Raw genomic sequence first — 143,356 nt, forward strand, 5'->3', positions numbered from 1 at the left:
CGCTGGGCGGCGGCGCGGGGCTGCGCTCGGCCTCGCGCAGCGCGCGCTCCAGGGCGGGCAGCAGCGCGTCGTACACCTGCGCCACCAGGTCGCGCCCCGGGGGCCGCGGCCCGGCCAGCAGCAGCACGAAGGCCAGGCGCAGCGGCGGCACCAGCGAGAAGGTGGCGGCGTAGCCGTCCAGGTCTCCGTCTTTGCGCACCACGCGGTAGCCCCGCTGCGCGTGGAACTCCCACGGCGTGCCCGTCTCGTTGGCGAAGTAGGCACCCGGACAGGCCAGCAGCGGGGTCAGCAGCGTCTTGGCCGCGTCGGGTCGCAGGAGGCGCCGGGGACCGCTGCCCAGGAGCGCCATGGCCAGCTTGGCCAGGTCGGCGGGCGTCGAGTACATCTGGCCCGACGGGCGGTACCAACCCAGGTCGTAGAAAGGCGCCGGACGCCCGCTGCCGTAGAACCCGGCCGCCAGGCGCGCGCGCACCGCGGCCGTGAGTTCGAAGCCCGTGTCGGTCATCCCCAGGGGCTCCAGCACGTTCTCCGAGATCCAGCGCTGATAGTCACCTTGGGCCGTGTGGGCCGCCAGGACGTGGGCCAGGAGCGAAAAGGCCAACGTGCTGTAATGGCATCTGGAAGGAAGGATGGCAGTGGACAAAATGGGATGTGGCTGTGGAGACACACCCCCAGGTCCTCAGGGCCCTCCCCCCCTGGTCCCACCTGATCCGGTGATCTGAAAGCCACAGTACCTTTGGAGCCGGGAAGGAACCTGTTTCCCTGCGTCCCAAATAGAGGGCGTTGATTTATTATCTCCCTTTTTATTCCTAAATATTTTATTTATTTATTTGTGAGAGAGGAAGAGGCACATAGAGAGAAAGGGCACGCCAGGGCCTCTAGCCACTGCAAACGAATTCCAGATGCATGTGCCCCTTGTGCATCTGGCTTACGTGGGTCCTGGGGAATTGAACTGGGGAGACTGAAGCTGGGGAGAGAAGCTCAGGCATATGACAGATTGGACAGTTTGGCTCAACAATGCCCATTGGAAAATGATAAAAGAAATCTTAATTGGCCCTTTACACTTTAATATGAATGATTAAAGTCTCAGACTGTTAAGAAGGGATGGTGTTGGCTGTGTACGTCAAGGATAGCAAACTGGGGGCTAAGATGATTACAGGTGCTTGCAAAGCCTACTGTCTGGGTTTGATTCACCAGCCACTCACATAAAGCTGGATGGACATTCCTTTGCAATGGCAAGAGACACCCTGGCACACCCATATGTATACACATACACATTAACACTTTTTCAAAAAAGGATGGTGGGGTTGGAGAAATGACTCAATTGTAAATAGAACTTCCTTGCAAGGCTTGATGTCTGGGTTCAGTTCCCCAGCCATCCATGTAAAGCCAGATGAGCAATGCTTTGCAGTGACAAGAGACCTTGCTCATTCATGCAATCACACATGCAAATAAAAATTGTTTTTATGGGGCTGGGGAAATGGTTGAGCAGTTAAGGCATTTGCCTGTGATGCCTAAGGATCCTGGTTCAATTCCCCAGGACCCATGTAAGTTAGATGCACAAGGGGACACATGCATCTGGAATTCATATGCAATGACTAGAGGCCCTGGCGTGCCCATTCTCTCTATCTGCTTCTTTTTTTCTCTCTCTCAAATAAAATATTTTTTTAAGTTTTTAAAAATCATTTAAAAAATTTTGTTTTCTTTTAGTTTTTTGAGGTAGGGTCTCGCTCTAGCCCAGGCTGACCTGAAATTCACTTTGTAGTCTCAGGGTGGCCTGGAACTCATGGCGATCCTCCTACCTCTGCCTCCTGAGGGTTTGGATTAAAGGCATGTGCCACCACACCCAGTTTAATTTTATTTTTAAGGATAGCAAACATGAGGCAAGGTATCATCCACCTTTCTTCCAAACTATTCTCCAAAAACCAGGAAAATCAGATGCAGTTTCAGAAGCTCTGAAATACCACCCCAGGAGGGATGAAGATTTCCACGTGCAAGGGGACACTCCTGAACTCCAGGCCACCTGCCTTGTTCTTGCACGTGAAGAAGGCCAAGTTCACAAGACCCTCCTCCAAGATCACACAGAGCAAAGCTGGAAAGAGGCCTCCAGCCTGCAGGTCCCCAGGCGTCACCTCTCTTAGTACCACCAGGGCCTTTTCTTCCTTGGGTTTTTTGTTTGTTTGTTTGTTTGTTTTTCTTTTTAGTGTTAGGTTATTTGGTTTGGTTTAGTTTAGTTTATTTGAGGCAGGGTCTCACTAGCCCAGGCTAGCCTCCAATTCTCTCCTCTTACTCCAACTTCCTGAATGCTGGGATTACAGAATACTGAGTTGATAAGGGAATGGGAGATTTGAACAGAACTGGATTCTGGGTCCTTGCTGTGCCTCCCCCTCTATATCCCAGTCTTTCCAGCTCGAAGACAGATCAGCAATCCCCCAAGGCCCTTACGACTGGGACCACTCAAGCTGAAACACTTAACCCCGGGGCATGGCTGGCCATCAGGGTATGCTCCTCACCTGGTTCCTGGGTCTGCCACCAGCACGTCATCCTTGAGCAGATTCAGGGCCTCCTGAGTGGTGCCCTTCCATAGCAGCGAAGTGGAGCGCAGCCTTCGGGGCAGCCCTGGGGAAGAGCAGTGCTCAGTGCTCAGCCTGTGCTTTGTGGGGGAAGTCATTGAAGCTCTGTCCCAGAGGGGAATATGCCTGAGTCATCCGGCTTGCTGTCATACATTATCTAATTTCACTTACACGATCCAAGCTCCTTAGAATGCAGGTGGCATACAATGAAAACTTCTCTTACCCTTCTCCTCAGTCACCCATTTCCACTCCCTGGAGGTAAACTTCATGTTTTAGTTTGGTTTTTCAAGGTTGAGTCTCACTCTAGTTCAGGCTGAGTACTCCCAGGCTGGCCTTGAACTCACAATGATCCTCCTACCTCTGTCTCCCAAGTGCTGGGATTAAAGACGTGCATTACCACGCCTGGCTGGTTTTATTGTATTTTTTTGCGACAAGGTCTCATGTATCAAAACCAAATAAATAAGTTGTGAGAGATTTTGCCAGTTGCCCCTCCAGACAGGTTTTGTCTATCTGTTTAATCACTTACGGGGGGCTCAATTTAAATCTCACCAGCTCAGTGTGTCTATAGTTTTGATCTTTGCCAGTGTGACAGGGAACAATGGAATTTGTGTTGGTTTTGTAATAAATGAAGGTGAGCATCTTTTAATGTTTCTTGGTATTTTGGGAGCCTTTCTGTGGATTGTCAGTTCTATCCCCGTCCTGTGTGGCCTTTGGGTCTTGTGTAGTCTTCCAGAGGCCTTTATGTCAAAGTTTACTAGCACTTAAACTGTACCAGTTTTTCTTTATTTATTTGAGAAAGAGGGAGGGAGGGAGAGAGAATGGACGCACCAGGGCCTCCAGCCACTGCAAACAAACTCCAGACACGTGTGCCCCCTTGTGCATCTGGCTAACATGGGTCCTGGGGAATCGAACCTGGCTCCTTCGGCTTTGCAGGCAAGCACCTTAACTGCTAAGCCATCCCTCCAGCCCTCACTAGGTCTTTATTGAGGAACTGTGTACTGTTGGCAGGATTCACAGGTCCTAACCTATCAGCTTGGTTGGTATCAACCAGGAACCTCATTTCTCTGGCTGATCTAAACGCCTAGGATTGCCTGGCCACCACCCAAGGCCTGAGGGTAGGGAGCGTGGCTGAAAAGGAGGCAAAAACAAGGACCTGACTGGATGGGAACCAGGTACCCCTGGCATCGCTCAGCTAGGCGGGTAACCTGGAGGCTCACCTGAGAGCTGGCTGGCCATCCTCCGAAGTGTGACAGGCGAAGGCCTCAGAGAGGGACCCGCTTCCTGGAGTCTGCCCACAAGGCCCTGTGGTTCTGGGACTGGAGCCATGCCCAGTGGGTTGGTGATGGAGAAGGTGCTGGCATAGCGCTCCAGAGGGTCATCCAAGGAAGCCACAATACCCTCCTCCCACAGGCGGTACAGCATAAGCACTGGGAAGATTTTGGAGACACTGGAGATCCTAGGTGGCATGGGGTACAGAGAGCACCCTGTCACCCCAAAACTTACTCCCCACCCCGTGCCCTCAGCCTCCAACATTATTATAGAAAAAAACGCTAAGTCTGAGCTGGAGAGATGGATTAGGGGTTAAGGTGCTTACCTGCAAAACCTAAGGACCCAGGTTCAACTCCCTAGGACCCATGTAAGCCAAATGCACAAGGTGGCACATGCATCTGGAGTTTGTAGTGGCTAGAGACCCTGGCATGCCCATGTTTATTCTCTCATTTTCTCTCCCTTTCTCAAATAAATTAAAAGTTTAAAAAGAAAAACACCAAGTCCACCCCAGTTGGCAACCTCAGGCTGAAATTCCCACCCCCTGTGGAAATGCTTGAGAACCTTCCAGAAGCAAAGGGGCTGGGATAGGATAGACCCTCTTCAGCATCCGCCCCATGCCAGGCCCTTAACTAAGCCTGGGACTGGAGTGCCCTCTGCCTCTCATTGGCTGTGTGGCCTTGGGCACAGTTCTAGACCTTTCTGAGAGATCTCACTGTCTGCTTCACAGTTTGTAAAGGGGGTTGGAGGGCAGTCTGCATGCACCAGAGCTCAACAGCACGCCGGGCAGGGAGTGAGTCCACAGTAAGCAGTGACAAACGGGACTGTGGGCCCCATGCCTGGCACCAAGCGGGTGCACTGTGAAAGCTAAACCCTGACCCCTGCCATTCCCACTGTATCCCTGGGAAGAAATGTGCCCACTGCGTCCTGGCAGTTTTGAGGAACCTGCAGACAGCACCCAGGAGGGGAGACTGTTCAGCCAAATGTCCCCAGCTGCTTCTAACTGGACCAAGGCCACTGACTCACAGGGCCCTGGAGCAGGGCCAGGAGCTGGTTCTGCTCCTGTGTGGCACGTGAAGATGAGAGACCAGGGGCCTCCCATGACCCCTGTGGTGTGACATAGGCATCCATTAGTCCTCTCTGGACCTCAGATCCCCCTCCCCCCAACTTTTGGTTTTCTTTTTAATTTTATTTACTTAATTATTTGAGAGAGAGAGAAAAGAGCAGATAGAGAGAAGGGCCTCCCAGCCACTGCGAATGAACTCCAGACACATGGGCCACCGTGTGCATCTGGCTTTACGTGGGTGCTGGGGAATCAAACCTGGGTCCTTTGGCTTTGCCAACAATCACCTTAACTGCTAAGCCATCCCTCCAGCCCTTGGCTCCCTTACTATAACATTGTCAGGTCCTGGCAGCTCAGATCCCATCCCTGCCAAGCTCCTCTTAAGTCTTCCCGCTTCCTAGGTTGGCTGGCCTGGCCACCCCACGCCCTCCACAGGGCCCTGGAGCTCCCTAGCTAACCGGTACATGGTATGCTCATTGGGAGTCCCAGAATTCGGGTCCGAGCCATTCTTCTTCCCGAAGTTTCCAGTCCAGAGCACCGTGTCATTGTGGATGACGAGTGCAGACATGGCAGCCAGGCCTGGGGCGGACATGGCTTGGCGCAGGATCCTGTCCACCTTAGGGGACAAGAACTGCGTTAAGTGCAACGATAACACCCTGCGTGTGCCTCTGCCCGTTCTGCTTACGGGCTGTCTCCACAGCTGGTCCCACACACAGCACCCTACAAACCTCCAGACCTTGAGTTCCCAAACCTCCATGGGGCCCTTCGCTGCATTCAAAACTGCTCCCCTTGAATCTGTCTGGTGTTTTTTTTTTGTTGTTTGTTTTTTTTTTTTTTTTTTCGGTTTTTCGAGGTAGGGTCTCACTCTGGCCCAGGCTGACCTGGAATTGACTATGTAGTCTCAGGGTGGCCTCGAACTCACGGTGATCCTCCTACCTCTGCCTCCCGAGTGCTGGGATGAAAGGCATATGCCACCATGCCTGGCTTTAAATCTGTTTTATACATAGGAATCCCCAAAGGATTTTTGACCAAATAAACATTTCCTTGGCAGATTTACAATCAGGTACTTACACTTGAACAGCAAGCATCCCCAGCCCATTTGCCTGGATTTACCTGCCCTGCCCTGAGCTTCTCTCTCTCTCTTTCTCTCTTTCTCTGTAGTTTCCCCACTTTGCTCACTTGGCCTCTCTGGGCCTCTCAGTTTCCCCCAGTGTAGACAGGCTTCACGAGGCATGCGTACAAAGAGGTGGCAAAGCCTGTGGCTCATTGTAGTTTCCCAGAGAGGGCAGCTGTGTTATTGCTAGAGCTTTGTGCTTGATGACTGTGGCCCTGGGGTGCCACAAGCACCCTCCGTCCCATCCTCACGGCAGCTTCTCGGATGTTTGCAGGGTGATCAGGTCTCCCCAAGGTCCCACACACACCTTCCCTTCCATGGACTCGCCACCCCTTCCCTTCAGCTGTACCTGGGATGGTAGTTTCAAGTCCCCGCCACCTCGATGAGGCTGAAATACTTCTGACCATGTTGCCTTTGTGTGTCTCCTAAGATGGGTGGCACATGCAGCAGGGAGGCCGGGGGAGGGGATCTGACTGGCACACAGCAGTACCATCCCACAGTGGTACAAATTGTGCTGTGGTATATGTGAGAATACATTGCAGTGACCTTAGAGCATGGACTGTGTCACCCTCTCCCATCTCGTCTTTCCCCACCTCCCACCTATGGCCCTATAGTCCTGAGTTTGCCTTACTCCACTGCCTCCGAGCCTCTGCATATGCTGTTTTCTGTGCCCGGGGTACACCCTTCCATCCCCCTAGCTTCTCCCAACCCCCACCGCCACACATACACATCATCATCATCATCAGGTACCTCCTGCTACCCTGAACTCAGTCTAGACACCTTCAAGGGCCCTCCCTGTCTGCAAGACCACAAGTGGTGGCTCCTTAGTCCCTGGAACCTTCCCTAGCCTCACTCTGGCTCCCATGTCAGAAGCGTGGGTTGAGGAGCTGAGGATACAGCTTTGTTGCTAAACAGCTTACTGCCCCAGCGTGAAGACCTACGTTCAGATCCCCAGCACCCATGTTTAAAAAATAAACAAATAACCAAGCTGGCCATAGTGATGCATGCCTGTAATCACAGTGCTGGGGAGGCAGAGACAGGAGACTCTCAGAGGGAGCTAGCTACCTAAATTAACTTACTTGGTGAGCTCTGAGTTCAGTAAGAGATCCTAGCACAAAAATAACAAGTAGATGGGCTGGAGAGATGGCTTAGCAGTTAAAGCACATGCCTGTGAAGCCTAAGGACCCTGGTTCGATTCTCCAGGTCCCATGTAAGCCAGATGCACATGTATCTGGAGTTCGTTTGCAGTGGCTAGAGGCCCTAGTGTGCCCATTCTCACTCTTGCTCGCTCGCTCTCTCTCTCTCTCTCTCTCTCTCTCTCTGTCTCTAATAAGTAAATATATAAGAATTAAAAAATAATAACAAGAGCCGGGCGTGGTGGTGCACGCCTTTAATCCCAGTACTTGGGAGGCAGAGGTAGGAGGATCGCTGTGAGTTTGAGGCCACCCTGAGATGACATAGTGAATTCCAGGTCAGCCTGGACTAGAGTGAGACCCTACCTCGAAAAAAAAAAATAAATAATAATAATAATAATAATATGAATAATAATAACAAGTAGAGAACCACTGAGGAAGACATTTAATGTTGGCCTTTGGTTTTAACACACACACACACACACACACACACACACACACACACACACACGTTTGTTGTCTTAACTGTTTCCTGCATACCCAGGCTACTAGTTTTCCTCCCTTCCTTCCTTCTTTCTTTCCTTCCCTTCTTCCAGGTAGCCTTGGCTATGTAGCCTGGAACTCACTATGTAGATGAGGCTGACCTTGAACTTGCAGAGATACTCCTTATTGACTCCCAAGTGCTGGGACTCCAGGAACATACCACTACATCCAGTTCAGACTGGTAGTTTCTCAAGGGCAGGCCAGCATCCTCCTACCCTACTCCTCTGACACATGGCAAGCACTCAAGAAATGCATGAATGAGTGAGTGAATGAATTAATAAGTGCCCTACCTCCCTCAAACCTCACCACATACCCAGCACCCCCGTGGGTCATTACTGACCTGCTCCAGGGCCTCCTTCAGCACAGGGAGGGGGTGAGCCAGAGGCACAGACTCAGGGTGCTGGGGGCACATCCTTACAGGGGTGGAAGTCACCTCTGGTCCTAGGGAACCTGCAGAGGGCATCATGTGGTGAGTAGGGGACAAAGGTCAGGCAGGATCCTGGAGGTCATCTTAGAGGAGGGGTAAGTAGAGAAACAGCCAGAGCCATGACTTGGGGACAGTAGCTCCCAACAGAGGTCTTTCCAGGGTAGGTCAGGCTGCCTGGCCAGCCCTGGGCATTGTGTGTGGTAGGCGGGGGAGGGGGCAGGGCAGAGCACCACTTGCTGTTCAGACTCTGTGATTCCAGCTGCGGTCCTCGTCCTCCCTCCCTCTTGCTTCACCAGCCCCATCTGCCTGTGTTTAGTGATTTGGCTCCAATCCTGGGGACATATTTACTTATTTTATTTATAAGCAGGGAGAAACAAGAGAGAATGGGCATGCCAGGGCCTCCAGTCACTGCAAACAAACTCCAGGCACATGTGCCACCATGTGCATCTGGCTTACATGGGTACCGGGGAATTGAACTTGGGTCCTTAGGCTTCGTAGAAAAGTGTCTTAACCACTAAGCCATCTCCAGCCCTTGCTTTTATTTATATTTTATTTATTTATTTGCACTCAGAGACAGAAGAGACAGACAGAGAATATGGGCATGCCAGGGCCTGTAGCCACTATAAACCAACTCCAGATGCATGTGCCACTTTTTGCATCTAGCTTTATATGGGTACTGGGGAATCAAACCTGGGTCACTAGGCAAGTGCCTTAACTGTTGAGCCATCTCTCTATCCCTATCTGTCTCTTTGACCTCATACTGGTTATGCATATTTGAATGGGGAAGTGCACTTGAAACCCAAAGGGTGGGCTTCAAACCTGAGGCAACAGGGATAGCTGATTCTATCCCTGGTGGCAGGGCATGAGACTGTCCTTATCCTGCTTTGGAAGGGGTGCATGCCAGGATTCAGGCTGACGATCATCCCAGTGGCCTTAAACCTTATCTTCTGAGGCTAGTGTGGGATAGTAAGGGGTATGAGAGCCACATTCTCTTGGTTCCATGTTCCCATCCCATTATATGATTTCTACTTTTACTCTCCACTTGGGAGGACTGGGGGACCAACATCCTCCTGGCCTGAGACTACATAGTGAATTCCAGGTCAGCCTGGGCTAAAGTGAGACCCTACCTTGAAAAATCAAAATGAGAGAGAGAGACCCTGGTTCGGACGAGGTAGGAGGAAATGACAGACACTCAGAAGTTGTCCTCTGACCTCTACACACATGCCCTGGCACACCTGTGCCCACATTCACAGCCTTGGGGACACATGCATGCACATGCACACACACTCAGACACAAAAAGGAAACTTTGTAGTGATTGATAGTCTCTTTACACCTGCCAAAGCTGACCACGCAGACGCCCAGCTCCTAGTTTGAATGTCTGTTTGGAATTTTCCCAACAATCACTGTGGTGGATTCCTAGCCGTGCCTGTCCGTTGAGGGGCTGGTAGTTAATTTGAACAGCATGACCCAGAAGAACAGCCTGCCCCGCTGGGGTCCGTTTGTTTGAGAAAGACAGACCTTCATAAGGGAATTTACCCCAGAAAAGCCTGGGGTGGGAGACAGAGGAGCTGGTGAGAGAATGTGAGGAGTCACGGCTGCAAAAAGCTCCGCAGGGCCTGGGACCCAGGCATCTTGCTCAGTGTCTGGGACGCTGGCGGCAGGAATGGGGGAGGCGGCTCCCTGCTGCAGTGGAGGCTAAAGGCTCCCAGGAGCTGATTGGAAGCTGAGGTTGCTATAGCAACAGAGGATGGTGTCTGTCCCCAGCATTGGTGTATCCTTTGCAGGAACTTGGCCAGCCCAGGATGGACAAACTCCAGAAATGATCATTTCTCAGGCTGAGGGACTGGCAGAAACTGGTGGGCAGTACGGTCCTCCCTTGTTTTTCTTTTTTTCTTTCTTTTTTTTTTAATTTTTATTTATTTATTTGAAAGTGACAGACAGAGAGAGAAAGAGGTAGAGAGAGAGAGAGAGAAAACTTCAGATGTATGTGCCCTCTTATGCATCTGGCTAATGTGGGTCCTGGGGAATCGAGCCTCAAACCAAGGTCCTTAGGTTTCACAGGCAAGCACTTAACTGCTAAGCCATCTCTCCAGCCCCTCTTTCTTTTTAAACATAGGGTCTCACTGTAGCCCAGGCTGACCTGGAATTCACTATATAGCCTCAAATTCATGGTGATCCCTCTACCTCTGCCTCCTGAGTGCTGGGATTAAAGGCATGCACCATCACATCCAGTGGATCCTTTTCTATCCCCAGAGCATCCCATGACTGGTTCAAAGATGCACAGTGAGACCTGGAGGGAGAACAAAGGCTGGAGGTCCTGAGTTGAAATCTTGCACTCTTAGATGGGGTCACTAGCAGCCCAAGGTCCCATGATGACTTCATCACTCACCAGTCCGCAGCTTGGGGAGGTGATATTGCCACAGGAAGCAACCAGTCATGGTCACGGAGAGCAGGAAGAAGAAACCACTGAAGGCTGGCAACAGCCATTTCTTGCTCCCTTTTAGCAGGCGGGGCTGCCGGCCAGCCTGGAGAGCAAAGAGCCAGGGCAGGGCCCCTGGGGGTCAGTGAGGGGGACTCCACCCAGTGCCTCCTGTGAACCCCAGGCCCTCTCCAAAGTGAGCCCTTTAGAGGCTCTGCACACCTGGGTCTGGCCCGAGCTTACAGCACCCTTGTCTTGTGTCCCCTCGCCTCTCCCAGGTACTGAGTGAGCTATCTTGTGACCTGCTGAAATGCCTTCTTGGGGAAGCCTTCACCTCTCCCCACCATGTTCTGTCTGTCCCTGTTTCTCCCACTCCTCCAGGCTCCTGACTGAGAACCTGGGACTGTAAAGCTCTGGGTGGTCACTGCGGAGGCTAGTTCTAGAAGGCTGTTCATGTTGCCTGTCACCCTGCTGTTTGGCCCAAGTGGGTAGACAAACCTTTGCAATGAAAATGGACTTGTCGGCTGGGCGTGGTGGCGCACTTGGGAGGCAGAGGTAGGAGGATTGCCATGAGTTCGAGGCCACCCTGAGACTACATAGTGAATTCCAGGCCAGCCTGGGCTAGAGGGAGACCCTACCTCGAAAAACAAAACAAAAAAACAAAAAAAAAAAAAAGATTTGTCACCGGATGTGATGGCTCATGCCTTTAATTCTAGCACTCTGGAGGCTGAGGTAGGAGGATCACAGTGAGGTTGAGGCTAGCCTGGTTCAATGGAGTTTCAGGATAGCCTGGATTAGAGTGAGAATCTGCCTCAAAAAAAAAAAAAAAGAAAGAAAGAAAAGAAAAGAAAAACAACGAGGGTGTGGAGTGATGGCTTAGTGATTAATGCACTTTCCTGCAAAGCCTAAGGACCCAGATTCGATTCCCCAGTATCCACACAAGCCAGATGCATAAGATGGTGCATGCATCTGGAGTTTGTTCACAATGGTTAGAGGCCCTAGTGTACCCATTCTCTCTATAAGCCTCTTTCTCTCTCTGTCTCTCTCAAATAAATAAATAAAAATTTAAAAAATAAAAGGTTCCAATAGCCAAGCGTGGTGGTGCGCCTTTATCCCAGCACTTGGGAGGCAGAGGTAGGAGGATCGCCAAGAGTTTGAGGCCACCCTGAGACTACATAGTGAATTCCAGGTCAGCCGGGGCTACAGTGAGACCCTACCTTGAAAAACAAAACAAAACAAATGTGCCAAGAGCCTAAGACTGGATTTCTTACACTGTTGCTGGTTTGAATGTTGATGCTTCCTTTGAGCAGCTCCACCCCGACCAGGTCCTGTGACAGGCACCCAAGACATGACCCCAGTGCCCACCTTGCATTACCAGACTAGATGTCCACAGACATCAAACGACTGCTTGGGGCCATTCCAGCTCTGCTCCTCATCCTTGTCCACTTCCACATGCAGCTAGGACCCTGCACCCCATCCCGTGGCCCACTTCTGGGGCTCACCCTCAGCTCATGGCAGCAGACCCGCAGAGGGCACTGGTGTTCAAACTGCCCACCAGCTGCTCCCTTTCAGGTTCACAATGGCCCCTGGGAATCTCTCCTCTTGGCTCCCAGCTAGACCATGCAGCCTCCTCCAAACCCCATCCACAGCATGGCTCCCCAACTCCTTTCTTGTACTCAGAGCCCCAGACACCCTAGCCTCCTTTCCTCTTTCTCACAGTGCAGCTAGGGACAGTCCCTCTTCATCCACCCTTCAATCCATCCATCCATCCTCCCATCCACTCTCCCTCTCATGCATCCATTCATTCGCCCACCCATTCGAGTGCCCATCCATCCATCTGTCCGTTCATCCATTCATCCAAGACACAATGCCCCGGGCTCTGCTGCCTGCTGGGCAGGACCCCCTTCATAGAACCCGCAGCCTGTGGAGCGGCTCCATCCTTTCCAGCTTTTGACAAACAATTTTGCTCCTGGAGCCCCAGTTTCCTGCTCTGCATAATGGAGACAGCTGTTGCCATGCTCCAGACAGTTCAGGTGACAACAAGCAAGTAACATGCACAAGGCCCCTAGAAAGCTGTGCCGGGCTCAGCGAGCAATTAGTGGGATAATCACTGCCCTCAAAACAACTGAGTCACTAATGATCGTTCTGAGAGTTGAAACAGCAACACGAGAACTGGGATCAACTGGAGCTCAGATGAGGGCATGGATGAGCTAGCCTTGAGGGAGAGGGAGAGGAGAAAATTCAGGACCCTCCCCCAGACAGAGATCTAGAGGCTAACAAAGAAGGTGGACTCACCTGAGTTTTCATCCTCCCCAAGGCAGGGAACATCCCAGCTCCTTGAGGATTCTGGGTTGAAGCTCTGTGGGTGAGAAACCAAGTCCAAAGAGCAAAGACACAAAGAAGTCCTTGGGAGTTGGGACAGAGAAGAAGAGATCAAGAGCTGCTAGAAAGGGATGTAGATGAGGGTGGGGAAAAGGGGCCCTTCATTTCAAGAAGTTTCACTGCCAAGCCATGGCAGCAGCTCAGGCCTGGCCCACGGTCACCCTGACTGTCCAGGACTGTCTGGATGTTAGCTCTGAAAGCCCACATTCCCAGAAGCCCTGTTTCAGGGAAACATGGACGGCTGGGCACATTCCCTATCAGGCGGGCACATCTAATGCCAGCTCCTGGTCCCCAGACTGCTACCAAATGACCTACCAGGCCACTGGCTTTTGAAGTACCATAACTTACCCACTTACAGAAGGCTTTGGAAGGCTCCACAATTTAGCCTGTGCACCACGACAGGGTCTCCTGTATTCCAGAGGGCGCGAGAAGCACCCTGGGCTCTCTGCAGGACTTTGCCCAAGCTCCCAGTGGCACTGATCCCTTCCTGTCTCTGCCAAGGGAATTAGTTTCTATCCCTCCCCTCCCAGCAGCAGGAAAGAGGGACACATCTGTCAGGGAGCCCTGGACACACCACGTGGCCCCAGATGCTATAAACTGGGGGTGGGGTGTAGAGGAGCTTCTCTCGGAGTGTCTCTGCTTGCCCAGTGTGGAGGAGGGGTGAGAGGTGACAACCAGGGTAACCCACAGGCCTCCAGGAGCAGGTCCCAACCACACTCCTGCTCCCCAGTCACCTCTGAGGAACGGGACTCCAAGGAAGCCTGCTCGAGGCCTGACTATTAAGTATTCTGGTACTGCTTGGCAATTCTGGTTTCTTTGTCTGTAAATGGGGATAATGACAGTGTCTGGCTAGAATGAGGATTGAACAGCCCAGCTCTTATGAAGCAAGCATCCCAGACCAGGACCTGGCTCCAACAAAGAGACTAGGTGCAGATCCCCAGCACCCACGAAAAAGCAAGGCATGCAATCCCAGAGCTGAGAAGTCAGAGACAGGAGGATCCCTGGGGTTTGCTGGCTAGCTACTCTATCCAACTGGTGAACTCCAGCCTCAGTGAAGGACACTGTCTCAAAAAATAAGGTGAAAGGGGCTGGAGAGATGACTTAGCGGTTAAGCGCTTGCCTGTGAAGTGTAAGGACCCCGTTCGAGTCTCGATTCCCCAGGACCCACATAAGTCAGATGCACAAGGGGGTGCATCTATCTAGAGTTCGTTTGCAGTGGTTGGAGGCCCTGACATACCCATTCTCTCTCTCTCTCTCTCTCTCTCTCTCTCTCTCTCTCTCTCTCTCTCTCCCTATCTATCTATCTGCCTTTTTTTTTTTTTGGTCGTCTGTTGCTCTCTAATAAATAAATAGAAAAGAAAAAAAGGTGAAAGCCAGGTGTGGTGGTGCATGCCTTTAATCCCAGCACTTGGGAAGCAGAGGTAGGAGGATTTCTGTGAGTACGAGGCCACCCTGAGAGTACAGAGTGAATTCTAGGTCAGCCTGGGCTACAGTGAAACCCTCCCTCAAAAAAACAAAACAGATTTTTTTGGCTTTGTCTGTGGCCTTGAACTCACGGTGATCCTCCTACCTCTGCCTCTTGAGTGCTGGGATTAAAGGCATGCATCACCACACCAGGCTCAAAAAAAATTTTTTTTTTCTTTTTAAAGTAAGATGTAGGGCTGGAGGGATGGCTTAGTGGTTAAGGTGTTTGCCTGCAAAGCCAAAGGACCCTGGTTCAATTCCCCAGGACGCACGATAGCCAGATGCACAAGGGGACACATTCATCTGGAGTTGGCAATGGCTAGAGGCCCTGGCACACCCATCCTCTCTCTCTCTCTCCTCCTCCATCTTTCTCTGTGAAATAAATAAATGAATATATAAAAATAAAAAAATTAAGGGCTGGAGAGATGGCTTAGCGGTTAAGCGCTTGCCTGTGAAGCCTAAGGACCCCGGTTCGAGGCTCAGTTCCCCAGGTCCCACGTTAGCCAGATGCACAAGGGGGGCGCACGCGTCTGGAGTTCGTTTGCAGTGGCTGGAAGCCCTGGCGCGCCCATTCTCTCTCTCTCTCCCTCTATCTGTCTTTCTCTCTGTGTCTGTCGCTCTCAAATAAATAAATAAATAAATAAATAAATAAATAAATGGCATGTGCCACCACGCCCGGTAGGTTTAAAAAAAAAAAAAGATAAAAATAAAAAAATCAAGATGAATAATCACTAAGGGAAGATGCCCACTGTCAACCTCTGGCCTCCACCCCCATATGTGCCCACACACATATCAACACACATGTACGCACACAGACAAACATAAAATAAAAATAAAGCCAGTGGTGTATTGTTCCTCAAGACCCCTCCAAAAAAAGGCTGCAGCCTTTAAAACAGGGTTTTTTTTTTTTAAATAGGCTTAGTGATTAAGGCATTTGCCTGCAATGCATAAGGACCCAGGTTCGTTTCCCCAGGACCCAAGTAAGCCAGATGCACAAAGTGGTGCATGCATCTGGAGTTCATTTGCAGTGGCTAGAGGCCCTGGTGCACCCATTCACTCTCTCCCCCTCTATCTGCTTATCTCTCTCTCAAATAAAATATTTAAAAGAAACAGTCTTATCACATAGCTCAAGCTAATGTTGAACTCATAATCCTCCTGCCTCAGCCTCCTAAGTGCTAGGATTACAGACATGCACAAACGCACCCAACAATGTCATTATTATCAACTAATTTATTATTATTATTATTATTTATTATTATTTTGGTTTTTCGAGGTAGGGTTTCACTGTAGTCTAGGCTGACCTGGAATTCACTATGTAATCTCAGTGTGGCCTGGAACTCTCTGTGATCCTCTTATCTCTGCCTCCTGAGATTAAATCCTGCTGGGATTAAAGGCATGCACCACCACGCCCGGCTACAATGCTGTTATGAGTCCTTGTAGCAGTTCCCTTCTCATTGTTGGGAAACACACCTGACCAAAAGCAGCTGATGAGAGGAAAGGGCTTATTTCAGGTCACAGTCTCAAGGGGAAGTTTCATCACGACAGGGAAGGCATGGCGGAGCAGAGGCTGGGCGTCACATCTTGTCACATTGACTGGAGGTAGCAGCAAGAGTGAATGTATACCAAGCAGGCTAGATTAATAAACCTCAAGGCCCCGCCCCCAGTGGCATGCCTCCTCTAGCAAGGCTCTACCTCCCAAAGAATCCTCCCGCTGAGGACTGACTTTTGAGAATTAATCACACACATGACGTTATGGGGACATTTCACATTCAAACCACCACAGTCTTTAATGGTTCTACTATGTGACCACAGATGAGAGCTATGGATGGCCTCAGATTCTGAACCACTGGGTCAAGGTGAGGACTCCTGGGTGATGCTGATACCAGACCCTGTAAGACCAAATATGACCATTTTTAAAAAGAGGCCCAGGCCTGACTTAGATAGAGAACTAGCTGGCCGATGTGCTGACCTTTTGCTTCTGTAAACTTTGCTTGCTTAATTGCTGCCTTTCCCCCTAAAGTTTCTGAGGAATCTCCACTTCAAGGACATTGCAGAAACACTCCACTGGGGGGGGGGGATGGCCCCCGACCACCTGCTTAGATAAGAAACAGGAATCTCCACTTCAAGGACAATGGAGATGACTTCATCTGCCCCTAGCTCCTGCCCCCAACTTTGCCCGCTGAAACCCCAAGCCAATCAGAACTGTTTAAATCAACCAATCATGTATCTCTCCCCTACTTCTTTGTTCAAATTCCTATATGAACCTCTTCCCCCAGAAGAAAGGGGCTCTCTCCCTCACTACCGCTGTGCCGGACTGTGGGGACGGAGCCTAGGCCTAGGCTTGCAATAAAGAAACCTGTTGTTTTTGCATTCGAGTGTCTTGGCTTCTGTGGCGGTTCTCTGGGTGACTCCTGGGTGACCGGGGGACTTGGCTCCTGGTCAGGGGTCTTGGCACAACAACCCCAGGCTCCTCATGGAATAGCAAGATTCCTCTGCTACTGGGAGGGGGCCACACCCACCTCCACATCCGTCTCAGGAGAACGCAAAGCTACCCACCCTGTGGCTGGACCAGGCTTGGACTATTGTCTCCTGTTGCTGAAGCCCAGGGTCGGGCATGTGAATAGGTGCAGGAGAACCCTGTGGAACTTCTGTAGCCTCCATAGCCAAAAGTCTCCATGATCTCACCCAAATTCCACATGGAGAGGGAAGCTGCAGCACATTCAGTGACAGCAGTAGAGCTAGGATCCAGCTCTTTTTCACTGCCTGGCTGCTTAGTGTAATTATCACCATGGCCCCCAGCAGGTTGGACAGCTTGCCTCAGGGCAGGCAAGGCTAATAATCTGCCTTTGATCTGCATTGTAACCCTACGGAGCAGAGCCTAGTCTGCCCCATTCTGCATCCAAAGACACTGGTGCTGGACTGGGGACATTGTTCAATTACTAGAGTGCTTGCCTACCAAGCACGAAGCCCTGGGCTCAATCTCCAGCGCTGTATAAACTGGGTATGGTGACCCACGCCTATAATCCTAACACTGAGGAGGTGGAGACGGGGATCAGAAGCTCAGGGTCATCCTTGGCTACAGTGACTTTGAGGCCAACCCAGGTTACCTGCAATTTTGTCTCAAAAGAGAGAAGGAAGAGGAAGAGCAGAACGGGGTGGAGGAGAAGGGGAAGGGGGGGAAGGAGGTGGAGGCGGAAGGGGAGGAAATGAGACTAGAGGGGGAGGAAATGAGACTGGATGAGGAGGAAATGGTGGTAGAGGAGGAAGAAATGGGAGTGTGTTGGGGGAGAAGGGGACAAAGGGAGAGAGGAGGAGGGAAAGGGTGAGGCGGAAATGGGGCTAGAAAAGGAAGAAAAAGAGGAGGAGAAAATGAGGTGGAGGAAGAAGAGGGAGAAAGGGAGGAGGAAATGGGAGGCAGGATGGAGGAGAAGGCAATGAAGGAGGAGGAAGAGGAGGTGGAGGAGGAAGGAGCTGGAGTGGCAGGATTAGGGTTGGAAACCCACGAGTCCTGCTGGGACACTTCAGCTTCTGTCTGCTTCTGAGCAAGTCAAAGCCAACACTACCACTCCAGGGGGCAGCTGTTTCTCACCTGGGCTCTCCCAGATTGAACCAGACCAGAATCCACAGCATGTCGTACGGAAATATTGCCACAAGGGGGCAACAGAGGCTCACATGTAAAATCTCAATCCCGGCTTGCCCCTCCTTTAAAGGATAATTAATTGGAGGGCTGCTCTCCCTGCAGGCCCATGTTCGTGGATTTCCATGAAGCAAAATCACCCCTGGCAACAGCCTCCAAGGGAGGAATCATTCCTTCTCTTTCTACTTTGTTTATTTTTTTTCTTTTATGAGCACGCACGAGAGAGAATTGGAATGCCAGGGCCTCTAGCCAAGCAACCTAACTCCAGACATGTGCCTGGCCTTGTGCGCGTGCGTCACCTTGTGCGGCTGGTTTATGTGGGTTCTGGGGATTCGAACCTGGGTCCTTAGGCGTGGCAAGCAAGCGTCTTAGCGGCTAAGCCATCTCTCCAGCCCTCATGCCTCCTCTTTCTAGATGACAGATCTCATATTCATCCTGGCTGTCTCTTGTCTTTGGAAAAATTTAAGATGTTTGACTTTACAGCCTAGACTCTACCCCTTGATCCTTCAGTCAGGCTGCAGAGTTCAAACCCAGCTCCATTGGTTATTACTTATGTGACTTAGGTTTCTTGACTTACCGCTTTGTATGGGAGTGCAGGTTACATGGGAGAATACCCTTAAAGAACACGGGCAACTGCTTACAGCCAGTGCCTAGTAAATGTTAGTCAATATTCTGACCATCAGTTTCATGAGCCTCTCCTCACAGGGAAGACAATTGTACCCACCCTCAGCGTCACAACTGTTATTTTATTTTTTTAATTTTTGTTTCATTTTTATTTATTTATTTGAGTGACAGAGAGAGAGAGAGAATGGGCGCGCCAGGGCTTCCAGCCACTGCTAAGGAACTCTAGACTCGTGCGCCCCCTTGTGCATCTGGCTAACGTGGGTCCTGGGGAATCGAGCCTCGAACTGGGGTCCTTAGGCTTTATAAGCAAGCGCTTAACCACTAAGCCATCTCTCCAGCCCACAACTGTTATTTTAAAATGTGGTTGAACCAATATGCATTATGTTCATACTATAAAGTTCTCAATAATAAAAAGAGTTATTGCCGGGCGTGGTGGCACATGCCTTTAATCCCAGCACTCGGGAGGCAGAGATAAGTGGATCGCCATGAGTTCAAGGCCACCCTGAGAATACACAGTGAGTTCCAGGTCAGTCTGGAAAGTCTTAAAAGAGTGGTTGAAAATATATTAAGGTTTGGGGCTAGGAGATGGCTCAGTGGATATGGCATTTGCTGTACAAGTGTGAGGAGCAGAATCCAGAGCCCTGGGATCCACATACAGCTCGACATGGCAGTGCGAGCAGCCAGACTCCCCAGACTTCCACATCGAGATGGGAGGAGGAGACAGGAGAATTCCAGGAAGCCCACAGACCATCTAGCCTGGTGTAAGCAACAGTGCCCAATAAGAGACTCCACCTCAAACAAGGTGGAAAGCGATGATTGACACCCAAGGGTGTCCTCTGACCTCCACACGTGCATGTCATGTTTCATATAAAGAAATAATCCAAGCCGGGTGCAGTGACTCGAGTCTGTAATCCCAGTACTGGAAAGGCTTGGGGTAGGAGGACTAGGCTGTTTGCTCACTCATCACCCACTTATCCAGAGTCACTCAGCACTTAGTGGACACCTGCCTTTGGCCCGAGCTTATGCCTGGTGCAAGGGGAGGGTCCAGCGGCCGAGCAGACCCAGCTGCAGAGACTCCCTGTCAACAGGCACTTAGCACCTCCTCAGGCCTGGGCACTGTTCTGAGTGCTTCAGAAATGCACAGATATACCTAGTTCCAAGATCCCCCCTGCACCCCACCGCCAGCCTCCCAGATCTTATCTCCCAGCTGGGCAGCAATCAAATGGTGTGTTAGAAGGTCATACGTGCTGAGCTCACAGCAAATGTGGTTACTTGCATGTGATGGGGCCAGTCAGCATTCTGTCACACACAGGAGAGCTAATGACGGTAAAAGGTTGCTGGGGAAGGGGAAGTCGTTCTCTCCTGCGGCATAGCCACTAGTAAGTGATGAGGAATGAAGACAGTGAGACTGAATGGGACAAGAGAGGGTGACGTAGGATACATATGATCAGAATGTAATAGCGATGCATGAAAATGTGAAAAAAAAGAAAGAAAAGAAAACGATACGTGCTTCGGAATAACAGAGATCCTGGTGAGGAATCAGAGTGTGAAGTTGGTGGGTTGGGGCTGGGGGGATGGCTCAGTGGGTAAAGGCAACTGCTTGCAAAACCTGAAGTAGTTAAAGGCACTTGCTTGCAAAGCCTGCAGGTCCAGGTTCAATTTGCTAGTTAGTTCCCACATAAAACCAGATGCACAAAGTGGTGCATGCACCTGGAGTTTGCAGTGGCAAGAAGCCTTTTCTCTTTTTTTTGAGGTAGGGTCTCACTCTAGTACAGGCTGACCTTGAATTCACAGCGATCCTCTTACCTTACATGTGCCACCATGCCCAGCATATTGTAGTCATTTTTTAAAATTATTTATTTATTTATTTGAGAGCGACAGACACAGAGAGAAAGACAGATAGAGGGAGAGAGAGAATGGGCGCGCCAGGGCTTCCAGCCTCTGCAAACGAACTCCAGACGCGTGCGCCCCCTTGTGCATCTGGCTAACGTGGGACCTGGGGAACCGAGCCTCGAACCGGGGTCCTTAGGCTTCACAGGCAATTGCTTAACCACTAAGCCATCTCTCCAGCCCATATTGTAGTCATTTTAAGGCACAGTAATGACCTCAGTTGTCCTTAAGACTCATAAAATGGCCATTGCCATTGCCAGCAGTTTCTAAATTTCTGCAGAAACACATTCAGATAAGCAGAATAATTGGCTGGCTTACAAATCTCTTTTTAAAAATATTTTATTTTTCTTTACTTATTTATGAGAGAATGTGGCCTCTAGCCACAGCAGATAAACTCCAGACACATGCGCCACACTGTACAACTGGCTTATGTGGGTCATGGGGAATTGAACCAAGGTCCTTTGGCTTTGCAGGCAAATGCCTTAACCGCTAAGCCATCTTTCCAGCCCTCAATCAGTTTATCTTGATTCCCTCAGAGGGTGATGTCTCCATGACCTAACAATCCTACCTTCTGTGTGTGTGTATGTGTGTGTGTGTGTGTGTGTGTGTGTGTGTGTGTGTGTGTGTGTGTGAAATGTGGTATATGTGTGGTGTGATGTACGTTTGGCATATGGTGTATGCATGTGTGTGCCTGTGGCAAGATGCACTCACTTGTGGGGACCAGAGGCTCCCCTCTTCCCGTGCCTGTTCTTACTTGGGCTGGAGTCACTTTTCATCACAGAGCTTGCCTTCCCTCCACCAGAGCCCTCGACCTGGTTTCTGCTCCCCACGAGTCTGGGATTATAGGTGTACATGTGCAAATGTGACTCCACCCATCTGTTTATGCGGGCCCTAGGGGTCAGACTTAACCACCCTCTCACGCCTCCTCAGGTCCTCGTGCTTGTACAGGAGGTGCTCTTAACTGCCGAGCCTTCTCTCTAGCTCCCCACCTTTGTTTGTTTTGTTTTAGTAGTGCTGGGAATGGAACCCAGAGTTTTGCACACCCTGGGCAAGCCCTCCACCCCTGAGCTACATCCCTAGCCCCTTGTCCCTCCGCCTCTTAGCAGTTTCTTTGCGGTGGAGATCAAGCTTCCAACCCAGAGCCATTGGGGAACAGATTCAAGCCAGATCTGGCCTCCGTGTTGGGAACTAGAGGGAAGGCGGGCATGGAGCCCAGTCTGCCATGCTCACTCAGATGACAGATGGTGGCAGCTTGGACCAGCATGTGCCGGAGTAGAGGGCATGGAGTCTGATGTAGTGAATAGGATTAGATAGCACTGAATGGAGTATGAAAGAAAGGGGAGTGGGAAACAGCCTCAGTTAACTGGAATTGCGGGGGGGGGGGGGGCGGGCCGTGGCCTTTCACTGTGAGCAAGCGAGGGTGTGCATACGGCAGGGGAAGGCAGGGAGGGCGAGAGCTTAGGCCTGCCTGTGTTCCCCTCGAGCCGGCTGAGCAGAGACAAGGGAGGCAGCAGCCGGACCTCCGAATCTGCAACTCAGAGGTGTGTAGAGAAGACAGAGTTTGGAAAATCGCAAGCACATGACAACAGAGGACATTCAGAAGGAGTGCGACAGAGAAAGAAGGGATCTGCAGCCAGGTGAGGTGGTGCGCACCTGTTAGCCCAGCACTTGAGAAGTGTAGGCAGGAGGATCAGGGGCCCAAGGTTATCCTCAGCTTCAAGGTGAATGTTCAAGGCCAGTGTTTGTGATCCTGTCTCAACTAAATGAGGTTGGGGAGATGTCTCGGTGGTTAAAAGCACGTGTGAAGCAAGCTGGCCACAGCGGTCTGGAGCCCCGGGACCCACGTGAAAGCCCGCTGGGAAGCCGAACCAGGAGGACCCTGACGCTGGGGGCAGCCGGCCTGGAGCTCGCAAAGGCCAAAACCTGACAGGCCCTTTGCAGACAAAGTGGTTGGGGAGGCCCATCAGCCAGACTTTGTCCTCTGCTCTCTACGCCCCCACCACGGTGCAAGCACATACACATATAATGTGTGTGTGGAAAGGAAAATGAGGCCAATTCATAATTAAAAAGGAAATAGGGGTTGGGAAGATAGCTCAGTGGGTAAAGTGCTTGCCTTTCAAACATGAGGATTTGAGCTTAATCCCCACCCAGAACCATGTAAAAAAGAAAGAAAGAAAGAGAGAGAGAGAGGGAGGGAGGGAGGGAGGGAAGGAAGGAAGGAAGAGAGAAAAAAGACATACTGGCACAGTTGTAATCCCAGGGCAGGCAGGGAAAGATGGAGGATTCCTGGGGCTCCCTGGCCAATTAGTCTAGCTTAATTAGCAAGTTTCAGGTCAATGAAAAAAGATGGATGGGGCCTGAGGAATGACACCTGAGGTTATCTTCTGACCTACACACACACACACACACACACACACGGGGGCATAGACTACTAGGATTTTCCTAACCAAGTAAAGGATAAAATGTATACATGGATGTGACAGTTAAATCCTTCAAAATTTTATTTGGAACTTTAACTATGAACATACTGCAATTTTGTCACGTCCCCATCATGTTGCCCTCTTTTGTCCCTGCCCCTGAATCCCCCTTCTACAGAGTACCCTTGTCTTTCAAGGCAGTCCTTTCTGTTTTGTTGTCTCATTCCTTTTGTCCTCCTCTGTCCTCCATGTCAAAATGCTAAGGGATTCAGAACAGTGCAGTTCTTCTGGGGGTACTGATAGTCACTGTGGGGTCATCAGTAATCACTGTGCAGTCATTGGAAATCAGAAATCACTGGGGTGGGGGGGGCATGAATGGACCAGCAGGTTCATATCCAGAGGACACCACGGGTACATTCTACTGCCAACTTGATTAGATGAGGAATAAAGTAAGAGGCTGATCTCATGAATGGGTCTAGTTTCCAGGAAGGATTGATGGGAGAGGGAGACATTCCCCAGAGTTGGATGTCCTTCCAGTGGTGGACTATAGATATAGAAGCTTCAGAAGAACACAGAGCCTTTCCCCTGGCTGCCTTGTGCTACTTGATGCATACACGACCCTTGTTGCTGCCCTCCTTTGTGGACACTGGAACCCAGCCTCCTCAACTTGCCAATGTGGACCGAAGACCAGCATCTCTCCAGCACTTCTTCAGACCTTCAGTGACCGATTGGGACTGCTGAGGCGCCCAGCCAGGTGGACTGAGCAGCTACTGGGTTCTCTACCTTTCCTGCACACAGACAGCTGTGGTGAACTGCCCAGCCTATATCTTGTGAGCTAATCCAATAAATTCCCTTTATAATACATCTTCATCGGTTTCTTTCTTTTTTTTAAATTATTTTTATTTATTTCTTTGAGAGAGAGAGAGAGAGCGCACACTAGGACCTCCAGCCACTGCAAACGAACTCCAGATGCATGTGCCACCTTGTGCATCCAGCCTACGTGGGTCCTGGGGAATTGAACCTTGGTCTTTTGGATTCACAGGCAAGCGCCTTAACCGCTAAGCCATTTCCCCCAGCCCTTTCATCGGTTTCTTTATCTACAGAACCCTGACTGATACAATGCAAGAGAGAAAATCAAGTGTGTGACCAGCAACCATTTGTTAAGGAGCTTAGCATGAAGAAAAAGGAAGCTGGCTGCTTCATAAGTTAACCACTCTCAGGTATTTTGTTACAGCAGTACCAATAAACTATGGCACCACCGAAACTTCAAATGCTATAAATTCAAGCCAGGACTTCATAATTCAACCTTTGTGGCATGGTATCCATTAATCCACCTTAGTTAAAGTGACTAACAGATACGTGAATAAATGAGTGAAAGATGCAAATTCCTGTTGTCAATAATGTAAGTGTTACTCTCCCCATTTTACAGCTGTAGAGCCTGGGGAACAGTAAGAATAAGCAACTTAGATTTGTCCAACTCCATGTAAATGAGCATTGGTAGAAGTGGGATTTGTGGGGAGCAGTGGCATTGGGAGTCTCACTATGTATCTCACACTGATCTTGAACTCATGGACCTCAGTGATCTTCCTACCTCAGCTCCCCAAGTAGCTAAGATTACACATGTGCATCTCCATGCCCTATTGTACACTTGGGACTTAAATCTAGGCAGTTTAGCCCCAGAGATCTTACTCAAAGAAAATATGATATAGGAAAGTCATTCAAAAAGGCAAGGACAGAGAACACACGGGGGCCCATCAAATGGTGATCAGCAAGCATTCCTTGTGGTGGTTCGAATGTGAAATGTCCCCCACAGCCTCAAGTGCTCGTGATTAAGCCTCACACTCGGTCCCCAGCTGGTGGCAATATGGAGCCCTGCTGGAGGAAATGTTCTGCTGGCGATGGACCTTAGGGTGGTTTGGCTCAAGTCCTCCTTGCCAGAGCCAGCTCACTCTTGCTTCTACCTGCCAGCTACTGTGGTAGGAATGTGACGTCCAGCCTCTGCTCTGCCATGCTTTTCTTGCCACTCTGACACTCCCCTCAAGACTGTAAGCCAAAATAACCCCCAACTTTCATGTGCTTGCTTTGGGTCAGCAAGAGATGGACACTACTACACAGATGTGATAAAGCACTGGTCATACATTAACCGGTGTGTGACAGTGCTCTGGGGGCATTCAGGTGAACATAAGGTGTCGTGTTTGTCTTAAAAGAGACCTAACTGGCTGGGCGTGGCGGTGCATGCCTTTAATCCCAGCACTCAGGAGGCAGAGGTAGGAGGATTGCTGTGAATTCTAGGCCAGCCTGGTACTTCAGAGTGAATTCCATGTTCACTTGGGCTAGAGTTAGACCCTACTTGCATAAAAACAAGAGAGCAGGGGCATACTTGAGTGAGGATGGGGATAAATACAGGAATTTGTGGGCTGGAGAGATGGCTCAGTGGTTAAAGATGATTGCTTGTAAAGCCTAACAGCCACCTGAGCTCATTTCCCTGGTACCCACGTAAAGCCAGACACACAATGTGGTACATATGTCTAGAGTTCGTTTGCAGTAGCCGAAGGCCCTCACATACCCACACTTTCTATGTCTATCTCAAATAAATAAAAATGAAAAAAAAAATATATGCCAGAATGTGTACAAATCCGACCCCAGCAGAACACAACTCATTCTACTGTCTGCAGACTACCTACAAAATTCTCAAGGAAGGAGATTCCTAAGGCTGGATGGAGGGAAGCTTCCTGGAGATGGTGGTTTGGGAAGGAATGAATTATAACAGCACACGTGGAAAATGAGAAATTCCAGGAAAGAAACTACGTAGGCCAAGACATGGAAGCCTCTGGGGGCTGGCCAGTCATCTGGTGTGCCTGGACTGCGTGGGATTTGTTCTGAGAGATGATTTGAGGTGCGACTCCAATGTGACATAAGGTCACACTGAGTCACAATGAAGTGGTGGCTTTGCAGTGTACCCCAAGGAGAAGTGGCAGCTTGGTGTGAGCCTGTCTCTCAAACTCTAGCACATGCTTATCCCACCATGATGGCTAATCTTTGCTGCCAACTTAATGAGATTTACAATCAGCATGGAAACATACCGCTGGGGTGCCTATGAAGGTGTTGCCAGTAAGGTTTAGCTGAGCATCATCCCAGGGACTTGTCTGGGATTGAGTCAAGAGGAGAAGGCAGTCTGAGCACCAGCACTCACTTCCCTCTGGCTCCTGACCTGTAGGTGCACCATGACCACCTGCCTCCCACTCCTTTCCCACCATCTTCAAACTACAAGTGGAAGTAAACCCTCCTCTCTTCATTCCTTTCTGTTTGTTTGTTTTTCAAGGTAGGGCCTCACTCTAGCTCAGGCTGGCCTGGAATTACCTCTGTAGTCTCAGGGTGACCTCAAACTCACAGTGATCCTCCTCCTTCTGCCTCCTGAGTGCTGGGATTAAAGGAGAGGGCCACCATGCCCAGCTCTTCATTCTCTTTTTTAAAAAAAAATATTTTTATTTATTTAAAACAATTTTGAGGGCTGAAGAGATGGCTTAGCAGTTAAGGTGCTTGCCTGCGAAGCTAATGACTTGTAATAGACTCTCCAGGTCCCACATAAGCCAGATGCACAGTGACACAAGTGCACAGTTGCACATGTGCACAAGGGGGCGCACACATCTGGAGTTTGATTGCAGTGGCTGGAGGCCCTGGTGCGCCAATTCTCTCTGTCTCTCTCTCTCTCTCATTAAAAAAAAAAAAAGGCCAGTCTTGTGGGCTTGCCTCAAAACTAAAACTAAAATAAAAATTAAAAAATTAAAAAATATTTTACTTACTCATTTATTTGAGAGAGAGAGAGAGAGAGAGGAAGGTAGAGAGAATGGGCATGCCAGGGCCTCCAGCCACTGCAAATGAACTCCAGACACATGAGCCACTTTATGCATCTGACTTATGTGGGTCCTGGGGAATCAAACCTGGATCCTTTGGCTTTGCAGGAAAGTAGCTTAGCCACTAAACTGTATCTCATTTTTATTTATTTGCAAGCAGAGAAAGAGAGAGAGAGAGAGAGAGAGAGAGCGAGCATCAGGGCCTCTAGCCACCGCAAATGAACTCCAGATGCATGTGCCCCCTTGTGCATCTAGCTAATGTGGGTCCTGGGGAATCGAACCTGGGTCTTCTAGCTTTGTAGGCAAATGACTTAACCACTAAGCCATCTCTCCAGCCCTCGTATGTGCTTGCTTTCTTTTTTCTTTCTTTCCTTTTTCTTTTATATTTATTTATTTTTGAGGTAGGGTTTCCCTCTAGCCCAGGCTGACCTGGAATTCACAGTGTAGTCTCAGGGTGGCCTTGAACTCTTGGGAGATCCGCCTACCTCTGCTGGTATTAAAGGCATGCACCACCATACCTGGCCCTCTCTTTCTTTTCCTTCCCTTCCTTCTTCCCTTCCTTTCTTCCTCCCTCCCTCCCTCCTGTCTTTCTCTTCTTTCTTTCTTTCTTTCTTTCTTTCTTTCTTTCTTTCTTTCTTTCTTTCTTTCTTTCTTTCTTTCTTTCTTTCCCCTGCAGTACTTGGGGTTGGGTCTAGGACCTTGTACATACTAGACAAGTACCTGGCTGAGCTATATCCCCAATTTAAGATAGGACTAGATACAGGCTTCATTCTCTCTCTCTCTCTCTCTCTCTCTCTCTCTCTCTCTATCTCTCTTCCTTCTCTTACCAAGTAATTACTCTCTCTTTACCCACCACTATGTAATGTTGTCCACTATAAAATCCTCACACAGGCGCTTAGGACAGTGGGAGCTACAGAGTGAGACTCCATCTCAAAAAATGTGTCTCTAGGGCTAGAGAAATGGGTCAGAGGTTAAGGCCTTTGCCTCTAAAGCTTAACAACCCAGGTTTTACTCCCCAGTACGCATGGAAAACCAGATGCACAAAGTAGCACATGCTTCTAGAACTCATTTGCAGTGGCTAGAGGCCCTGGAACATCCATTCTGTCTGTCTCTCCTCTCCCTATCTCTCTCTGTGTGCAAATAAATAAATTTTTAAAAGTTTAAATATAGAGCTTGAGAGATGGCTTAGCAGTTAAGGCATTTGCCTGCAAAGCCAAAGGACCTCGGTTGGATTACCCAGGACCCATGTTAGCAAGATGCACAAGGTGGCACATATGTTTGGAGTTCGTTTGTAGTAGCTGGAAGCCCTGGCACGCCCATTCTCTCTCTCTCTCTCTCTCTTTCTCTCTGTCTGTCGCTCTCAAATAAATAAAAAAAAATAGCTAAAAGATTAAATCTTCACAAAAAACCATTGCTAGCACCATATTCTTAGGCTGCCAGTGCTATGAGCTTAATAAAGCGCTTGTCTTTATAATGTTTCTAGGCTTTGGTACTTTGTTACAGCAACAACAACAACCAGACTAATCCATTGGGTCAAGATGATATTAGCAGAGGCTAACCCACTCGAGTCTGATTATGTAGGGGAGCTGGGGGTACAAGTGGAGATGGTAGAGAATATTGAATCATTCCTCCTTGGCCTGCACCACCTCCTGGAAAAGTTCCGGTGTCTGCTGTCCCAGCGGCAACGGTTCATCTTATTCCATATGCAGAACATCTGATTTTCCAAGACCCTCAGTTTCATCTCATTGAACAACAGCCGTTCAAGGACCTTGTCCTGGAGGGCAAAGCAGGCATTCATTTTCTCAGTTTCCTTCTTGCTCAGGCCTTGTTGATCATCAGGTTTGGCTTTGGAAGTCTTTGATTTCTCTGCCTCCTCCTAAGGTCCATCACCAAGAGAAGGGGTAAGTTAGTGATAATTCCTTCCTGCGAGGAACACCAACCTGCCCAGGACAGTTTCTTGATTTTTTTTTTTTTTTCATTTTTGGTTTTTCAAGGTAGGGTCTCACCCTACTCGAGGCTGACCTGGAATTCGCTCTGTAGTCTCAGGATGGCCTTGAACTCATGGCGATCCTCCTATCTCTGCCTCCCGAGTGCTGGGATTAAAGGCGTGCACCCCCATGCCCGGCTTAGTTTCTTGATTTTTTTTTATATTCATTCATTCATTCACTCGTTTATTTGAGAGAAGAGGGGGAGCAGACACAGAGTGAGAGTGAATGGAGGCACCAGGGCCTCTAGCCACTGCAAACGAACTCTAGACCCATGTGCCACATTGTGCATCTGGCTTTACATGGGTACTGGGAATTCGAACCTGGGTCCTTTGGCTTTGCTGCCAAATGCCTTAACTGCTATGCCATTTCTCCAGCTCAGTTTCTCGTTTTGAGACAGGGTCTTACGTAGCCCAGAATAGCCTAGAACTTACTATGTAGCCAAGGATGACTTTGAACTTCTGATTCTCTCGCATCTACCTCCTGGAGTCCTGGGATTACAGATGTATGTGGTCATGCCTGGTTGATGTACTGGTGGGCATCCAACCCAAGGCTTTGTGCATGCTAGGCAAGCACTCTAGCCCTCAGCTGGAAACTAAGCTCCCTTTCCCTCACCTGACTCACCTTCGGGCACTCTGAAGAGGTGGGCTTGAATTCATGTTTGACCATCCAGTTGCTAAGCAACAGCAGAAGAAAGAGGAACCCAAACAAGGCCGGTTTATAACTTATCAACCAAGCCACCACTGCTCCTACAGTGCCAGAAGAAGCAAGTATCCCATGGAAACTCCGCAGAAAAAACACTATTTCCCCCAACATTACGGCATGGAGACACACAGGTCTCAGGCCCCTGCCTCTGTCCCCTCCATGACAAGAGTAATGGCCACTCACTCCTCTTAAACCAGCTCCCTTTCCCCACCCAGGTGCCGCATAATAATAGTGACTATTCCTAAATCTTAAGGGTCCACTGTGTGCCAGACTCTTGGGCAGGCAGTGTTAAGCATTGTTCTTGTAACAGTCAGCTGATGTAGGCCTTAGCAACACCTCACACATTCAGCACACTTCTGGGCCTAACCACTGCTAGCAACATGACCAGTGTGACTCAGAACTCTTATACCTGTAGTGGAAGAGACTGTACAGAAAAAGGGTGGGGGCTTATTAGGATGGTATTGTATATATGTAAGTAGAAAAACAGATTAATGGGGGTGAAAAGGCCTAAGTGAGGGGGAAGAGATTGAATAAAGGAAAGGTGGAGGGAGGGCTAATCAAAATCTAAAAGGATATAAATAAGTCATATGGAAACCTACTATTTTTGGACAATGGTACACTCAGAAGCCATAGATTGTTAATAGAAAATTTTCAGTTCTAGGGATGGGATACCTTCCAGTGAGTTGTTGGCCAGGGAGGTCACTGATACCCCCACAACATTACAGGCCATTGCTGATGCTCTTGGTTTCCCACCCGAAATAGATTCTAAGACCCTATTGCTGAAGACTTCACATACTTAGGCTGCAAGGTCACTGAGAAATCCTGCTGGAGCTGAGCTGAAAACCTCCTGCATGTAGACCAGCTGACAGAAAGCTGGAAAAAGCTACACTGCATGCAGTTCAATGGGAGAGAGAAATCACCAGTGGAGATACAAAACAGTGGCCACTGCAAGCCTTAAAGTTGGCCAGCAAAGCCAAATGAGCCAATGTGTACAATAGTGGCATGTCTGTTATGGGGGAAACCAACCACTCTCTAATTTGACTGGAGGCCTGCTCCATGGGAGGAATATATCCCTGATACTGAAAACCTATAACAGGGGTAGTCATGAGCCCTAGGGTTGTAATGTCTGCTGGTACCTGGCTAAATGTATATACTATGTTCACCAAACTGCTCAGTAGGCACTTCTCTTAATGCTCATACCCATATATTAATGCTACTGTCACTTTTGGCTAGAGAACCTTCTGTTTTCAGATGGCAGCAACCTTGGGATGACTCAGAAGGTATCATGGTGCTGAGAAGAAGTGACAGAGGAATGCTCAGCACTAAAATATCTCTATCACACCTTCCAAGGCTCAGGGTCCATTGTGGAAGAGGTGGCAGAAAGAATGTAAGAGCCAAAGGAAGGGTAGGACTCCTTACAGTGTGCTCCTCCAGACACAAAATGATCTGGATATCCATGACCTCACAGTGCCTGACACTACCTACACAAGACCATCATAATAGGAGGAAAGGATGGTGACATCAAAATAAAGGAGAGACTGATTGAGAAGGGGAGAGGATATGATGGAGAATGGAGTTTCAAATGGGAAAGGTGGGAGAGGCAGGAAATTACAATGGGGTTATTGTATACAATTATAAAAATTGTCAATGAAAAATATATTAAATAATATAATAAATAAAAAATAAACAAACCTTGGTTTTTTAAAAATTTTTTTGTTATTTTTATTTATTTGAGAGCAACAGATAAAGAGGGAGAGAGGAAGAGAGAGAGAGAGAGAGAGAGAGAGAGAGAATGGGCGCGCCAGGGCTTCCAGCCTCTGCAAACGAACTCCAGACGCATGCGCCCCCTTGTGCATCTGGCTAACGTGGGTCCTGGGGAATGGAGCCTTGAACCTGGGTCCTTAGGCTTCACAGGCAAGCGTTTAACCCCTAAGCCATCTCTCCAGCCCCAAACCTTGGTTTTTAAAAAAGAAAAATTATCCAAAACTCAGAAATAAGGCAAAAGATGACTGCGTACCCTTTCATAATCACCCTGGAATATTTTCTCACAAGCCTATTAATTGTTCACTCTGAGGCTTTAGGGGAAAGTATGTTTTTCTCCCTCTTTCCCTTTTTCATTCTTTCTTTCTTTCTTTTTTGTTGGTCTCACTCTAGCCTAGGCTGACCTGGAATTCAATATGTAGTCTCAGGGTGGCTTTGAAGTCAGCAATCCTCCTACCTCTGCCTCTTAAGTGCTAGGATTGAAGGCATGTGCCAACATGCCTGGCTCCTTTCTTTCTTTTTTCTTTTTCTTTTCTTTTCTTTCTTTCTTTTTTTTTTTTTTTGTTTGTTTTTCGAGGTAGGGTCTCACTCTAGCACAGGCTGACCTGGAATTTACTCTGTATTCTCAGAGTGGCCTCGAACTCACGGTAATCCTCCTACCTCTGCCTCCCCAGAGCTGGGATTAAAGGCGTGCGCCACCCCGCCCAGCTTTGCTTTCTTTTTTCAACAGGGGCTTGCTATGTAGCCCAGGCTGGCCTGGAACTTGTGATTGTCTTGACTCAGTATTCTGCATGCTGGGGTTACAGGCACTCGAGTACCACCAAGAGTGGTAGATGTTAACTTTGTTTTTTGGGGGGGGTGTACACGTGTGTAGCATGTGTGGTGTGTGTGCATGTATGCTGTATGAATGTTTTGTCTGTTATCAGTCTCAGGGTGGCCTTGAACTCACAGTAATCCTCCTACCTCTCAAGTGTTGGGAGCAAAGGTATGTGCCACCATGCCTGGCCAATGCCTGGCTTTTTACATGGGTGCCTGAGATCAAATTCAGGTCCTCATGCTTACACAGCCAATACTGTTACCCACTGAGCCATTTCCCCAGCCCCAGATGTTAACTTCTCAAAAGTAGGTAAGTTGTTTTAGCAAATTCCATTTCTGAGAATACCAAAAGAATTGAATTGGAAGGTCTTTCTTATTGCGAAGACAATCCATTACAAATTGGTTTGGTTTTTTTTTTTTTTGTCATTACTGGGAATTGGCTTCATGCATGCCAATCAAATGAGCTATATCCTCAACCTTCTTTTTTAAAATATTTACTTTTTTGAGAGAGAGAGAGAGGCAAATAGAAAAAGTGAGAGAGAATAGGTGTACCAGGGCCTCTAGCCACTGCAAACGAACTCCAGAAGCATGCACCACTTTGTGCATCTGGCTTTATGTCAGTACTAGGCCATCGAACTTGGGTGCTTAGGCTTTGCAGGAAAGCTTCTTAACCGCAGAGCCAACTCTCCAGCCCCGATCTTTATTTATTTATGAGACAAACAGAGAGAAAGAGGCAGATAGAGAATGGTCATGCCAGGGCCTCCGACCACTGCAAATGAACTACAGATACATGTGCCTCCATGTGTATCTGGCTTATGTAGGTACTGGGGAATTGAATTTGGATCTTTAGGCTTCACAGGTGAGCACCTTAACGGCTAAGCCACCTCTCCAGCCCCTCAACTTTCTTCTTCTCTCCCAGCCAACCCCAGGTAGGGTGCCTTTCTAGCCCAGGCTGACCTGTAATTCACTACGTAGTCTCATGGTGGCCTTGATCTCACATTTATCCTCCCACCTCTGACTCCTGAGTGCTGGGATTAAAGGCGTGCACCACCACGCCCGGCTTCCAACCTTCTTTTTAATTAATTAACTTACTTATCTGGAAACAAGATTTCTTTGAATTACTCAGCCAAGGCTTGAATTCTCTCTGAATCCCAAGCTGGACTTGAGTTTGTGATCCTTGTACCTCAGTCTCCCTAGCGGCTAGGATTAGCAGGCCTGTCTCATCTCACTTAGCTCGAAAGCAGGGACTTGGAGAGATATCTGTAGATCCATGTTCAAAACAGCATTATTCACACTCGTCAAAAGGTGAAGCCAAGCCGGATGACACACGTCCGTGATCCCAACACCACTTGGGTAGGTTAAGGTAAGAGAGGCATGAGGATCAGAAGTTCAAGCCAGGACTTCATAATTCAACCTTTGTGGCGTAGTGACCGTTAACGTGTATTAGCTAAAGTGACTAATGGATGAGCGAGGGAACGAGCGACAGATAGGAATCCGCGGTGCCCACGATACAGCCTGGACCAGACGCCCTCGGCGCACGGCCGATACTGCGCCCACCGCGAAGCCGAGAGGGCGCCCGCCCGACGCGCGCGCGCATGCGCGGCTCCGGGCTCCGCTCTAGCCGCCGAGGCGCCGCTCTATGGCCCTGAGGAGGCGGGGCCCGCGGGCCGCCGGGGCCTTTTTTTTTTTTGTCCCTGCGCGGCGGGAGCGCGCACGGCGCGTGCGCGTCGGAGGCTGTCTCCGCGCGGGCGGTGTGAGGCGAGGCGAGGCGAAGCGAGGCGCGGCGGCTCCGAACTCACGGAGCGGCAGACCGAGCGGCCCCCGCGGCCGTCGGCGGCCAGGCGGCCCGAGATGTTGTCTGGGAAGAAGGCGGCAGCCGCGGCGGCGGCAGCGGCGGCGGCGGCGGCGGCGGCTGCTGCTGCGGCGGCGGCGGCGGCGGCGGGGACCGAGGCCGGCCCCGGGGCGGCGGGCGGCGCCGAGAACGGTGCAGAGGTAGCCGCGCCGCACGCGGGCCTGGCGGGTCCTGCCGAAGTCGGGCCGGGGGCGGCCGGCGAGCGCACGCCGCGTAAGAAGGAACCCCCACGGGCCTCGCCTCCCGGGGGTCTGGCTGAGCCTCCGGGGTCGGCAGGACCGCAGGCTGGGCCCACGGTCCTGCCCGGCTCTGCGGCTCCCATGGAGACCGGAATCGCTGAGACCCCGGAGGGGCGACGGACCAGCCGGCGCAAGCGGGCCAAGGTGAGACCCGGCCCTTTGCCCTGCCCGGGTTCCTGCTTCCCCAAGGGTCCTCGCCGGGCGCGCGCCCGCCCGCCCGCCGGGTGGTTGGAAACGGAGGGAGGGGTGGAGAGAGGGAGGGAAGGGAGAGTCTGTTCTTTGTTCAGGGACCACGGGGGATTGGGAACTCGGGAGGGTGTGATCACGACGTCCTGGACACCTTCCGACTGGGAAAAATGGCTTCCTGACGTGGAGTGGAAGACTGGTGTGGCTGTTAATCTGGATGATGGCTCCCTGGACTGGGTGTATCCCGGGGCTGCAGGGGTGATGCCAAAAACAGAGTCAGGAGATGGAAAAGAAGAACTTCTTTTATTTTATTTTTGAGCGCTTGATGTGGCTGTCAGGTTGATTTTACCCTCCAGGAATGTACATCTTTTTAAAAAAATTGTTTTAAAATATTTTTATTTATTTGCAAGGGGAGAGAGAGAGCGCGAGTGGAAAAAGAATGGGAGCGCCAGGGCCATTTACCACAGCCAAGGGACTCCTAGATGCATGCACCACTTTCTTTTTATTTGCGAGTGACACAGACAGAAAGAGGCAGATAGAGAGAAAGAGAGAGAGAATGGGCGCGCCAGGGCCTCCAGCCACTGAAAATGAACCCCAGATGCGTGTGCCACCTTGTACATCTGGCTAACGTGGGTCCTAGGGTATCGAGCCTCGAACCGGGGTCCTTAGGTTTCACAGGCAAGCGCTTAACCGCTAAGCCATCTCTACAGCTCCGCATGCACCACTTTGTACATCTGGTTTTATACTCTTAGTCCTGGGGAATGGAAACCCGGTCTTCTGGCTTTGCAAGCAAGCGCCCTTAACAGCAGAACCATCTCTTCAGCCTGTATTTTTTTTCTTAAATAGTTATTTGTTTATTTGCGAGCAGAATGAGAGACTGGATGAATGTGGGTGCAACAGTGCCGTTTGCTGCAGCACACAAATACAGATCAGTGTGCCACTTTGTGCATCTGGCTTACCATGGGTAGTTGGGGACCAGGGCCCGCAGACTTTGAATGCATCCTACTATAGCGACCAAGCAATCCAGCAGTTCATGTTGCATCTTTTTGATTTTATTCTCTTAATGATCTTTTGGGGTAGACATTTTATAGATGAGAAAGCCAGTGAAGGGGGCTAATACCAGTTAGTCAAGATGTAAATGTAAATAAAAGTGGACATCAGAACAAACTACTTACAGACACCTGCCTCACATCTGTGTGCCATATGCTGTGTTCATGCATTGCCAACATTTTCCTTTTGTTAAGCACCATGGAACAGGTTTTATTAGCCTTGTATGAAAGAGTAAACTGAAATTGACAGGATTTTTAAGCAACTTTTCCAAAGGCACACTGCTAAAACTGGCGTGTAAGCCTCACACTTTGTGACTGGGTATCATCAGCCACTGAAATAAAAAGCTACATGAAAGTTGGATGCCTTTAATCCCAGCACTTGGGAGGCACAGGTAGGAGGATCACCATGAGTTCGAGGCCACCCTGAGACTACTATTTCTTCCTGTCAAGTGATATTTTGCTTGCCTTGTTTTTATTTTTCCAAGGTCTTTATATATATATTTTTTGTTTATTTATTTGAAAGCGACAGACAGAGAGAGAGAATGGGTGTGCCAGGGCCTTTAGCCACTGCAAACAGACGTGTGTGCCCCCTTGTGCATCTAGCTAACATGGGTCCTGGGGAATCGAGCCTTGAACCAGGGTCCTTAGGCTTCACAGGCAAGCGCTTAACCACTAAGCCATCTCTCCAGCCCTTTTTCCAAGGTCTTAAGGCGAAACATTAAGTTGTTTACCTCTTACCTTTTTGATTTCTCTAGGTAGGGTCTTGCTGTAGCCCAAGCTAACCTGGAATTCACTTGGTAGTCTCAGGGTGGCCTTGAACTCATGGCAGTCCTCCTACCTCTGCCTCCCAAGTGCTGGGATTAAAGGTGTGCACCACCATACACGGTTTCTAATTTTTTTAAAAATATATTAAATTAATTTATTTATTAGAGAGAAAGAGGCAGAGAGAGAGAGAATGAATATGGGTGCACCAGGGCCTCCAGCCACTGCAAACGAACTCCACATGCATGCACCTCCTTGTGCATCTGGCTTACATGGGTCCTGGAGAATTGAACTGGGGTCCTTTGGCTTTGCAGGCAAATGCCTTAACCACTAAGCCATCTCTCCAGCCCCCGGCTTCTAATTTTTAATATAGGCACTTAAAGTTATAAATATCCCTTTTAGGACTACCTTCATTGTGTCCCAAAGGTTTTGGTATGTTGCATTCTCATTATTGCTGAATTTTTTATTTTCTTCTTTATGTCTTCATTGACCCATTCATCATTTTAATAGTGTACTGTTTACTTTCCATGATTTATTTGTAACATGCTTTTTAAATTTTTTTTTTTTCAAGGTAGGGTCTCACTCTAGCTCAGGCTGGCCTGGAATTCACTCTGTAGTCTCAGGGTGGCCTCAAACTCTCGGCGATCCTCCTATCTCTGCCTCCCAAGTGCTGGGATTAAAGGCATGCGCCACCACGCCCGGCTAAAATTTTTATTTATCAGACAGAGAGAAAGGGGGTAGAGAGAATGAATGGGTGCACCAGGGCCCCAGCCACTGCAAACCAACTCCAGACATGTGCACCCTCTTGTGCAGCTGCCTAACATGGGTCCTGGGGAATCAAACCTGGGTCCTTTGGCTTTGCAGGCAAATGCCTTAACCATTAAGTCATCCCTTCAGCCCCTAGTTTTCATGATTTTGTGTGTGCTTTGTAGCTTTTCCTGCTGTGATTTGTAGTTTAATCCCAGTGTGATCAGATAGAGTTCAAGGAATTATTTTAATTTTCCTGTATTTGCTAAGATTTGCTTTGTGTCTTACTGTGTGGTCTATTTTAGAGAATGTTCCATGTGCTGCTGACAATAAAGTATATTCTGCAGCATTTGGATGGAATGTTCTGTAGATATCTGTTAGGCCCTTTTGTTCTGTAATGTTATTTAATTCAGATTCTTTGTTTATTTTTTGCCAGAATGACCTGTCAATTGATGAGAGTAGGGTATTGAAGTCACCCACTACAATTGTGCTTGGTGTTGTTTGTGACCTTAAGTCTTAACAGTGTTAGTTTGATGAAATTGGGAGCCCCCATGTTAGGTGCATATATGTTTAGGATTATAATGTCCTTCTGTTGTAGTGTTCCTTAATCAATGTAAATTGACTTTTTTATCTTAACTAATGTTGGCTTGAAGTTTATCCTGTCAGATATTAGGATTGCATCACCTGCTTGTTTTCTAGGCCCATTTGCTTGAAATACCATTTTCCATCCTTTTGCCCTAAGATAGTGCCCATCTTTTATGGAAAGGTGAGTGTCTTGGAGGCAACAAATAGGAGGATCTTTTAACTCAGTGTACAAGCCTGTCTTTTGGTTGGGGCATTGAGGCCATTGGTATTAAGAATTATTATCAAAAGGTTTTTTTTTTTTTTTTCCTCCTTGTGTAGTTCTTCTGTTTTTTCCTTTACTCTCTTGTATCAACTATTATTTGAGTTTATTTTTTCCTGTTACCTTATGTGTGTGCTTTTCTTTCTCTTCAGGTATTTTCTGTAGAGCTGGCTTAGTGGTCATATATTCCTTTAGTTTGTTTTTGTTGTGGTATGTCCTCATTTTCCCCTCAATTTGTATGGATAGCTTTGCAGGATAAAGTAATCTTGGATAATAGTTGTTATCTTTTAGAACTTTGAATGCATCATTCCAAGCCCTTCTGGCTTTTAAAGTTTGTGTTGAGTAATCTGCTGTTATCTTCATGAGCTTGCCTTTACATGCAACTTGATTTTTCTCTCTATCCACTTTCAATATATTTTCTTTGGTTTGTGTGTTTAGTAGTTTAATTATAACATGATGGTGAGAGGTTCTTTCTTGATTTTGTCTGTTTGGTGATCTAAAGGCTTCATGTATCTACATTGGCATCTCTGTCCCTATTTGGGGGGAATTTTCTTCTATGATTTTACTGAAAATATCTGCTATGCCTTTGGAGTGAAATTCTTCTCCTATACCCTGAATTCTTTTTTTTCTTTTAATTTTTATTAGCATTTTCCATGATTATAAAAAAGTATCCCATGGTAATTCCCTCCCTCCCCCCACTCTTTCCCCTTTGAAATTTCATTCTCCATCATATTACCTCCCCATCACAATCATTGTACTTACATATATACAATTACCCTGAATTCTTATGTTTGATCTCTTCATAGTATCCCAAATGTCTTGAAATTCCCATTCATGCCTTCCTATTAGTTTGTCTTTCTCTTTGTTGGACTGTATTAGATCTGCTACCTAGCCTTCTAGTTTAGATGTTCTGTCCTCTCCTTGATCCATTGTACATGCACAAACTTCACCTTTAAGACAGGATCTCTTGCTATTGTAAATGAACTACCAGACTGCAAATGAATGTCATACAGCTGGCCCACAAACTCAGTCTCCTATCCCTGCCTCTCATTATCATAAATGCATTGGGATTATGGTTGCCTGTACCATTTTGCATTCAGTTTATGTGTGTACTGGGGAACTGAATCCAGATTGGCATCTTTTGTGCTTTTTTGTTTTGTTTTGTTTTTTGTTTTTCGAGGTAGGGTCTCACTCTGGTCCAGGCTGACCTGGAATTAACTATGTAGTCTCACAGTGGCCTCAAACTCTCGATGATCCCACCTCTGCCTCCCAAGTGCTGGGATTAAAGGTGTGTGCCACCACGCCTGGCTTCTTTTTTCTTTTTCTTTTTTTTTTTGGGGGGAAGATTGGCATCTTTTGCCAGCAAGTGCCTTTATCCACTGAACCATCTCCTAAGCCCCCAGTTTTATTGTTTTGTTTTTTAAAAGCACCTGAAAGTTGTATGTTTCTTTTTTTTTTTTTCAAGGTAGAGTTGCACTCTAGCCCAGCTTGACCTGAAATTCACTATGTAGTTTCAGAGTGGCCTAGAACTCATGGTGATCCTTCTACTTCTGCCTCTCAAGTGCTGATATTAAAGGCGTGTGCCACCATGACCAGTTTTTATCTGGTATATGTATTATATTGAATCTCCTGGTCTACTGGGGGCGGCATTCCATAAGGTTTTTGCCTTAGTAATTCTCAATTAGTTTTAAAATTCCTGTTATCCTGTTTTGCATTTTGATTAACTCTTAAATGTTCAAAATAAAATGGGTTATGTGGGCTGGAGAGATGGCTTAGTGGTTAAGGCGTTTGCCTGCAAAGCCAAAGGATCACGGTTTGATTCTCCAGGACCCATGTAAGCCAAGGAGGTGCGTGCATCTGGAGTTTGTTTGCAGTGGCTAGAGGCCCTGGTGTACCCATTCTCTCTCTTTCTCTTCCCCTCTTTCTCTCAAATAAATAAATAAAATATATTTAAAAATGGGTTACATGTTTATTTTAGGGAGTAGTTAGGAAGCAAAATTGTAAGAAAACTTAAAACATTTAGAGCCAGACTTGGGAACCAGTACAAACATACCTCAGTGGATAGTGTATCCATATAAGGAATAAAAAGTGAACTCAAGCCATTGTAGATATGCCTTGATCAGACCTTCATGAGTTCTGAGGTATATGCTGCAGATAAATATGTTTTATTGCCTGGTAATTTGTCCAGTTTGGGGACCCTGTTTTCAAAAATCATATAATTATATAGTCAAAATTAGGGGCTGGAGAGATGGCATAGCAGTTAAAGTGCTTGACTGCAAAGCCTAAAGGTCTGCCTGGGTTTGATTCTTCTGGAGTTCAGTTTGCAGCATCAGGAGGCCCTGGCATGCCCTTCTCCCTCTCCCTCTTCCTTCCTCCCTCCCTCTTCCTTCCCCTTCTCTCTGCTTGCAAATAAATATATATATTAAAATTTTTTTCATGGAAAATGTTAATAAAAAGTAAAAATAAATAAAAAAATTTTTAAGAATAGGTTGAGATTTTGGAATGGTGTTATTGTAGTTAGGGCCAACCCTGGACCCTGGCAACTCTTAACAGGCTAGGCTCTCAATCCCCCATCCTTAGTAGGCCAATTAAAGAGCAAGTAATAGTGAAAAGCAGAGAAAGGAGATGGAGTCAATGCTGGCACATTAAGAAGAGGAACAGTGGGTTAGAGAGATGTCTTAGTGGTTAAGGTGCTTTCCTGTGAAGCCTAAGGGTCTCCATTCAATTCCCCAGTGCCCACATAAGGCAGATGCACAAGGTGGCCCATGTATCTGTAGTTCTTGCAGTGCCTGGAGGCCCTGGCACACTCTCACTCATTTTCTCTCCCCCTCTTCCTGTCTCTCAAATAAATAAAATAATAAAATATTAAAAAAAGAAGAGGAACAAGTAGATGCCCAGTGGCCCCCAAATCTACCTTTGTGATCCTGACATGATGTTTGGGGTTAAATAAAGGGCAAAAGGCATACATAATAAGCAGTCTTGGTCAAGTTGTGGGCCTGCTCAACATTGAGCCACCATTGATTAGCTAGAGTATATCCTGGAAGGTAGTCTGAGAAGTCAGAACTGTGAAACCTCTTCCTGAGAGACATGTTCCTCCTTTGGTTGGCTCTAGGCTTTAGCCTTTTCCGTCTCTCAGCATGAGATTCCTGGGGAAATTTCAATACTTTTGGGACCATTGCATCAATAGTCTCATGGCCACAGGAAGGGCACACATATTTTATTTTTTTGGTTTTTCAAGATAGGGTCTTTCTGTAGCCCTGGCTGACCAGGAATTCAATATGTAGTTTAAGGGTGGCCTTGAACTCAGTGATCCTCCTACCTCTGCCTCCTGAGTGCTGGGATTAAAGGTGTGTGCCACCATGCCCGGCATAAGTTACCCTCTTTAAAAATATCATTGCTCCTGGAAAGACAGGAAGGGTCCATGCAGTTGAGGTTCCCAGAAGCTTAGGTCATTAGATTCACAATTAACTCATTTCCAGGTTGCCATGTTTTAAAATCATGGCAACAGGGCTGGAGGGATGGATTAGTGGTTAAGGCATTTGCCTGCAAAGCCAAAGGATCCAGGTTTGATTCTCCAGGACCCATGTTAGCCAGATGCACAAGGGGTGCATGTGTCTGGAGTTAGTTTGCAGTGGCTGGAGGCCCTGGCATGCCCATTCTCATTTTCTCTCTCTCTGTCTCTCTCTCGCGCGTGTGCTTGCTCTCCCTCTGTCAAATGCATAAATAAATTAAAAATAAAATTATGGCAACATATTTAAGGTTTGAAATTGGAAAATTGGGTTGAAACTTCAAGAACACCATGCATTTCAGTTTTGGTCCTAACTACCTTCAGGTAGGTAGGCCTTTGATACCAGAGTTTAAAAAAGCCTAGAAAAGGATGGACTTTTGGGAGTGAATTCATCTTATGCCATTCCTTTCCTCAGGCAAATAAACTACCTTGTAAGATTGTTATGTTTGGATATAATGTAAGCAAAATATATTTTGTAGTGCCCAGCATATAGTTGTAGATGACTTGTAATTGGGTACTACCAGTGAATGAAAGGAAGTGGATAGAATTCTTGAGCTCATACCATGTAGTTTAAGAAGGATCAGAGTTCATTGTAGTGGAAAATGAATGCTGGGACTGAGGAGTTGGCTCAGTAGTTAAAAATACTTGCTTGCAATGCCTTATGGCACAGGCTTCCATTCCCCAGTAACCCTGTAAAGCCAGATGTAAGGCCAAGTGTGCCACTATGCCCAGCTCAACCTTGTTTTTTTTTTTTTTTTTTGAGGCAAGGTCTTTTTTTTATGGAGCTCCAGCTGGGCATGAAATTCTATGTAACTCACATTGGCCTTGAACTTGAGAGATCTCCCAAAATGCTGGAATTACAGGTGTGCTATCATACCTGGCTGTCTAGTTATAACCATTTTTGCATGAAGGTTGTTTTAGTTGAAACTTCCAGTGTATAAGTATGAACTGCACGGGCTAAAACAAACAAACAAACTTGTAGGAATTATAGAGAGCCTGAGTAAGGGATTTGAGTTAGTCAATGTTATAATGTAAAAGTTCTTGATTGGGCTAAACCTGAACTAACAGTATTGTTTCATGAGGCTTACGTTTTTAATAATTACCTCCTATTTTATAAGTTTGTTTTTTTGCTATATACTCTTAAAAAATTGAAATTACAAAGCAGTTCATATTTACTTATGGTTCCGAATAGAGGTCTTGGTTTAGATATTTACTGTAGTTTTTCCCGGTATAATCTCCACATAGGTAGAATACAGAGAGATGGATGAAAGCTTGGCCAACCTCTCAGAAGATGAGTATTACTCAGAAGAAGAAAGAAATGCCAAGGCAGAGAAAGAAAAGAAGCTTCCCCCACCACCCCCTCAAGCCCCACCTGAGGAAGAGAATGAAAGTGAGCCCGAAGAACCATCTGGTGAGTTGTAGTGACTGAAAAGTTTTATCTCAGAAATAAGAATAAAACATATTTGTTCCTACTTTGCACTGTTAATTATGTCTTCCTCTTTTTTTCATACTCTGATATTGGGGTGCTTGCTATGTGTCTTTATATGTGTATATATACATGTTCATATGTGTGCATGTACACATTCTAACATAGTGACACTGATCATCTTTTTGTGTACATATGTCTTAGGTTCAAAAGTAGAACATAGAGAAAACAATGCCAAATCAAAGAACCCATCCTGTCAGTAACAGCTGTAATTCACAGCTTAAAGATAGAATTTGTTTTTTAATTTACAACATATGTGCTTTCAGATAAAATCTTAACTGGGGAGTGGGTATAACACATGATTTGTCCATACAAACAAAGTGTTTTTTTTAAACATTTTATTTTTATTTGTTGAAAGAGAAAGAGACAGAGTAAAAAGAATGGGCATGCCAGGGCCTCTAGCCACTGCAAATGAACCCCAGATGTACGTGCCACCTTGTGCATGTGGCTTATGTGGGTCCTGAAATTGAACCTGGGTCCTTCAGCTTTGCAGGCAAGCACCTTAACCACTGAGTCATCCCTCTAGCTCACAAATAAAGTTTTTAATTAAAAAAAAATCTTTTTTCTGGTGAACATATATAAAAGTGTAAATTGAGGTCAAAAAGAAAAGGCCGAAGGTCCTGTCATTGTGTAGTCATTGAGGCCTCCAATCAAAGGAATAGTGTAAGAAAAAACTGCAGTCACCATGGAAATGAGGATGTTCTGACGAGTCAGCTAGACCTTCTGTTTTGGAGAGTTGAAGCAAAACCAGAATCTTAAACTTTTTTTATAGTCTTCTGCCCTTAATTGATATTTCATTAACCTTTTCGTTTTTTCCTTGTTTTGTTTTTTTTGATGTAGGGTCTTGCTTTCTAGCCCAGTTTGACCTGGAATTCACTATATAGTCTCAGGCTGGCCTTGAACTCACAGTGATCCTCCTACCTCCTGAGTGCTGGAGATTAAAGGGGTATGCCACCACACCCAGCTTCATTAACCTTTTTATTTATTTATTTTTTATTTTATGGAGAGAGAAAAAATGAGAATTGGCATGCCAGGGCCTCAGACACTTTAATCGAATGTCAGACATTTGTGCCACTTAGTGGTCATGTGTCACATTGCACTTGCCTCCCCTTTGTGTGTCTGGCTTACATGGGATCTGGAGCGTCGAACATGGGTCCTGAGGCTTTTTGGGCAACTGCCTTAACTGCTAAGCCATCTCTCCAGCCCTTCATTAACCTTTTTCACTTTGAATTTATGTATTTATTTTTAAGTTTTTAACATTAAATTTTTTTTTTAATTTGAGAGAGAAAAGGGAAGAGATAGAGAGAATGGGCATGCCAGGTTCTCTAGCCCTGCAGACAAACTCCAGACTCATGTGCCACCTTGTGCACCTGGCTTACATGAGTCCCTGGGGAATTGAGCCTGAGTCCTTTGGCTTTGTAGGCAAGCACCTTAACTGCTAAGCCATCTCTCCAGCCCAACTTTGAATTTTTTTTGATTTTCAATTATAATTTATTTATTTTTCTATATTTTCATTTATTTGCAAGCAGAGATAGAGTGAGAGAGACAGAAACAGAGGTAGAGAAAAAGTGAGAGAGGGAATGGGCATGCCAGGGCTCCTAGCCATTGCAAACTAACTCCACATGTATGCACCACTTGGTGCATCTAGTTTTATGTGGGAACTGGGGAATAAAACTCAACATCAGACTTTGTAAGCAAGCACCTTTAATCACTGAGCCATCTGTACAGCCTGGCCTAGACTTTATGTATTTATTTATGATTATTTATTTATTTATTGGTTTTTCAAGGCAGGGTCTCACTCTCTAGCCCAGGCTAACCTGGAATTCACTATGTAGTCTCAGGGTGGCCTTGAACTCACAGTGATCCTCCTACCTCTGCCTCCTGACTTCTGGGATTAAAGGTGTGTAGCACCATGCCGGCTATTTATTTGCAAGGAGACAGAGAGAAAATGTGTACATCAGGGCCCAACTTTGAATTTTTTTGCGGGGGGTAGGGGGCTTCAGGTAGGGTCTTGATCTATCCCAGGCAGACCTGGAATTCACTGTGTAGACTATGTAGCCTCAGGGTGGCCTGGAACTCATGGAAAACCTCCTACTTCTGCCTCCGGAGGACTGGGATTAAAGGCATGTGCCACCATGCCCAGCCCAACTTTGAATTTTTGAAAAATATTTTTATTGACTTATTGGCAAGAAAGAGGCAAATAGGTTTGTGTGTGTGTGTGCGTATGTGTGTATGTATATATAGAGAGAAGGAGAATATGGGTGCACCAGGGCTTGTAGCCATTGCACATGAACTTCAAATGCTTGCCACCACCATGTGCATCTGGCTCACATGGGTACTGGGGAATTGAACTTGGGTCCTTAGGCTTCACAGGCAAGTGCCTTAACTGCTAAGCCATATCTTTCCAGGCCTTGAATTTTTTTTTTAAATTTTTTTGGTTTATTTTTATTTATTTATTTGAGAGCAAAGACAGAGAAAGAGGCAGAGAAAGAGAGAGAGAATGGGCGTGCCAGGGCCTCCAGCCACTGCAGACGAATTCCAGACACGTGCGCCCCCTTGTGCATCTGGCTAACGTGGGTCCTGGGGAATCGAGCCTCGAACCCGGGTCCTTAAGCTTCACAGGCAAGCGCTTAACCGCTAAACCATCTCTCCAGCCCCTTGAATTTTTATTAAATTCCTCTCCTTGAAATATATTTTTTTTCCTGAGGTAAAGTCTCTCTGTAGCTCAGGCTGCCCTGGATTTCACTATGTAGTCTCAGGGTGGCCTCAAACTCATGGTGATCCTCCTGCCTCTGCCTCCTGAGTGCTGGGATTAAAGGCATGTACCACCATGCCCAGCTCCTTGAAATAATTTTTGTATTTCCATTAGCTCCAGGTCCATATTTGACCTGTCCGTTTTCTTGAATCTAACCTTTTAAAAGTCAGATGCTTATTTCACACCCCATCTGATATACTTTGCTTTACTTTTAGAGGTACCCAGCTTTTAAAAAAAAAAAAAATTATTTGTTTGCAAGGGGTCGGGGGTAGAATGGGTGCACGAGGGCCTCTAGCCCTGCAAATGAAATCCAGAGTCATGCACCACTTTGTGCATACCACTTTGGCTTTACATGGGTACTGAAGAATCAAATCCCAGTTGTTGGGACAGTGAGTGTCCCAAGGCAGAATAGCCTTCTCTGTACGTCATAACATCTTGTTGTTTTTTTTTTTTCCTTCTGTTTCCAGTCTTAGATTTAGCTTTCTTCCTTTCTTTCTATTCCCCCCACCTTTTTTAAACTCTTCCCTGTGCTCTTATCCATATATATATATATATATATATATATATATATTTTTTTTTTTTTTTTTTGATGCTTACCTTTCTATCTTTGTGTAACTGCTATTGAGATGCCTGTCATGGTTCACAAAGCTGCTGGTTCCTTAGCTCTATGTGTTATGCAGTGATGAGCTGATATGTCAGAGGCTGCTTTACCCTTGTTTGTGGTGTGGTTGGCTGTCCTAAATAAATAATTGATTTATCATAGATGCCAAGTTCATAAACACTTTGTCCTCAGACATTTTTAAAGCAAATCTTGTATTTGTATGTGCTTAGGTAAAAGGCTTATGTTAAATTAGCAAGTATAATTGAGAAACAGGAGTGACAAAATTTTTTCTGTGGTTTTAGTAAATTTTGGACCCTGCTCTTGTGCTAATCAAATTGGTTCAGAAATATTTTAAAAATTCACATTGGAGGTGGGTGTGGTGGCGCATGCCTTTAATCCTCGCACTAGAGGCAGAGGTTCTGAGGCCACCCTGAGACTACAGAGTGAATTCCAGGTCAACCTGAGCTAGAGTGAGACCCTACCTTGGAAAACAAAACAAACTGAAACAAAGAAAACATTACATTGGGCTCTGTGTGTTAGAGTACCTACCTAACATGTGCAAGGCCCTGGTTTGATTCTTAACACTGCAAAATAAATCCTCCAAACCAAAACAACATATCCCCACTAAAAGGACTCCAACCTGGACTAGTAGAAATGCAAAGTAACCAACACTGTATAAAGACTGTGGACAGAGCTGGGCGTGGTGGCACACGTCTTTAATCCCACCCAGCACTGGGGAGGCAGAGGTAAGAGGATTGCCATGAGTTCAAGGCTACCCTGAGACTACAGAGTGAATTCCAGGTCAGCCTGAGTTAGAGTGAGACCCTACCTCAAAAAAAAAAAAAAAACAACAAAAAGAAATAAAGAAAGAAAGAAAGAACGTGGACAGAAGTGTTTGATTCAGTGACATTGGGTCACAGGTGGTGTTATCATGAAAACATCAATATGATATAGTATTGAAGACCAAAAATTTGATGGATTATTCAGTATAGCAAAGAGCCAAAAGGCAGAATCTTTTGGATTATCTCTTGAAGTTGAGAGAGAAGAGCGGTTTCTTTATTACAAAGTGGTGTGGGAAGCTAGGCACAGTGGCATACCCTTGTAACCTCAGTATTCAGGGAGCAGAGTCGGAAGGTTCAAGAGTCTAAGGTCATCCTTGACTACAAAGCAAGTTCAAGGCCAGCCTCTTCTGCATGAGACCCTGCTTCAAAAGGAAAAAGTATTATTACCTCATCTTTATATCATTTTTTTCTTATAATGCATCTTGTTTCTCCTGCAGGGGAGATGCATAGTGATGGCAGTTGTCAGTGGGCATGGGTGTTGAAAGCCACATCCTGGGTTTGACAGTGTAGATAGTTATGGTCAGGATTTAGGTGAATAATTTTGTTAGGATGGCATAAATACTCTTTAAATTTCTGTCTCCATGCCAGTGTGGTGTATCGGAGGGTAGAGTAGCTTATGTTCTTGGAAATCTGATCTTCTGTAACTCCAGAGAAAAGGTAGGATTGTATGATGTTCCCTTAACTGTAGAAAACCATTTGTAGACTCAACAGATGTGTACAGAGCACCTGTGCTGCTGTTGAGACTGCATGTAAAATAGAAGGTCTGAGGTCACTTGAGTTCTCATATGAAGTATGATGCATACATTTAGAAAACATGTAGAATTGATCCTCATGCCCACCTCCTTTTTAAAAAAAGTTATCATTTTTAGTGTTCTGATTTGGAACCATGTTCCAAAATCAGTTTATATAATAGAAGACTGAAAGTTTAACAGTCTGAGATAGTACTCTAGATCCAGTCAGCAAGATTCTTAACATTTTTACATTTTGATGGGTCTATAAATGAGCCATGTCGCATATGCTGCACAGCGCAGCGTCTCTGTGCTCAGTTATACAGCCTAGCATGAGTTACAGAACGGTGAACTAACTCTTACGTATTCCATCAGTTTGAAAATTCTACAGGGACTTGGAAACAGAAAGGATATAGAGGATTGGCAGTATGTAGGGGCAAAATTTTAAAGTGAAATAGAGACATTCTCTACATAAGAGTCTTCTAAATGTGGTAGTTCCTCATTTACTTCATTCTGTACACATTAATTGTGCAGTTAGTTATTATACTTTGTTTGCAGTCCTAGTGCTGGATCCTACGAATTCAGATAAAGACTGTGTCCTCCATCAACAAACTCAGCTCAGAGGCTTCCAGACATTAGCAGTTAGTTACAGTAGCCAAATAAGACAGTGAAAGTGTTGATAATAAAAATGTGGCAAGAACTTACTTATTTTATTTTTTAAATGATAGAAATGTTTAAATTTGTATGTACCACTTATTTTGAAGTAATATATATTATAAAATGTCTAAATGTAGCTAGTTAGCATGGATATTGCCTTGCATAGTTATCTTTTTGGTATAGTTATCTTTCATACTATTTGTAAGAATAAAACGTATTGTTTCAAACTGTAGTTACTATGTTGTGCTATTGATATTTTATAAATTGTTTTAAAATAATGGTTGTGCCCCAAATTGGATTTTGGAAATTTTACATTAAATATGTTGAACTTGATGGTGGGCTTTTATAATGCAGTTTTATATCCTTGACTTTGAGCTGTTGACTGCTTTTGATTGGTAAAAATCATTGGATCCACTGTGTGGTCTTAGTTCGAGCTGCTTTTGTTAATGAATGAGTTTATTTCATTGTTTTTTGCTTTATTTTTTTATGAAGGAAAAGTTCTTAGCTGAGCAATTTTATTTTAATAATGTCTTTTAAGTTCTTTTTGGTATTGTAATTTATTTGGTTTGATCGCACTGTAATAGAATAATGAGAGAATTTGTTTTTGAGGATTTTACTCACCTGCCAATGGGACTTGCTGTGAGAATTCAGTGTGAAAATGTGAACTTTGCCTTTATGTGTTTGTTAAAAGAATTGACCCAAAATAGGGTAGATAGATGTTTTAGTTAGAAAAAATCAGGCCAGTTTATATACTACATAAATCTTTTTGTAAACTGGGAAGTTGTTGCAGTGACCTTCCATAGTCAGGAATGTGTAAGTATGAAATAGACTATTAGGCATCTGGAAACGCTATCAGTGTATGCACATTTATATGTAAAAACTTTGAATTGGATCTTAATTAATTAATTGGTATTTAATCTCTTGTATTATTCCATGAGAAGAATGGAAAATTGTTATGCTTGGTAGTTTCTAACATAGACTTTTCTCTCTCCTCCAGATAATATAATCAGAACCAAGGTATAATCTGTTGAGATAAAACAAAGGTTGACTATTTTTCCCATGTTTGTTGATTGCCTAGGTTTGAAACTTTTGAAAGTAGAATTTTGTGAGGATTTTTTTGGCTTTTTCCCCTTTGTTTAATTTAACAATATAACATAATTAATGTCTAAAAAGTTTTACGGTTCTCATAGACCTATAGGCCAAGGTATATTTGGGGTGGAAAGGTTCCTCTATTCATATTTGGGAAGATGTCATTGCCTAAGCTCTGAGAAGCTGTCAGCCTTGCGTAGGGAAAGGGGATTTTCTTATTGTGCTCAGATGGGAAGCATTACAATGGTGTTCTTAAATAAGAGCTCCAGAAAAAATTTACTACTATCCTTTTTAAAATGGGTAAATAATGAGAAAAGTAAGCTTTGTTATTAACTGTTGAGACCCATCTTAAGCTGGTAGCTAGGTAGCTTAACATAGGATCTGAATTATAAACTTTGTATGGAACATTTTGTAACCTGAGTTATGAACCAAGACTGAAAAAATGAACAACCAGGAAAATCCCTGCTATGGAATGTTTGGGTGAACAACATGGGAAAAATGTATTCTTCCTGCTACCTTCTAAAAGATTTGCTTCCCTCACTGGCTTCTTGAAGGGTTTTGACTTTCTGCCAGCAGGGCTTCTGCTCTTTTTTGTTGTTGTTTGTTTCTGCCTCTTCAGTAGCACAGTGAAAGTTTCAGGAAGGCTCCTACTTCCAAGCTGAACCATTTTCTCCATCCTGGACCTTAAGAAGGCTATTTTGTTTTAGTTCCATGACAGCATAGCCTTGAATTTCTCTTGGAATGATGGTGTTGATAGAATAGTGATCACTATTGCAGTCTTAAAAATGAGGTTTTCTTTTCTTCTTGCTAGTTTAACTACCTATGTGAATCTAGTTCACTACTATTCTGACTAATACAGAGAAATTATTTTGGCCAAAAATCATGGCTAAATAGCAGGAAAGAAACACATTAACTTATGTGAATGATGTTTTTAAAGCCTCTTCTCAATACAGAGATCAAAAAGGCAGATGAAATGGTTACTTCATAAGTTTTTACATTGTTCGGTCATGTCTCTGCAACTTCCTTTTGAAGCTGTGACTGTGCTCAAGCTGATGGAATATATCCTAAGTTCATAAGCCTCAGATTCCTGTTAGACTCTACTTCCTTCCATGCTACGAAGGTCTGTGGACTCATTTTTTTTTTAGAAAAAATATTTATTTGCAAGCAGAGGGTGTGGGGAGAGGAAAAGGGGAGAATGGGCACACCAAGGTCTCTAGCCACTGCAAACAAACTCCAGATTCATGTATCATTTTTGCATTTTGCTTTACGTGTGTACTGGGGAATCAAACTGGGTCATTAGGCTTTGCAGGCAAATGCCCTAGCCATTGAGTCATCTCTCCAACTCCACTCATTCTTTAAAATTTTTTTTCAAACTGATTTGTATGTGTATGTGTGTACATGCACATGCTCCAATGTGCATGTGGAGGTCATGGTACAACCTTAAGGTGTCTGTATTCTACCTCCTTTGAGGCTAGGTCTCTTGCTGCTGCAGATAAATTGTCAGACTGCAAACAGTGGCCAAACTAGCTAGCTCAGAACCTTTGGATTCTCCTGGGTCAGCCTCCCTTTGTTGTACTGGCATCAGGATTCCAGACATATGCGCCATTTTGCATTTGGCTTTTAAATTGGTGCTGGACAGGCTTTGGTAAGCATCTTTACCACTGAGCCAACTCCCCACCCCCAAGACTCATTCATTCTTTTGAGTTCTATTTTTAATTTCCAGCCATTTTTAGAATATTATTGTTTAAGTTTCTCTTACATTTTCCATTTTATTCATTGTGTCACCACCACTCTATGGAGTTTAAAACCTTGCAAGTTCTTTTGGTAGTTTGTGTAAAGCCATGTATCTTTGTATGCACAGCTATTTTGATTTGCTAAGCTTTATTTATACACTTGCTTATTTTATTCTAAGTAGATTTCACTTTGTATCTAAATCATTCCAGTGCCTTTTCTTGGATCTCCTTCTGCTTGGTCACTCTTCTTTGGGCCATCTGGTACAAAGGGGCCAGGTTAGTTTAAAATGTGATTTGCTTTGCTGCTTTATTGCCAACAATCATGTAGTTTCACTCCATTATTACTATGACCAACTTTAGATTCAGAGGAGGCCTTTTCCACATGATTCAGCCACTTTTGTTCTAAGCCATCTTCTGAGTTAAGTGGGTGGCATGCCAACCTCTGCACCTACTATCTGATTTTCTCCTGGCCTTTGGGTGCTCTGGACCTTAGTGGTGGTTTCACTGCCTTTCAGTCTATACAAATGTCTCAGGACCTGTGCAGAAAAGTATCTCTGATTCACAAGTCTGTTACCTTCCTATTTCAAATAAAATAAAATTTCAACAGGTGCTTTGGGTATATTTTTCATCTTTCCCCAAATACATTAAAAATTCTTTGCAAGCAGTAAATCTACATGTCCTACTTTTGGATTGGTGCTTGGCAGTTTTGGGATATATATTCAGTACACATCAAGTTAAGAAATTATTAAGTAAGAAACTTCAACTGATAGTACAGTGAGGATTCGTAAGTTCAAAGTTACTTTTACCTTTTGAGGTTTTTTTTTTTGGTTTGTTTGTTTGTTTGTTTTTTGGTGGTGGTGGTTGTTTTAAGGCAGGGACCTATTTTGTAAATCAAGTAGGCCTGAAATGCAAGGCAGTCTTCTTGCCTCAACCTTGGGATTATAGGTGTGAGGCACTGGGCGTGGCTAGTTTTAAGTTCTGAAATGTTGTTCCCCTTTATCAAACTAATGTTTTAAGCTCAATCTGATATGAAGAGGTTGACATTTTTATTCTATAAACTTAGCTCTTTGGATAATAAAGTTTCCCTGTAAAAATTGCTTTCTAAGAGATCAAGAAGTTTATCAGAATATCTTAAAAAGTTATAAATATGGAGCTGGGCATGGTGATGCATACCTTTAATCTCAGCTCCTAGAGGCAGAGGTACAAGGATACCTGTGAGTTCGAGCAGAGTCAGTTTCAGGTTAGGCTTGGCTACAGTGAGATCCTACTTTGAAAAAACCAGAAAAAAGTATAAATATGAATGTAAATCCAAGAAACTAGTCAAAATATATGTTTCCTGGGACAGCAAACCAGTGATTTTTCACCCCCATGTCTTTGAAAGACAGCATAGACTTCTTCATAAGGTGTTAGAACAATGATACCTTGAGTATTTGCATCAAGACAATATCTAGTAATGTGATGATAAGTCCTGAAGGACCTCTGAAAGGGTGTTACAGTAGATATACACAAGTCACCTGTGTTGAGTCTAAGCTTGAGTATCGTGTGTGTGTGTGTGTGTGTGTGTGTGTGTGTGTGTGTGTGTGTACCTCCCTGTGCACATATGTGCGGGTGCATGTGGTGATTGGGATGAAAAGGAGGAAGTCAGTGATGCCAAAACTGAGATGATGTTTAAGAGTTGGTTTTGAATATTTCCATTTTCTATCTTGGATTTGTGCTCGTTGAAGGTAACAACTGCGAATCTGCTGTCACATGTCTGTGCTGCTGTCACAGGCAGAGTCCTGACTAAGCCCCAGAGCAGATAAATGAACATTTTAACATATGTTCTCATCAGAGACGCTACCTGGACAGAAAGTTAGCTGTATTTGTTATGCCATTATTAAGAAAAAAAGCTGGGGTGTGATGGTACATCTTGTAATCCTAGCAATCACACTTGGAATGAGGAAAGAGGGCTACACAGCCAGGCTCTAAGAAAGAGAGACAGAACAAGCAGGCCTAGCATTTATGAGGCTCTAGGTTCAATCCCCAACACCACAAATACTAACAATATAAAAACTTGTGGGCCAGGGATGTAGCTCATTTGATAGTGTGCTTGCTAAGTACTACATAAAAACCAGGGTTGGCGATACATGCCTGTAATCTCAGTATTTGGGAGGTACAGACAGAGGATCAAAAATTCAAGTCATTCTCATTACATAGCAAGTGAGCTATGTGAAACCTTGTCTCAATAGACCAGATGACCCTTTTCAGCTCTTTGGAAAGTAGGCACCTTCAAAATACACATGAGTATATTGGGATAGAAAACAGCAACTCCATTCTTTTGCTCCTCACAAGCCAAACTTTGAAGTCAAGAGACGAGTATCTTGTACCTTAATCCTATTTTAAGTAGTTTTAAATTTTGTTTTCCATCAATTCTTATGTTACATAAATTACCTTCTACTTGCTGCTGCTGATTTCTCTGCCTAAATAATGCTTTGGAATTTCATTTCTTTTTTTTTACTTCCACATTAAGAATGATTCCTATAAGATATCTCCCAAGGGTATATAGTTTCCATATTTCTACTATATATCTTTATCAAAGAACAGTATCTTTTTTCAAGACAGGATCTTGCTATAGCCCAGGCTGGACTTTAACTCAGCATCCTCCATCTCTGCCTCCCAGGTAGCTGGGTTTACAGGCATGAACCAACATACCTGGATAGAATTTTGTTTATTTGTTTGTTTGTTTTTGTTTTCTGAGGTAAAGTCTCACTCTGGTCCAGGCTGACCTGGAATTAACTATGCAGTCTTAGGGTAGCCTCAAATTCATGGCGATCCTTCTACCTCTGCCTCCTGAGTGCTGGGATTAAAGGCGTGTGCCTTAGAATGATATCTTTTTTTTTTTTTTTAATTTTATTTATTTATTTATTTATTTATTTGAGAGCAACAGACACAGAGAGAAAGAAAGAGAGAGAGAATGGGCGCGCCAGGGCTTCCAGCCTCTGCAAACGAACTCCAGACGCGTGCGCCCCCTTGTGCATCTGGCTAACGTGGGACCTGGGGAACCGAGCCTTGAACCGGGGTCCTTAGGCTTCACAGGCAAGCGCTTAACCACTAAGCCATCTCTCCAGCCCAGAATGATATCTTTATAAGAGTCTTTAATGTGTTTTTATAAGCTGAAGCAAGAAAGACGGTCCTGCTTTACTTGTTTGCTGGTACTACTCTTTTTACCACATAAGAATGAGAAGTCTAGTGTTTATGTTAAGTAACATTAACTACAGAAAAAAAAAGTCAAAAGCTACCTGTAGGTTAAAATACAAGTTAGCTTATTGTATGACATATAGTTTGAGAAGAAGAATAATGATAGAAATAGGAATTTAGACTTAATAGCTAGTTCAAAAAATACTTTTGTTTATCAATTTTTTTTAAAGCAGTGAGATGTCTCCATGACGTTTGTTCTTCCCAAGTCAGGAAATCTTTAGAGAAGCACTTTGTCATTCCTAATGTTCCACTGTTATTCTTAAACTCTCTTTGTTTCACTGTTATGAACCACTCCTTTTTTTTTCCCCAAGTGTGATTTAAAATTCCTATCCTTTTGGTTCTATTGGGAACAAACTCAATTAATGGCAACTTACTTTCTTTTTTTTTCAAGGTAGGGTCTCACTCTGGCCCAGGCTGACCAATTCACTATGTAGTCTCAGGGTGGCCTTGAACTCATGGCAATCCTCCTACCTCTGCCTCCCAAGTGCTGGGATTAAAGGCGTGTGCCACCACGCCCGGCTCTTTTTTAAATATTTTTTTGAAATTATCCCATTTGTAATTTTTTATTTTGAGAGAGAGGAGGCAGAAAGAGAGAAAGAGAATGAGAATGGGTGTGCTAGGGCCTTCAGCCACTGCAAACAAACTCCAGATGCATGTCCCATCTTGTGCATCTGGCTACTTGGGTCTTGGGGAATCAAACCTGGGTCCTTTGACTTTGCAGGCAAGTACCTTAACCACTAAGCCATCTCTCCAGCCCATAAATATTTTTATTTATTGCAGAGAGGTGGGGGTAAGAAAGATGGAAAGAGTGGGTGTGCCAGGGCCTCTTGCCATGCCAAATGCATGCACCACTTTGTGTATTTGACTTGACATGGTTACTGGGGAACTGAACCCAGGCTGGCAGGCTTTGCAACAAGTCCCTTTAGCTGCTGTCTCTGCAGCCCCATGGCTTTTTTCTTTCTTTCCTTCTTTTTTTAATCCTCTGGCTTTTTTAAAGTTTATTTTTATTTATTTATTTGAGAGCAACAGGTAGAGAAAGAGGCAGAGAGAGAGAGAGAGAGGGAGAGAGGGAGAGAGGGAGGGAGGAAGGGAGGGAGGGAGGGAGGGAGGGAGGGAGAGAATGGGCCCATCATGGCCTCCAGCCACTGCAGATGAACTCCAGATGCATGTGCCATCTTGTGCTTCTAGCTTATGTGGGTCCTGGGGAATCAAGCCTTGAACCAAGGTCCTTAGGCTTTACAGGCAAGCACTTAACTGCTAAGCCATCTTTCCAGCCCCTATGATTTAAAAAGTGTATTTTTTATTTATTTTTTGAGAGAGAGAATGGGCACGCCAGGCCTCCAACTGCTGCAAACAAACTCCAGACTCATGCACCATCTTGTGTATCTGGCTTACATGGTCCTAGGGAATCGAACCTAGGTCCTTTGGCTTTGCAGGCAAGTGCCTTAACCACTAATTCATCTGTGCAGTCTCCTATGATTTTTTAAATGAATAAATCCAGAAGGTACTGAGAATGAACATTTCTCATTGCACTGTTGTGCTTGCATTCCCAAGACAAGTTTGCAGATGGGATTTAGTAATCAGATGATCTCTTCATCTTTCCTAAACAACCAGCCATACACACTTTGTCTGGTCTGTGTAGAGCCTTCTAGAACCTAGCAGAATCCTAGAATTCTTTAGACAAGAGGATAGTAAATAAAATAATTTTGGACTAAGACTTTATACCATCTTCAAAACAATCTACATCCTAGCAGCATATCCTGCTACTGTCAGAAGTTATTTCTTACATGTAAATCCTTAGTTACTTAAGGATGATGATGCCACTTCAAATTCCACTGGCTTGGGAACATTTTTATAGTGAGAGGCACTGTTAGTTTGACTTGGCTGCTCCTTTCAAACTCAAATGGTGGATTCATCTGCCTGCTTTCTTTGGGATATTTTAAAATAAACTGCCTAATCAATCTAGTCCAGATAGAGCACTAAAAGACTCTATTTCTTTCTTCCAAAGGTCACACTGTGGTTGTCCTGTGGCATACCTGATGGCCATAAGCCTAAGATCTCAGTATTTGTCTTGGTGATAGATGTGGAAGACAGTCCACTGAGATTTTTAGATTGAATTTTCAAGCCTTGGTTCCTTTTGTGAAGTTAGTCACACACAGTAATCAGTGAGGAAAATTTCTTAGTGAGGCTATTGGAAAGCTTGAGGTAGAAATTTCCCCTGTCTTTTATCCTCCCATGAATTTGTAGTGCTTAGCATGGGACTCAGGGAGGACCGGCATGTTCACTCCAGTAGTATCTACTAAGCATAGCAAACAGAACTACTTGTGGAGCTGAATCTTTTAGTTATATCCTCTGCTTTGAAGAGAAGAGGAGATATTTTCATGAAGATTATGAATCTTGCTTGTTGTCCTACATTTATCTTTTTAGATAGAAAGTCAAAGGAGTATGAAATGAACTTAGAATTGTTGCAGTTTTAAGACTTAGAGCCTATGTAACACTCACTCTCAGTCTAGTAACAGTTAAAAGACATTTGAGACCTATCCCTCACCCCTATTAGGGATTAGATATATTATGTACTTGGTTCCACTGCCTTTCAACAAGGATAAGCATGTGAAGTTGAATTTCCTGACTGGAACTTACAAGATTACAATGTAATACCCTGGGCCTTGATTCCAGAAGGAGCTATCTGAATATGGGTTTACTAGTTGGTGGTAAATTCATGAGTCACCAACTTCTAGGCCTTTATGTCCCGGTATTATCTTAATTTATGGAGTAAGGTCCCTGAGTTCTCCTCTTTCCTTCCACAGGACAAGCAGGAGGACTTCAAGACGACAGTTCTGGAGGGTATGGAGACGGCCAAGCATCAGGTGAGGGTGGTATTAGATGCTTGCCACTGAGTAGCAAGAGCCGCCAGGTCAGGGAGTGATGCTTGCAAGTGTTCTTGGCTATGGTATCCATGTTTTATCCAGAAGTGCAGGAAAATGCAGCTCACAGGACAGGACAGAGCAGTATAAAACGGAGAGTAGCCCGAACAAAGGCAAGCAAACCTATTGAAGTCCTCAGGCCGATCTCTGCCCTCCACTCTTCCATGTTTTTGAGGAGATGGCGGGTACTTTTCTCATGAACAGTTTTTGCAGTAAAAGTAACATGACATGAAACAAACTTGGGAACCACAAAGAGGAGAAGCTATAGGCTTGGAAGTCCAACAAAAACAAAGTTAGAGAGGTAGGTAGTCTGGGATTAGAGTAGTAAAATGAATTGTGCAGATTAGTGATGTCTTTTGAGATGATTGTTGGTGTTGGTTTTTTTCCCCATTAATATTACATAATAATTTTATAGTGTAAATACTTTGTTTCTTGGGTGAAAGTTACCATTAATGAAAAATATATATTCAAAGCACTTCTCTTTTTTCTGGTCAAAACAATATGTATTTTTACAGCTAGGAAAAAGTAAAGATTTTATAAGGACCACCATCTGGAACAGTTAAGTTTGTTCCAGGATTCTAACATGCCTACTAGATTTCATCCCTTGCCTCTCAAAGGGTGTTTTGTCTTCTAGTTCCCTAAACTGATAAAATTGGAATAGATACTACTTACGGGTTGTTACTTTTCAGTTAATACTAACTTAAAATTTTCAGTTTATTAGTTTCAGAAAGTATTATATTTTACTTTCTTGGACCAAGACTAGATCCATGTTAGTTAATACAGTAGTTGGTAATTGTGGGGATCCAGAATGTTTGAAGTAGACATCTTTAAATGCGGTCCCAAGGACCAGAGATTGATAATCAGTGTATGCTTGGTTTAGTGGAGTTAAATTCTCATTCAGAGTCTACAATCTGTGGCATCAAGAATACTTTTCATCAAGCGACACACCAGTAGATCTTCCTTGAGACTGTTGAGGATCAAGAAGTTGAGAATTTTAATCTCTGAGAGTTTTCTTGTTGCTTTTTATGAGAATATTTGCTCTTTTGCTTGAATAAACAATATACGGTGTATTACTGAAGATAATAGCATGTTTTCCTGTCAAACTGTGGAACATGAGTTCTAGTGTTTTTAGGAGCAGTGGTGAGTGTTCTGAAGCCTTCAAGCTCTCTCTTGGACTTGCCATGTTCAGAAGCATGCATTTGTAAGACTGTCAGTCAAGATTAGATAAGCGGTGAATAGTCTTCTCTTATTGAAACCATGTGACCCTCAGGGATTTTGTGTGATTTCTTAAAATTTAAGTTGATGTGTGTATCTCTCAGAAGGCTATAACAGAACTTGAGGTTATCATGTCTTGTTTCCTGCCTTCAAACAGATGGCATTGTAGCTCTCTTTACAGGTTAGATCATAAGAAACCCAAAGAAGGCTAATGACTTGGCCAGCAGTGACTGTACTTATGAAGGAATGAGAACCTAGGGATCTTGCTTTTTAGTATGTAGACTATTCTGCTAGAATTTCTTAAAACAGGCCTTTACACTAATCAAAAATCTTAAATATATAAAATTACATGATTTTCTCTTTTCTCCTCCTACTATTCTTTACCCTTTCTGTTTTAAAACTATTGTAGGACTTGATATAGTACATCTCTAGCTTACTAATTTTAAGTAGTTTAAGAAGATGTAGGCCATATCAGGCATTGATTTCACTTTTCAGCTAGAAATCTAGTAATAATTAATTTACTCTCTTTAAAGATGAGTAACTCAGGGAGGGAGCCTCTTTGTTAATTCTGTATCCACATTACCTTATTCTGGTCAAGATGCCACTTGTGTCTTTATCAGAAACAGGGAGAAAATGTTTTTTTCTTGGCATAGGAGACCTGTAGTCTCACCTCCTTCCCTTCTCTCTTTACTTGACCTACCCTGCAAAGTCTTAAATTTTTCCCTTAACAAATTCTGACAGTACTTCCAAGGGAAAGTATGAGCCCATAAAAAGGGCTTTATAATTTCTCATGGTTGCAGTTTGAAAGGCAGTGCTAGGACTTCTGGTATTAGAGGTAGCAGGAAAGAACTGAGCAGAAGGCAAGGATGAGGTCAGACCAGCAGGACCTTTTTTTTTTTTTTTTTTAACTTAGCATCTTTGAAACATTCTGAGTTTCTAGAGTAATAGGTTTATATTACATGCACCCAAACACTGAATCGAAAACTGTTTCAGAGCCAAGTGCAAATTACTGTTGGTTCATTTAAAAAGGGCTTGGGCTGGTATGTGACTCAGTGGATAGAGTGCTTGTCTAGCATGCACAAAACCCTAGGTTTGATTCCCCAGCACTGCATAAACCAGGCATGGTGTTGCACACCTATAATCCCAGCACTTCCATTTGGGAGGTAAAAGTGGGAGGATCAGGAATTCATAGTCATTCTCTGCTGCTTGAGCTACATGAGCAGCTTGAGCTACATGAGACTCTGTCTCAATCAATCAGTTAATTTGACTATATTATAAAGGGCTTTTCTGTAAAGGAGGTACTTGTGAGATGGATTGTTTGAGTGGTCTATTGATTGCTTCATTTTGGCAATGTCCTATAAGAAAGATGTTTTGATTTAGCTTCTGAATACTTCAGTTTCTAAATTAATGTTTTTGTGTATTTCCTTCTTTGAGAAAAAAAGCTAGTTTGTTTTTTTTAATCTTGTAGGCTTGCCACCCTGTTTGGATAATGGTCTTCATTCCTTGAAATAAAAATCTCTCCCTAAACAGTGAGAAGGAAGAAGTTAATTATTGAGAGGTTTTTTTAGTAGCAGAAATTGTTTTGGCAGCACTGTGGAGTGAGCCCTGGCCTGCATACGCAAGGCAAGTGCAATATGGCTGAGCTATATCCTTTACTGAGAGTTCTAGAAGCTGTTCTTCATTTTCAATATTTTATTTTTATTTATTTATTTGATGGGGGATGGGCATGACAGGGCCTCCAGCTGCTGCAAACAAACTAGATGCATGTGCCACCTGTGCATTTGGCTTATGTGGGTCCTTTGGAATTGAACCTGGGTCATTTGGCTTTGCAGGTAAGTGTCTTAACTGCTAAGCCATCTCTCCAGTCTCTGTTCTTCATTTTAAAAATTTTATAGCATAGTTTAAGAATTTTTTAAATGCTGTGGAGTAGATAGAGCTGAAAAGAAATAAAAATCACATCTTTTAGCTGCTGTCGCCTTCCCCCCCCCCACAAGGTAGGGTCTTATTCTAGCTCAGGCTGACCTGGAATTCACTATATAGTCTCAGGGTGTCCTTGAACTCATGGTGATCCTCATACCTCTGCCTCCCCAGTGCTGGGATTAAACGTGTGCCCCACCACACCCGGCTTTAGTTTCTTTTAATTCTTTTTTTTTTTCCTTCTTATTTAGAAAAAGAGGCAGAGGAGGGAGAGAGAATGGGCACACCAGGGCCTTCTAGCCATTGCAAACAAACTCCAAGCACATGTGCCACCTTGTGCAACTGGCTTGCATGAGTCCTGGGGATTTGACCTGGGTCCTTAGGTTTTGTAGGCAAGCACCTTAACCACCAAGCCATCTCTCCATTCCTAATTCCATTTTTTCAAACTTTCTTTTTTCTTAGGTAGGGTCTCTAACCCACGCTGGCATCAAACTTATAGCAGTCCTCTTTCCTCTGCCTCCCAAGTGCTTGGATTGAATAAAGGCATATGCCACTACACTCAACACCATTTGTTTAAACTTTTGATACCTGGTTAAGAGAAATACTTCGAAATTGCTATGTGGCATGCAAATAATACATCTTCATTGTTGCATAGTCTCAAAATGTTCAGACAAGTGACTGACTTTTGTAAGCATCCTTGCTCTGAGGAGCCAACTGAGATATAAAATTTAGTGTTTTTTTAAAACATGGTTTTTCTGGCTCTCATTAGAAAATAATATTCCTGAATAGAATTCCTGAACACAAAGGATATGTATTGCTAAGAAAGAAAACTTTTTCTGGGGAGAAGTAAAGATTTGCTTTATGTTGGCTTTATATATGTATATAAATACACACACACACACACACACATATATGCATATGTATATGTATATATATGTGTGTATATATATTTTATTTATTTGAGAGAGAGAAGGGGGGGAGAGAGAGAGAGAGAGAAAGAGAGAGAGAGAGAGAATGGCATGCCAGGGACTCCAGCCACTACAAACTCTATATGCTTGTGCCCCCTTGTGCATCTGGCTTATGTAGGTCCTGGAGAGTCGAACCAGGATCTTTTGGCTTTGCAGGCAAACACCCTAACTGTTAAGGCATCTCTCCAGCCTATGTTGCCTTTTTTTATTTTTATTTTTTATTTTTAAAAAAATTTTTATTTATTTATTTGAGAGCTACAGAGAGAAAGACAGATAGAGGGAGAGAGAGAGAATGGGCGTGCCAGGACTTCCAGCCTCTGCAAACGAACTCCAGACGCGTGCGTCCCCTTGTGCATCTGGCTAACGTGGAACCTGGGGAACCGAGCCTCGAACCAGGGTCCTTAGGCTTCACAGGCAAGCGCTTAACCACTAAGCCATCTCTCCAGTCCCTATGTTGCCTTTTGAGACAGTGTCTTGCTGTGTATCTTAGGCTAGACTTGAAGTGGCCATGTGAGTCAGATTGTCCTCAAACTTGGAACCCTCTTACCTCAGTCTCTTAAAGCATGGCGATTAAGAATTTAACAGAGAATTTGTTTTCATGTGAATAGTGTACACATGAAGAACCCACAAAGTCCGTGGTTCAGGTACTCAGAATTAATGTGTTCTTTAGAATGGAAGATAGTTTGGAGTTCCTGGTTTTTGATTAGCTTATTTTGATTTGGGGTTAGGCCATGAGGATGTCAAAGCTTTTAGAACTTCACTACTTCCTGAACTAATCTCTATCTTTAATTGCATTCTTATCCTCTTGGTGGGGGGTTGCTTTTATTCCATGATCCACCTGAATTAGAATGGCTCTTACTGATTATTTTTGTCCCCTAAGGAATGTGTCCTGACAGTCTTTTAGACTAGAGTTAATTAAACGTAAGGATTGATTTTATTCGATAATGTGCAGTGGATGAATAGTCCTTTCTCCTTATCTCTAAGAACAATTGTTTCTAATGATCTGTGCGCCAGCCAGTTTTGCTTGACCCCTTGTTAATTATTATGTTTTTTCTAGGTAGTATGTATTCATCATTCGAATGTCGTTTTGGAAATAGATCTCTTCATAACTTAGCTACAGTTTTTTTTTTAATTAAATCTCTACCTGCCTGTTTCTTTCTTTTTATTCTTCTAATCCTATTAATACTTTTTGTTTTCTTTTGTTTTTGAAGCAGTGTCTCACTCTAGTCCAGGCTGACCTGGAATTCACTATGTAGTCTCAGGCTGGCCTCAGACTTATAGTGATCCTCCTACCTCTGCCTCCCAAGTGCTGGGATTAAAGGGCGTGTTACCATGCCTGGTTTAATACTTTTTTAGATGAGTGCTTTCTATTTCTTGTTTCATAAACTATTTTTTGTATTTATATATTAATTTATTTGTTAGAGAGAGAGAGAGAATGAAAGCAAACATATGTAGAGAAAACGGGTATGCCAGGGACTGTAGCCATTGCAAACAAACTCCAGATGCATGTGCCACTTTGTGTACCTGGCTTTATGTGGGCACTGGGGAATTGAACCTGGGTCCTTAGGCTTTGCAGGCAAGTGTCTTAACCACTGAGCGGTCTCTCCAGCCCATCATGAAGTTCTAAAATGATTAAATATGGACACTTCTTACTTGTTATTTCAGTGTTAATTGAATTTTGAAATTATAGCTAGCCATTTTTTCTCTTTTTTCGGTGGGATTTGCTGGGTGTTGAAATTAGAGCTAGCTAAGCTCACATTGCCACTGAGCAACCCCACTAGCCCTGTGGCTTGATATTTTCATAAGCTACTGGTTATATACTTTTTTTAAAATTTTTGTTTATTTTTATTTATTTATTTGAAAGTGACAGAGAAAGAGGCAGATATATATATACACAGAGAGAGAAAGAATGGGCACGCCAGGGCTGCCAGCCACTGCAAACGAACTCCAGACGCATGTGCCCCCTTGTGCATCTGGTTAACGTGGGTGCTGGGGAATCGAGCCTTGAACCGGGGTCCTTAGGCTTCACAGGCAAACGCTTAACCGCTAAGCCATCTCTCCAGCCCCTGATTATATTCTTATGGTTTAGAGATATAAGTTCAATATACGCAAGTATATTCCTAAGAATCTCTTAGAAAGATGAACTTATTTACTAGCTTATACAATATTGAATAACCACTTTGTAGAATTTTAAAATAATATATTTTACTTGTTTGTAGTAAATGTGTGTGCTGTCTCGTATAATATATGAGGTAAAGTATTTCTATTGTCAATTAAAGAAAAAGTAGGATTCTTCTCATTTAACCATTGTAGTCTGCTTAATTTCTTTGTCTACTTGTCAGAATTGAATATTAATACATACTACTGTAGCTAATGGAATCATGTTTTCTTTTTCACTGTTGATTATTTAAATAAAGGCATGTGACTGTTTTTTACTCCTGGCTTCTTGCTTCCCTGTTGGTATACTTTTCCTTCAATTTGATTCTTTCTTATAAATTTTATTGCATGCTGTTAATGGTACTAACTTTAATTAGAATATATCCAGTATTACAAAGTGTTATCGATAAGAAAATATTCTAAAAGCCTATTATAAAGTAACTGATAAACTGTAAAGTTTGGAATGTTTGAAAGAGTAGCTGATGTGTAAGAAAGTTTCACCTGTTGAGACAAATTCTTTTTTCTTTTTTAAAGGTGAGATCAGTCTGAATTAGGCAAAGCTTTACAGAGTTCTTCAGGCAAAAGAGGAATTTGAAACACATCATCACTCCTACTTTTGTGTGCACTTGCACTTTTCCTAGTGGTCCTCTGCTTCCTTTGCTAGGTGTGGAGGGTGCAGCTTTCCAAAGCCGACTTCCTCATGACCGCATGACCTCGCAGGAAGCAGCCTGCTTCCCAGACATCATCAGCGGGCCTCAGCAGACCCAGAAGGTGTTTCTGTTCATTAGAAACCGTACAGTAAGTGTTGGAGCCTCTCTCTCCTTTTTCCACCTGGATTTTGGAAATTACATATGACTCCTTTATGGTTTTTTGAGGTAGGGTTTCGCTTTAGCCCAGGCTGACTGAAATTAGTCTCAGGCTAGCCTTGAACTCACAGCAATCCTCCTGCCTGTGCTTCCCAAGTGCTAGGATTAAAGGCATGTGTCACCACATGAGAGAGAGAGAGACAGAGAGAGAGAGCGCGAGAGAGCGCGCTAGTGCACTAGGGCTTACAGCCTCTGCAAATGAATTCCAAACGAATGCACCACCTTGTGCATCTGAATTTTTGCTGGTACTGGAATCAAACTCATGGGGTTAGGCTTTACTGGAAAGCTCCTTAATTGCTGAGCCATCTCTCCAATCCTATATGACTTTTCTAGGGAATTGGAAACAAAGGCAGAAAAGTTTTAAGTTGTCTGTAAATATTGGTACCTTATACATAATCCTCTTTAAAGATGAATTATTTCTTTGGGTATTTTATACCATGTATGTAAAATTTTGTTTCTACAAACTGAGAAACTGAGGTAGGATTTTACTCTAGCACAGGCTAACTATGTAGTCTCAGGATGGTCACAAACTCAAAGTGATCCAGTGCTGGAATTAAAGGCATGCACCACCACACCCAGCTGGACACTGTTTTTGTTTTTGTTTCTTCAAGGTAGGGTCTCACTCTAGCCCAGGCTGGCCTGAAATTTACACTGGCTTCTCTCTCTCTTTTTCAAATGGTTCTGGGAATGGACCCAAGGCCTTGCATATATGCTAGGCAAGTGCTCTACCTCTGAGCTGTCTCACCAGCCCAAGAAATCACTTTGTTTATCCAAAGCAGAATTTTCTCCCTTACCTTGTTTGGCTTACCTAGTTCAGCTTCTTCCTGTGGCTTAATAATTCATGTCCTTATAGTAGTTCTCCTGGTAGTTGGTCTATAACTGTAAGGCACTTATCATAGTTATGCTCGCTCTCCTCTCACAGCAGTCCTCCTACCTCTGCCACCCGAGTGCTGGGATTAAAGGTGTGCACCACCACACCAGGCTCTCATTCTTGACTGTCTCTGCCATTTATTTCCTTATGATATACATAATTCCTAATGAATATGAGTAGAGTCTCAATTTGTAAAAATAAAACATATAAGTATATATATTCACATACATACATACATACACACACACACACCTGAAGAATGGTTTACTTTAACATTGGTTGTCTGGCATAACAATATCAAAGGATATGACTAATTTTACCATTTTGATACATAGAACATCGTATCAAAATGTTGAGATGTCCATATAGATCTGATTATATCCCTTTGTAATTTGGTTTATTTATATCTAATCAAATTCAAGCTAGGCCTACAGAACAGAATGTTACTTTTTAGCCAAATATGATGATAGTTATCTTGCTTTGCATTTTAAAAATGTATGCACACACACACACACACACACACACTTACTTGGGAGAGAATTCATATTAAAACCCACTGATGGCTAGAGAGATGGCTTAGAGATTAATGTGCTTGCCTGCAAAGCCAAAAGACCCAGGTTCAATTCCCCAGTTCCCACATAAGCCAGATACACAAACAAGGTAGCACATGCATCTGGAGTTTGTTTGCAGTGGCTAGAGGCTCTGGTGTGCCCATATTCATATTCTCTCTTTCTCTCTCTGCCTCTCTCAAATAAGTAAATAAATATTTTTTTTTTAAAAAAAAGGACTTTTTTTTTTTAAAGCTAGGCTTGGTTACACAAGTATACTCTTGGCCCTGAGGAGGTGGAGACAGGCATATACCTGAGGCCAGCCAAATTAGTCTATTTGGTGAGTTCCATATCAGCAAGTGACCCTGTCTCAAAAAAAGGTTGAGTGGCCCAGACAATAGAGGTTGTCTCCTGGCTTGCACATGAGCACACACAAAACCATTGGAACCCATGGACTGTGCCGTAATCTTTTTTCATTACTTATCTTATAGTTGTCCCAGCAATATTATAAATAAATGACTTTTTTTCTTAAACACAGTACCTTTTTTCCCCAGTTTATTTATTTGCTTTTAACAAATATTTTACTTACTTTTATTTATTTATTTGACAGAGAAAGAAGAAGAGAGAGAGAATGAATGGGCACACCAGGACCTCCAGCCACTGCAAATAAACTCCACACACATGTGCCCTTGTGCATTTGACTAACGTGGGTCCTAGGGAATCAAAACTGGGTCCTTTGGCTTTGTAGGCATTGTAGGCAAACACCTTAACCGTTAAGCCATCCCTCCAGCCCTTAAACACGCTAGCTTTAATACAGTAATCTGGTTTTTTAAAAATATATTTATTTATTTGAGAGAGAGAGAGAGCGAGCAAGCAAGCAAGAGAGAATGGTGTGCCAGGGCTTCCAGCCACTGCAGACAAACTCCAGATGCATGTGGACCCTTGTGCATCTGGCTTACATGGGTCCTGGAGAATCGAACCAGGGTCCTTAGGCTTCATGTCTTAAGATGCTAAGCCATCTCTCTAGCCCCAGTAATCTGATCTTTTTCTTACTTCTCTGGTTGTTGTCTTCTTTGAAGGCTGTATGGGCAAATGCTTCACAATTGGCCATTATGTGATGCCCAGACCTCCCTGAGGTCCTCTCCTTGCCCGTGTTCATCTCCCTCAGGAGCCTTCCTCTGCACACTCTGTACATGGGTCATTTGTCAGTCAAAAGCATATTACCCCAGACGTTACCTATTCCTCAGCTGCCTATTTTCTAAAGATAATTGTTTATTTGCAAGCAGAGAGAGAATGAGTATGGGTGCACCAGGGCCTAGTGTCAGTGCAAATGAACTCCAAACACATGTACCACTTCATGCATTTGTCTTTACATGGGTACTGGGGGCATTGAACCTAGGCCATCAAGCTTTGCAAGTAAATACCTTTAACTACTGAGCCATCTTGCCAGCCCCAGAGCTTCCTATTTGATATCTCATCTTTGCTGTTTTAGACTGAAACTCATTATCTAGTTGTTCCCCCCCGACCCCCGGAACTCCATTCAGTTAATGTTACAAATCATTTAGTTATACAAGCAGAAACTCACACTACCCTTGACACCTTTCTTCCTGGGCTCTCTATACCTAATCTGTTATCCTATAACCCCACTTTAAAATCCTAGTTGCCCAGATGAACAGAGGATGGCTTAGCAGTTAGAGCCATTTGCTTCCAAAGCCTGCTGGCCCAGGTTCAATTCCCCAGCCACCCATGTAAGCTGGTGTTGATTTGCAGCAGCAAGAGGCCCTAGCATGCCCATACATGCGTGTGCGCACACACATGTACCTACAAATGAATGGCACAGTGGATCAATCCTAATTCTTACTAGCTTTATGACTGCCACAAGTTACTAGGCATTTTTCTTTTTTAGGCCAAACAGACCTTCAATAATCACTCACGTGATAGATTTTTTTTTCTTTCTGAGGTAGGGTCTCACTCTAGCCCAGGCTGACCTGGAATTCAGTCTGTAGTCTCATGATGGCCTTGAACTCAAGGTGATCCTCCTACTTCAGCCTCCCAAGTGCTGGGATTAAAGGTGTGTGCCACCAGCCTGTCCACTTGATAGACTTTTGTGTGGTTTTAGTTTCTTTGTCAGGACTATCACCCCACCTGTTCAAGTGAAAATAAAATCCAGCTTATATTTGAGGTCTTAAAGGTTTGAAGATGATTTTATATTTTATAACTGGCCAAGTGGCATATGTCTATTTGTATGTAATATAATTTATGTTATTTAAATATAGCTGCAGTTGTGGTTGGATAATCCAAAGATTCAGCTGACATTTGAGGCTACTCTCCAACAGTTAGAAGCGCCTTATAACAGTAAGTACTAAGTTTAATAGGGTTATTTTTGATGGGCTTATGAAAATTAATACTTCTTTTCTAGAGCCTTGTAAATCCTTGTTCTTTGTTTTCATTCACATTTAATTGTTTTTGTTTCCTAGTCTTTAAATTATATTGATGGATGAGTTCAATTTCTAAATAATATTCCAATTATCTGTTACTCAACTTTGATCCATGAATACTTAGGCACTTGCTTAGCTCTTTAACTGGCTTTCTATCTCCCTGCTTGCCATAAACAACATTTCATAGTTTTTGCCAAAATAAGCATTGCTAATATTTTGCAACGATTTGCCCTTTTATTTGTAATGGAATATCACTCCTAAGAATAAAAGTTTAGCCTGGCATAGAGCTCACACTTTTAAAACCAGCACTTAGGAGGTGGAAGCCAAGGAGGATCAAGAGTTCAATACCAGCCTGAACTACATTAAATCCTGTCTCCAACAAAAAGTCTTAATTGATGTGGATCTATATTTAACTCTATGTCACAGGTTAATAGCTCCAAGAATCACTTTGCTAGAGGAATAACATGGCCTGAAGCACATAAGTATATAGAATCATTAAGCATTAGAGAAAAAGTTGGAAGAGCTTTCTCTTTGTTGATTCTTATAAATTTATTCCACAGGTGATACTGTGCTTGTCCACCGAGTCCACAGTTATTTAGAACGTCATGGTCTTATCAACTTTGGTATCTATAAGAGGATAAAACCCCTACCAAGTAAGGACTTATTGGCCAATACTGAAAACTTAAAAAAAAATTATTATTTTATTTATTTATTACAGAGGGATGGAGGGGAGAGCATGGGCACACCAGGGCCTCTAGCCACCACAAATGAACTCCAGATGCATGAGCCACCATATGCATCTGGCTTACATGGGTACTAGGGAATTGAACCTGGATCTTTGGGCTTCTTAAGTGCCTTAACTGCTAAGCCATCTCTATCCCTTGTAACTTTAAAAAATATATACATATATACATATATATACATATACACACACACACATATATATTTTAATTTATTTGAGAGAGTAAAACAGGCAGAGACAGATAGGAAGAGAGAGAGAATAGGTGCACCAGGGCCTGCAGCTACTGCAAACGAACTGCAGAAGCACGCATCACCTTGTGCATCTGGATTTTGTGGGTCCTGGGAAATTGAAATGAGGTCCTTTGGCTTTGCAGGCAAGTGCCTTAGCTGCTAAGTCATCTCTCTAGCCCCCTGTAACGTTTTCAATGAATAATTTTAAGTCTGTGTTTTATAGCCATGAAGCTGGTAATATTTCTATTTGCAAATCTATATTTAGTCAAAATATCCTGAAGCTTAAGGTTAAAGTCAAATATAAAGTAAAATATGTATTTATTTGAGAACTAGGTAGACAGAGAAAGGCAGATAGAATGGCTGTGTCAGGGCCTCCACTTGCTGCAAACAAACTCCAGATGCGTGCCCCACTTTGTACATCTGGCTTAGGTGGGTGCTGAGGAATTGAACCTGAGGAATTGAACCTGGATCCTTTGTCTTTGTAGGCAAGTGTCTTAACCGCAAAGCCATCTCTCCAGCCCCTAAAGTAAAATATTTAAATGTAATATCCTTAATTTCTTATTTCCTTTTTTTTTTTATGTAACAGAAAAAGGGGAAGAGAGAGAAAGAGAGAGAATGGGCGTGCCAGGACCTCCAGCCAGTGCAGATGAACTCCAGACGTGCGCACCCCTTGTGCATCTGGTTAACGTGGGTCCTGGAGAATTGAACCTGGGTCCTTTGGCTTTTCAGGCAAACACCTTAACAGCTAAGCCATTCTTCCAGCCCCTTAATTTTTTAAAAATATTTTTATTTATTTATTTGAGAGAGGGAAAGAGGCAGAGAGAGGGAGAGAAAATGGGCATGCCAGGGCTTACAGCCACTGCAAACAAACTCCAGACTGCCTGTTTCTCAAGTAGGTAAAAATTTTAAAAAATTCAAAAATATGAAAAGTCAACTATGCAGAGAGTAGATTTGAAGTTTTCTGTTTGTAGTTTCCTTTTATTCTTTAAAAATTCTGTTTGCTCCTTCCACAACATGAAGCTAAGATCTTTCAGGAATCTAGGAGACAGGGATATTTTGAGAATGAATGTTTATTTTTAATGCTTTAATATAATTTTTCAGAAAGGAATATTAACTTAAATGGAAGTAAAACTCTTAAAGAAAATAACTCACACCAAAGATGTGCCCTAGTACACTTGTGAGGTAAATAAACAGATCCTGAAATGCGTGATTGAAGTAATGAGAAAATGAGTCTCAAGATAATACATTTAGTTTATGAATGTATAGCATTGAATTAAAGTTTATGAGTTGCAGACATTTATTTTCACATAGTTTATGTAGTTTGTAAACAACTGAATTGCTAAGATGTTAGGTTGATCATTAGTTTTTCTTGAAAAAAAACTACAAAACTTAACTACAATAAAGTATTCTGATTTTTGTCTTTTAGCTAAAAAGACAGGAAAAGTAATTATTATAGGCTCAGGAGTCTCAGGCTTGGCAGCAGCTCGACAACTACAGAGTTTTGGAATGGATGTCACACTTCTGGAGGCCAGGGTAAGAATTTTATTTTATTATTATTATTGTGTGTGTGTGTGTGTGTGTGTGTGTGTGTGTGTGTGTGTGTGTATGTATTATGTATATATAATTTTTTTTTTAGGTAGGGTTTCACACTAGACCAGGCTGACCTGGAATTTGCTATGGAGTCTCAGGGTGGCCTCAGACTCATTGCCATCCTACTTCTGCTTCCCAAATGCTGGGATTAAAGGTGTGCGCCACCACGCCTGGCTAAGAATTTTATTTTATTATTTATTTATTTATTTTTGGTTTTTTGAGGTAGGGTCTCACTCTGGCCAGGCTGACCTGGAATTCACTATGTAGTCTCAGGGTGGCCTTGAACTCACAGCAATCCTGGCCTAATGGAAATAAGACTAGGAAATTACTTAGTGCAAACTTGCTCAAACTGATGTGCAGAAAACTATTGTGTCTTGTGTAGTATTTGATTCTGTTACATATGGGTAGAGCTGCTGCTATACCATTGTTCTTTTTGTGATGCTGCGGATCCAACCCAGGGCTTACCACTGCTTAGCAATTGCTCCACTATGGAGCTGCATTTCTGCCTCCTGAACAATGCATTTTTGACAAAGTTTTGAAAGGTGCTTAGCAAGTACATAAAATTTGTAGGGGATCCATATGTCCAATGCATGGATACTTTTAGGCCATTCTTTTTTTGGGTAGGGTTAAGGTAAGGTCTCGCTCTAGCCTAGGCTGACCTGGAATTCACTATGTAATGTCAGGCTGGCCTTGAACTCACACCCTCAGCCTGCCAAGTGCTGAGATTAAAGGTGTTTGCCACCACACCTAGCTCATTTATTTACTCATGCATTCAATTACAAGCACAAAGAGAGAAGAGAGACAGGCAGAATGGGAACGCCAGGGCCTCCTGCCACTGAAAACAAACTCCAGATGCATTTGCCACTTTGTGCATCTGGCTTTACGTGGGCACTGGGGAATCAAACTCAGGTCTTTTGGCTTTGCAAGGCAAGTGTCTTAACTGCTAAGCCATTTCTCCAGCTCCTCTTTCTTCTTTTTTAGTTTAGTTTTTTTTTTCTTTAATATTAGAGAGGCATGTGTGTGCACACGCACATACAGAGTGAAAGAGTGAGTATGGACATGCTAGGGCTCCCACCATTGCAAGGGAACTTCAAATGTATGTGCTAGTTTGTGTATCTGGCTTTAAGTGGGCTTTATTGGGGAATTGAACCCAAGCCAGTAGGCTTTGCAAGCAACCTGTCGAGGAAATCAAAGGTATTGTTGTCAGTTTATGTTCTGTAGACTTTCTCCCTGCATGTTATTGTTTTGGGAGAACCATTGTTAGTGAAGTCATCTATCAAATTATTTGCAGTTAAGCCACCATACCTGTAGTCCCAAGTACTTTAGAACGACTACTGGAACCCACCAGTTCAAGACCAGCCTGGGCAACTTAGCAAGACCCATCCCCCCACCAAAAAATTATAGCTGATTATGAAGATGAAGGTGTAAAAGTTAATCATGGTGGATGAAAGTTGTCATTTTGTGTTGGAATTTGAGTATATTTTGTCATTAGGTGGCCCTTGTATGTCTTGTATATTTAGACAGCTGAGTAGAGGTAATAGTCCTTTGACAACATATGCCTTCTGGTAGCCAAATTGTTTTCTATCATATCATTTAATTCTCCACCTCCTACATATTGTTGTTACTTTCTTTCCCTTAACTTATTGTTACTATTCATTTGTGTACCTGCTCATAAAACTGTTACTTGTTCTTCATGTAGACTCCAATGATTCCTTCCTTCCTTCCTTCCTTCCTTCCTTCCTTCCTTCCTTCCTTCCTTCCTTCCTTCCTTCCTTCCTTCCTTCCTTCCTTCCTTCCTTCCTTCCTTCCTTCCTTCCTTCCTTCCTTCCTTCCTTCCTTCCTTCCTTCCTTCCTTCCTTCCTTCCTTCCTTTCTTTCTTTCTTTCTTTCTTTCTTTCTTTCTTCTTTTTTAAATAAGCAAGTTGTGGAGGCACACACCTTATTTATTTATTTGAGAGAGAGAGGGAGAGAATGGGCATTCCAGGGCCTCTAGCCACTGCAAACAGACTCCAGATACATGTGCTATCTTGTGCATCTGGCTTATGTGGGTCCTGGAGAATCAAAATGGGATCCTTTGACTTTGCAGGCAAATGCCTTAACCACTAAGCCATCTCTCCAGCCCTCTTTTTTAAATTATGAAAAACTTAACCCTGATAAACTGAGTTACTGTGGCTAAAACTAATGGATGATTTTGGCCATATGATTTCCAAAAAACAGGATCGAGTGGGAGGACGTGTTGCTACATTTCGCAAAGGAAACTATGTAGCTGATCTTGGAGCCATGGTAGTAACAGGTCTTGGTAAGTAGTTCTTAGATTTATGCTGCAATACATGGTTTGAAACTCATGATTAACATTCTAAAACCATAGAAATAATTTTAAAATATATTATTAGGGTACTATATTCATTTTCTTTTGCTAGTAATGCAAAATCACAAACACAGTGAATTATGCTGCAAAGGGGTATACTTTGTCTCTTACTCTCAGTCAAAAGAGCACTTTTGGTGATGGCTTTCTTGTTGACAAAGTCCTGAGGTGAATTAGGCTACATGGCAATAAACAGGGAATGTGCATGTCACTGTCTCTTTTGGTGTCGGTCTCAGAACCACCAAGATTCAATGAGGAAAATCCACCTTTATATAATCCTTATCATCTTCCAAAGGTTTTGCCTTAAATGCCAAAATGAGATTTTCTCCTAAGTATCTCAGTGGAGATTAAACACTAATCTGGGTTTTGAGGGTACAAACCTTCATAAATCATAGCAGGTACCTCTTTGTTTTTTGGATAGTGCAAGGTAAATCCCCAACTAGTCTTTCTGAAGACTGCTAAATTTAAATTGTACATACCTCTTGATTCCAGTTTTAAGAAATTATCCTAAGAAAACAGACAAGTAGACAGTGTTGTATTTGGAACATTTCTAATGTGACATTGTTTGTAATGGATCAGCATTAGACGCGACCTCTGCCTCAAGTGCTAGAATTAAAGGCATGCACCACCATATCTGGACTTGTGTGAACATTATTTTTATTTTTAATTAATCTTTTTTAAATTTTTTATTTATTTATTTGAGAGCGACAGACACAGAGAGAAAGACAGAGGGAGAGAGAGAGAATGGGCGCGCCAGGGCTTCCAGCCTCTGCAAACGAACTCCAGACGCATGCGCCCCCTTGTGCATCTGGCTAACGTGGGACCTGGGGAACTGAGCCTTGAACCGGGGTCCTTAGGCTTCACAGGCAAGCGCTTAACCGCTAAGCCATCTCTCCAGCCCTTTTTTTAGTTTTTTGAGGCAGGGTCTCACTGTGGCTCAGGCTGACCTGGAATTCACTGTGTATTCTCAGGATGGCCTCGAACTCACAGTGATCTTCCTACTTCTGCTTCCTAAGTGCTGAGATTAAAAAGCATGAGCTCTACAGCAGGCTCTATTTTTCTTTTGAGTAGGTTTTTTTTTTTTTTTTTTTTTACTTTGATGTTTTCCTTTTTTCATAGGCAGTTTTTTTTTTTTTTTTTCTTTCTAGGAGGGAATCCCATGGCTGTGGTTAGCAAACAAGTTAATATGGAACTGGCCAAGATCAAGCAAAAATGCCCACTTTATGAAGCCAATGGACAAGCTGTAAGTTGAGGGCAAACAGAGCTTTTCATAATTTCTCTGGTTCAGTTGAAAACAACTTTGAGGGGAAAGTGTTAGTAAACATAGATACAAGTAGTATAAATTAAGAAATGATGTGGTACTTTTCTGGTTTTCTTAATTCTGAGCTACATAGGAAGGGTACATATGTAGATTTAGACATCTGCTAATCATCTATCTTCAGGCAATTAATAAAGGTTAGCTGTACAGTTAATATTTTTATTTGGCTCTAGCCACTTTTTCCAAGAGACCTGTGGAATTGAAACCTGACTTTCATTTCTTTGTATTGTGCCTCCCATCCTGTGCTTCAGCCCTGTGTGCTCTTTATGACTTCACTGTGCATGTAGACTCAAGCTCACAGTGGGCCTGTAAATAGCTAAATGGTGGTACTTACCAGAAGTATTTTTGACCAGTAGTCTAGGAGCTTTTCTCTCCAGTGTAATAGTAATAGTCCAAGGCCAGCCTGGGACTACAGGTCAACTTGGGCTTGAGACCTTACCCGGACAAAGCAAACAAAAAAAAAATGTTCATGCTAGGTATCATGGTGCACACTAGTAATTGCAACACTAGACTGTGAGGTAGAAGATCAAGTGTTTGAGTCTACCGTAAGCTATGTCATGAGACCCTGTCTCAAAAAACCAAGGGCTGGGATGGAGCTCAGTTGTAAAGAGCTGCCTAGCATTTGTAAGGCTCTGAGTTGGATCTTTAGCACTGCCAAAATAAAGCAGAAAATCTCAAAACTTAGGGTGCCAATGACCTCCCCCAGCCCTTGCAAAACAAAACAAAACAAATAGTAACATATATGAGATAAAGCCGGGCATGGTGGCACACGCCTTTAATCCCAGCACTTGGGAGGCAGAAATACGATAGCCGTAAGTTCAAGGCCACCCTGAGACTACATAGTGAATTCTACATCAGCCTGGGCCAGAGCAAGATTCTACTTCGAAAAACCAAAAAAGAAAAAAAAAGACTTTTTTTTCTTCTGTAGTTATTCTAAAGATCAGTAAATGATGTAGAGAAGAGTAGGCTCAGTCCCCTACTACAATCTAGTGGTATTTGTACGTGATTTTTTTCCCCAAAGTCTTATGGTAATTTAAAAAATAGCTAAAAACAACTCCATTTTTTCCAATTTTGTTATGACTTGTTTCTTGTCACCTATAAAGTGGATCATTTGTACTAGATTGAGGGTCAGGCAGAGTGACAAGTTCGTTAGAAGATCTCCCAGGGGTGAGAGGGCGTGTAGGAGTTCAGGGCGGTGGAAAGGGAGGAGCACACTGGTGAGGTATGGTTAGGAATTTAGCCTGTGGTTGTGGAAGGGAAAGAAAGACAGGAGACGGGAAGGTGCCAGTAGGTGGAGGAGTCTCCCAAAAAGGGAGACAAGCAGTGGTGTAGGGCAGGGCTATGCTGTTGAGGATGCTGCTTTTGAAGCTGAAGCTCATTGGTAGACTGGAACTTGAGAAGTGTGAGCATAGGGGAAGTGGCAGGATCCGATAGTGTTCGAGGTGGATAGCAGCCAGCTGAGGAGAGGTGGTAATACAGAGAGCAGCACGAAAGAACTCTTTCTTGTAGAGAGAGGTACTTAGAGTAGTGCTTTCATACTATTAGACTGACTTTAAGATTTTTGTATGTGACTGGCTCCTCCTGATCTTCCTGATAACTCAGCCTCCCAAGTACTGGCCTATTCTAGCTGAGCTATTAACACTTTGTTTTGTTGTTGGTAGTTATATTTCTGTGTAACATAGGTTTTTTTTTTTAACATTTTTTCATAATAATATACGAATAATTATTCCCCTCAATGTTGCTGCCAGTATAGACTGTTAGCAGTATAAAACAAAAAACAGCTTTCGCCAGAGCATATATGTATGTTATTAACCACATTCTTCTTGAGGATGAAGAAGTAGCTAAGCTAGTAAAGTACTTGCCCTGCAAGCCTGAGGACTTAACCATTCTCCCTCTCTCGTATTAAATAAATAAAAAATATATATTTAAAAACCAGGCATTGTAGTATGCACTTATAATTCCTGTACTAAGGAGATAAAGATAGGTGGATCCCTGGACCTCACTGGCCACCCTAATTGACCAGCTCCAGGCAAGTGAGGCTCCCTATCTCAAAAGGAGGATGTACAGCATAGCTCAGGGAATTTTATGGAAGAAGAGGTGGAAAGATTGTTAGAGCCACAAGTGAAGTCATTTTGCACAGAGATGTTGTCTCTTCCTCATAACTGCTGCCTCCATAAGGTATGACCTATAATTTATTCCCCATGGGTTGACCTTCCCCAACAAGGAGGGCCCCTTCAGAAAAGAGGCAGAGAGGAAGGAAAGGATGGTACTGACATGAGTTTACATACTGTGTATATCCATACCTAATAAAAATTTAAAAAAGGAATGTCAAGGTGCTAATGGCAGCACATTAAACCAAATAAAACACTGAAAGAGGAATGGAGAGATGGCTCAGTGGTTAAGGTGTTTGCAAAGCCTAATGACTGGGATGATTCCCCAGTACCCATGTAAAGCCAGATGCGCAAAGTGGCGCACATGGTTGAGGTTCATTTGTAGCATCTGGAGGTCCTGGGATGCCCATTTTCTCTCAAATAGATAAAAATATTTTGAAAAAGAATAAAAGGGGTTGTGGGAATGGCTGGAGAGGTGGGTCAATGGTTAAAGGCACTTGTTTGGAAAGCCTGAAACCTTAGTTTGATTGCCCAGTACTCACATAAAGCCAGATGTACCAAGTGGCACCTGCTTCTGGAGTTCATTTGCAATTTCAGAAATCCCTGGCAAGCCCATGCTCTGTCTGCCTCTTTTTCTCTTACCTGTCTTCTCTCTCTCAAATAAATTAAATATTAAAAAAAAAAACGATATAGTGGCCCTGAAGTTGTCCTCTAATCTGTGTGGGCTTGTGTGTGCGTGTGCAGGCACACACACACACATACAAAACTGCTCTCTTCTTTAGCTAATACCTCCTTTTAGTAGCAAGACTGTCCCTCGAAGAAAATAGTGCATTAACTTATGCTCTGGCTTGTGGGCCAGCCTTTTGTTTTGTTTTGTTTTTCGAGGTAGGGTCTCACTCTGGTCCAGGCTGACCTGGAATTAACTCTGTCATCTCAGGGTGGCCTTGAACTCATGGCAGTCCTCCTAGCTATGCCTCCCCAGTGCTGGGATTAAAGGCATGCCCCACTACGCCCAGCTTTGGGCCAGCCTTTTGAATAGCACTTTAGTAAATAATTGTTAACCTGGGGCTGGAGAAATAGGTGGCTTAGAGATTAAGACATTTGCCTGCAAAGCCAAATGACCTAGTTCAATTACCCAGGACCCATGTAAGCCAGATACACAAGGGGCACATGCTTCTGGAGGTAATTTTGTAGTGGCTAGAAACCCTGGCGTGCCCATTCTCTCTGTCTCCCCCTCTCCCTCTCTACCTCCCTCCCACTCTCCCTGCTTAAAAATAAATAAAATTAAAAAAAATAATTGTTAAACTTGGGTATCGTGTTTAGCATTTTTTATTTTTATTTTTATTTTTTGGTTTTTCGAGGTAGGGTCTCACTCTAGCTCAGGCTGACCTGGAATTCACTATGGAGTCTCAGGGTGGCCTTGAGCTCACGGTGATCCTCCTACCTCTGCCTCCCAAGTGCTGGGATTAAAGGCATGCGCCACCACGCCCGGCTCATTTTTTATTTTTAAAAGAAAAAGTCCTACCTTTCACTTCTTTTTGTTTTGTTTTTTTTGAGGTAGGAGTTCACTATAGCTCAGGCTGATCTGGAATTCACTGTGTAGTCTCAGGGTGGCCTCAAACTCAACAGCGATCCTCCTACCCATGCCTCCTAAGTACTGGGATTAAAGGCATGGGCCACAACATCCGGCTTTAATCTCTTTTTTAAGTAATATTTTTATTTATTTATTTGCAAGGGGAGGGAGAATGGACACGCCAGGACCTCCAGCTGCAGCAGACCAACTCTAGAGGCATGTGCTACCTGTGAATCTGGCTTATCTGGGTACTGGTGAATTGAACTCTGGTCTTTAGATTTTGCAGGCAAGTGCCTTAACTGCTGAGCCATCTCTCCAGCCCTGGCTTTTAGCAGCTTGTATGCATGGATATATTCCAGGGGAAATTGGTAGTTATCATTCAACTTTGATCTTATAGGACTTTTGTAAAGTCTCTGAGTTGGTATTTGGCACAGTAGCTGAGCAAAAAGGATGACTTTTTACACTTGATCTTAACTAAAAGGCTGAGAAGTGGTAAGGATGACTTTGTATTATTTTTTTTTTAATTTTTGTTCATTTTTATTTATTTATTTGAGAACAAGAGAGAGAGAGAATGAGAATGGGTGCATCAGGGCCTCCAGCCACAGCAAACGAACTCCAGATGCATGTGACCCCTTGTCCATCTGGCTTATGTGGATCCTGGGGAATCAAACCTCAAACTGGGGTCCTTAGGCCTCACAGGCAAGTGCTTAACCACTAAGCCATCTGTATTAGTCAGGGTTCTTTAGAGGAACAGAATTACTGGAATGAATTATTTTATAAAGGGAATTTATTGGATTAGCTTACAGTAGTCCAATAGCAGTTGCAGGCCCGAGAATCACCGAACCTGGTAGCTGCTCAGTCCACGTGGCCAGATGCCTCAGCAGCCCCGACCCGGCCCTGCAGATGGTGCCGGAAAGCCTGGAGGCTTCCTGATGAGCCGCTGGGTTTCGATCCACGTGGGTCTTTAGTTGATGTTGGTCTTTAGTCCGTACTGGTCTTCAATCCACGCTAGAAGGTAGGGAGCAGCTCCGGCAGCCAAGTGGAAGGAAGGAAGGAAAAGGGAACTCTTCTACCCAGAGCTTCCTTATATCAAGTCCCTCTCTGAGCGGGGCCGCCCACTCTGGGGGAAGGGCTCACCCTGGGAGAAAGACCTCCTCCTTTAGTTGATCCTTCCTAGAAGCAGCCTGTGGATTACTAAACAGATCAAGTTGACAACACCTTAACTATCACACCATCTCTCCAGTCCCAACTTTGTAGATAGTAAGTTTTGGAAAGAATTCTTGGCAGCTTTGAGGTCCTCTTGTTGGTTAGATAGACATAAGAAGGGATATCAATGTATATTTTTCTGTCCATTAGTGTAGCTCAGTGTAAGAATGTTGACTAGTCACTGAGCTTTAAACTTTGAGGACAAGTGCAAAGAGTCCTTACGTATATTAAAGTTACAAATAATGTGTCATGGCTTTAGAAGTAGGAAGGGTTAAGTGGTCTAATAGCTTTGTTTTTCAGTTTGCCAGAGAGAAATCTAAAACTCATCTGCATTTTCCCGAGGTTACTATTAATCAGTACTCCATTGCTTGGTATTCACACTCAAATTCCCATATTTGTTTGCTATACCTGCTTGCTCTTTCAGGAACATGGGTAGGATATGTGCAACCCTGTCACTGCTAAATCTCCCTTTCAGAGAGTTCAAAGTAGTTTCAATGGTAGGCCGGGTGTGGTGGCGCACGCCTTTAATTCCAGCACTCGGGAGGCAGAGGTTGGAGGATCTCCGTGAGTTCAAGGCCACCCTGAGACTACAGAGTTAATTCCAGGTCAGCCTGGACTAGAGTAAGACCCTACCTTGAAAAAAAAAAAGTTTCAATGGGAAATGAAGTAGTAGTGCCTACCAACAGTAGTTTACTAGCCACTGATTTTTCATATTAAGCTGTTGGATTAAGATGAGGTTGTTTCTCTATTCTTTGTTTACAGCCTCAAAGTCTTTGGTTTTCTGAGGTAGGGACTCACACTAGCTCAGGCTGATTTGGAATTCACTATGTAGTCTCCAGGTGGCCTCGAACTCTTGGCAATCCTCCTACATCTGTCTCCCAAGTACAGGGATTAAAGGTGTACCCCACCATGCCCAGCTCTCAAAATTTTTATAGCACAGTGTCATGTCTAATTCCAGCTATTCAGGAGAATCACAAATTCAAGGGCAGCCTAGGCAATTTAAGTAAACCCTATCTCAAAGAGCTAGAGATTATAGCTTAGTGATCTGGGCTCAGTTCGCAGCTCCACACAAGGGGGGGGGGCAGTTTGATGATTCTGTTATTAGTACATAGAAATTCTGTCATCCTTCAGTTTTGCTTTTTGTAACTTTTTATTTATCTGTGAGAGAGAAAGAGGCCAATAGAGAATTGGCACATCAGGGCCTCCAACCTCTGCAAGTGAACAGTGGATGCAGGCACCACCTTGTACATCTGGCTTTATGTGGGTGCTGGGGAATTGAACCTTTGGCTTTGCAGGCAAGTGCCTTAACCACTAAGCTGTCACTTCAGCTCCTCAGGGTTTTAAATAGAACCTGTATTACTGTCTTGAGGACATATCTCAATATCCAGCCATGTTGTTGATAAGGGGAAAAAATCGTGGACCAGTCACAAAGACCACTGTTCTCAGCCTCCTTCATGGGCAGCTGGAATGTTAATTGCTTTTTGTAGAAAGGATCCCCAACCCTTAAGCCTATAAAAAGAAACAGTTGCAGCAGCTGCCATAGGTTGACAGGAAGAAGATTAGGAAATCATTATCAGGAATAATCTTGGAAGTTACCAGTGAAAGGACTGAAAATATGCATAGATGGGGGGCAGCAAATGTCTGAGAGTTTTCTGTATTTCCTGTATATTATCCACTAACTCAGGAGCTTTCAACATTTTAGGGGTAGGGCTTATTGTGTTTGGTTTTTTGTGTGTTTGTTTTTGAGGCAGGGTCTCATGTAGGCCTGGCTGCCCTCAGACTCAGTATATAGTTGAGGATGACTCTGAATGACCCTAGACTTCTCACCCTCCTGTCACCACACCCATATTATGCAGTGCTAGTAATATGCTCCAGGGCTTCATGCATACTAGATGTGCATGCTGGGTAAGCACCATACCAGCTGATTTACACCCCGCCTTGTTTGTGTAATATCTGAGTGATGAGAAGGATATCTTAGCTGGACTCCTGCATTGCCATTGCATTCTGCACTACCAGGTCTCTGGTCCATCTCTGGAGTTCATGTTTTTAGCTAGGTGAGATCCAAAGGCTCAGTAACTACTTTGAGAAATGGGTATCTTTTCTTCTTGGGAATAAGGTGGTGGGTGCCAGTACTGTAATTATAAAGACTGTTGACTGTGGCTGTACCCAGCCAATGCCTATGGCAACTACAAGCTTTCAGCTTTCATATGTTTTCATACAGAGTGGTGAATAGGATAGTATTTTTTTTTTCCAGGCAGCTGCCTTCTTTATTAGACCCTTTATTAGATTAGTTTTGATGCAAGCCTAAGCAGTGTTTTAATTTTAATTTTCTTTTGAATAAACATCCAGGGTCTTTAGCAGTTTTTCTCTCTAGAGGGGTAGCTCAGTGATAGAGCACTTGCCTAGTTGGTGTTTCCCCTGCTACTACAGGAGAAAAAGACATTTAAAATCTTAACGAGTGGCTGGTTGTGATGACTCATCTACTAATCTTAGCACTTGTAAGGCTAAAATCAAGAGGATCACTGTGGGTTCAAGGACAGGCTGGAACTACAAAGTGAGACCTTATCTCAAAAACGCAAAAACAAATGCATGATGACTGCGAATCCCTGCTTTTTATAAATGTAAATATTTCTGTCTTTCTTAATCATCTTGAAGTTCCAAAATGATTTTTTTCCTTCACATAAAGTGATAATACTTACTGTATCTTTTAGAATTTACTGAGTACCTCTACTGTGAGCTAAAACCTGCCAGAATGTAGTACTGTATCTGTTGTGCTTTCCATATACCCCAAGCACTGCTTTAAATAAGCCAGATGTTTATATACTGAGCAAGTTTTGTGAGTTAATGGAATGGAGGAGCTACCAGTCTCACTTACAGAATTGTAATGCATTTTATTTAGATTAAGGTTATGTCTGCTATCTTTTTTAAAAAAAATTTTTTTTCTTTGGTTGCTCTTTTATTTCTCTCTAGGGATAATAGATGTCCCTTGATTGGTTGGAAAATTTGAATTAGAGTCTCTGTAAGAAAAATGTAAGAGAAAAGCAAAAGAGAACACCAGATTTGATTTCTACAGACAGACTTTTTATTTATTTATTTTTTTAGCTTAAGAAGTTTTCAGTATTTCATTTATTTAATTACTTAGAGAAGAGAACAGTAATGGAGACATTGATGTTACAGCATTTTAAATCATAGTTGTGGGGATAGGATCTGAGAGCAGTCAGTTTTAAGTTTTTCCTGGTCATCCAATGTAGAGAGCTTGGTTTTGCATGAGGGAAACGCTTAGCAGTTACTGAAGTGTCTGGACCACATGACAGACAGACTTTTTATTGAGAGAAACAACCAGGGGCAGCAGCCTTCCCATGGGATGCAGGCTGAAGCACTGAGCCAGGCTGGGGTTCAGACTTATATGGAGGATCCTGAGAAACAGACTGTTTGAGGTGCAGTGGATAAGAAAATTATAGCTGTTTGTGTCCTTGGTCAGGTTAGTTTTCTTCAGCCTGGGTTGTCCCTGGTTCTTGAAGGCCGTCTAGGCTAAGGCGAGTACATCAATCAGGGAAGGTGTCAAACTTAATGAGGCTGAATACCTCTGTTGCTTCTTTTTTTAAATTTTTTTTTATTTATTTTATTTGAGAGCGAAAGACACAGAGAGAAAGACAGATAGAGGGAGAGAGAGAATGGGCGCGCCAGGGCTTCCAGCCTCTGCAAACGAACTCCAGACGCGCACGCCCCCTTGTGCGTCTGGCTAATGTGGGACCTGGGGAACCTAGCCTCGAACCGGGGTCCTTAGGCTTCACAGGCAAGCGCTTAACCACTAAGCCATCTCTCCAGCCCCTCTGTTGCTTCTTTATTGTCACAAGCTTTAGATAAAGTTTTTAACTCTTTAGTTTCCTTTAGTTTTCAGGGAAGGTTATTAACCCTTCAGCCTCTTCAAATGAAATTTCTTCTTGTAGACCTTACCAGAAAAATTAGCTTTAATTTTCTGTGTTGTCAGAATTCTAGAATTGTTCACTGGCATGAGGATTGGTGGGGATGGGGTTGATTGTTGCGACTTTTTCTGTTTTATTTTTATTTATTTACTTGAGAGAGGGAAAGAGTCAGAGAGAGAGAGAATGGGTACAACAGGGCTTCTAGCCACTGCAGATGAACTCCAGATGCATGCGACCCCTTGTGCATCTGGCTTACGTGGGTCCTGAGGAATCTAGCCTCGAACCAGGGTCCTCAGGCTTCACAGGCAAGCGCTTAACCACTAAGCCATCTCTCCATCCCCCCTGCTGTTTGTTTTTTTGAGGTAGAGTTTCACTCTAGTCCATGCTGACCTAGAATTCACTATGTAGTTTCAGGTGTTCTTGAACTCATGGTGATCCTCCTACCTCTGCCCCCTGAGTGCTGGGATTAAAGGCATGTGCCACCATGACCAGTTTGTTAATACTTTTTCAAAGTATGATTCTTCCTAAGGATTTCTCTGGCTAGAGCTCAGAACTTCATGTACCTGGTGAATTGCTGTGCTTAATTCTTCCATTTGGCTCTGCTGTAAGAGAGCTTGTGAAGACAGGTAGTAAGGTAGACATAAGAGGTTTTGAAGACCTAGAGAACCTGTGGTGATGGGATGGAACCAGAATTAGAGCTAAGGCTATCCTTTCACTAACATTACTTCCTACAGGGTCAGTCAGCTTGTCCAGAAAGTTGTTCCATATGGGCTAGACATAGGCTGCTCTTTAGTGACCATGTTAAAGGGATGTTTCATGCAGATTTAACCACCAAAACAGAATTGAAGTCATTTAGAACAATGAGGCTCATCAAATTTCTCCTAGAATTTTGAAAGGTCCTATTTACCTGACACTTCATTGAGAAATAAGTAGCTTTGAAAAGTCAAAAATTTGCTGGGCGTGGTGGTGTATGCCTTTAATGCCAGCACTTGGGAGGCAGAGGTAGGAGGATCGCTGTGAGTTGTAGGCCACCTGAGATGACATAGTTAATTCCAGGTCAGCCTGGACTAGAGTGAGACCCTACCTTGAAAAACAAACAAATAGGGCTGGAGAGATGGCTTAGCGGTTAGGCACTTGCCTGTGAAGCCTAAGGATCCAGGTTCGAGGCTCGATTCCCCAGGTCCCACGTTAGCCAAATGCACAAGGGGGCGCATGCATCTGGAGTTCGTTTGCAGTGGCTGGAGGCCCTGGCGCGCCTATTATCTCTCTCTATGTGCCTCTTTCTCTGTCTGTTGCTCTCAAATAAATAAATTTAAAAAAAAACAAAAAAATTTTAAAAATGTTTAAAAAAAAAGAAAAACAAAAAAGTCACAAATTTAAAAAAATCTGTTTAAAATGACATCCTTTTGTTTGCATGTTAAAATGCTCTGTGTTACTGATCCTTCTACAAATGTCTATTAGTTTTCTGCCACAAGTTTTATTATGTCTTATATAGAAATTTGCCTTCTAACATGTTAATTAACCCTTCCTAATCATTTGTTGAGTTTCTTTCTCAGGATGTAATCTAAGGATTTAGAATAAAATGATCAAGTAAAATTAAAGTTATTATTATAACTTGTGTTTAGAGATTGCCAGTATTTCAACTCCCTTTATCTTAGTTTTCCATTTTTGTAGAACTAATAGGTTCAGGGGTTCTCACCAAGGTGACAGGCCCTAAAAACACAAGTAGTTTGGGAGTATTTAGGGTAGTCATTTGTGAGAGTTCTTTTCATTGTCTGGATGTACGAAATGGAACTCTTCTAACTAGCTTGATTTTAGAAATAAATTCAAGATTTAAATGTATTAAAAGCACATTTTTTCCAGGTATAGTGGTGCATGCACTTAATCCCAGCACTCGGCAGGCAGATGTAGGAGGATTTTCATGAATTCAAGGCCATCTTGAGACTGAATAGGGAATTCCAGGTCCATCTGGGCTAGAGCAAGACCCCTACCTCGAAAAACAACAACAAAAAAGACACATTTTGATTTTTCTTGTAGTCAGTATTAGTTTCCCAGTGGACAAGTATGTACTCCATTTTTCAAATACTCCTTTAATTTCCAATTGAAAAGTTAAGGTTAATGGAGAAGAACCAGGCTTCAGAGCCATTCCTGGATGCACTTGCAACACCAGCATCAATCTGTGTAATTGCTTACCTAGGCAGAAAATGGATGGGGCCTGGTTTCTGACTCATATAACTTGATAGAGCTGAGCCTCAGGTTTAAATGGTGTACCTGAAATGCAGGTCTGTCACCTGGTGCCAGTCAAATATGACAGAGCTCTTTTAGTTTTAACTTTATTTGTTTGATTTTGTTATTATTATTTTTTTAAACTTTATTTATTTGAGAGAGAGAAAGAGGCAGAGAGGGGGAGAGATTGCAAACGAACTCCAGAGGCATGCAACCCCTTGTGCATCTGGCTTAGATGGGTCCTGGAGAGTCAAACCAGGATCCTTTGGCTTTGCAGGCAAAGGCCTTACTTAACCGTTAAGCCCTCTCTCCAGCCCATGATTTTTTTTTTTTCTTTTTTAATTGAGTTTTGCTTTGACTCCTCACTGCTTTCTGACCACTACCACCTTGCCTCTGCCTTTTTAAAACTACCTTCCTTTTGGCCATTCTATGCTTTTGACTTTCCCATTTTAGTCTTTGTATAGTCTGTTCCTTATTTCTCTGGTAGTTGCAGCTTCTAAGCTAACAGAATGCTTCTGTCATGCTATGTGTTTAAAGCCTTGATTTTACTGCTGTGGTACAAACTAAACTTGACATGGCTGTTGGGCTGTTATTTACAGTTTATTTCTCCCTCTGCTGCACTGGTTAAAAGGACACTGTCAAGGTATTTTTTTCATAATTTTTCAAATCATTTTCTTCACTGTTTACAACAACCCATTAAAAGCTTAACACTTAGTCTTTTCCTTTCAAAGATCCTCTCCATCACGCATCCACACTGGTTTGTTGTTGTAGAGTTGCGCCTATATGTTGGGCTGGTGCGTTTGAGTTTTTGTCATTGAAAGCGCATGTAAAATGTCAGTTTTTCTTTTTTTCTTTTTCCTTTTTTTTTTTTTTTGGTGGGAATTGTGGGTGGGAAAGGGGAGAGTCACAAATCAAGCAGACTGCTCAGAAAATAGAGGGAAGAAACAAAAGGTCAATTTGGTCCCTCTAACCTTGACAGTGTCCCTTTAAATATTTCTCTACCACATATCCTGGACCCAGTTACTGAGCCTGAGTGCTGCCTACTTTCTCAGTCTGAATTCCCCCATGCGACTGTCACCCTAACCACAAAGATTAAAGCTTGTCTGAAGCAAGCCATCTCATTGGCATTGGAAGAGCTTTAATCTGTTCCATTTGCCTTCTTGTGTACTGACACTCTGCCCTGTGGTAGAGGCACATGTGATCTAGCCCCTCTTGCTGCTTGAGCATCTTGCGAGGCACTTTAGAAACCACACATAGAAATACCTCTTTGTTGTGCTCCAGAAAAAGCAGTCTTGCACACTGTATTCATGGTCAGTTAATATTGCATGACTATAGATTTCATATTGAAATGTAATCCTTTCCTTTTTTGAATGAACTAAATTTAGACAGCTAGAACTATCTTTTGTAGGGGTTGCAATGGAAATAGCAATTTTCTGGGTAGAATTTTATTGTGAGCTGTTTTATTTATGACCATCATCACATCAGTGAGAAAAAGTAACTGATGAGAAAATATGTGGAGTTCCTGACAAGAGGGTCTGTTTGTTCTCAGAGCTGATGTCAGCAAGTAGGACAATTAAGAACTCTCTGCTGTGAAGATGAGTGAGTCCGATGCTTTTGATCCACTAGATCCTAGAGCTACACTGATTTATAAGTGGCCCCAAGCCTCCTAAGACTGACACTCTGCCTTATTTCTTGACATGAACCAGAAAATTATTAATAGTTGAGATGTCCTTTGGGCTGAGGGTGATTCTGTAGTTAACCATGATACCCTCCCATGTGCATCCTGCATGGTTTTGATGAGTCATTTATGGTATCTGTTGTGTTCACAGTTCCAAAACAGATGTAGGACTCTACCCTTTCTTTCCAATGCATGCTATACTTCTTGCCAAATTGTCTGCCCACAGTGTTCTGTCTCATGGAGTTACCTGTATGATCAGTGAGTGGTAGGGGCTAGCGTTTCACTCAGCTGTTAAATTGCAAGGTCAGAAGTACAGTGTTTCCAGTGTAGGGTAGCATCTTACTTTAACAGTCTTCTCAGTGGGTCTCTCTGATTGAAAAAATATTGTTCCTTCTCAGTCTTAATGTTTTTCAGTGTTTAGCTTTTCTTCTTACTGATTTTAGGTTGATTGTAAAGTTAAACTCCATGTTTTCAATCCCATTTCCCAGCCAGTGCCCAGCTTCTAGCAAGAGATGTTTGCCTTACACATGCTTTTTCTGCCTCTTGCTGCTATGTGAATAGAGCAGTAGGACTTCAGATAGTTGATTTTTGGGGCACAATTATGCAGTAATAGAGTGATGGTATTAAAGAACTAATGGTGTTAGTAAGGCCACATAGCATATTTTGAAACTTGAGGACTGCTTTACCCTAATCTGTTCCCTTCCTGCACACAGTAAGAAGCTAAACCTTCTCAGAGCTTAGATGCTCAGAGCTTTGGCACTTAGCTCTGAAGTTACTGTTGCTATAAACCATTACTACTCTGCAAAAGAGTAAAGATACCAGTATGTTCTGATGGACATGGATTTCACTTCTTCCCTACTGTCCCTTGAAATTCTTTTAGGGGAAGCAGATAACTTGGGATTCTTATTTTCCCATCCTGGCTTTTTTTCTAGATGGTCTTGAGGTGTGTGAACATAGGTTTTGTTCTTCAGGACTTTTCTAGTGTGTCATTTGCATGTCAGCCAGCTCAACTCAGTGCATGTTAGTTCAGTGCCCCTTGTGCTTCATGTAACTTCAGTTAGCACCAATGCAAATCTTGTGGCTGTTGATGTAGGTAGAGTCCCAGCTCTGAGGGAACAAGTGGGGGAAGAAGGGAATGTCAGGCCTAAGACATCTCATATCTCATTTAAATGGGCTTAACCACTTCATAGAAAAAAAAGTCAAATCATTGCCCTCAAAGGTTTTTCCTTTGAGATACATATTTTGACCTCTAAAACTGTGGAACATTTGTGTCTTCATGGAGGGTTATGCTTAGTCTTATAAGGACCAACTCTGCTATACTTCGGATTTTCAGGTTCCTAAAGAGAAAGATGAAATGGTAGAGCAAGAATTTAATCGGTTGCTAGAAGCCACATCTTACCTTAGTCATCAACTAGACTTCAATGTCCTCAATAATAAGCCTGTGTCCCTTGGCCAGGCATTGGAAGTTGTCATTCAGTAAGTACTTTGATACTGCTTGCCATATAGTGAATTCTGTTGAAAAACTGTTTCTGTCTACTTTGTTTGAAGTCTTTGGTCTTTTATTTTTATTTTATTTTACTTATTCTTTTATTTTTGAGGCAGACTGACCTTTTTTTTTTTTTCAAGGTAGGGTCTTGCTCTAGCCTGGGCTGACCTGGAATTCACTATGCAGTCTCAGGTTGGCCTTGAACTCATAGCAGTCCTCCTACCTCTGCCTCCCAAGTGCTGAGATTAAAATTGTATGGCACCACGCCTGGCTTTTTTTTTTTTTTTTTTTTTTTTAATGAGAGAGAGAGAATGAATGACTTGTGCCAGGGCTTCCAGCCAGCCCAATTGAACTCCAGGCACCTGCACCACTTTGTGCGCTTAGGGCACCTTGTGTGTCTGGCTTATGTGGGACATGGAGTCCTTAGCTTTGCAGAAAAGTGCCTCAACTGCTAAGCCATCTCTCTAGCCCTTTTCTTGAGTTCTTCTTTGAACTGATTCTTATGTGTTTTCTTGGGGAATTTTAATACCTAAGTAAAAACATTTTAAGTATTTATGGAATCTTTAAAAATATTTATTTATTTGAGAGAGAGAGACAGAGGAAAAGGCAGAGAGAAAGAGAGAATGGGCACACCAGGGCCTCCAGCCAGTGCAAACAAACTCCTGACACATGTACCCCCTTGTACATCTGGCTTACATGGGTCTTGGGGAATTGAACTAGGGTCCTTAACTGCTAAGCCATTTCCCCGGGCCAATTACATGATCTTCAAGACCCCATTCAATTCTAAACTTACTGCTTTTATGGCATTGTTCTTGTATTTAACATATACTAGGTAGCAAATGCTACCAGCCAGCTCTTTTGTTCCTAAATAAAAGGCATGGGCTGGAAAGCTGGCTAAGTAGTTAAAGGCACTTGCTTGTAAATCCTAACTTCCTGGGTTTGATTCCTCAATGCCCATGTAAAGCCAGACACACCAAGTGGCACACGCATCTGGACTTAGTTTTTAATGGCAGGATGCCCTAGCATCCCCATTCTTTTTCTCCCTATCTCTCTCTGCTTCTCTTAAAGAAATAAGTAGATATTTTTTTAAAAGGCATTCAGAGGGCAGGAGAGATGGCTTAGCAGTTAAGGTGCTTTTAAGGCTGGTGAAGCCTAAGTACCCAGGTTCAATTCCTTAGTACCCATATAAGCCAGATGCACAAGGTGGCACATGTGTCTGGAGTTTGTTTGGAGTGGCTAGAGGCCCTAGTGTGCCCATTCTCTCTCTATCTGACTCTTCCTCTCAAAAAAAAAAATAAAATATTTTAAGGAAAAAAGAAAGCATTCAGAGGACTCTTCTGCCTTTGAATGTTGTTGCTGGCTACCTGTCTCATGCTGTGAGGGGTTCTGCAGCTGGGGCATGCATACATGTTTTCTCCCACAGGCTACAGGAAAAGCATGTCAAAGATGAGCAGATTGAACATTGGAAGAAAATAGTGAAAACCCAGGAAGAATTGAAAGAACTTCTTAATAAGGTAGAATTCTATGTATTTTTCCTTCACAGCTTTAAAAAAAAAAAACACATGTAAAATGGGAGGGGGCCGCACAGAGCTTTGAATATAGAAATGCTAAAAGCAACTCTTTAATCCCAGCACTTGGAAGGCTGAAATAGGAGGATCACCTTGAGTTCGAGGCCAGTCTGGAGCTACAAAGTGGCAGCCTGGACTAGAGTGGGACCCTGCCTTGGGAAAAATAAATAAGTTAAAGGCATTTATGGGAATTTATTTGCATAAAGGGAAGAACTGCATAGCTGAGTTCCTTTATTAAGAAAATAATGACTTGTAAAAAGGTATGCACAGTTGCTAGGAGGAATGGGTCATATCTCCATTTAGCAAGCCCAGTGCCTCCTACTGAATTCTAGGATTAGAAGGAAATCAGCTCTTGCAGGGCCATTGATAAAGACCCAACAAATTAGACCCAGTTCCTTGTCATAAATTATTTCTTTTGAGGTGGTGGCATCCTCACCCCTATTCCCTAACTGGCTGACAACTCTTCTCTACCCCTGTCTCCAGGGCTCCAGGTTGCAGTCCACTGAAATTCACTCATTGGTTTCTCCTCATCCTACCAGCTGCAGGCATAGTAATTTAGGGATAAAGTCTGGAGAGTAGGGCTGGGTGCTTTCATGGCAACCCTGAGATGCTTGTGACCAGACTTTGTCTCATTCCACTTCATTTCTTCATCCTATCATGAGGAGCTCCAGCTTACCTTTTATATGGGCTGTGGCAAGAATACAGGAGAAGAGTGGTTGGAGGACTGCCAGGCCCAGGTCCTAACCCCCTCTAGTCCTCAGGACACTGTCAGTTCCTGAAAAACACTAACATTAGGAATTGTTCCATAAGGATTTTTGTGTGATAAATTTGACCTTTTACATACTAAAAAAAAAAAAAAAAAAAAAAAAGCCAGATGAATTGTTAAACTCCTATAATCCCAGCACTCTGAAGGATAAGTCAGGAGATGTTAAGTTCAAAGCCAGTCTTGCCTCTTCCCCCTTTCCAGATGACATCATATAAAACAGATATTTAGAAATTGTAATGACATTGCTTAGCAATTTAGGAGAAGCCAGAGCCAAGGTACATGTTATTTGGGGATGAATTACATTACTCTAGAGTTATAAATTTGTACTTTTCTATCTTAGATGGTAAATTTGAAGGAGAAAATTAAAGAGCTCCATCAGCAATATAAAGAAGCATCAGAAGTGAAGCCACCCAGAGACATTACTGCCGAGTTCTTAGTGAAGAGCAAGCACAGGGACCTGACTGCCCTTTGCAAGGTGTGGTGCCATACCTGCTTCCTTGGTTATGTTTGAAGTCCCTGAAAAGTAGTGTAGAGCTGAGAAACTTGAGAAAAGAAAAGAGAGAGCCACTAACCAATCCCAGGTGACTATAGAGGATGAAAAGGATCTGGTGCCCAACGAGCCATGGAGATTGAAGGGGTTAGTGTGGTTTAAGTTCTGTTCTCCTGGTAGTTGAGCATAGTGCTAATGAATGAGGAGATGAATTTGTGGTCAAATGGTCTGGTTTCAGTCACTTACTTGGTATCTGCTAGCCATGTTACCTTCGGCTCCTTAATCAGCTCAACTGTAACATGGTATTAATATTATGATGCTTCAATAGTTGCTGTATCCCAGATATCTTGTGCTAGAACCATGGTAAATGTACAAAAGGTAGCTGCTCTTAGTTTCCATCTTTGCTTTGTAGCACACTTTTAGTATGTTCTTAACCCCCCCACCCCCCACCCCGCCGGGCTCTGCACAACCTCCATCTTATCTCAGACTAATAGTTTGCCTCCCAAGATCAAAAATACCTGAGCTCTGACCTTGGCTTTAAGTAGAGCTGTACTTTCTACACATGATCTGAGCAGGAACTATGGTACAGTAAGCTAGATAAATATCTGACCTTTCAGGATGACATTCATTTATTTTTTTAAAATTCTGTCAGGAATATGATGAGTTAGCTGAAACACAAGGAAAGCTCGAAGAAAAACTTCAAGAGTTGGAAGCCAATCCTCCAAGGTAAGAGAAAATCAAACATTCAGAAGGATGATAAGTGGCATTTCTTCTTTTAGTTCAGAAGGAAAATAATAAAGCACAGCTAGCTAATGTACTCTGAGGGTAGCCTCGAACTCATGGCAATCCCCCTACTTCTGCTTCCCAAGTGCTAGGATTAAAGGTGTGTGTTACCATGACAGGCTAAAGGTGGTTTTTTTTTTTTTTTTTTTTTATTGACAACTTTCATAATTACAGACAATAAACCATGGTAATTCCTTCCCCCCAACTTTTCCTTTACAACTCCACTCTCCATCATATCCCCTCCCCATCTCAATCAGTCTCTCTTTTATTTTGATATCATCATCTTTTCCTTCTCTTATGATGGTCTTGTGTAGGTAGTGTCAGCACTGTGAGGTCATGGATATCCAGGCCATTTTGTGTCTGATGGAGCACACTGTAAGGAGTCCTATCCTTCCTTTGGCTCTTACATTCTTCTTGCCCCTTCTTCCACAATGGACTCTAAGCCTTGGAAGGTGTGATAGAGATGTTTCACTGCTGAACATTCCTCTGTCACTTAGCACAATGGTGCTTTCTGAGTCATCCCAAAGTCATTGCCATCTGAAAAGAGAAGCTTCTGTAACCAAAAGTGAGAGTAGCATTAACATATGGGTATGAACAGTAAGAGAAGTGCTTACTGGGCAGTCTGATGAGCATAATATATATACATTTACCCAGACTCTAGCAGATGTTACCCTCCTAGGGCTCATGACTTCCCCCATCATAGGTTTTCATTATCAGGCATGTATTCCCTCCTGTGGAGCAGGCCTGTAGTCCAATAATAGAGTGGTTGGTTTCCCCTATAACAGACATGCCACTATTGCACCCATTTGGCTCATTTGGCCTGGCTGGCTAAATTTAAGGCTTGCAGTGTCCACTGTTATTTATCTCTACTAGTGACTTCTCTTTTCTCCCATGGGGCTGCATGCAACATAGTTTTTTCCAGCTTTGTGTCAGCTGTTCTACATGGAGGAGGGTTTCAGCTCAGCTCCAGCAAGATTTCTCAGTGACCTTGCAGCCCAAGCATTTGGAATCTTCAACAATAGGGTCTCACCATCTATTCCTGGCGGGAAACTAAGAGCCTCGACAATGGCCTATAATGTTTTGGAGGGGCATCAGGGATCTTTCTGGCGAACAACTCACTGGAAGGTATCCCATCCCTGGCACTGAAAATTTTCCTAGTAACAATCTATGGTTTCTGGGTGTCCAAAAAAGTTGTTTTCCATATGACTTACTTATACCCTCTTAAATTTTGAATGAATCCCCCCCCCCCCCCCCCCCGCACACACACACCTTTCTTTTCCTCAGTATCTTCCCCTGGCCTTACTTAGGCCTTTTCATCCCCAGCAATCTGTTCTTCTACTTAGATGTATACAATACCCTCCCCTTAAGTACCCCCCTCTCCATCCTCCTTTGTAACCCCTTTCTAGCTTACTGGCCTCTGCTACTGAGTTTTATTCCATCTCACAAGTCCAAATGTTTGTACCTACTATCCACATATGAGAGAGAACATGAGGCACTTGGCTTTCTGGGCCTAGGTTACCTCACTAAGTATAATCCCTTCCAGGTCCATCCATATTTCTGCAAGTTTTATTTTTCTTTACTGCTGAATAAACTCCACTGTGTAAATGTACTGCATCTTCATTATCCACTCATCAGTAGAAGGATCTAGGCTGGTTCCATTTCCTAGCTATTTTGAATAGAGCGGCAATAAACATGGTTGTGCAAGGTAGTGCGATGTGTCCTTAGCATACATGCCTAGGAGTGGTATAGCTGGGTCATATGGTAAATCTATTTTTAGCTATGTCAGGAACCTCCACACTGATGGCTGTACCAGTTTACATTCTCACAAGCAGTGTAGAAGGGTTTCCCCTTTTCTGTATCCTTGCCAGCATTTATTTATTTATTTATTTTTATTTTTTAGGTTTCTCAAGGTATGCTAGTCCAGGCTGACCTGAAATTCACTACGTAGTCTCAGGGTGGCCTTGAACTCACGGCAATCCTCCTACTCCAGAGTGCTAGGATTAAAGGCGTGCGCCATCATGCCCGCTTATTTGTTTCCTTGATGATAGCCATTCTGACAGGAGTGAGTTGGGACCTCAAAGTAGTTTTTATTTGCATTTCCCTGATGGCTAAGGATATAGAATATTTTTTAGGTGTTTATAAGCCATCTGTATTTCTTCTGTTGAGAACTCTCTATTTAGTTCCATAGCTCTTTTTATTTATTTATCTTTATTGACAATTTCCATAATTGTTGACAATAATCCCTGTTTATTGTCTCTTCCTCTCCCCCATTCCTCTTCACAGTTCCACTGTCCATCATACCCCTTCTCCTCTCAATGAGTCTCTCTTTTATTTGATACCATCTTCTTTTCCTCATATTATAATGGTCGTGTGTAGGTAGTGTCAGGCACTGCGAGGAGCCCTACCCTTTTTTGTCTCTTACATTCTTTTCACCACCTCTTCCGCAATGAACCCTGAACCTTGGAAGATGTGATAGAGATATTTCAGTGCTAACTTTCTGTCACTTCTCAGCATCATGGTGCCTTCTGAGTCATCCCAAGGTCAACGCCATTTGAAAAGCTCTAAACAAAAGTGAGAGTAGCATTAATATATGGGTATGAACATTAAGAGAAGTGCTTACTACATAGTCTATTTTTCAGTTGGGTTGTTTGATTGCTTATTATTCAGTTTTTTGAGTTCTTTATATATCTTTGGTCAGATGTAGCTCAGGCGGACCTGGAATTCACTATGAAGTTGAAGGGTGGCTTCGAACACACAGTGATTCTCCTACCTCTGCCTCCCAAGTGCTGGGATTAAAGGCATGTGCCACCACGTTCTGCAGCTTTGTAATTTCATGAGGTCCCAGTAGTTGATGAGTGGTTTTATTCCCTGAGTAATTGGGGTTATATTCAGAAAGTCTTAGCCAAGTCTAATATGTTGAAGGGTTTCCCCTACTTTTTCCTCTAGCAGTTTCAGATCTGATACTAAAGTCTTTGATACATTTGGACTTGATTGTTGTGCGTGGAGATCAGGATCTATTTTCATCCTTCTACATAATAGATAATCCAGTTTTTCCAGCACCATTTGCCTTTTCTCCGATGAGTATTCTTGGTATTGTTGTTGAAGATCAGGTGGCGGTAGCTGCTCGTACTTACATCTGGGTCCTTTGTTGTATTCCATTGAGCTACGTGTCTGTTTTTGTGCCAGTACCATGCTGTTTTTTACCATGGCTCTGTAATAATAGGTTAAAATCCGGTATGGTGATACAACCAGCCTTATTTTTGTTGTTCAAAATTGTTTTGGATTATTTAGGGTTTTTTGTGTGTGTGTGTGCTTCTAAATGTAGAGCTAAGATTTTTGGGGTTAGTTATATATCATCCTGTATTTCTATTGGGGTTCAGACTGTGGCTGCTTTCTGATATGCTCCAAGTGTATCTGTCCTTGTTACTCTTTCTTAATAAAGCATGTGCTTATTTAAAATATGAGATAGGGAGCTGGAGAGATGGTTCAGTGGTTAAGGTGCTTACCTGCAAAGCCCAACCACTTAACAAATAAAATAAATAAAATACAAAGTATTTAAAATGTATAAAAGGATTAACAAAATTAAATGTGAGGGGCTGGAGGGATGGTTAAGGTGTTTGCCTGCAAAGCCAAAGGACCCAGATTTGATTCCTTAGGACCCAAGTTAGCCAGATGCACAATGGGGTGCACATGTCTGGCATTCATTTGCACTGGCTACAAGCTCTGGCACACCCATTCTCTCTCCGCCCCCCCCCCTTTCTCTGTCAAATGAATAAATAAAAATATTTAAAACTAAATAAATAAAATGTGAGGTAAACCTTTATAATGGATGATTAACAATTATCTGTTTGCAAGCAGAAAGAGGCAGAGAAGAGAGACAGAATGGCACACCAGGTCATCCAGCTATTGCAAACAAACTCCAGGTGCATGTACCACTTTGTGCATCTGGCTTTTGGTGGGTACCAGGGAATTGAACCTTTTTCATTAGGCTTTGTAGGCAAGCACCTCAATTGCTGAGCCATCTCTGCAGCCCTACGAATTTCTTTTTTTTTTTTTTATTTTTTGTTCATTTTTTATTTATTTATTTGAGAGCGACAGACACAGAGAGAAGGACAGATAGAGGGAGAGAGAGAGAATGGGCGCGCCAGGGCTTCAGCCTCTGCAAACGAACTCCAGACGCATGCGCCCCCTTGTGCATCTGGCTAACGTGGGACCTGGGGAACCGAGCCTTGAACCGGGGTCCTTAGGCTTCACAGGCAAGTGCTTAACCGCTCAACCATCTCTCCAGCCCCCTACGAATTTCTTAATATGAAGAAATCTTTTTTTTTTTCAGACAAATGAAGGCCCCACCACTGCACACACCTGTAATTTTGCACTGCTCTGGGCATTAGGGATAGGCGTAAAGCAGTGAGTTAACACAGATGGTATCCTGCTTTCTAACTTTTGGCCAGTTTCTTCACCTGAGGCACAGTCCCTGTATCCTGCTTAAAGGTGACATTGGCTAGATCCTCCACATACAATGTTAACACTGCACTCCTATTTGTTGTTTTTCAGTGATGTGTATCTTTCATCAAGAGACAGACAAATACTTGACTGGCATTTTGCAAATCTTGAATTTGCTAATGCCACACCTCTCTCTACCCTCTCACTCAAGCACTGGGATCAGGTAAAATTGCTGTATTATTTATTGTGTTGTACATACCTGAAGAGACTTGAGAAACTGTATGGGGGAGGGGAATACTTTAGTGGGAGACAGTATTCACATACAGTGAAATTCATGCATTTTACAATAGCTTGATGATTTGCCAAGCTTGCAAGTGAACAAGGTCACATATGTGCACACGGGCACATGCGTCTGGCATTTGATTGCAGTTGTTGGAGGCCCTGGAGCGCCAATTCTCTCTCTCTCACAATTTAAAAGAAAAAGAAGAAAAGAAAAACCAGGAAACTCCTTTAATCCTGCTGCCCTTAGTTTAGCGGCATGGCAGTGTTGTTTCTTTTTCTTCATTTTCCTTGGGAAGTTCCAGCTAAATACAGAGTGCTGGTTCATCAATGCTGCTATAAAATCGAGAAAATGTAGTGATGGGCCCTTTGTGGAGTCTTTAGCAATAGGGTCTTACCATCTATTCCTGGTGGGAAACCAAGGGCCTCGGCAATGGCCTATAATGTTTTGGGGGCATCAGGGACCTCCCTGGCCAACAACTCACTGGAAGGTATCCCATCCCTGGTGCTGAAAATTTTCTAGCAACAATATGGTGTTCCATTGTCCAAAAAAGTAGGATTCCATATGATTTATATCCTTTTAGATTTTGATTATCCCTCCCTCTACCTTTCCTTTACTCAGTCTCTTCCCCTGACCTCACTTTGGGCCTTTTCACCCCCATTAATCTATTCTTCTACTTACATATATACAATACCATCCTATTAAGTAGCCCCCTCTCTTCCTTTCTCTTCCCTTTACATCTCTTTTCTGGTTTACTGGCCTTTGCTACTGAAGTCCAATCGTCTGTAGCTAGGATCCACATATAAGAGAAAACATGCGACACTTGGCTTTCTGGGCCTTAGTATAATCCTTTCCAGATCCATCCATTTTCCTGCAAATTTCATAACTTCATTTTTCTTTTTTGTCTCCTTGTTAGGATGATGACTTTGAGTTTACTGGCAGCCACTTGACAGTGAGGAATGGCTACTCATGTGTGCCTGTAGCTTTAGCTGAAGGCCTGGACATTAAGCTGAACACAGCAGTACGACAGGTTCGCTACACGGCCTCAGGTATGTGCCTGCTCTGTAGGAAGGTGGAACACCTCCCCTGAAGCCTGATTAGACTTTTGTTGACTATGGCCTACACCAGGACTATAGTTATAGTTCCAGTAAAGTATTTGGCAAATGATGGATTCTAGGAGAAAGATGGAGACTTTGGAGGTGCTAACCCCTCATTTGATAAGTCACAAAGGGCAGGTTTTACAGTTTCCCCAGTTTGTGTGTTCTAGACTAGTGTTCGCAACAGTGAGTTTGGATCTAATTTTGTTAGTTCTATCAGGAGTTCTGTGCTTCAGTTGGGGCTACACTTTATATTTCACCAACTAGCTTCTTGGTATTTGGGTAGAATTCCTTCTAGAATTCTTTTTTTTGGGGGGAGGGTTCCTCAAGGTAGAGTCTCACTCTAGCCCAGGCTGACCTGAGATTAACTATGTAATCTCAGGGTGGCCTTGAACTCATGGTGATCCTCCTATCTCTGCCTCCCAAGTGCTGGGATTAAAGGCGTGTACCACCATGGCGGGCTTAGTCCAAGAGTTCCCCAGTATGTTGGCGGGGGGGAGGGGGCGCACAACATTGATTCAGAGTGTTTAATTCCTGGCAGTTCTTGCCTCTGCAGCCTTAGACACACCTACCTCTTCCTGCTTTTTTTGTTTCAGGTAGAGTCTCCCTCTAGCCCATGCTGACCTGGTATTCATTGTGTAGTCTCAGGGTGGCCTCAAACTCATTGGGATTAAAGTTGTATGCCACCACACCCAGAGCTTGAAAATAAATATTTTTATTGCCTGCCATGGTGGCTCACACCTTTAATCCCAGCACAAGAGACAGAGGTAGGAGGATCACTATGAGTTTGAGGCCACCCTGAGGCTACATAGTGAATTCTAGGTCAGGCTGGCTAGAGTGAAACCGCATATGTTTCCAGATGCATATGCCACTTTGTTTATCGGGCTTTACTGGGGAATCAAACCCAGGCTATCAGGTTTTGGATGCAAACACATCTGCTGAACCATCTCTCAGCCCCTTCCTGCTCTCTTGTGCTGAAAATGATGGTATAATAGTCCTTTTATCATAGATGTGGAGTTAAATAGTTCCTGTTCATTACATGTTCAGTGCCCTCACTCATGCCATTCTCACCAATATTCTTTTTCCCACCACCCTCCCCCAGGATGTGAAGTGATTGCTGTGAACACACGCTCTACAAGTCAGACCTTTATTTATAAGTGTGATGCAGTTCTCTGCACCCTTCCCCTGGGTGTGTTGAAGCAGCAGCCACCAGCTGTTCAGTTTGTGCCACCTCTTCCTGAGTGGAAAACATCTGCAGTCCAAAGGATGGGATTTGGCAACCTTAACAAGGTGATGTGCTCCAGGTCTTCTCTGCCAGCCTGGTGTGTGGCATTTGGAAGGTGTGGGCAGCACCCTTTTGTGCTCTCAGCTGTCTAATCTTAGGCATGTGGCCAGGCAGTTTGTCCCATCGGTGCCTGGTTATATTATGTAGTGTCCAAATGCACTCAGTTTCAGCAGGTCACTTTGCAAGCCCCTCCCCAGCCTACAAGGTCTCATGAATATCATAAATAATAGGGATTTTTGAGTTTACATTGAAACCAAGAAAACTGTTCATAATGTATATAAGAAAGAAGTACTTTATTTATTTGTTTTTTGAGGTAGGGTCTTGTTCTAGGTCAGGCTGACCTGAAATTCACTGTGTAGTCTCAGGGTGGCCTTGAACTCATGGTGATCTTACATATGCCTCCCGAGTGCTGGGATTAAAGGCATGTGTCACCGTGCCTGGCAGAGAAAGAAGTACTTCTATTAGGTTACAGCAGTGCTGAAATGAAGCCAGCCAGCTCATCTGAGACCTGTCACCAGCTCACATGCTCCCTTCCTGTTACAGGTGGTGTTGTGTTTTGACCGGGTGTTCTGGGATCCAAGTGTTAATTTGTTCGGGCATGTTGGCAGTACAACTGCCAGCAGGGGTGAGCTCTTCCTCTTCTGGAACCTGTATAAAGGTAAGTAACTACCTTCTAGTTTTACTATTCCATGCTCTTACAGAGACACAGGCTTGTTTTTCTCAAATATGGATGCCTTAATTTTTCTTTGACATAAGCAACTATTAAGATTCCTTCAAGGTGTTAGGAAGAGAGCAACCAAAAGAGCCGTATCAGCCCAAAAAGACTGACCCAAGAATCCTCCTGGAAGGGGAACTTGTATTCCTCTCTCAGACCATCCTATCCAACATTCCCTTCTGATGGCTTCCCTTAAAATGGGTTGTGTGTTCTTGTATTCTGTCCCATTTTTTTTCTGTAATTGGTCAACCTTTAGCTCTATGAAGAGTTAAAGTCTGTTTGAATCCCCTCTCACTCTATGAAGAGAATGAGTAACAGACATTTTCTATGCAACCTTACTTGGGGCATAGACATGCTGATGGCCCCAATGAAGCCTTCTCATAATTTAGCCCTTCTCCCAGTCTAGGAATATATATCTGCTCTTCAGTCCTGGGATGTGCAAGCTGCTTCTGCTTCAGAGCTTGTGTGTGCTTATCCCTTCCTTCCCAGCCTGGCATACTCAGTTCTCACATCTCAGGGCAGCAGGTAAATAAGCACACACAGGTGTTCCCCTAGTGACTGGCACCTGAATGAAGTCCCTGTATTCTTTCTCTGGTGTCATTCTTATAGCTGTATGTATGTGCTTATTTGTCTGCTGCTCTAGTGGAGTATAGTTTGTATTTTCTATGTTCTCCTAGCCCTGTGCCTATCATGTCAGCCTGTTGCATAAATATTCACCAGATGGGTGACTGAAGATAACAGTGGCTGTGGAGGGCCCTGTACTAGCTAGCAAAACCCAGAAATATTGTCATGCATAGCCAGAATTAAGAATTCTTTTAGCCTTGAAGCCGGGCGTGGTGGCGCATGCCTTTAATCCCAGCACTCAGGAGGCAGAGGTAGGATCACCGTGAGTTCAAGGCCACCCTGAGACTCCATAGTGAATTCCAGGTCAGCCTGGGCCAGAGACCCTACTTCAAAAAACTAAAAAAAAAAAAAAAAAAAAAAAAAAGAATTCTTTGCCTGAACATAAAGATGTTTTCCTTTGGATTTCATGAATTCATAGATAATAACCTGCTTGTGAGTCACAAATTCTAGGGACAGAGTTCAGAAACAGTTTGTTCCCAGACTGTGGTGCTGCATGACTCATCAGTTTCCACAGCCCCAATAACGTAGAACAACATGGAATTGTCTTTTGTCTTCCCAGCTCCACTACTGCTGGCCTTGGTGGCAGGAGAAGCTGCTGGCATCATGGAGAACATAAGTGATGATGTGATAGTTGGCCGGTGCTTGGCCATTCTGAAAGGAATTTTTGGTAGCAGTGCAGTTCCCCAGGTATGTAAGTGGGCACACAGATGAAGCTCCAGCTTCAGACTAAACTTAGGGTTTGGCTTATTTGACGTATTTGTGGCCCTAAGCTATTGGACAAGATACTGCCTACTTCAGAAGAGGGATATGTACAGTTTACATGAATTTTGACATTCAGAGCTTGAGGCATTTAGAAAAGCCTCCAAGACATGACATGGGGGCCTAGACAGCCTGCTGTTGTTTCTCCTCCTAACTCTATTGAATAAAGGCTGAGTGCGATGTGGATTTCTGGATCCATTTAGATAGGGAGGCTTCATGGAGATGACTGGTCTGTCCTGGTGTCAGTAATGACTCGTGGTTTTCCCTACAGCCCAAGGAAACTGTGGTGTCTCGTTGGCGTGCTGATCCCTGGGCCCGGGGCTCCTATTCCTATGTAGCTGCAGGATCATCAGGAAATGACTATGACTTAATGGCTCAGCCAATCACTCCTGGACCCTCAATTCCAGGTGCCCCACAGGTGAGAAACTGCAAAGCTGCATCTGGCCCATTTAGGAAAAGGCCAGGATCTTGGTAGAAATGACATCACTGGCTTTAGATTTTAACCATTAATAAGTTTGACCCTCTCAGTTGCCAGCACAGCATTAGTATTATGTCTGATTCCTCATACTTTGGCTTTGTAAAATGTCTCCATTGAAAATGGAAAAGTCCCAAGTACATAATAAGCCAGCAGTTTTTCTCCTTCCTCAGTTTCCTCCCACCCCACCCCAGCCAAAAAGAAACCCTAAATTGAACCTCATTTTGTGGTAGGATTATTGAAGGGTCTGGGTCACTAAGGCATCCTCCAAGAAACAGACTAGCCAAACTGAAAAGCCAAAGTATTTCTGTTCTTAGGCTCCCCTGCCTTCTCAAGCCAGTCTGTACTGCATGAAGTAAAGACTAGAATTCTAAGTGCTTATGAAGTGGAAGCTGGCAGGATGGCAGGGAAAGGGGTGGATCAGCCTTTAAAGAGCAACGGGAGTTTGGGGATTCAGGAATAAAGCTTGCAACATTTTTTTTTTTTTTAAACTAGCCAATCCCACGACTCTTCTTTGCTGGAGAACATACAATCCGGAACTACCCAGCTACAGTCCATGGTGCTTTGCTGAGTGGGCTGAGAGAAGCTGGAAGGATCGCAGACCAGTTCTTGGGAGCCATGTACACCCTGCCTCGCCAGGCCACCCCAAGTGTCCCTGCACAGCAGTCCCCAAGCATGTGAAACAAGTGTATTGTGAAGATGCCTGCTGTGCCTTTTGCCATGTAGGCAAAGCTCTTCTACCAATACTGGATTCCACTGAGGAACTCCATCCTGGCGTTGGGCCATCATCAGCTGCTGGGGCTCCCCATTTGACAGCAGAGGCTGGCTCCTTTGACTGACAGCACAGAGAGGAACTTACCCATTATTTTGAAGTTCTTTTCATCCTCAAAACTGAGGCAAGCATGTGCTGCGAGAGACCATCTTAAGTTTCTTAGTGTTTGGGTTTTGTTTTTAATATATTTTGAGAATAAAACTTGATATAAAATTACATCCTTTATGAGGAAAGAAGTGTTACCTATTTACCTCATAGCAGTAGAATATACATTTTTCCACATTTAAATAAGGATGTCTATATAAAGGGACAAGGTATCTCCCAATGTGCTCACCATTGTTTTGTGTGTGAGATATTGGGAGGGTACATACATATGCATGGAACGTGTATGTTGAAGCCAGAGGTTGATGTTGGGCATCTTCCTCAGCCACTCTCGAGTTTTTGGAAAGTCACTGAACTGTGAGGGCTCTGACTTTGCTAGACTAATCAAGTCCCAGGATCCTTCAGTCTCTGCCTTCCCAGCGTGGAGATCCAAACTCGCTCAGATACTCATCCTTGTGCAGCAGTCACCTTACCCTCGGAGCTGTCTCCCTATTCCTGCAGTAATAGGTAGCCTACTAGATGGGTTTGGAGACTACATTCATTGGGGAAATCCCAAGGAGGAAGAAACCTGTCTGCCCTTCCAGCGGAGTGCCAGTCTATCTTGACAAGGTAGATCCTATAGTCGAGCTTGTTCTTCTGTAAGGCTGACTTGTGCTTGCATTTAAATCCCACTTGATGCTAGTTCCCACCTCACAAATCCTTAACACAGTATCTACAGCGTTCCCTGTGCCCTATAAATGAAAGAAACAGTTTCTTCCCGAGGACTCCTATCAGAACAGGTGCGGGTATGTAGTATCCTTCTGGAGATCAGGTTTAACTTGTGTTTAAGAGGTTGTCCTTGACAATCTTTGTTGTTTTGTAGCCCAGACTTAGCCTTAAACTCCAGATCGTACTGTGACTGAAGCCTGCACCACCACCACACCTACCTTTGAATGAAGTTTTATTGAACATCATAATGAGGTTGAGGGTTTGAAGATGAGGCTGGGCTTTTCTCCTAGTCTCAAGTGATGGCAGCAGAGAAAGAAGTTACTAAAATAGCAGGTGGAAAGGTGAGAAACACCACTGGAATATCCTGGGCTGTGAAGGATACCCTAGATCTGAGCCCCAACTCTGCCACTAATATTGCTACCTGGGGGAGCTCGGTAAGGTTATCTGGTCTAGCAGGCTGTGTTTTTATTTTTGATTTTATTTTATTGTTAAGATGCCTGTATCATAAGAGAAAGATTATGATTTTCAGTAATGACAAGCTGGAAAACAAGCTGTAGCAAAGAAACAGCTGTGGTTCACTTACGATGGGTCTTTTTCCATCCACCAGCACCAGTGCAGATAATATATTGCTGTACTCAGAAATGAAAACAAAATTGGCATCAGTGACTCCAAGGAGCATATGGAAATGAGGGAGCTTTATTGGTTACATACTGTGCTGCAGAGCCAACAGAGAGCATTAGAGCCAAAGGATACATGCAGACAGGCAGCTTCAACTATACACATGCACCCAAGGAGCCCTGCCCGAGCCACTACTCATGGCTGTGCCCTGATTCCCAGAGGCCTCTGCGGTCCCGTGCTTGGAGCAGGAACGTAGAAGCTGCCGCACCTCGACTCCAAGGAACGGGGGCCACAGGGCCTGCTGCATAAGTGTGGACCCACAGAGCAGGTGCCCCCAAGGGAGCCTATCATGCATAAATCTAAGGGCTTTCTGTCTTCCTAGCCCCCATCTTTAAAATACAAAAAATAGACTTTTATTCTCTTAAAAATACATTCCATTCAGTACATGTTCTGAGCTGTGAAGCAGCAGGAAAACAGGACCCTTTCCTGTGATCGTGGCTGAGGCAACAAGGAGAGCCCTGTTCCCCGCCTGGGGTATTCCAAGATAGTCCCCCAAAAGCAGCTCTTCCAAAGCAGGCTTGTCAGAGAAATGGTAGCACTTGGCAGTGACCCACTTAACCTGAACCACTAAAACTGCCCCAGGACAAGCTTAAGAACATGCTAGAAACACCACCCCCACCACCTAGGAAGATGATGGATGTGCAAGCCTTGGCTCCACGCACTGCATCGTTTGACTGCTACTCATCCCCACCTGCCACAGCTGCTTCATCCACCACGCTTCTCAGTACCAGTGCTGACAGTGAGGGGAGAGACCAGCTCCCGGATTTAGCCAGCTCTGCTTCCTCGGAGCCAGCAGCTCTCACTTCATTCTGAGCCCTCCTGCCAGCACACCTGGTGGTTAATTTAAATAGAGCCAGGCTGCAGAAGAGAAGCACTTGTCATGAAAGTGGGTTTGTTGGCTGGGACACTGGAAATATTTGGCTTGATTAGACAACTTTTCAACTACTAGGTCTCCCCTCTATTTGCAGGCTTTCTCTAGCATTCCTAATGACAAGGCCTGGGTTCAAATGGTCACACCTTGGTGGTTTCCCAGAAATGTGTCCTCCAACTTTGGAATTGAGCTAGCTTAGCCAGCCATTTGAAGCCCAGAGGAACTGAGCCCTCTGGCCTTTACTTGCTACTAGTATAAATGTTATTTTCTGTAATGCTGAGGACATTTAAAATTAAATCTATCTTACGGCGGGTTCTACAAAGTGTGCAGATTAAAGAAAAAACATCTTGAAATAATTGTTACAATCAAATGCTATTGCACTCAGATTTCAAAATGGCAGCCACATTTTGAGTAGCACCAGCTGTTGGTGCTACTAAAACGTGGAAAGATCCAGACTTTGGCACCAGGAGTTACAGCACCAGAATCCAGGGCTCTATACCCAAAGATGAAAATTATTGGCAAAATCTTTTGTGGCATGGTTTGGTGCCCTTCTCTTTCCATGAGCAGAGAAGAGCCACAGACCTGTCTCCTATACCCTCTGTCGACCACCACAGGGTTGATTTCCTTTGAACTCTCAGGGCTGCCAGCTGGGGCAGGAGAATGGCAGGGAGGTTCTAAATGATAGGTTGTAGCCTCGAGGGACTAGTTTTTGGCCAGTGACCCAGAAGCAGCAGCAGGAGAGGTCTTGAACAGTGTCCTACAGTTGGGATGTGGAGGCAAACCACATGGCAATGCCCAGAGATTAGCAGAACTGCAGAGAACAGAAGATGAGCAACACATTCCTGTCCCTGAAAGACAAATCTCACCACACCTTGACAAGATGGCTGAGTGAAATGCAGACAAGGTGGATGGGCGCCAGTGCACGTGTGCCTAGCAGGGGTAGGAAGACTGTTCACAGTCCTGAGGAAGTCCTGAGTCTTCCCTGTCACTGGGAGCTTCGCAGGACAGGCACAGAAGCAGTCCCCCGGCCTTGTGCTTACAGCCAGCACCTAGCCCACACACGGTCCAGAGATAAGGGTAGCCCTGGACAAAGCTGGTACTGCCCAAGCCTCAGAGACAATCCAATCCTTAACCTCAGATGGGAAACCAAGGCCTTGAGGAACCTCTGAGAAACATGAGATGAGAAAGCATAAAACCCAGAAAGACAAACTGAAGAAAGGAAGTAAGTAGGTAAGATGCTCCCCAAACCTTGTGGACCACACCTTCCAAAAGCAAGAAGCTGTCCTCACTGGGTGGTGAAAGCACGTTTGGAATACAGGATTTCAAGCTGTTGAAGATCACTGCTTTCAGAGAACGCACTTTCCAGACAGGGAAAAAGACAATGACTCACCAAGATCACATCAAGGAAGGAACAAAGCCATGGGGTTGGGGCAGCAGCTTACCGAACTTCTGGTCTAATGCTTTCTCACTTGTGAAGGGACCTGCTCACTTCACATAGGTAGCCGTGGAGAATCCCTTCTTTGAATTGGAAGAATGCTGCAGAAAAAGCAGTGCCAAGAATATACATCTCAACTTCCCCTTGTGGTTAGTACAGGGAGATGAACCTGTTGATTTATGTGGCTTCCTAGAGGGTTTAATGCACATTGGATTGTATAAATCTGAGGCCTTCAAACGGCAGGTATCAGCTTTCCTCCAGTGATACTGAAATGATAGTTTACTTGCAGAAATCAGGGGCCTACTCTTGCAGGAACGTGCATCAGCATGGTAAAGTGCAAGGCCTCCTCCATGGGGGCGGGGGTGAAGGAGGAATGGGAGGGAGCATTCTCAGTCCATGCCTTTCATGGAGCTATTGCTTGTGGAGTGACTAAAGGGAACTCACTTCTTCCTGTCTGCTTTCCCCCTTGCTGAGCACTTCCTAGAAGGCAGAGTATGCTGGGTCAGGGCCCAGTTCAGTCTGGGGATGTTCCCAAAATGGGAACAATGAAGTCAGCTGAAGTCTCCAACCACAGGAGTGAGCAGAGGTGATGACGCCAGCAGCATTATTGGTGCCCAGAGAAGGAGATGCATGAGGCTTAGAAGATGGGAACAAGGAGCTAGAGTGGGGGAGGGATGGTGACATTCCACTGGGTATAGTGCTGTGGGCCCCAGGAAACTTGTTAGCCAGGGAGCCAGGTCAGAGAAGCTGTAACCTAAGAGCAGTCCTACCGTCTCTGGGGTGCAGCACAGACCCAATTTTGGCTTCCAAAATCTGAAGAAAAATACTCTTAAGAGAAGGGATGGAAGCCCCTAGATGGAACTGGTAAATCTCAGTGGGTCCTTGGGGCCCTCTGGACAAACAAGGAGCCTATGGAATGTGATGAGACAAATCAGGTCATTAATTATAGCAAAGGGGCTGCTCTTTGATACAGAAATAACCTGCCAGGGAGCAGAGGCGAGCTTTTGGATACTGCTATGTGGTGGGGGATTTCTGTATCTTCCTGTTGGGGGGTCAGAGTGGTCCATGCTACCTTGGGGACAAGGAGAAAGGACTCATGCATCAGGGAAAACTAGGTCTGGGTGATTGTCCAGTTTATAGTCTCTGATCCTGTTTGACTACTGGCAGAAATTACCCAAGCCAAAGCCTGGCTCTTTGCAGCCTCCCAGCCAAGGCCTTGTGTCCAGACTGGTTGGCTGGTCTTGGATCCTTCACAGGGCGTAAGATGGAGGAGCTGAGAAGCAGGAGTGGAGGAGACACAGCAGACTTCACCCAGCTGGCTCAGTTTTCCTCAGCACAAGGCCTGGCTGGCCGCAGTTGGTCCTCTGCTGGGACTCGCCCAGGGTCTGGCAGCCTCTGCTTCCCGGGCAGTTCAGGCTGCTCCTGCGAGTTGTGCAGTTGCTTGCAGACGCCAAGTGTGCAGTCCTCCCCTTCTTCCTGTGCCAGGACGTGACAAAAGTGAGACAAGTGAGCTGCAAAGACAGCCCAGTAAGGACATGAGGCACCCTCCCCTCCCATACCAGCAAGCCCTAAAAGTCCCCTAACCTGGCACAGGCGGGCAAGACTACAGCCTAACTGCAAAGATGCTTCTGCTGGAGCACAGACCAATGTAAAACTTGAAAGGTCTGGCAACAGCTCAGCTGGTAAAGTGCTTGCCATGCTGAGTTTGGATCCCCAGCACCCATCATGGCACACACTTGTAATCCCAGTACCCAGTCAACAACCAGAAAAGCAAATAAGAGGATCCCCAGGGCTTGCTGGCTAACTGGCCTAATCAACAGGCTTCAGGTCTTAAAAAAAAAAAAAAAAAAACAGGCAACAACTGAGAAAAACACTGGATACCAACTTCTGGCCACACATGCAATGCACATGCAAGTGCATGTGACCCATACACACAAGATTGTGTGCACACATGCATGCACTAAACAGATTTCCTTGAAAATCAGCTAATGACAGGAGAAAACCAAGAGGATTATGGCTGAAGCCTGCCACAGGTCAGAGCCTGGAACAGGGGCATGGGGGTACCCCTGAACGGCAGTGCAGCTCCTTCCTTAGGAGGGCAGGCACATGCTGAAAAGGTTAGACACTTTACTCTCCACCTGTGAACTGCCAAAAAGCTCACATGCTTTCCCCTTTACACTCTCTGCCCCTGTTAAGTTTTTGAAGGCTTAACTGTAGCCCTGGACTTCCACCTTCTCAATGTTCCTTGTCTTCCCAAGCTAAAGCAGGTCTAAGAATAATGAATATATGCTAAGAAAGACAGGAATCTTGGATTTCTTTAGCTCTTTAAAAGTTCACTGGGTAAGTTCACTGACTTGAGTAAGGCACCTGACCTGTTACCTGCAGCTTCAGTTTTCCTATCTGAAAATTATCTGCCCACAGGACTATTGGAGGGACTGAATGAGATGTGTTGGGTAGGTGTTAAATCCCTGTGAAAACTGACAGCTAACCCACCAACACCTGTTGTTTTGGGGGGGAATGTGTGTGTCTTTGTGTTCGTATGCATGTGGTTGAATGTGTTGGGGGTGGCATATTTAAGTCAGTTCTAGACATCAGGTGCCTTTTTGACTGAGACAGAATCTCTCAATAGCCATCTTGGCCCAGACGTCTCAAACACTGGGATTACAGGCCTTACTCAACTTAGTATCTCTGTATTGGCGATCCAACTCCAGTCCTCATGTATTTGTGCATACATGAGACATTTCCCCAGTCCTGTCACCTTTTTGAAACAGATGTGTCTAGGGGCAAGACTCCTTTTGAATGTCATGGGTTCTGGATTCAAGATACACCTGGGGCCTATTGTCTAGACACTGTTCTTACACTTTAATTCTCAAAATAAGTCAGTTCTGGATTCATCTATAATGGGCCACACTAACCAGCCTTGCTCCCAGACAGATAATACAATGGGCCACACATCTAGCTGGGATAAAAGAAAGGGATACTTTCGTATAAAGCCTATAACAGGCCCAGGGTCAGCCGAGGCTCTGTAAGCCAGCAGCCCACAGAGGCAGCAGAACAGGTAGAACTTGTTCTGGCCAGCCCTGTGCTTCCTACTGGCACCCAGAGCTTCCTGCCAGCCAGCTGCTTCCAGGTGAGCTTTAGAGCTGCTCTCTACCAAGCCCACATATTTCAACAGTTCCACTCTTGTTTTGCCAGAAGTCCCCCGAATTCTGGGTGGCACATTTCAGGGCAAAGGGAAGAAAGTTGAGGAAAGAAGGAACCTACCATGCCTGCTGAGTGGTTCCAGGATGCAGCCACAATGGCATCTCCTGCCCGACTCCTTCGGGTAAGCACCTCTGACACAGTGAGGCTACTTTGGGTCCTTCTGGAGAAGAGCTCAGGAGCATCCCCTGAACTGCCTGCCTTCCGAATGCCGTGCTCAGAGAGGCCGAACCTGGGCTGCTCAAGTTCTGAGAAGTCTGTGGAAGATCTCTGAGTGTAGGCATTAGTTGCTTCTGCGTTTCTTCCCGTTCGAGTCAGGGGGTCTTCTGAAGACTTCAAGTCTCGCTTGCTCTTCCAGGCATTCCGCACGGTGACGTGTCTGGCATCTGAAGAGCCCACCTCTGAAGGGGCACTATGGCTTTTCCACCTGATTGTCTCCGCTGAAGGAGCATGGCTAGTTCTCTCCACAGAATCTGAAGGCTTGATTAGAATGCTGCTCCGAGAGACCACTGTCTCTGGCCTGTTCTTTGGGGACCCGTCTCCCGTTCTTTCAGCTTCTGTGAGCTGCAAGGTAATGTCATGTTTATGAATAGAGAGCTCAAAGGGGGAGTTGACATGGTTGCTAACTGGTGTGAGCTCTGGTGGCCCCACCTGGATGTTGCTGGTGGACGTGTGCCTCTCCTTCAGGACCTCACCAGAGATGGCTCTAGGGCCACTGCTGTCAGAGGGATAAATAGTGATGCTGCTGGTTACTTTGTTTGGTGCTGGTTTAGAGGTAGCTTTCTGTTTCTCCAGTACAACCTCAGTTCCAGATCCTCCCATGATTTTTTTCACATCTTTATCAATGATAACAGGCTTGATGACAGCTCTAGACCGTAAGGCCTCTCTGGGGCTAAAGGGCCTTTGGTTTTTTGCCCCCGCACCATTGGTATCTGACAACTCCACAGCATTGGGGGAGGCTCTACTAGGTCTCACAGGTTCGTTTTCTATCCCAGCATTTTTATCATTTTCAAACAGGGAGGTTTTAGGTCCTCCTCGAGATTTGGCCTTTTCTCTAGAGTTTGGTGGTAGTTTGGGCTCAGGCTCTGGGGTGATGGTTGTGTTCACCAACTTGGCCGTAACAAGAGACGCAATGTCCAAGTCATCATCCGAGTCTGGCTTTTCTCTGCCACTGGGTTTGATGACTCGACACCTCAGGGCTTCATGCTGACTGCTGTCTTCCATCACAACCGCTACAGGCTGATCAACAACTTCTTTACTGGTGGTTGAAAAGCCCTGAAGGATGTTCTCTTGGCTTCTGGAACTATAAGGATATTTGGATAAAATAGGGGCCTTAGAATTTGGAAAACTGGCATCAGCCTCCAAGCCATTGGCAGTCTTTTTACCCTTAGAAAGCCCTTCTGAGGAGGCTCTCTGAGATGAGGACAGCGATCCAACAGCCTTAGGACAACCAGAATCTGCAGCCTGAGTTATCTGACTTCCGTTGCCAGGCATCTGTCCCTTCTTGCCAAAGTGGACCTCAGAGGAGGTATCAGAAGTCTTGTCACCTTTGCCCAACGTGTCATTGGGAATAGATACATGGGTTGAGTCACTATATGTTCGAGTTGTCTTCTCCATTCTCCCCTTTACAACACTGTCGGCGCCTGGCTTAGGAGTTCCCTTCCAAACTTTAGTGTGCTCCTGCGCAGCTGGAGGGTACCGGCTGAGCACTGATGGCTGTTCCCTGGCCCTCTTCCCTTCGCTCTGAGAGGATCCAGGTGCAAATCGGTCTTCTGTTCTCTTGGTTTCCTGAGGCCCATTGTCTGTACCTGCTGCCATGTTGGAAGCTTTGGCTGCCCTCCTGTTGGTGAAACAGGGAGAGGAAGCCTGCTTGCTGCCCGCAGGATAGTTTTCATGGTTGACAGCAAACTCCCTGCGGAGCCTTTCCCGCTTGTGCTGAGGAGACTGCTCCCGGGCCAGGTGCTTGGACACAGGGGCCTCAGCCCCGGGGCCTCTCAGCTTAGTCCTCTCGTGCCTACCTTTGCTGGGCAGGAAAGTGTCTTCCCCTTCCACTTCCCCATTCTCTAACTCTTTCTGTTTTTTGATTTGTAGCTTTACTTCTTCCAACTGGCTAGCTAAGATTCTGTTCTTATTTTGCTCACTCAGGTAATTATCCTGAAGGTCATTATTTTTGGCTCTCATTTTCTTAAGGTCTTCTTCTAATGACTCAAAATGCTTGATCTGAGACTTAAGCCTCTCAATCTCCTGGTTAAGGTCCTTGACCTTGTTGTCCTCCTGGTTCCGGTTCTTTTCATTCTCTGACTTGTTCCTTGACTCGTTCTCTACCTGCTTGAGGTAGTCCAGAGTACCCTTTCTTCTTGACTCTTTGGATGGCAGTGCGGTAGAGACACCGTCTTCAATCCGCAGGTCATTCCGCTCCAGAAGATTGGAAGCATTCCTTGTGTAATCTCGGTTCATTTTCTTGTTCTGCTCCAGCTTTTGAGTGAGCTCTTTTATCAGTTTCTCATTTTCTTTCTCCTTTTCATTCAAGTATTTCCTTTCATTTACAAAACTCAGAGTTAATGATTTCAGCTTTTCCAACTCTGACACTAAACTCTGCTCAGTCTTATCCAGGCGGTCCTCAGAAGATTCCAGTTCTTTTACTTTGACTCTGAGCATTTCCAGCTCAGAGGAGATCTTCTTGGTCAGGTTTCTCTCTTCATTGAGGCTCAAACAAAGCTGGGTACAATCATTCTTGCTCCTGCTCAAGGCTTCCTCAAGCTTCTCCACCTCAGCCATTCGTTTCTGAAGCCGCTCAATCTCAGCTTTCAGCTCCCGGGTAAGGTTTTCCTCCTCTACCAGCTTCTCCTTCATCTGATGGCACAGGTCTTCAGCTCTCTTGATCTCCTCATCTTTACCTTCAATCTTCAGCACCCGCTGGCGCAGCACTTCAATCTCAGCCAGCATGCTGGAGTTACTCCCCTCTGCCTGGATCACCTTGTCTTGGAGATCCAGGAGTTCATCCTCAGCTTTCTGTAGGTTTTTTGTGGCTTCCTCCAACTCATCAAGGCGGCGGCTCAGGCTCTGCAACTTGAACCGCAGGTGGCGGCTAGAGGCAGCATCCTTGTAGCTTGTGAGCTCAGCCATGACTACTGGCAGCCAAGGACGGTTGCTAGAGGCATCCAAAGGCACTGGAGAGGGTGAGAACAGGTTACCTTTCTCTCGGCATCCACAACATTCTTTGGCAATTGGAGACCATGACCAGTCTATAGAAGGAAAGCAGAAGGCATGTCACCATTCAAAGATCTCCACATTAGTTCTTAACAGAATTTCTATCTGCAGTCTTTGTGCCAACAACAAATCTCTAATTTGTTGGATGAACTTGAATAAATCTGCAAAATATAAAGGGGTGGCAGCATTGAGCTGGTCCTTACATTCCTGATGAAGAGGAATAATGAAACAAAGCACAGGAAAAAAGATGCAGGTTCCCCAATTCTCATGGCAGAGGCCAAGAAAAATTCTCAGAGCATCTCTTCATTAATTATGCTAAATAAAAAAGGTAACTTGCCACTTGCATAATCTCAAGAGTGTCATTAACCTTTCTAGATAAGTCATTAAGCCAACAGAGCCCAATTAACTAGCTATCAAAGGGCAGGAGATTGATTAAGATAGTTAAGACACTTGCCTGCAAAGAAAGCCTAACAGCCTGGGTATAATTCCCCAGGACCCATGTAAAGCCAGATGCACAAAGTGATGCAAGCATCTGGAATTCATTTGTACAGGCTGGAGGCCCTCCTCCCCTACCCTCTCGGTGTAAGTAAATAAAATATTTAAAGCAAATAGCTATAAAATACAAATATGGGTCTTCAGCACTTCACTCACTAAGCCATCTTCCCAGCCCTAACTAACAACTTCTTAAAACAGAATGAATCAACCAGCTTATATGGGCTCATTAATGGCTACTACCAAAAAGAAGAAAAACTTGAAGGACTGAGAATACTTCCTAACTTATTCTATGGGGCAAGCATTACTCTAACAATAAATCCAAAGACATTGCAAGAAAACACAGCTAGAGACCAGCAACTCATAAGCATAGATGCATCTAAAGGCCTTTAACAAAATACTAGCAGGGCATGGTGGCGCACGCCTTTAATCCTAGCACTTGGGAGGAAGAGGTAGGAAGACTGCCTCAAGTTCAAGGTCAGACTATGACTACATAGTGAATTCCAGTAAGACCCTACCTCGAAAAACCAAAATAAGTAATTAAATTAATTAATTAGTTAATTAATTAAAATTTAAAAATACTAACATATGAGATCTAACAATGCATTAAAAAATAAATAGTGCATTCAATTGGGATTTATCCACCAGGAATGCAAGGCTGGTTCAACTTTGGAAAATCAATTAATGTAATTCATCGCGCCAATAGGTTAAAGAAGAAAAACTTCAAAAACAAAACCAGTATTAAGAGATGAAGAAAATGCATCTGACAAAAATTTTAAAAAAAAAACAACTTTTAGCAATCTGGGAATAAAGGGGGATGGGAGTAGCTACAAGACCCTACAGCTCCTAGATCATAATGGTAAGAAGCTCAAAGCCTTCATGCTGACAGTGGAAACAAAGCAAGGATGTCCTCTGTCACCATTCCTTTTCAATGCTGTATTAGAAGCCCACATGATAAAATTCAACAAGAAAATGGCATGTGTAGAAAATCCAAAAGAATGAACAAAAGGCTGCCTTGGACCAATAAATGATTGAAAAAATATACAGATAATTTGGGAAAATCAATCATCTTTGTTGTGGTACATGCCTTTAATCTTAGCATTTGGGAGTCAGAGGTAGGAGGATTGCTATGAGTTCAAAGCCAGCCTTGGACTAGAGAGTTCCACGTCAGCTTGGGCTAGAGTGAGACTATCTTAAAGAAGAAAAGCTAACAAAAAAGCAAAAATATTCCATCACTTTCCAATGTACCAGCAATGAATAAGTGTAATTTAAAATTAAAAATACATGACAATTCCTTAAACTCAACATAACTTCAATCAAACTCCAACAAACTATTTTATGAACAGTGAAAAACTGATCCCAAAATTTACAGGGAGAAGGAAAAGACCCAAAAACTCAACAGAATATTGAATACTGAATATTGTAGAATGCTACCCAACTCACAATTTACTACACAAACCTAGTATAATCAAGAGCCCACATCAGAGAAAGAACAGAGCCTGGGACACACCTATATTAAGTATCACCCACTGAGCTTTGATAAAAGGGCAAAAGAAGTAAAGTGAAGCAAAGATACCCTTTTCTATCAATGATGTTGGAATTTGCACTCCTAGACAATGCTATAGGAGGGTTGCTCTGGGCAATTGCTCAGCAGTTGAAGCTACTTGTTTGCAAAGCCTGGAAGCCAAAGTTCAATTCCTCAGTGTTCAAAGCCAGATGCACAAAGTGGTGCATGCAACTGGCGTATGTTGTAGCATAAAGAGGCCCTGACATGCTTGCTCACTTCTGCGCTCGCTTGCTCACTCTCTCTCTCTCTCTTTCTCTCTCTCTCTCCATCCAAGCAAATCAATAATAATAAAAAGAAAATACTCTAGGAGGAAAACCTAGAGGATCTTAGATATGGTGATGATCTCCAACACTATACCTCAAATGCACCCATGAAAGGAATAACTGACTACCTGAACTGTGTGAAAGACCTACCCAAGAGTGGTGGCACATGCCTTTAATACCAGCACTTGGGAGGCTGAGGCGGGATGAATGCCTGAGAGGAAGGCTAGTCTGGGCTACAAAGTGAGTTCCAGGTTTGTCACACACCTTTAATCCCAGCACTCAATAGACAGAGGTAAGAGGATTGCTGTGAGTTCGGGGACGCTCTGAGACTACATAGTGAATTCCAGATCAGCCTAAACTACAGCAAGACCCTACCTGGGGGGGGGGGGGAGGCATGCAGGGATTGTCAAATGATTAAGAACAGAAACATGTGGATGTGGAATAGAAGCTATACACTAAAGAAAAAATATTTTAGAAAATATTTTACAAAAGGCTGCTATCCAAAATATACAACAAATAATCCTTTAGACACAAAAAGAAAACTATAACTTGAGGCTGGGAGAGATGGCTCAGTGGTTAAAAGAACTTGCTTGCAAAGCCTAATGGTCTGGATTCGATTCCTCAGTACCCGCATAAAGCAAGTTGCACAAAGTGGTGCATGCAACTGGAGTTCATATACAATTTAAAAACTTGAACAGACCACCAAAGAATATAGATAGGTGGCAAATAGGCACATGAGAAGCTATTTAGCAACATGATTTAAAATAAGAGTATAAGAAGTTGGGCATAGTAGCTCACATCTGTAATCCTAGCACTCAGGAAGCTGAAGCAGGAGGATGGTCATGAGTTGAAGACCAGCCTGAGGTAGAGAGACTATTTTTTGTTTTAGTTTTTAATTTTATTTATTAGAGACAGAGAAAAAAAATGGGTACTCCAGGACCTCTAGCTACTGCCAACGAACTCCACACACGTCACCATGTGCATCTGGCTTATGTGGGACCTGAAAACTTTATTAGGGTCTTTAGGCTTCGCAAGAAAGCAACCCCTAAGCAATCTCTCCAGCCCTCTAGTTTTTTTGTTTGTTTGTTTGTTTTCGAGATAGGGTCTCATTCTAGCCCAGGCTAACTTGGAATTTATTCTGAATTCTCAGGGTGGCCTTGAACTCACAGCAATCCTCCTACCTCTGCCTCCTAAGTGCTGAGATTAAAGGTGTGCGCCAGCATGCCAGGCTTTTTTTTTTTAACTTTAATTTTTATTTACTTGAGAGCGACAGAGAAAGAGGCAGACAGCTAGCGAGAGAAGAAATGGGCGTGCCAGGGGCCCCAGCCACTACAAACAAACTCAACGCGTGAGCCCCCTCTGTATCTGGCTAATGTGGGTCCTGGGGAATCGAGCCTCGAACTGGGGTCCTTAGGCTTCACGGGCAAGCGCTTAACCACTAAGCCATCGCTCCAGTCCTGTTTTTTTTTTTTTTTTTTTTTTTAAGGAGAGTTGAATGTTGCTCAAGTATGGGACATAAGTTTAGATCTCTATCACCAACATACAGGCAGACATGGTGGCATGGGCATTTGTAATCCCAGCACTCCCATGGCTAGATGGAAGGAAAAGAGAATCCCCAAATGCTTCAGGCCAGCTAGCCTGGAAAATACAGCAGCTAACCTGCCGCAAATGGGGTAGAAGGTAAGGACTGACACCCACAGTTGTCCTATGACCTCCCCATACATGTATGCATTCCCTGTACTCACATATCTGCATGCATGTGCACATACACAAAGATACAATAAAAAACTTTATGCCTTAAAAATGGCCAAAAATACATACCACTCATATCATGGAGTGTGCAGAACAAGAACTCTTAGTCAGTGCCAGTGGGAATGAAAAATGCTGACAGCCACTTTCCAAGACAAGTAAACATATTCTTAACCATATGATCCACCAGCTAAGCTACTTGTTTTTTACCCAAATGAACTGAAAACTTATGTTCACACAAAAGCCTGCATGTAAATATTTATAGTAGCTTTATTTAAAACTGCTGAAGCTTTGAGGCAACAAAGCTAACCTACAGTGGGTACAGGATAAACTGTATATTTAGGCAATGGAATGTTACTCAGCACTAAAATGAAATAAGTTACCAAGTTAGGAAAACATAAAGTTGAAAGGTATTTTAAAACTTAGTGGAAGTTGGTCTGAAAAGGCTAAATATTGCATCATCCTAACTGTGACTTTAAAGAAGACAGAATACGGGACGAGGACAGGGAAGGGCAGGGTAGCAGACGGAGCACAGAGGGTTTAGCGTGTTGTAACTGCAGAGTGACGGACGCATGTCGCTCACTAGACCTTTGTAGAAAGCCGTAAAGTATACAAGATTAAGAGCAAGTCCCAGTATAAACTACAGATTTGCGTGAGAACAATTAGATACCTAAGAAACAAGACAAGGATCCACACAAGTGCTGTGATAAGAGAGCACTGAGGACAAGAGTGGGAGCTGCGAGACCAAACAGGCTGCTCCGCAGGAATCGGGCAAAGGACAGCTGTGGCCTGGCAGTGCAGGTGGTGGGGAATGGTGGGCAGGTGCCGTGCGAAGGTGGAGCCCATGCCGGGTCTTGGACTGCATGCAATGGATGACTCCACGGTTGCTGGTCTGAATCTGAGGAAGGATGGTACTGTGCTCCGTGCAGTGTGGTTCAGCGCAGATAGATCTGCTGAGGGGAAGTTCAGTTCAGGACACAGGATTTATGAGGGCCACGCCAGCCATCTAGACGGACAGTGAAGAAGTCACGCATACAGAATGTGCAGTTCTGAATCAACAGAGACAGATGGTTTATGATCTGCATGGGTTTGCCAAGAAACTGAGTGCACAGAGCTAGCAAGAAGTCAAAGGTCGGAGCCCCAGTGCTTTCACTCTGGAGATGAAGAGTAACTAGGGCTGATGGGAAACTGGGAGCACGTACTGTGGAAGCCTCACAAAGAACATGTGAGCATAAAGGAGCAGTCAGTGGTGTGAAGTGGACCTAACTGGGAGAGAAATATTGAGACGAAGGTGTCACAAGGATAGCCAGTGTACAGAAAGCAACTTGAATTGGGATTGAGGAGGTACAGCATGTGTGAAGCTCAGGGTTCCATCTCCAGCACCACCATCCTTTAAAAATAGTGCCACAAGGGCTGGAGAGATGGCTTAGAAGTTAAGGCACTTGCCTGTAAAGCCAAACGACCCAGGTTCAATTCCCCAGGACCCACATAAGCCAGATGTGGAGCACATGTCTGGCATTGGTTTGCAGCAGCTGAAGGCCCATTCTTTGCCTGCTTGCCTCCCTCTTTCTCTTTCTCCCTCAAACAAATAAAATAAAAAAGTTTAAACAAATAGTGCCACAAAATATCAGGAATAATGCTGCAAACAGTGACAGAATAAAGTCACTGAGAAGTTGAGGGCAGGGACACAGTAGATGACAGTAACAGTGAGAGCACCCTGTTGATGTCATCTGGTACGATCAGGCTCAAGCTAGGAGAAAGGAGGGAAGGAACAGCCTGAGCTGTGAGAGAAAAGCAACCACTTTTGAGGGAATCCTATGAGAAAGATAAACAACTCAAAGGGGCTGGAGGAAACACTAAATGCCAAGTCTGAAACTCCAAGTCAGCCACCAGATGGAGCCCTTGTTCAGCTCTTACAAAGCAGCAAATTTGGAGGTGTCAAATGCTAGGTCAGTAGGGCCCACTCCCCGCCAGTACCTCTCCCCATCCACCATTGCTTCTTTGTAGACCGCTTTCTCTTTTCTCTCTCCTCTCACGTTTGCTTGTCCTAGCCTCCCATCTTTGTCTACATAATTCTTCATTCTCCAAAAATGAAGAGAAATCCCTCTATGTTTACACATTTCTAGAATATATATTTCCCCTTATCCTCACCCAGTTCTACTTTGAGCGCCACAGACAAAAAACAAAACAAAACAAAACACAAAATTCTTGCCCTTGGCCTTCTGCCTAGCAGCACAGCAAAAGCCTTACTGATTTATACATAGGGGACAGGGGTGGGAATGAACCAATTTCACATTTTATTTATTTTTTAACATTTATTTATTTGGAAGGCAGGGGGAGAGAGAGATGGAGAGAGGAAGAATATGAATGGGCACAGGGCCTCCTGCTACTGCAAACTAACTCCAGATGCATCATCTGCTTCTGGCTTTATGTGGGTGCTGGGAAATTCAACCTGGCTTTGCAAACAAGCACTTTTAAGTGCTAAGCCATCTCCCAGCCCCTACTTCACATTTCAAGTACTACAAAGGATCAAAGGAAAAAAACACTGAATGATACAAAAGAGAGGAGGGATCCTTACTAGCACAGGAGTCACTGGACAGAGATCACTTAGTCCATGGTTTTGAAACCACACTCACAGACTTAGGGGACCCTAGGGAAAGAAGGCAGGGGAGAAGGTTGAAGCAGGCCGAGCTGTAGGCTCTCTCAGAAACCAAAGCAACTGCTTCTGGCTGCTTGTATGCTTTTGTTAAAAAAATAAAAAATGGCTTACTTGGCTCAATTCTCTAATTTTAAAAATAAGGAGATTCTACAGTAAATGCTATCTTTCTTCAGTAATTTAGCAAAGTCATACTGTTGTCTCCTATCCAGCATCCTTCCCACTGTGCAAAATCACCTTCTTATAAATGCAAAAGGATTTTTACAAAGAGTTCTGAACAGTACTCAAACACAGATCAGTAACAACAAAGGGTAAGTATATTGTAAAGGAACAGATAGGCAGAACTACAAGGTGAGCATTACTGGACAATATTATGTTTAGGAATCCCAGAGGGGGGGGGGGGAGGGAGGGAGGGAGGGGGAGAGGGAGGGAGGGGGAGGGGGGAGAGAGAGAGAGAGAGAGAGAGAGAGAGAGAGAGAGAGAGAGAGGGAGGGAGAGGGAGAGGGAGAGGGAGGGAGAGAGAGAGGGAGGGAGGGAGGGAGGGAGAGAGAGAGAGAGAGAGGGAGGGAGGGAGGGGGGGGTTGAGAGAGAGAGGGAGGGAGGGAGAGAGAGAAGGAGAGAGAGAGAGAGGGAGAGAGAGAGAGAAAGAGGGAGGGAGGGGAGGGGCCGTGTATAACAGTATTGGAGGTGAATGCAGTGCCTTATTCATGTTAGGCAAGTGTTCTACAACTGAGTGACATCCTGATTCTACTTTATGTGTTCTTAAACAAATTATTCCCTTGAGGTTTTCTTTCCTTGTTGTTTTCCCCTGAGACAGGGTCTCACTCTACCCCAGGCTGACCTGGAACTCACTATTAAGACTATTACACTGTTTGGCCAAGTCATGAAATCTCTTCCTTCCCCTGAAAAATCAAGAGTGCCAACCCAATCTACCTTAAAACAACTCGTGTAATAAAGTCAGCAAGCCTACAGCACAAGTCCCATGTGCACCTAAGGTAAGTTTCACTAGGATGAATCATCCAAAACAGGAGCTCACTTGGATCACCCTTCGACCTGAAGCCAGCAGAGAAGTGGGTCTAAACCAGGGTTAGGATGTCACTTAATGACCTTTTGAAATGCCTTGCTGCCTCCAGGACCATCCACCAAGGGGAGGGGTACACACCTCCCTTCCTAGTGTCTCCCCACTCCCTGGAAAATTCATTATTTAATAGGTATTAGTGGATCATATCTACCTAGCCATTTGCCAAATACTAGAATGAAAAAACTAAGAGCTATTCTTTGTCGTTAAGGAATCAACAGATACACCCAATTATAAAAATGATGAAGCTTTTCCTGCCAGGCAAAGTAGCACACACCTACAATCTCAGCACTGGAGACTCACGCAGGAGGATCAGGAGCCGGGAGTCAGCTCAGTGAGATGCTCTCCACAGTAAGGAAGGAAGGAAGGAAGGGAGGGAGGGAGGGAGGGAGGGAGGGAGGAGGCAGGCAAGCAGCATGTCTCTGACCCTCTTACGTAACACGCTTGTGCCCTTTAACCCTGTCTTATTATGTCTTTTTTGGTTTAGGACAGTTTACCAACATACACGTACCCTGGCAGCTCAACAGTAATGGTAAATTGTGGCTTAGGGTTGCATCTGGCAAGGAAATTGTTCATAGTAAACATTGGGAAACCACAGCAAAATAAAGCAAGGCAAGGTGAGATAGTTCCACATTTTGTTGTTTGTTTGTTTATTTTGAGGCAAGCCCAAAGACTGGCCTTGTTTTTTCTTGTAAATGAGAGAGAGAGAACTCCAGACGAGTGTGCCACTTTGTGCGCGTGTGCAACCTTGTGCACTTGCGTCACTTTGTGTGACTGGCTTACGTGGAATTTGGAGAGTTGAACTTAGGTCCTTAGGTTTCACAGGCAAGTGCCTTAACCACTAAGCCATCTCTCTAGCCCTTGTTTATTTTTGAGACAAGGTCTTGCTATATAGCTCAGACTATCCTGGAACTAAGGTCTCCAAGCACTGCAATCACAGCTATGTACCACCATGTCCAGCTAGTCCCATCTTTCAAAGCCAAGGTCTCCCATACCAGCATCTAGCAAAGTTCCAATTTATACTACAAAGATTCCAACACCAAGAATGTTGGTGCACGCCTTTAATCCCAGCACTAGAGAGGCAGAGTTAGGAGGATCACTGTGAGTTTGAGGCCATCCTAGGACTACAGAGTGAATTCTAGGCCAGCCTTGGCTACAGTGAGAAAGAAAAGAAAGAAAAAGAAAAAAAAAAGAAATATATCATCCTACAAAGGGAAGGAGGAAGAGAGGACAGGCACCACCTTGAAATTTGTAGGTTATCCTATCACTGTATCCATAATACTTGCTTATATATTTGTCATCTTCTTGGGCCCTGGCTGTGTTATCTTCCTTTTATCTGTGCTAGGAACCAAATATAGTCATGGGATAATGTAGGAACATTAAAAGTGGTGGATAGCAGGGCATGGTGGTGCATACCTTTAAGCCCAGCACTTGGGAGGCAGAAATAGGAGGGCAGCAGTGAGTTCAAGGCCACTCTGAAACTACATCGTGAAGTCCAGGTCAGCCTGGGCTGGAGTGAGACCCTATCTTGAAACCCCCTCCTCCCTTAAAAAAGAAAAAAAAAACAGGACTTCCGGTTAAGATGGCGGCGTAGGTACCATGCCAAAGCAGCCTAGGGGGGGAAAAAGACCAAAAAAACTCAGCAAAATACACACTTTTACTAAAAAGTGAGGTGTATAGGAAATTGAAGCGGCAGCGGAGAAGTAGAAGAGTTCCACAGCATCCAGAGCCTGCACAGGCGCGAAAAGCGGCTCTGGCAGCTCGGCCAACCGCCGCGGCCTCAGTGACCAGAAAGCCGCCAGACTCGGCTCGAGCCGCAGGAAAAGCCAGGTGCGGGATTTTCCCCTCACACCGCGCTCTCCGCAACTCGGGAAACGTGAGGGGAGAGCGGCAGCGAGCAGCGGAGGAGCAGACCGCGAGGTAGAAGAACACGTGGAACAGCGATACAACCAGAGCAGCCGCGGCTCCCTCCCCTCCCCCACCACCTGAGCCCAGCTCCAGCGAACAGAGCAGCGGCCCAGGACCCGGCCACGCCAACTTGAGCCAACAGCGGGACCCAAGCAGGAGCAGAGTCCGGTAGCAACATCAGCAGCTCCGGCACCGGTAACAGCGGCCCCCAGCAGTGGCAGACCCAGGAGTGGCAGCAGCAGCAGACTCGGCAGCAGCAGCTTCAGGGGGAGCAGCGGCAGTGGACACAGCAGCAGCAGTGGGTCCAGCAGCAACACCTTCAGCAGCAGTGGCTACAGACCCAGCAGGGGCAGCTTGAGCAGCAGCAGTTCCAGCAGCAGGGGTGCTGATCTGCAGGGCCACACTTGCCAGGCTCGGTTTGCCCCGCAGGAAAAGCAAGTGCCCAGCTCCAGAAATCAGAAAAGCAGCCCGACGACCCAGGCAGCAACTTGACTGACACCAAAATCATCCAAGGTAACTGGGATTGCACCAGGGAAGGGTCTCACTTGGTCGCAAGCTGACTTGGATCCCTCAACAGACCAGAAATCTAAACCTCTTTGTTGATAGAGGATCTGGTCGTTATAATAACTACTCTTGCATACATACTCGGGGCTGTTTTTGATTGAATGTGTACAGTGTTTAGTTAAAATTTAGAATCTACCTGTATTTTATTCCACTCAGCCTGCTTGAATACTCCTATAGCAGGGAAGCTCAACCCCTAAGAACATCTTTGTAGATACTCTGAGAGTCTTAAGAGCCACACCTAACACCTTAAGGTCCTACCCTGAAAATATATTACATCAAATCAATTGATACAGCTAAGAATACACAGCTAGCTAGAAAATCCAAGCATTAACTTAATCCAAGACGCAAAAATATATACATTATAACACAAGAAACACTAAAAAGCAAGATGATATAAATCCACCTAAAAGTATTAATGCATCAGAAATGTCCTCCAGTGAGAAAGAGTTAGAGGAAATGCCTGAGAAAGAGTTCAAAAGAATGATTATTAATATGTTCAAAGAGGTCAAGGAACACATCAAAACAATCAAAGAGGAAATCAAAGGAATCAAAGAGGATGCAGGACACCAATTTAATGAAATAAAGAAGGCAATACAAGACATAAATAAGGAAATAGAAATAATAAAGAGAAACCAGTCAGAATTACTAGCAATGAAGAACACAGTTAATGAAATAAAAAACTCTGTAGAAAATCTCACCAGTAGGATGGATGCGGGAGAGGACAGAATATCTAAGCTAGAAGACCAGGTGGCAGACCTAATACAGTCCAACAAAGAGAAAGACAAACTTATAGAAAAGTATGAGTGGGAATTTCAAGATATTCAGGACACTGTGAAAAGATCCAATATAAGAATTCAGGGCAGGCTGGAGAGATGGCTTAGCGGTTAAGCGCTTGCCTGTGAAGCCTAAGGACCCCAGTTCGAGGCTCGGTTCCCCAGGTCCCACGTTAGCCAGATGCACAAGGGGGTGCATGCGTCTGGAGTTCGTTTGCAGAGGCTTGAAAGCCCTGGCGCGCCCATTCTGTCTCTCTCCCGCTATCTGTCTTTCTCTCTGTGTCTATCACTCTCAAATAAATAATTAAAAAATAAAAAAAAAAAAAAAAGAATTCAGGGCATAGTAGAAGGAGAAGAACTCCACTCCACAGGCATAGTAGGCGTCTTCAACAAAATCATAGAAGAAAATTTCCCCCAACTTGGGAAAGAGGTGCCAATGCAGATACAGGAAGCCTTTAAAACCCCGGCCAGACAAAACTCAGAAAGAACCTCTCCTCGCCATATTATAATCAAACTTCCAAACACACACACCAAAGAAAAAATATTGAAAGCAGTTAGAGAGAAAAATCAAGTTACCTACAAAAGCAAGCCCATCAGGATTACAGCAGATTATTCAACACAAACTTTTAAAGCCAGAAGGGCTTGGAGTGATATATTCCAAGTTCTGAAAGATAACAACTGTCAACCAAGGTTACTTTATCCTGCAAAGTTATCCATTCAAATAGATGGAGAAATAAAGACATTCCATGACAAAAGCAGGTTAAAAGAGTATTTGAAGACAAAACCAGCTCTACAGAAAATACTTGATAGAATCCTCCATGCTGAAGAAAAGGAAAAGCACACATATAAGGAACCTAGAAAAAACAAGCTATACTCAAATACCGGTTAACAGAAGAGAGCACAGGTAGAACCAGTAACACACACACACACACACACACACACACACACACACACACACACACACACAAATGGCAAACATAAATACACACCTTTCAATAATATCTCTTAATATCAACGGCCTCAATGCCCCAAAGAAAAGACATAGATTTGCAGACTGGGTTAAAAAGCAGGATCCTACAATTTGTTGTCTCCAAGAAACTCACCTTTCTACAAAGGATAGACATTATCTTAGGGTGAAAGGTTGGAAGACGGTGTTTCAAGCAAATGGGCCTAGAAAACAAGCAGGGGTTGCTATCCTAATATCAGACAGGGTAGACTTTAGTCCGACGTTAGTCAAGAAAGATAAGGAAGGTCACTTTATATTGATTAAGGGGACACTCCAACAGGAGGACATTACAATCCTAAACATATATGCACCTACCATGGGGGCTCCCAAATTCGTCAAACAAACACTATTAGAACTAAGGTCACAGATAACACCAAACACAGTGGTGGTGGGTGACTTTAACACCCCACTCTCATCAATTGACAGGTCATCCCGGGAAAGAATAAACAGAGAGGCATCTGGACTAAATGAGGTCATAGAAGGAATGGACTTAACAGATATATACAGGACATTTCATCCAAAGGCTGCAGAATATACATTCTTTTCAGCAGCACATGGAACATTCTCTAAAATAGACCATATATTAGGACACAAAGCAAATCTTAACAAATTCAGGAAAATTGAAATAATTCCTTGCATTCTATCTGACCACAATGGAATTAAACTACAAATCAGTAGCAAGAAAGGCTATAGAGGGCTGGAGAGATGGCTTAGCAGTTAAGCGCTTGCCTGTGAAGCCTAAGGACCCCGGTTCGAGGCGCGGTTCCCCAGGTCCCACGTTAGCCAGATGCACAAGGGGCGCACGCGTCTGGAGTTCGTTTGCAGAGGCTGGAAGCCCTGGTGTGCCCATTCTCTCTCTCTCCTTCTACCTGTCTTTCTCTCTGTGTCTGTCTCTCTCAAAATAAATAAATTTTAAAAAAAAATTAAAAAAAAAAAAAAGAAAGGCTATAGAGCATACACAAAATCATGGAAACTAAACAATACACTACTAAATGATGAATGGGTCAATGAAGAAATCACAAAGGAAATCAAAAAATTTATAGAGTCAAATGATAATGAGAACACAACATACCAAAATCTCTGGGACACAATGAAGGCAGTTCTAAGAGGTAAATTTATAGCCTTAAGTGCCTATATTAAGAAATTAGAGAGGTCGCAAGTAAACGACCTAATGCTTCGTCTTAAAGCCTTGGAAAAAGAAGAACAAGGCAAACCAAAAATCAGTAGACGGGAAGAAATAATAAAGATTAGGGCAGAAATTAATGAAATAGAAACAAAAAGAACAATCCAAAGAATTAATGAAACAAAGAGTTGGTTCTTTGAAAGGATAAACAAGATTGATAAACCCTTAGCAAATCTGACCAAAAGAAAGAGAGAAGAGACACAAATTAATAAAATCAGAGATGAACAAGGTAACATCACAACAGATTCCAGAGAAATTCAAAAAATCATAGGGACATACTATAAAAGCATATACTCCACAATGTATGAAAATCTGAAAGAAATGGATGATTTCCTTGATCTATATGACCTACCTAAATTAAATCAAAATGAGATTAATCACTTAAATAGACCTATAACAAACATGGAGATCCGAACAGTTATCAATAATCTCCCAACTAAAAAAAGCCCAGGCCCGGATGGATTCACTGCTGAATTTTACCAGACTTTTAAGGAAGAGCTAACAACATTGCTTCTTAAGCTTTTCCAGGAAATAGAAAAAGAAGGAATTCTACCAAACTCCTTCTATGAGGCCAGCATCAGCCTGATACCAAAACCAGGCAAAGATAGAACAAAAAAAGAAAATTACAGACCAATCTCCCTCATGAACATAGATGCAAAAATTCTCAACAAAATATTGGCAAACAGAATACAAGAGTATATCAAAAAGATCATTCACCCTGACCAAGTAGGCTTTATCCCAGAGATGCAGGGATGGTTCAACATACGCAAATCTATAAATGTAATACATTACATAAACGGGTTGAAGGACAAAAATCACATGATCATCTCATTAGATGCAGAGAAAGCATTTGACAAAATCCAACATCCCTTCATGATAAAAGTCCTACAGAGACTGGGAATAGAAGGAACATATCTCAATATAATAAAGGCTATTTATGACAAGCCTACAGCCAACATATTACTAAATGGGGAAAAACTGGAAGCTTTTCCACTAAAATCAGGAACAAGACAAGTGTGTCCACTGTCCCCACTTCTATTTAATATAGTTTTGGAAGTCTTAGCCATAGCAATAAGGCAAGAGACACACATAAAAGGGATACAAATTGGAAAGGAAGAAATCAAGTTATCATTATTTGCAGATGACATGATTCTATACATAAAGGACCCTAAAGACTCTACTAGCAAGCTGTTAGAGCTGATCAAAACCTACAGCCATGTAGCAGGATACAAAATAAATACACAGAAATCAGTAGCCTTCATATATGCTAACAACAAACACACAGAGGATGAAATCAGAGAATCACTCCCATTCACAATTGCATCAAAAAAATATAAAGTACCTTGGAATAAACCTAACCAAGGAAGTAAAGAATCTATACAATGAGAACTTTAAAACACTCAAGCGAGAAATTGCAGAAGACACTAGAAAGTGGAGAAACATCCCTTGTTCCTGGATTGGAAGAATCAATATTGTGAAAATGGCAATCTTACCTAAAGCAATCTACACATTTAATGCAATCTCTATCAAAATTCCAAAGGCTTTCTTCATGGAAATAGAAAAAACAATCCAAAAATTCATTTGGAATCACAAAATACCTCGAATATCTAAAATAATACTGAGCAACAAAAGAGGCTGGTGGTATCACCATACCTGATTTTAACCTATACTACAGAGCCATAGTAACAAAAACAGCATGGTACTGGCACAAAAACAGACATGTAGATCAGTGGAACAGAATAGAGGACCCAGATGTGAGCCCAAGTAGCTATAGCCACCTGATATTCGATAAAAATGCCAAAAATACTCATTGGAGAAGAGACAGCCTCTTCAGCAAATGGTGTTTTTTTGAAAACTGGATAAATATCTGCAGAAGGATGAAAATAGATTCTTCTCTCTCGCCATGCACAAGAATTAAGTCCAAATGGATTAAAGACCTTAACATCAGACCGGAAACTCTGAAACTGCTAGAGGAAAAAGTAGGGGAAACCCTTCAACATAATGGTCTTGGCAAAGACTTTCTGAATACAACCACAATTGCTCAGGCAATAAAACCACAGATTAACCACTGGGACCTAATGAAATTACAAAGATTTTGCACTGCAAAGGACACAGTGAAAAAAGCAAAGAGGCAACCTACAGAATGGGAAAAAATCTTCGCCAGCTATATATCTGATAGAGGATTAATATCTAGGATATACAAAGAACTCAAAAAGTTAAATAATAAGGAATCAAACAAGCCAATCAAAAAATGGGCTATGGAGCTAAATAGAGAGTTCTCAAAGGAAGAAATACGAATGGCATATAAGCATCTAAAAAAATGTTCTACGTCACTAGTCATTAGGGAAATGCAGATTAAAACTACATTGAGATTCCATCTCACTCCTGTCAGATTGGCCACCATCATGAAAACAAATGATCATAAATGTTGGCGGGGATGTGGAAAAAAAGGAACCCTTCTGCACTGCTGGTGGGAATGCAATCTGGTCCAGCCATTGTGGAAAACAGTGTGGAGGTTCCTAAAACAGCTAGAGATTGATCTACCATATGACCCAGCTATAGTACTCCTAGGCATGTATCCAAAGGACTCATCTCATTTCCTTAGAAGTACGTGCTCAACCATGTTTATTACTGCTCAATTTATAATAGCTGGGAAATGGAACCAGCCTAGATGTCCCTCAACAGATGAGTGGATAATGAAGATGTGGCACATTTATATAATGGAGTTCTACTCAGCGGTAAAGAAAAATGAAGTTATGAAATTTGCAGAAAAATGGATGGACCTGTATTAGTATTATACTAAGTGAGGTAACCCAGGCCCAGAAAGCCAAGTGCCACATGTTCTCTCTCATATGTGGATCCTAGCTACAGATGACTAGGCTTCTGCGTGAGAATGAAAATACTTAGTAGCAGAGGCCAGTAAGTTAAAAAGGAGACATAAAGGGTAGAGAAAGGAAGGGAGGAGGATACTTAATAGGTTGATATTGTATATATGTAATTACAATGATTGTAATGGGGAGGTAATATGATGGAGAATGGAATTTCAAATGGGAAAGTGTGGGGGTGGGGAGGGAGGGAATTACCATGGGATATATTTTATAATCATGGAAAATGTTAATAAAAATTATTAAAAAAAACAGTGGGTAAATAAATGAAGGTCAGAGTTTTACCATATCCTGGACTGGCTAAACTACATCTAAAATACTGTTTTCAGATCAGGGAACTATTTTCTAACAAATCTATACTTAGCTCTTAGGTCAAGCACTGCAAATGCAAATGTCACCACCAAAATCATTGGTGTCAAGGGACTGGCAGGACTAGGACTAGTATGGGAGACCAGGCCCTGCTTTGATATAAAATCTCTTAAATGTAGCCAACAAATCCAAATGAAAACTGAAGAAATAAGAATACCATCACTAAGCAGACCCTCCAAACTCTACTGGCTCCATCTCACTTAGAACAACATGCAAACATGCAAAGGACCTTTCAGGACCTGTATGATCGGTCCTTTTCCTTCTTTCTTTCTTTCTTTCTTTTTTTTTTTTTTTCAAGGATAGAGTCTCACTCTAGCCCAGGCTGACCAGGAATTCACTATGTAGTCTCAGGGTGGCCTCGAACTCATGGTGATCCTCCTACCTCTGCCTCCCCAGTTTGGGATTAAAGGCATGTACTACCATGCCCAGCTCTCTTTCTTAATTATTTTAATTAATTTGTGTGTGTGTGTGCACGCATGTATGTACATACATATTATGTGTATCCATGCCATGGTCTCCTTTCACTGAAAACCAACGTGAGACACATGCACCAGTTTGTGTCCAGCTTTACATGGGTGCTGGCAAATTGAACACAGGCTGGGAGGCTTTGCAAGCAAGAGCTTTCAACAGCTGAGCCATCTCCCTAGCCCTATCACTCTTCCTTGTATCTTCTACTGCTTTTTTACATACTCACCTCCCTGGAGGTTTTTAAACCATGTCAAGTCATGCTTATATCTCAGGGATTTTACCTCTGCCCTCACTATGTCTGGGATGCTTTTCTGTAAGTTCAATTCACCGCTTCTTTCAGAACTTAAAATACCATATCAGATGCTTTCTCAGGTCACCTAATATAAGGTAGCAATCTCTCCACTCATTACTTTCTACGAAATCCATCTATCCCATCATTTTCAAACCCTTCTGTCCCCATTACTCTGTCAACTACGTGACTCTTTTCTTCTATTAAGAACATATATCTCTTTATTTATTTATTTACCTTTTTTTTTAAATTTGCTTAGATTGGGTCTTGCTATGTAGCCCAGACTGGCCTCAACCTCATGATTCTTGTGTCTAGACCTCTGCAGTATGTATACCACAATGCCCTGCTCATTTGTTTTTATCTGGGTGGGGGGAGAGACAGAACAGGTGCACCATGGCCTCCAGCCACTGCAAATGAACTCCAGACGCATGAGCCACCTTGTGCATCTGGCTAATGTAGGTCCTAGGGAATCAAACCTGGGTCCTTAGGCTTCACAGATCAGCACCTTAACCACTAAGCCATCTCTCCATCCCTCATTTGTTTATCTGCTTCTGTTCATTAGAATAAAATTCTTAATGCTGTATACTAAGCTCCAGCTGCACTAAGCCTATAATTAGTGGCAGGTTTTTTGTTTGTTTTGTTTTTGATTTTTGAGGTCAGAATTTACACTAGCCTAGGCTGACACGGAATGTACTATGTAGTTTCAGGGTGAACTTGAACTCACAGCGATCCGCCTACCTCTGCCTCCTGAGTGCTGGAATTACAGGCGTGTGCCACCACGCTCGCCTCGTTTTTTAATATCAGATTATCAGCTCCAATGTATAATGAAGTTTACTAAAAAAGAAGTAGGGCTCCAAAGAAGAGACCAAATACTGGCTGCCACTCACTTGATCAGAATGGATTTGATCTCATAACCTGAGGTAGGAAAATGTTCCAGGAAGAAGAATAGAACCAGAACGCTGGCTGACTCAATTAAATAGGACAAGAGACTGTTGTGTGAAGGTGCCAAGTACCTCAGGGAAGAGTTCGCCCTTATCCTAATGACACTTGTCCTACTGAAGTGAGCAGAGTATTGAGATTCTTCCTAAGCCCAGTCACTTCTACCACCACTACCCACTTCATAGTGCTCTGGGTTTCTTCCCATTGCTCTACTTCCCCAAAGAGCCTTTCTCTATGATCAGCCACCAGCAGTGACCAAAACCGCTAGGTTCCTTAGCCATGCCCTGATCCAGCTCTCACGGCCCTCGCTCTTATTCACTGGTGCTCTTCACAACTCTATCACCACTGGCACACAAAACCCAGAAAGGACTAGCAAAAGGAATAGTTAATGGCCAAAGTGTCTATAATCTGTTTATCAAGTCAGTCATTGTTTCAAGAAAGTAATTTTCTTTTTTTTTTTTTAATTTTTTTTTTAAGTATTTATTTATTTGAGAGCGACAGACACAGAGAGAAAGACAGATAGAGGGAGAGAGAGAGAATGGGCGCGCCAGGGCTTCCAGCCTCTGCAAACGAACTCCAGACGCGTGCGCCCCCTTGTGCATCTGGCTAACGTGGGACCTGGGGAACCGAGCCTCGAACCGGGGTCCTTAGGCTTCATAGGCAAGCGCTTAACCGCTAAGCCATCTCTCCAGCCCGAAAGTAATTTTCTTAAAAGGGAATGTTGTATAGCACCCCCTCCCCCATTGAAAGCAATAACCAACTACTGCCAGCCTTATCAAAAGCAACTGGAACAATGAGAGAAGACCCCATGTGAGATCTCACGTGCCTCCTGTGCAGTTGTTTGCAATAATACATGAGCCCTTGTGGCCTCAAGGGAAGAGAAAGTACATAGAGGGTAAATGATCAAGGAAGGAGCTCCAAGGAGATGGTTTCTTTGGAGTCTCCATGTTCTGTAAGTAAGCCCTCACCCGGAGACTGAGGGAGGAACACCTTCAGGGTAACCCCGACATAGTAAACCCCTCTGAAGTGCTGCTTTGGGGGGTCTCATGCTCTGTAAGTAAGGGATCACCCCAAGGCTGAGGGAGGCATATCTGAGGAGTAATCTTGACACAGGAAACCCCATTAAAGTGGCTGTGTTGGGGATTCCACATTCCTGTAACTAGCCCCTCTCCATGCTCTGTAAGTAACCCCAATAAACTCACTGGTTCATTGAACTAGTATTAGTGCCATCACACTTTGGTCTGCCACCTGACCCTATTTGGGATGAAGATATGTGTTCTTATCCCCCTTTGGAAAAGTTTCCTGCAACAGGGAAATACAGTGTAATAAAAAGAACCAGGTTTGAAACCTAGTTCTATCACTACCTGTGTGAAGTTGGAAAAGTTACTTAGCTTCTCTAAACCCCCTTTTCTTGTGAGGATAAAAGCACTAACCTCATAGGGTTGGAGTCATATTTAGGAAAGATATGGATATCAAACAGTTCTGTGACCTGATACACAGTAAATAATCAGGAAAAGATAGTTTGGGGACTGGAGAGATGGTTTGGCAGCTAAGGTGTTTGCCTGTGAAGCCTAAGGACCCATGTTTCTCCCCCCAGATCTCAAGTAAGTACAAGGTCACACATGCACAGAAGGTGATGCACGTGTCTGGAGTTGACTGCAGTGGCTGGAAGCCCTGGCATGCCAAATCACTCTCTCTCTCTCTCTCTCTCTCTCTTTTTTTTTTTTTTAAAAGTAGTTTGAGCCTGTTCCTTTGGGTTGTCAACTGCATGCAGAAGTGTTCCCTCACCAGGGTTGTGGACTTCATTAAAGGAGAAATATGTGAAGCACTTAGCCTAACGCTTGGCTCAGAACAGGCCCTCAACAAATACCGACTTTCCTCCCTTCACATGCAGTGATGGAAAATTGTTTTTATTAGTGACCCCAATTTCAGTGTTCAACATACTTACCATTTAGGTAACTAAAGCTTCCTGCTGGGACTTCTGGCCGCTCTCCTAATGTTTGTTGTCTTGCAAATACTCACTATCTTTCAATGGAAATTGTCTCTTGACCTGGAGAGAATACAAGAAAGGTAAGACATAAATCACATTCAGGCTGAGCAGACCCAAAGGCTCTCACCTACTGTGCAGCATCAGAAAAGAGACAAAGTGAGACCTAGGTCTCTGCCCTGGCCATGAAAGAAGCTGCTTGGGTCTCACTTAGGGAAAAGGAGGAGTCAGGCTCCAAGAGACTCCCCCCTTTTCTCAAGTGATATGGTCCCACAGCCAAATTGTCTTTTCTTAAATTAACAGACCTATCTATTCCTCAGCAGTCTTAAATTTTTCAAGATATCTTTCCTGCAGCCAGGCAGTATCTCAGAAATGTACTACCTAGATGTCCTTGCTGTAAGGAAGCTGACACTCGGAAAGGGTGAGTCACACAACTTCTTAGGGATAAAGCTGGGGTTCTACTAAAAATAAGATGTTTTGAAAGATGGGCAAGAAAAATAATTATATCCTGGGAACTATATTCATGATAACCACATGACAATGTTACTCTCATAAAGGATCTAAATTTTAAGAAGCTAAGTGACTTATACAGGGACGTATAGCTTGGTTAATAAACAGCAGTTGGGACTTAAACCCAAGTCTACCTGAAAAAGCCCCCTCACCATGCTAACTTTCATTCTGTTGCCTTTTGACTGTCCGTAACTGGCCCTGAGCCACCTGATATCAATTACAACTAAAAGTAGAGTGTCTACAATCCTTCCTCCAGTTTTGAAATAGCAGCTTCCTACAAGAGAGCTATAAAAAAAAAAAAAAAAAAAAAAGCTCAAAAGCCAACCAATCAATTGAATCTGACTGCTAAAATTAGACATGAGTTACTGAAGGTGGGAGACCTGGGTCAAATCTTCCTGTCTGTCCTGCTCTTGAGGAAAAATGGAAAGGTGAAGCTTCTAAATTAGCAGTAACCCCAAGTCTTTGGATGTGGTCTCCCATTCAAATACCCCTTCTTTTCCTCATGAGTTAGTTACCAACCCTAAAGATCACCTTCTGACCTCCTTCCAAGATTACTGGTCCCTTTAATCTGGCTTCCACATTCTGAGAATGCATGCGTGTACACACACACACACACACACACACACACACACACACACACAGACAAATGGAATCTCCCTTGTCTCCATTCTAGAGAGTGAGGACAGAATTAGATGAAGAAATAGTTGCTGTTCCCTAAAGTGACTCAAAAGGAGTAACTGAAGCTGCAAGCCAGTGTGCCCTGAAAAGTGGTCTAGGAATGTAGCTCAGATGATAGAGTGTTTGCGTAGAATGCAAAAGACCCCAAGTTCTACCCCCAGCGCAGGCTGGGCATGATGGAGCATGTGTGTAACCCTAGCACTTGAAGGTGGTGGCAAGAGGATCAGAAGCTCATTCTCGGCTCCATCTAGGGTTTGAGGCCAGCTTGGGATACCTGAGACCCTATTTTCAAAAACCAACAAAATAGGACCTGAAGAGAAAAGTATTATTGTTAAGCACTAAAAATAACTAGAAAAGAAGTATTAAAAAGATGAATACAAGCTGGGCGTGGTGGTACACGCCTTTAATCCCAGCACTAGGGAGGCGGGAGGAAGAGGTTGGAGGGTCACCGTGTGTTCGATACCACCCTGAGACTACATAGTGAATTCCAGGTCAGCCTGGGCTACAGTGAGACCCTACCTTGAAAAACCAAAAAAAAAAAAAAAAAAAAAAAACATGAATACCAAGGACAGCACCCAAAGGATGGCTTGGATGGGTGTGGAGAAAGCTTAAGTTCCCCAGGCCCCTTCTGAAAAAGGATTGAAGTTGAGTGTGATGCTAGTCAAGCACACAGGCCTTCTGCAATCTGTCTTCTCCCAACCCAGCACACACATCCCTCCCTCTCCATGACCTAGAACCTCCTCTACAAAAAATTCTGAGCTCTGAGAAATGGCAAATCAAATCTGTCCTATGGTAGTCGACTACTTCCATGCCTTACAATAAAGCAAAATTTGTGTTTCGCCCCTTGTTTAAAAAAAAATCTGGGGCTGGAGAGATGGCTTAGCGGTTAAGCGCTTGCCTGTAAAGCCTAAGGACCCCAGTTCGAGGCTCGGTTCCCCAGGTCCCACATTAGCCAGATGCACAAGGGGGCGCACGCGTCTGGAGTTCGTTTGCAGAGGCTGGAAGCCCTAGCACACTCATTCTCTCTCTCTCCCTCTATCTGTCTTTCTCTCTGTGTCTGTTGCTCTCAAATAACTAAATAAAAAATGAACAAAAAATATTAAAAAAAAAAATCTGGTCTCTCTTCACTGTTGTCTCCACCACCGTAATGGTTACAACACTCCAGCTGAGAGCTGCTACTGCCGCAGAGCCCACTGCCAAGTTTTTCACGTACTAATTAGCCTGGGGGCTTTTCCAACAGGATGGAATCAAGTGCCAAATGTCAAGAAAACAGGAACTCTAGATGAATCTGCGGGAGGCAGGGAGGTAGGGCAGGAGCATCTCACTATGTCACCTAGACTGGCCTCAAACTTGAGACCCTTCAGCCTCAGTGTCTTGAATGCTGGGATTACAGGAATGTGCCACCATACCTGGCTCTGATTTGTTTTCAACTGTCTATACTGTCTCCCTATTTTCCAGTGATAGGTAGAAGAAAGCAGGTATAATTTCCTCGTCATTTACTTTTCACACCCTGATGTATTGTTTCTGTCCCCAGAAACAACAGGATGACTATAATAACCATCAAAGTCTTCAGTGTGTATAACCTCCTCAGAGAGCTTCTCACCCTGTGGATCCGCCCCATCACTTTCCCCAGCGTCTTCTTGTTATTACTGCCCATGGCAATAACAAGAGTGAATGTGTGTCTGTCTAAGGCAGAAATGAAGGAATCCTTACAGAGTGTGGAGAGTCCACCAACTGCCTCATTTTCCTGAGGAGCCCTAAAGGAAGTCCCACAAAAAGAGACTTGTCAGCTACAAAGCAAGTTAACATGAATACAGTCCTGTCCTTTTTGTTCTCGGAATACTTCTATAATGAATGAACGTGCTCTTAGGGAATTCTGCTTCCAGTATGACCCTGCCACAGACAGATATAAACTGGATAAAATACAAAAGCCAACTATCTGAAGGAACAAAAACTGCCATATTTTGGAAAACTGAAGAAGAGACTAGCATGGAGCTCTGGCCTGAGGGATTCTAGCTGCAGCTCTGATTAAAAACCAAACCATAGGCTTCAGTCACAAGGAACCAGAATAGTCCAGAGCAGCCATGGATAATGTCAAGTAGAAAAGACAAGTGGAAGGAGAAGAGGCTTGTTGTGTGTGCATACTCAGCCCCCAGACTTGGCTGACCCTAAATCATGCATGCATTGGGCAGAATCCAAAGACCTCAGCTAAAGACAGAATACAAAAGCCGGGCGTGGTGGTGCACGCCTTTAATCCCAGCACTCAGGAGGCAGAGGTAGGAGGATCGCCATGAGTTCGAGGCCACCCTGAGACTACAGAGTTAATTCTAGGTCAGCCTGGACCAGAGTGAGACCCTACCTGGAACCCCCCCCCCAAAAAAAAAGACAGAATACAAAAGAACTGCCCTAAGATTAGAACTGCATCCCCTGCAGGAGTAACAGAGCTTATAGTTTGAGTTTGATGGACTGCCCCCCCACCCACACACAGAGAAGAAGGAAAAAAACCCACCATCAACTGGAACTAGTTTTCACAAGATAACATGCACAATGTGGAGGATAAAACCTCAAGTTATGTAAAGAATTAGAAAAATGAGATAGAGCCATAGAAGAAAGGCAAGGCAGAGGAAAGTCCAAGCTGGACTGCATTAGTCTTATCAAACAAGTATAGTAACCACAGGTATCACAACTCAGCTCAATGAAGAGTTCAAAACTCAGGAAAAATGGTATATTTCAAGAGCAAAACTGGAGCTCTTTAAAAATTGAGAACTTTAGGGTTGGAGAGATGACAAAACCAAAGGACCTAGCTTCGATTCCTCAGTACCCATGTAAAGCCGGATGCACAAAGTGGCACATGCATCCGGAGTTCATCTGCAGTGGCAAGAGGCCCCGGCACGCCCCTTCTATCTGCCTCTTTCTCTCTCTCTCAAATAAATAAAAATAAACTATATTTAAAAAGTGAGAACTTTAGGACAGAAACACAGCACCTGACATTTTAAAAAATATATCATATGGGAACAGAATGGAGATGACTGAAGGCATCAATAAAACTCGAAATGGCTTAGCGATTAAGGCATTGGCCTGTAAAGCCTAAGGACTGGGATTCGATTCCCCAGGACCCATGTAAGCCAGATGCACATGGGGGCATATGTGTCTGGAGTTCATATGCAATAGCTAGAGGACCTGGCATGCCCATTCTCTCTATCTGTCTCTTTCTCTTTCATAAATAAATGAAATTTAAAAAAAAAATCTCAAAGTAGGACTGGAGAGATGGTTTAGCCTGTACAGCCAAAGGATCTAGGTTCAATTCCCCAGGACCCATGTAAGCCAGATGTACAAGGTAGCCATGCATCTGGAGTTTGTTTGCAGTGGGTGGAGGTCCTGATGTGCCCATTCACTCTCTCTCTCCCTCCCTCCCTCCTTCCCTCTTGCTCACTCTCTCCCTCTCTAAAATAATTAATAAATTTTTAAAATAAAAACTCCAAGTACAATAGCTATCTATATCTCTGGGTCACTTGTGACCTCCAATAAAACAACCATCAGAACCTTCCCCAGAGTGTACTAAAGTGATTAGTTTTTATTCTCAAAAAAACTGTTACCATAAAGATTCAGAATGACTTGAGATCACAAAGTTAGAGAAAACATTACTGTCTACAGTCATACCATCCTGAATGCATCTGATCTTGGAAGCTAAGCAGGGTTGGGCCTGGTTAGTGTTTGGATGAGAGAAAACATTACCCAAAACTTTACTGGACCATGCCGCCCATATCAATCTCCTAGTCTTCCAGACAGAAGCAAAGCAGTGAAGGTAGAGAAGTGTGAGCCGGAGTACATATAAACCTAAGACAGACAAAATGTCCAAAGCAGCTCCCCTGAGTCCTGGGAAGCAAAGGGAGGAAGGGGTCCCCTGCAACTGCTGAGGCAGCACTCAAAATTGGTCCCAAGTCAGACTCACAAGGTGATGCAAGCGTGCAAGGCCGTACATGCGTATAAGGTGGCACATGTGTCTGGAGTTTTATTGAAGTGGCTAGAGGCCCTGGCGCACCAAATCCCCCCTTCACCATTAAAAACAACAACAACAACAAAAGAACATGACAGTACTTGGGCTGTGAAGCCACTGAGCAATCTTGCTGGAGTTGAGCTGATAATCTCCTTCATGTAGACCAGCTGACAGAAAGCTGGAAGAAGCCATTCTGCATGCAGTTCAATGGGAGACAGAAATCACCACTGAAGATACTCAACAGTGGACACTGCAAGCATTATATTTGGCCAGCCAGGACAAATGAGCCAATGGGTGCAATAGTGGCATGTCTGTCATGGGAAACCAACTGCCCTCTAACTGGACTGGAGGTCTGCTCCATGAGAGGGAATATATCCCTGATATTGAAAACCTATGACAGGGGTAGTCATGAGCCCTAGGGGTGTAATGTCTGCTGCTGTCTGGCTAAATGTATATACTATGCTCATCAAACTGCCCAGTAAGCACTTCTCTTAATGTTCATACCTTTATGTTAATGCTACTCTCACTTTTTTTTTTTTTTTTCGAGGTAGGGTCTCACTGTAGCCCAGGCTGACCTGGAATTCACTATGGAGTCTCAGGGTGGCCTCAAACTCAGGGCAATCCTCCTACCTCTGCCTCCCGAGTGCTGGGACTAAAGGCGTGCACCACCACACCCAGCTGCTACTCTCACTTTTGGTAGAGAACCTTTTCTTTTCAGTTGGCAGTGACCTTGGCCTGACTAAGAAGGCACCATGGTGCTGGGAAGAAGTGACAGGAGTGCTCAGCACTGTAATATCTCTATCACACCTTCCAAAGCTCAGGGTCTATTGCGGAAGAGGTGGTGGAAAGAACATAAGAGCCAAAGGAAGGGTAGGACTCCTTACAATGTGCTGCTCCCAGACACAAAATGGCCTGGATTACATGACCTCACAGTGCCTGACACTACCTACACAAGACCATCATAATAGGAGGAAAAGATCATGACATCAAAATAAAAGAGACTGATTTGAGATGGGGAGGGGATATGATGGAGAATGGAGTTACATAGGGCAAAGTGGGGGGAGGGAGGGTATTGCCATGGGATATTGTTTACAATCATGGAAGCTGTTAATATTAAAAAAAAACTGAAAAGAAAAAAAAAACATGCCAAGCATGGCGCACATGCCTTTAATCTCAGCACTTGTGAGGCAGAGGATCATCATGAGTTCAAGGCCACTCTGAGACTACACAGTTAATTCCAGGTCAGCCTGGGCTAGAATGAGACCCCACCTTGAAAAAAATAACTTTAAAGAGCTGGATGCTATAGAAGGTATCTGTATTTCCAATGTGCCTATTATAAGATGGGAAGCTGAGATAGGAGAAATCTCTTGGAAACTTGCAGGACCTGGAGAGTCAAACATGGGTCCTTAGGTTTCACAGGCAAGTGCCTTAACTACTAAGCCATCTCTACGGCCCACATCCAGCTTAAAAAAAAAATCGCCAGATGTGGTGGTGCATGCCTTTAATCCTAGTACTCAGGAGGCAGAGGAAGGAGGATCACAATGAGTTCAAGGTCACCCTGAGACTACATAGTGAACTCCAGAATAGCCTACAGTGAGACTCTTACCTTGAAATTATATATGTGTATGTATGTATGCATGTGTGTAAGTATGTATGTATGTATGTGTATATATTTTTTTTATTGGGATACAGAGATGGCTTAGTAGTTAAGGCAATTGCCTGCAAAGCCAAAGAACCTAGGTTAAATTCCTCAGGACCCATGTAAGCCAGATACACAAGGTGGTGCATGCATCTGGGGTTGGTTTGCAGGGGCTAAAGGCCCTGGCATGCCCATTCTCTCCATCTGCCTCTAGTTTTCTCTATCTCAAATAAATAAATAAAAATAAAATTTAAAAAGAAATACTTTTTATAAAAATTTTTATTTATTTATTTGACAGAGAAAATGGGGGGGAGAGAGAGAGAGAGAGAGAGAGAGAGAGAGAGAGAGAGAGAATGGATGTGCCAGGGCCTCCAGTCACTGTAAACTAACTCCAGATGTATGTGCTCCCTTGCGCATCTGGCTAATATGGGTCCTGGGTCCTTTGGCTTTGCAGGCAAATGCCTTAACCACTAAGCCATCCCTCCAGCCCTTAAAAAGAAATATTTTAAAATATTTTTTATTAATCAGAGAGGGGGAAGGGAAAGAATAGGCACAACAGGGCCTCTAGTCACTGTAAATGAATTCCAGACACATGTATCACTTTGTGTATCTGGCTTTACATGGACACTGGGGAATTGAACCCAAGTCCTCAGAGTTTGCAGGGAAGCACCTTAACTGCTGATCCATCTCCCCAGCCCAGCATTCAGCTTTTTAATTTTTTGTGTGTGCATGCACATGCTTCCCAGAGCTGCCTGCTGCTGCAAATGAATGCCAGACACATGTACCATTGTTTGTTTAAGTCTGGTTTATATGGATAGATAGGGAATTGAACCTAGACTAGCAGGCTTTGCAAACAAGTGCCTTTAACCACTGAACCATTTCCCTAGCCCAGCATCCAGCCTTATATGTGGGTTCTGGAGATCCAAACTCAGCACTCACATTTAAGGAGCAAGCATTTTTTTCCACCCAGCCATCCCCCTGCCCAGAAATCTTTTATTATCTTTTTCTTTATTGAGGTAAGGTTTCACAGTAGCCCAAGATGACCTGGAACTCACTATGTAGTCTCAGGGTGGCCTCGAACTCATGGCGATCCTCCTACCTCTGCCTCCTGAGTGCTGGGATTAAAGGCATGCACCACCATTCCAGGCCCCCAAAATTTCTGATGTCACCATTTTCTTTTTCTCTCCCTTCTCCTTCTCTATCTCCCCATAATGCTGATGATCAAACCCAAGACTTTGCATGTACTGAATAGCTGCTCTACACCTGTGCAGCATTCCCAACCTTATCAATCCTTTTTTTTTAAAGTTTGTTTATTTTTATCTATTTGAGAGCAACAGACAGAGAAAGAGGCAGAGAGAGAGGGAGAGAAAAAAATGGGCACACCAGGGTCTCCAGCCACTGCAAACGACCTCCTGGTGCATGTGCCACCTTGTGTATCCTTAGACTTCACAGGCAAGCGCTTAACCAAGAAGCCATCTCTCCAGCCCTCAACCAATTCTTTTTTGTTTTGTTTTGTTTTTCGAGGTAGTGTTTTACTCTAGCCCAGGCTGACCTGGAATTCACTATGTAATCTCAGGGTGACCTCGAACACATGGTGATACTCCTACCTCTGCCTCCTTAGTGCTGGAATTAAAGGTATGTGCCACCATGCCTGGCACAAAGGCTACCAATTCTTAAAAGTATGTCAATTAGAGATTTCAATACCCATCTATGATGGAGGACTGCTACAATATTGTCCTTCATTTGAAAGTGCGTTGAATTCTTCCAAGATGCATTTTTAATTAAATTTATTTGACAGAGAAAGAGGGAGAGAGAGAACGAACCAAGATACATGTTTTGAATCCATATAGCCTTTGAGATGAGAAATCAGGCAAGCAGATATGACAGTATAAAATGGAGTAAGAAATCTGCAGCCCCCTTTGAAAGCTGCCAAGAGACAGGATTCCAGCAATCTCATCTCTGTACATCAGACTCGTTCTACCGCACAAAAAAGCCATACCAAACAGAACCAAGAATACAAACAAGATGAGAATATGAGAAAAACACCTTACCAAGCTGCATGCACTTCGGGAGCATTTATTAATAAATGATTGATAAAAGTGAGATTAATGTGACTTTGAAAACTGGCACTCAACCAATACTTGGCACTGCCTTTTCTTCTAACAAATAGTCTACAATTGAGACTAGGTGTTCATGAATGGGAGGGCTAGCAAGAGAACCACTTAACTACAATTATTAGTTGTTCAGTTGCTTTAAGAAAGTTTGCCAGGTATGGTAGCACACACCAGTAATCACAGCAGTTGGGAGGCTGAGAGGCAGGAGGATAGTGAAAATGAGGCCAGCTTGGGCTATACAGTAAGACTGTGTCTCAAAAGAACCAGTACACACACACCCCCAAGAAAGTTGCTGAAACTGGAAGAACATGCTGACATGTGGGTCCCTCTAACCTCTAGGAGCCTATGATTAGGATTATTAAGTGGTCCTAAGGACTAAAACAAGTAAGGCAAATAACTGTTAGACACCAAGTCATAATTACCCTAAGGAGGAAGGAAAGTCACAAGGGTATTTGTTATCTGTTAATCTTTTGATAATCCTAATGAGATAAATACCATCATGTTTATCTTATTAAAAAAAAAAAAAAGAAACAAGGGCTGGAGAGATGGCTTAGCAGTTAAGGCACTTGCCTGAAAAGCCTAAGGACCCATTTTTGATCTCTCTCTAGATCCCATGTTAGCCAGATGCACAAGGTTGCATATGCCCACTAGGTGGTGCAAGCATCTGGCATTTGATTGCAGTGGCCAAGGCCCTGGCACACCAATTCTCTCTCTCAGGTGTGTGCTTTCTCTAAAAGAAAAGTTAAAAGAAACAGAAAGACTCAGTCACAGAGCTATTAAGTTAGTAAAGTGGATTGTTGGGTGTTTCTGTTCCACATTTTGCTTTCACTTCTCCATGACACCTCCTCTCTATGAAGATCTCTTTCAAACGAGGAAAGCCAGTCCTGTTACATAGTGCAAATATCACATACCTCCCTGTAACTGATGAGCAGTTTATTATTTCAGCCATTCAAAAGTGGCTGACTAGCTCTAAGGTCAGCCCTGGGGATAAACTGACTATCAACAGTCCTTGTCTTTGTGGCAGTACACTGCATCAGAGAAAAGAATCCTAATATTAATTATGTAAAAAAACAACTAAATAGACATTGAGGGGTGGAGTGATGGCTTGGCAGTTAAGGTGTTTGATTGCCAAGCTAAAGGACCCAGGTTCGTTTCCTCAGGACCCATATTAAGTCAAATGCACACAGGGTGGCACATGCATCTAGCATTCGTTTGCAGTGGTTGGAGGCCCTCTATC

At 43.9% G+C, this 143,356-nt stretch overlaps 4 protein-coding genes and 1 non-coding gene across 6 annotated transcripts in view; 1 reads left to right on the plus strand and 4 right to left on the minus strand.

The window, feature by feature from the left end:
• The window catches only part of Lactbl1 (lactamase beta like 1), a 13,758-nt gene extending 365 nt beyond the window's left edge, over positions 1 to 13,393 (minus strand). The window contains exons 1-8 of the mRNA XM_045150893.1: positions 13,270 to 13,393; positions 12,835 to 12,898; positions 10,510 to 10,645; positions 8,033 to 8,142; positions 5,361 to 5,518; positions 3,791 to 4,029; positions 2,514 to 2,619; positions 1 to 617 (exon numbers count right to left, since the gene is read on the minus strand). The exon at positions 1 to 617 is cut by the window's left edge and continues 365 nt beyond it. Of these exons, the coding sequence (XP_045006828.1) occupies positions 1 to 617; positions 2,514 to 2,619; positions 3,791 to 4,029; positions 5,361 to 5,518; positions 8,033 to 8,142; positions 10,510 to 10,645; positions 12,835 to 12,867 (1,399 nt within the window). The 5' untranslated portion in view covers positions 12,868 to 12,898; positions 13,270 to 13,393. The remainder of the gene's footprint in view (positions 618 to 2,513; positions 2,620 to 3,790; positions 4,030 to 5,360; positions 5,519 to 8,032; positions 8,143 to 10,509; positions 10,646 to 12,834; positions 12,899 to 13,269) is intronic.
• A 7,327-nt stretch (positions 13,394 to 20,720) lies between these two features.
• Positions 20,721 to 20,852, minus strand: LOC123461331. Its single transcript, XR_006637618.1, has one exon. It is a non-coding gene; the product is annotated as a small nucleolar RNA SNORA33 (small nucleolar RNA).
• Positions 20,853 to 28,380: 7,528 nt separating this feature from the next.
• Tex46 (testis expressed 46) lies at positions 28,381 to 29,608 on the minus strand. Its single transcript, XM_045148915.1, has 2 exons — positions 29,417 to 29,608; positions 28,381 to 28,683 (listed from the first exon to the last, which is right to left on the minus strand). Exons 1-2 carry the CDS (start codon positions 29,606 to 29,608, stop codon positions 28,381 to 28,383), a joined length of 495 nt encoding a protein of 164 aa, XP_045004850.1.
• A 4,374-nt stretch (positions 29,609 to 33,982) lies between these two features.
• Kdm1a (lysine demethylase 1A) lies at positions 33,983 to 103,016 on the plus strand (the record flags this gene model as incomplete). The annotated part of the gene is made up of 21 exons (XM_045149973.1): positions 33,983 to 34,309; positions 42,507 to 42,672; positions 57,197 to 57,256; positions 64,235 to 64,368; positions 68,132 to 68,210; positions 68,854 to 68,946; positions 70,692 to 70,798; positions 73,072 to 73,153; positions 74,368 to 74,462; positions 86,211 to 86,222; positions 88,591 to 88,733; positions 90,167 to 90,257; positions 91,418 to 91,552; positions 92,220 to 92,293; positions 96,905 to 97,016; positions 97,990 to 98,122; positions 99,273 to 99,460; positions 99,999 to 100,113; positions 101,354 to 101,481; positions 101,825 to 101,971; positions 102,524 to 103,016. Coding segments are annotated over 21 exons (2,607 nt in total), but the record flags the coding sequence as incomplete, so codon positions are not given.
• A 1,272-nt stretch (positions 103,017 to 104,288) lies between these two features.
• The window catches only part of Luzp1 (leucine zipper protein 1), a 117,632-nt gene continuing 78,564 nt past the window's right edge, over positions 104,289 to 143,356 (minus strand). For both annotated transcript variants that reach the window (XM_045149972.1, XM_045149971.1), the window contains 3 exons: positions 133,143 to 133,244; positions 109,859 to 113,040; positions 104,289 to 108,070 (listed from right to left, as the gene is read on the minus strand). In XM_045149972.1, coding sequence (XP_045005907.1) covers positions 107,915 to 108,070; positions 109,859 to 112,921 — 3,219 coding nt within the window. In that variant the 5' untranslated portion in view covers positions 112,922 to 113,040; positions 133,143 to 133,244 and the 3' untranslated portion in view covers positions 104,289 to 107,914. The remainder of the gene's footprint in view (positions 108,071 to 109,858; positions 113,041 to 133,142; positions 133,245 to 143,356) is intronic.

Source organism: Jaculus jaculus, chromosome 5 (genome assembly GCF_020740685.1).
Source record: "Jaculus jaculus isolate mJacJac1 chromosome 5, mJacJac1.mat.Y.cur, whole genome shotgun sequence".
In the NCBI taxonomy this organism is placed as follows: Eukaryota; Metazoa; Chordata; class Mammalia; order Rodentia; family Dipodidae; genus Jaculus; species Jaculus jaculus.

What these genes read in the sequence shown, in the direction of transcription:
- Tex46 (XM_045148915.1), bottom strand. Translation starts at nt 29,608, where the DNA reads ATGTTGGGGGAAATAGTGTTTTTTCTGCGGAGTTTCCATGGGATACTT. An exon ending in CCTCTTCAGAGTGCCCGAAG is followed by an intron (nt 28,684 to 29,416) that starts GTGAGTCAGGTG and finishes GATGGACCTTAG; the next exon opens with GAGGAGGCAGAGAAATCAAA.